This window comes from Zosterops lateralis (assembly GCF_965231275.1).
Source record: "Zosterops lateralis genome assembly, chromosome: 22".
NCBI lineage: Eukaryota > Metazoa > Chordata > Aves > Passeriformes > Zosteropidae > Zosterops > Zosterops lateralis.
The window spans coordinates 3362693-3506871 of record NC_139782.1 but is presented as its reverse complement, the minus strand read 5'-3'; the positions used below and the strand labels follow the sequence as shown (position 1 = coordinate 3506871).

The window sequence follows — 144179 nt, the reverse complement described above, 5'->3', positions numbered from 1 at the left end:
ACAGCCCTACATGTGCATTATGGATGAGATTTCCCCCCACATTTTTGGGAACAAGTTGAAACAGAGACACCTTTGATGCCTTTGACACCGGAGATCCAACATGTCACAGGTCAGGACAGCACAGGCAGAGGATCAAACCACCAGCTTATGCTGATGAGGTGGAAAAGCACCTTGTTCCTTCCTGGCCTCCTCGTAACAGGGCGTGAGGATGGGGATCACAAGGGCTTGACATGGAAAAGGGGACAGCAAGGGGCAGAAGAGAAGGGCCTCTTAAAGATGAATTCCTGCCCATGGCACCCCATCAGCTCAACCACCAAGGGCACAAGAGAAAAGACTTTTCAGCAGAGCAGTGACACTGAGACCAGGATCTGCACCTCGAATACGACTCAGATAGAGCTGAGCATTCATTGCCACGGATTTCACGCTGCCTTTCAACAGGCAGCCAGTACAAAATGAAGCCCCTGTACTCTGTAAAAGCAATGCCAGACACAAATAACTGTTTTCATGTAAAATCTTGGTGGCTTGTGCCAATATAAGCCAAGCAGTAGCCACAGATGTTAGTTGAGGACATCTTAGTGTTGTGTTCACTGTGCATTCTGCAGCCTAATTACACTGCCTTCATTATTAATAACATACAAACTGAGTAGTGATAGATTAAGACAGTTTTCATTATTTTACTGTAGGTCTTTTACAATGTAAGTCAAAAGCAAGAGGATGGAAAGAAAAAGAAAAATCCTGAGATGAGTAGAGATTGTTGCGAACACAAGAATGAGAGATAAAATATTTCTGAAAAACAGACATTCCTCTCACTACCACTATGCCAAAAAATAATGGAGACTGACATCATTTGGAAGGGAAGGGGAAACAATCAGAGAATATTAATTGGGGCACACATCATGCAGTGATTTTGAATTCCTCTGTGCAGAAAGACAGAGAGGAAAAAGTTGCTATATTCTTGCAGCCTCTGGCTGTCTGTGGGCAGAAAGGGAAGGTCGTGCTTGAAAGAGGAGCCAGAGTTGCCCTGGAGTCAGCTGGAGCCTCTGTTCAAAGGGGGCAGCACTTCAGCTTTTGGGGTATGTGCTGTGCGTTTGTAGTTTTTTTCTTTTCTTTTTTATTTTTTTAAAGCTGAAAAATGAAGACCTCTTGACTTCCCCCAGGCTACCTAATCCAGCTTCACAGCCCACTCCTGTTACAAAAGTACTGGTTATACCTGTTAACCTGGCTGCTAGAATATTATAAAACATATCAGGGTCCTAGAATAAATGTCTCTTTAAACCATTGCAGATTATATATATATATATATATATATATATATATATTGGAAAGGTAATTCAAAAAGTCAATCTCACTTTTTTGGCTTTCACACAGTACAGATACTCTCTCTGTAGCCCTTTTTGTGGAGATTTCTCATGCATAAATAAGCATTAACCACTAATTCGCAGTGTGAAAAGCATTATTCTAAGAAGCAAAAAGGAAGATGGCCAGTGGGCCTCAGTAAATCACACGCTACTTGTATGAGCTTATCCTTATTTTTTTGGGTATTAGGGAGCAGCAGCAGCAAGAAATCCTGCTGAGGGCTCCCCATGCCAGCCAGAGTCCCTCAGCTCCTCCAAACCATCCCTTCCCAAACCCAGCTTGCCAACCAAGAGCTGCAGTGGTGCTGATACAAGGAACTGCATGACTTCCTATTTTATCTTCCTGGATCACTTCATGGTCTTGCTTATAAAAGCACTTTTGGCAACTGGAACACGTTGGATGTGCCCTGAAGCCGAGAGGGATAATTTTTCAAGTGGTTTGCACAGATCTCTTTTATACAGGATATTTATATACATATCATATGGGAGGAGAACTGAGAGGAATTAGGCTCCTAAACCCCTCAGGCTGCTCTTCCCTGGGAAGTCGCTGTGCTGGAGTGGAGTGATCCAGCTCTTCTTCAACATCTCCCCCATGTGGCACCAGCAACGTTCACAGCACAGGATTCACTCCCAGCCAGGAGCAAGAGGCTGCTCCTAAGGGGAACGATTTGCTGTAAATCCACACCTCACTGGCCACCAGCTTTCTCATGGTGTTGATTCCCAGAGTCCTCTGTCCTGGCTCCATCCCACACGTCATTCGGTGCTTTCCCCTTCCATAGAAATAATGTTGACATCTTCAAAAGATCAGGAAATTTCTTCATGTGAGCTCTTTATTTACTTGGGATGCATATTCAGAGCCTCTCCATTTAGGAGGGTGAGTGCTGTGTGCTTGAAATCTAATAAAGGCATAAGTTGGGTGACTGAGCAGCAAATTATTGGCTTTTCCATAAAAGCCAGTCTGCACGTACTGGAGTGGAGGTTAAATACAGAGAGCAGGTCAAAAACTATCAACAAAATGCTTAATTAAATCTATATATCAAAAGAAAAAAATATCATGGTTTCCTTATAATGAGAATTTTCCTGTAGCATTTAACTCACAGAAAGGGTGGCTAATTCCATTTATGTTAATATTAAACCAGCATACTTTTGCTTTTAGCTTAATCACTAAGCAACCAAGTTACCAGAAGAACGCAGGTTATCCAGCAATTATCCCACAAACACGTCTGGGGCTGAATTCTGACATTGCACCATTAAAATCCATGGAGATTTTCCCAAGAGTCCCATGACAGGAATGCTAAGGATATAAAAACTGACATATGAATACGTGTTAATTGGTCCCAATCCCATTCGTGGTTTCAGTCCCATTCAAAGCCTTTTAATTCATGGAAGAGTTGGGCAGGAATGATGGCACCAATTATTGCTGTACCAAGGTGCATTACTTGATGTTTAGTATTAACAGCATCTTTTAAAGCAATTTTCATCCTGAGGATCTCAAAGCTTTTACACATTAATGAATGAAGAGCCTCACACCATCACTGTGAAGTAGGCGAATATTATTCCCAACTCACAGATAAATGAGGAAGATGGGAATTAAATAACATCCTTAAATTTGTGCAAAGGATAAAAGACACCTTTTCCCTGAAGGAAGTGGAGATCTGAAGTAGTGACAGGGTCTTGCAAACAGTGAATTCACCTCCTTGCTGGGAAAAATTGGAGTCCGGAGAAAATCTATGGTTTGCCAAAACTCCGTGTAAATGAAATTGAATGGAATGTATTTAGCATGGATGCTTTCCTAGGAAGGAGCTAAGCCTACAGCCTGGAAGGAGTTAAAGTATGAAGGATTACTACATCTGGACAAGATCTGTTGCCAGGGTTAACTCACAAGGCTGTTTGGAATATTTCTGCAGGAACAGCAGCCCAGCATTCACTTTCAAAAACCAGCTTTTCCATTTGAATTTGTTTTTCCAAAACAAGACAGCTTTTGCTTACAAAATTAGCTCCCTACCCAGCATCTGAGGCAGGAATCTGGAGAAACAGCTTAATTTTTATCAAGCAAGTGCTTAAAGCAACTGTTGATATATGGGGAGAGAACGCAAATGCTCGCCCTGTCTCGCAGAGCCATTAAATATTTATTGGTTTTTCTGAGACAAAAATATAAATGTAAAGCTTGGCTGGCTCCCACCTCCTGCTGGGCTCAGCCTGGTGACCCCTGAGCTCACAGGTTGGAGGGGAAGTTTGAAGCTCAGTCAGAAGGATTTTTTTGGGGATGGAGCTCTCAGGCTTCCCAGTGGCTTGTCCAGCACCAGGGTGCAGCTGTAGCTCACTTTGGGCTGAGGTGAGGATGCTTTAGCTCGTTTGTTAACTAGAAATGGAGCAGGAGACTCTCCAGGCAGGAGAAAACACATTGAGGGAAGAGAACACGTTTTCCTGAGTCTCCACATCTTTTGCTTTCTGAGCGAGGCTAACTGGGATTTTCTGTCTCATTTGCTGGCTGCACAATTGGGGTTTTCTCCAGTTATTAACTGAAAAATCTGCATTGCTGATAAACTGCTGTGATAGCAAATACATTCTGGTCTCCCCTAATTGCTTCTTCTACATTTATGAAGATACTCATCGTTTCTCTCTCATGAACTCCAATTAAAGCTTGCAGAGCTTTTGCACACTCCCCACTCATGAATACACATCGTGTTCTGAGCGAGACAGAATTGTCATCTCTTCTGTGGTGTTCAACAGGACTCTGCAAGTGGAACACTCTGTCCTGGGCCACCTGCTCAGAGGTGTGAGGGCCTTTTGTGAAGGAATCACAGAAACTGGAATTTTGGAATTACCTGGATATGACCTGAATTCAATTTGCAATTTCCAGGACCTGGAGAGATCTGCCTGCAGAGATCTGGCCATCTCTATGCATTTTCTCTTTTAATCAGCTCTGATTCCCCTTTGAATCAAAGAAAGGTGTCCATCAGGTTGTCTCAGGTGCTATACCCTTGTCTACACACACACACATATATAAAGTTATACATGTATGTCTTTATTTCCTTCTCTCTGAGTGCTGAGTTGGTGCTGTACAAGCCCCAGCTTGACCTCTCCACTGGCATGGCCATCCTCTCCTACTGACCTCCACACCATCATAAAAACATAAAAGTCAACACTAACCTATAAGCAACTAAACAAACAACAAACCTGCTGAGAGCTTTGCCTCTGCACCCTTTATAGGTGGTGTTATGCTCTCCTCTCTGTACATGTGATTTATTTTGTATTTTTCTAGTCTTTTACTCTTGCAGGGTTGCAAATATTGAAAGCATTTCTGAGCTTTCAACAGCAATATCAAACCTAATTCAGAATAACAAGCTCTTTTTTCCAGTTCCAAAGGAGAGCAAAATAAGAGAGAATGAGAATGAAATCAGAACAGACCTGATGTCGCCGTGCTGAGCCACCTTGCAGCCAGTGAATTACCACCAGCACCAGCCTTACAGCAAATGTAATTTGGGGATTTAGCACCATTATTTAGTGATATATACTCCTCTGCAGTGATGGTAGGCAACAGATCCATCCTTTGCATGGTTCCAGCTCAGGTTTAACCCCCTGAGAGGTGGGAAAAGCACAGACTGTCTCAGAGGGCAAAAGCTTCATAAATCCATCCTGAATCTCTCCCAAGAAAATAAGGAACTGATTTTTCTCCAAGGCTGTAAACTCTCATTTTTACAGTTATTTTGTAAACTTCCTTACCCTGAGTCTTGGCTCAGAAGATTCATGGGGTTTGAATCAGGCAGGACCACCAGGCAGGATGGGACCCACCACTTATGGGTCACTGAGGACGGGCAGAGCTGGGCTGGTGCAGAGAGCAGCACATCACAGCCCACCTGAGTTAGAGGTGCCTCTGACCCCTCATCATAGAGTGTAGGAGCATCCATGGATGGCAGGGAGAAGGAACTCTGCAGGCCTGAGATATTCTAGAAACACGTGGGTTTATTGCAAGGGTTGTGGGTAAAAAGGGCTTTGCCTTCAGCCACCAGCCTGGGCTGGAGGGAACCCCAAAGAGAGAGGGAGAGAGAGGGTGTGAGGTGAGGGAGGTAAAAAAGCTAAGAGGGGTAAGAGAGAGAGCTAAGAGCAAGAGAGTAAGAGTGAGGTAAGAGAGGTAGAAGAGCAAGAGAGAGAAGACCTTATTATAATACGTCCTATCTCCTTTTGTGTTGAATATTCTAATTTACAGTGACCAACCGGCACGAGACACAAAACCTACAGACTTTGTATGCAGCCCATGAGAACTGCTGTATCACCATGTCATCCTGTATTCTAAACTCTAAAGACTACTTTTCTTATCTACTTTTTCCCTGATACCTTGGCAGGGTGGAGAGGGGCTGCATTCTTGGGTCCTTTTGTTTTCTGTCCTTCAACCCATCTCCAGCTCATCCCCGTCTTCCTGCCTGCCATGATCACATCTCAAAGCTGCCCTTCATTTCTATTTCACTCACAGGTTTTACATCTCCAGTATTTCTTACCAGGCAATCATATCCACAAGCCCTTCCTGTCCCATCTTTCCCAACAATAGAGCACATCATTCTCCAAATAAACTGAATTAATAGACACAGCCCACAAATGAGTTTTCCCTCCGAACCCAGGCCATGGAAGAGGCAGCAGGTTGTCAGGTACCTGTTTAGGGACAAGCACCACAAGCCAGGCTGTGTAACACATTAATAATGTCATCAGACACAACCAGGTCCTTGATGGAGCTTCAGAGGTTCTGCCTTTTATCTTCTCCTCCTTCAACACAAGTCAGTGTTTTGTGCTCCGTTTTAGACCTAGAGGGATCATGAGAAGATGTGCTGCTGGCTTGAAGCAGTCAAGAAGATTCCTTCTTCTGGAAATGGGACAGCAAGATTAATGTAAAAAAATTACAGCATATAGAGCAGCAAGTTTGTCTTTTGGGCTTTCCTCTAGATACACCCTGACTTGAAATGAAGCTGTTTCCCAAGCCAAACCAGCTCATGGATTGTGCAGCCTGAGATAAGTGAACACCAAGATACATGAACACCAACTTACAGCTGCATTTTTATATTATTCCATAACTGAATTCGCATCATTTCCCTTTCTGCAGCCCTCGAAACACATTGGTGTGGAAAGACCCTTTCAGAACTCTAATAATTTCAGTTTATTGAAACACAGAGCAAATCCTCCTTCCCCTGTTCTCCCTGTTGATGCTGGTAGGACCCACTCGTGTGAAAACGAAGGTCACGGGGCGCTGCTCCTGAAGTTCTGCTGAAAGTCTGAAGAACAGATGGTGAGAAACGTTCGAGTAACAAACAAAGTATTCCAACAACATGGTTGGTTTTATACAGCAGCCCCCTGCAGAAAATAAGGACTATTTTTAAAGGTCAGTTGGGGAAATAGCACTGCTCTGCTACCAGTTCTGCAGCAATTATCAGGGCTGTCTCCACAGCAGGCTGCTTGGGAAGGCAACAGGGACCACTGCAGAAAAGATTATAATGTAAAAGGGCCTGAGAAATTATTGTTTTGTCTGGTTAGAAATGGAGGGTAATGCAAAAAAAACTCCAAAGCCCAACAGCTGGTGGGATGTTGATGGCTAAATATAAATCATGCCAAGTAGGTTTTCCTTTTTTCCATAAACTGAACGATTCTAACCTTAAATGATTTATTTACAGGGTATCAGTGTCAGGCTTAAAAGGCTTAAGGTGGTGACAACTCAAATACTTGGATATTTTCCGAAGAAAAACAAGGCAACATCCTCTGTCCAAACTGGCATTAACGTCATCTGCAAATCTGTCCTGGCAGACACCTGCTCAAGGTTTGTCCCAGGAGTCAGTGAGGACTGGAGCTGTTTGATTCAGGGTAAAGGAAAAAGACAACCAACCAACCAAAAAAAACACCAAAAAACCCCAAAAAAACCAAAATACAAAAACCCAAAACAATTCCCCCAAAAAACCCAAAAAACCCCAACCAACCAAACAACAACAAAAACACCAACCCAAAAAACCCCCCAAATAAACCCCCTCCCCAAACCTACAACACCATATTTTAAAGAAAAAAAATACTTCTAAATGTAAATGAAAGTGTTCTTTCCTTATGATTTTTGGGCAATGAGAACACTTTTGTTAACAACTTAGGTTAGAAGCACCACCAGGCTGATTTTCTGTCTTTACCTAAGGAATAAATGAGCTCCCCATCAGAGAAGCAGCTGAGTATCTCAATACCCTCACCCTCTCATGCCCAGGCAGCAACTGGAATCCAAGTGAATCCAAGCCAGATGCCCCACAAAGCTGATCTTGTTCTTAAGTCATCATTTGTGGTGTGATCTTATTCAAGAAGTCCAATGCAAACCCTGAGATGGTTTTGATGTCTCTTCATTCCCTCCAGAACAACACCTGAGGATAATCTCAACACTGCTGGGAAAGGCACTGAGGAGATGCTATTTCTCCCAAAGAACTTCAAATCCACTTGAAGTCAATGAAACACTTCATGGAAGGAACTCAGTGGACTGAACTTCCCAAAAGCTTGGCTCTTGAGGGCAGGCATCCTGCAAAATGTCATGTGCCCCTTCATATAAGAGACTATTTCCCCACATCTATGTGAAAAACGAGGTTCAGTTTTTCGGTAAATTTTAAGAAATAGGTTTAATAAAAAAATTAAGACAATTAGGAGATAAAAAAGCAAAGTACGGCCAGGTGACTCGTCATTCAGCCAAGTCCACACTCTGCTATATCAGAGACATTCTCTAAATACCCTTTCTATTGCATCAGTTCGTTGCATATTCATATTCTTCCATAAACTAGTTTCCATATTCCAGGAACTGTTTTGCATGGTCCTTTCTTTTTAGAGCCTGTGTGTTTCTTGTCTGTGTCTTCACTATCACCTCCAGCTTGGGCCTTGGTCTGTGCTTTCTTCAGATGGGAGATGCTGATAGTTGGTGTATCAATAGCAGAATGTTCTTTACATGTTCACTGGATGTTCTCCCGACCAAACAGACATTTTAAGCAGACTTATATCAACTACTACCACTATGCCGAATTTTCTTTACTAATAGCAGAAATAAAAAACTTATATCCTATATTCTTACCACAACATTATTAATCATATAGCACACATCTTGGTAAAAGCCAATTTTATAATATACATTTATAACATCTAGGGCTGGTGCACCTTTTCTGTTCTTTGGACAAATTCCTTTGGAAACATCTGGATTAGAGCTGATGCCCATGACCCAGCCCTCGTGCACCCTCAGCTCCACACCAGTCCAGTCTCTCACCATTGCAATTAGAAACTCAAGAAAAAAACAAATCAAAAAGTAATTTAGGCAAAGCTGGGGGGGGTGATTTAAAGTTTGAAGGTGCAATGGATTCACGTCACGCGTGTCTCAGAAGCAATAAATCCTGCTTAGGGAAATGTCTGAGGAAAAGAAAACCACCGCCAGGCTGTAAAATCCCACCTCTGAGGATTATAAAACAACAGGCACAGAGCAAACATCCTTTCTGAGCATAATAGGGCTGTCAGGGGTGATTGACAGCGGTGACAATCTATCACAGGCTGCCGTGTCCCCGCCACAGCGCGGGGCTCGTCTGGCAGAGGGGAATTGTTTATTCACTCCGACACCCGGCGGAGGATGGGACAAGTCACCGGGAATAAACTCACCTTCCCTCTCTGTGGAAAACGAGGTTCACTTTTTGGTAAATTTTAAGAAATATATTTAATAAAAAAAATTAAGACAGTTAAGAGATTAAAAAAAAGCAAAGTATGGCTGGCCGGGCGACTCGGCACTCAGCCAAGTCCACACCCTGCCATATCAGAGACATTCTTTAAATACCCTTTCTATTGCATCAGTTTATGAATATTCATATTTTTCCATAAACTAGTTTCCATATTCCAGGAACTGTTTTGCATGGTCCCTTCTTGGGTCTGCCTTTTTAGAGCCTGTGTGTTTTGTGGTTGTGTCTTCACTATCACCTCCATCTCAGGCCTTGGTCTGTACTTTCTTCAGGTGGGAGATGCTGATAGTTGGTGTATCAGTAGCAGAGTCTTCTTTCCATGTTCACTGGATGTTCTCCTGACTAAACAGACAGTTTAAGTATACCTATATTGACTACTACCACTATGCCTAATCTTCTTTGACTAATAGCAGAAATAAAAAGCTTATATCCTATATCCTCACCACAATATTATTAATCATATAGCACACATCTTAGGAAAAGCCAATTTTATAATATACATTTATAACACTCTCCCCGCCTGTTTTTATGCATTATCTTGATGCACCTTTTCATTCAGGAGGCACAATTCACATTTTTTGGTGACGTCCCGGGAGTGAAGGTGGTGCCCAATGTGGGGACTGTGCTGCAACCCCTGGACACAGACCAGGAATGGGTGATTTGGGCACAAATTTGCAGCCCTGACCCGCAGGGAGGACGATGCTCCTTCCCCAGAGCTGTCAGCCCAGCAGTCAGAGCACAAACGCTGTGCTGAGCAGGAGTTTTTTGTCAAAAAAGGAGGAAATCCTATCCAGGGTGTGGAAGGGATGGGAGAGCACCAGGGTCAAGAGATCCTGCAGATTGTAATGACTTTCATTAAATCACTGTCTTCCCTGGGCTGAATTTGAGCTGGCAGCCTATTGCTGAGAGACTCTACACAGCTTATTACCTCTCCCTGAGTGCAGTTTAACACTGCTGACGGGGCTGATGGATCAGCCAGCCCACACCACAGCTGCCAGCACCATTCCCCAACAGTGCCAGCTCTCATCTGCCACCAATGCCATCTCCCTAACCAGGGGGAGTGCAGAGTATGCCCCATTCTCCATGGAGAAAACCCATTTGCATGTGGGAGAGGAGAAGAATTTTTTTCCCCCACTCAACAGCTGTTTCTCCATGCTGTGCTTACCAAGAAGTGACCTCTAATTTTCCCTATAAAGCCACAGTCACTGCTGTCACAGTTGCTTGTACATGACTACCACAAAACTGAGGCATTAAAATTGGTGAAAAGTGGAATAACTTAAGAAAAGAGGCTCTTCCAAGCAGCCACGGGTGAAATAAATATGGCCTAATATACAAATGGACTGGGCTGATGCTCAGGGGCTCAGAGTCCACCTTCTAAGTATCAGAAAATCCAGCTGTGAAACCCCAGGCAGGCTCCCTGGTGCCTCTGTGCTGTGGTTCCTCCTCTCCACTCTGATGAGCATCCTTGTCCTTTGTGCCCCCAGTGACACCTTGCAGGGAGAGCAGGGACCTGCCCCTTCACAGGCAGGTGCACAGAGTCCCCAGCACAGCCTCCTCTAAAAGCCCTCACTGTGTTTTCTGAAGTGGAAAGCTCTGTGTGTTGATTCAGTGATTCATCTCAAGAAAAATTGACTCAAGATCAAAGTTGGATCCATGATGGACCCAAAACCTTTGTCTCAGCAACATGTCCTGGCCTGTGTCCAAGCAGAGTTCCAAAAATGTGTCCAATTTCTCTGCAAACCAGAAGGGCAGCAGGCCCTGAGGCATCACCCTCACACCATCCCTCCTTCTCAAAGCAGATTAATAGTGGCAGGGAAGTGAGAAATGCCCATTAACTGTCCCCTCTGACCAGTCACTCCTGCTGGGTTAGCAGTCCAGCTGATTTCTGCCCAAAATTTCAAGTTGGATGTTCTCTCCTCAAATTATCTAGCAGTCAGAATCAGGTCCATGGCAAGAGAGGGGAGTCAAAGTGCCAAGCACCGGATTTCAGCTTATCTTTGTGCAGAGCCTCACACAATCAATACTGTTTAGAGCTGCAGGGCTCCATCTTCCCATAAAACCACTAACTGGGAAGCAAAGGGAGAAGGGAGGAGAAGAGAAATAATTGCATTGGTGATATTTTTTCCTCCTGTGTGATTAGAGCCACAGGGCACTCTGCACTCAGGGTTATATATTCATGTGTTTATATTCACACACTGGTGGGGATATTCCTGTTGATATTCCTGCCAGCCTCATGTTTCTTTCATTCCTCAGAGGAGTTTTTTTTTTTTTTTTTTTTTTTTGTTTTTTTTTTTTTTTGTTTTGTTTTTTTTACTGGATGTTATCACCTGTTTACTTCCACCCTTCTACTCACCACTACTACTTCTCACCTTGTCATTCTTCCAACCTGAAAATCCCAGGCAAGAAAACATCCTGTGCTTTCTGGGAAGGGATCCAGGCACATCATGAGGATAACAGGAGCACTTGACATTTCCCCATTGTTCTTAGCATTTCCTAATCAGTCTCTCTATCACAGGCACCAATTAATATGCATTCAGGACAGCTGGTAAAGTAGGAAAGCAATTCTTGGGTGCTAAAAATAGAATTCTTACACAAGGGGATTATCAATAGGTACCTTTTTGCCCCATATTTATTTTTATCTGCCACATGCAGACGCCTGTAAGGATCTGCCTGCTCCCATTCCTGACTCCCCAGAGGAATTCCAAATATCTGGAACTTGGATGGGGCTTGGAGCAACCTGGTCTAGTGGAAAGTGTCCCTGCCCAAAGTAGGGGATGAGCTTTAAGGTCTCTTTCAACCCAAACTTTCCACCCAAAATTTCAAGCTGGATGTTTTCTCCTCAAATCATCCACCAGTCCAAATCAGCTCCATGCCAGGAGAGGGGAGTGAAAGGGCCAAGCACTGGATTTCAGTTTATCTCTGTGCAGAGCCTCACACTGGGAGGATTTCATGGATTTCCATGGATTCTGTGGAATTCTGGGATTCTGTGATTTTATTCCCACCCACAGGGGAATCTACAGAATTTATTCCCACTGTGGGAGAATAACCAAAAGCACAGTCCAACCCCTTGAGTTCTCCATGACACTTCAACAGCACAAACTCTGGTGGTTTGGGGTGAATGGGGGTGGCTTGGTTAAAGATGTGCCAAAATGAGATCAGCACCATCCTCACAGAAATGAAATCCTGAGCACAACAGGAGCTGCTCCCTGTGCACTCCACAGCCTCCAAAGCCTGGGCTGACTCCTTGTGCAAACACACAATATTAAAATACACCAACAGCAGGGATCTCCACCTGCAACAGGATCCCTGCCAGCCAAAGTCACCAGGACCAAAGGTTTGGAAAGTGAGAGAAGCAGATAAGATAAGATAACCACCAGACACCAGGTGGGAAGTAGAACTGGGGCATCCCCAGTCTTGGAGAGCTCAGAAGATCTCAGGACAGCCTCAGGTCTCTTCTCCTGATTTTAAGGCTTGCCAGAGCAGAAGAGAGAGGAGACCATCCAGTTTCTAAAGAGCCCTCTGACAGAATCTGTCATTTTCCATCCAGGCTTTGCAAATAAAGACCAAAAGGGAATATAAAAAATATAAATACAATTAATATTTCAAAGGGTGTTTTTTGTAGGCTGAAGGAAACACGGCAACACAGCAAAGCTACAGAGAAAGAGGTTTTTTTGTTGAAGCAGCAAAGGCACAAAGAAACATCTGCACATCATTTCATGACTTTTAACTGGCATTTTAGAGCTTGGCTAAACCAACAGCTCAGTTGTCTGGCACTTCTAAAACTGGCATTCAGCACAGATGCTTAGTGGACAGATGATTTTCCTTTGGTGGTGCTGACGCTGGATTCCCATCAATGGGGTTATTGCTGTAGTCCCATCAATGGGTACATTGCTGCATTTTCTCCTGAAATTAAGGGCCATTTTTAACCCTGAATCTGAAGCTCAGCCCCAGCACAAGCTGCACACTCTGTGCACTGAGATGTTCTTCCCACAGCTGCAGATTTGAGAAGCCAAAAATCAGTTTTAAAGAAGAGTCAGCAATTAATGTTCTCCACTGCTAAAACTGCACATAAAAATGCAGGTTTTTCCTCTAGATCCATGTAATGTGCCTTCCTCACATCCTAACACACACGTGTGTATTGATTTCCTACCTGTGCATCCATCAGGAGGTGCCTCATCAGCATCATGGAACTTTTCAGAGATTCCTTCTCACTGGGTAAAAAAGCATCTTCATCCTCATCCAGGGTTTTTGACTTTTTGATGATAAAATGGGAGATCTGGTCATTCAAGGAATGCAGCGACTCAACAGCTGTGGAGACAGAGAGGGAAAGCAAGAATAAGGAATGAAACCATGTTGGAGGAAGCCAACACATTTATTTATTTATTTATTTATTTATTTATTTATTTATTTTAGTTTGAGATGAGTGTCATTTGTTCTGGAAACTGTAGCTGGAAATAATTGGTCCCCATTACCTCCCCTGGATTCTCCTGAGAGGACCAGCAAAGGCATCACACAAACACAGATGAGGCCCTGAGCAACCTGGTCCAGTAAAAAGTGTCCCAGTCATTGCAGGCTGGGTGGGAAGGAGGTTGTACTTAAGGATGCTTCAAACTCCAGTCATTCCAGGATTCTATGATTATGTTTCTAATCTCAAGTTACTGTTCTTTATAGCTAAAGTGAAAACAAGAAAAAAAAATTAAGCCAGTCTCTTGACTCCCTGCCCAGAGACCTGCTCACTCTGGTGTGCAGGGAACCAGAACTCCAGACAACATGAAGGGTAGAGGCTGGAAAAATTGTCTTTTTATTAGCTAGAGTAGGAGTGAGTCAGACCAACAACTGAAATACTGCTCATTTTCTTTCTTCGTGATTATTGGTATTTGAATCACTGTTAATCTTTTAAACTCTCCTTTGTGGGTTCAAATCCCAGGTATTATATGTGAGATTTCTGCTCCCAGTCAGAAATCACCACCTCCACAGCTCACAGAAATCCCCCAGCAATTTCCCACACTTTATGAAGCTGCAATTTATATATGAGCCAATGGTCACATTTATTTCCACCCAATGAAAAGCTCCGGACTTGTACAGATTTGAAAAATGTGCGCCGCGATTTGCTTTTCAACCATGGCGAGTTTGGAGGTTTCGTTTTTACTGCTGGCTCATTAAATAAATGAGGTCCAAATAACTCTTCAGTATATTTTCTTTGTGCTGGTGGCTCAGGCAGTGGAGGCCTTTGATAAGCACAGAGTAACACATCACTGTCACACCCTGAACGTGCTGCAAATCCTGGCTGGCTCAGGCTGTTTATGAATAAAGCAATGTGTTATTTAGGACTCTCTGACAAAGTGATCTTAAGAACACGAGGCAATTGAAATATACTCGACCTAGTTCTGTCTAAAGAAGATCTTACCACGAAATTTGAAGTAGTAAAGATTAGCCAGAAACCACTCATTGAGGAGCAAATCTTCCCCAGACAAAAGGGCCATAACAAATCACAGTTGTGTCTCCAAAATGCAGGAGGGAAAGAGCAGAATCCTCCTTACTGAGAGGGTTTATTTTTTCATTAAAATAATAAAATAAAGTCTGTGCCTGGAAATGCCTTAGTGAGGGGATTGGGAGGATTCCCAGGGCTCAGGGTGTTCCTGCACCTCCTGCTAACAGAAAAGGGGTTGGAGGCTCACTGTGATGGAGGGTCCATTTTAAACCACACCATAAATCACAGAATCACATAATGAATGGTTTGGATTGGAGAGGATCTTAAAATCATCCCATTCCACCCCCTGCCATGGGCAGGGACACCTTCCACTCTCCCAGGGTGCCCCAAGCCCTGTCCAGCCTGTCCTTGGACACTCCCAGGGATGGGGCAGCCACAGCTGCTCTGGGCACCCTGTGCCAGGGACAATCTTGACTGTAACAACTGCACTGCTGGGTGGTGTTGGAGTCCAGGACATCCCCTTGGATGACCTGGGACCCGAGGAAAGGAATTTGAGCCCTGGACAGGGGGTATGGAGCCAGTCCAGGGGGTTTGGAGACTTCAGCACAGAGCCCAGGAGAACACGGGGTTTGATTTTAGTCCATGGAAAAGACTTCCGACACAGAGACAGGAATTGCAAACCACCGGGAAGTGAAAACAGTGGTTTAGCACAGTAGAAGATGCAAAATTCAGTAGTTTTGGGGTTCTTAGAATAGAGGTAAATGGGGGACAAAATGGTGGAATTTGGGTGGTGCCTCGTGTCCCTCTCCTTCTTCCTCATCCTCCATCTCCTGAGGTGGTGATGGCACAAGGTAGTGAGAGTGGATTGGGTCAAAGCAGAAATGACTCTTTTAGTGTGAGCACTGGGCATTGGTACAAAATAGTAAATAACCCACACATAGTTATCTGTATAAATGTGAGGTGACACCCCATTGGTGAGCAGTCACCTCATGTTCCAGCCACTGTCCAGACCTCGGCTGGGAGAGGAGAAAATTCTGAGATATCAAACAATAAACAACACAAGAAACCTGAAAACAGAACCTTGAGGACTCCACTTTTTTATACCAACATGACTCGAGGCTTTTAGAGGGCCAAGGACTTTGAACAGCCTAAATCTTGGCTGAGGAAACCCTCCCCGAGAGGGTGGGACCCGTGTGCACCCCACAGTCCTGTTTGTCACAGCCCAGCCTCATCTGTGTGACCCAAACCCCTCCTGCTGCTGGCCTGGCCCAGGAGCTCAGAGTGATGCTCTGAGGAGGACACGGGGCATGGAGAGCAGCGTGGCACAAAGGGCTGGTGGAAACCACGAGTAGCTGAGCTTGTCCAAGGCACCACTGACAAATCATTTTGTAATCACAAGGCCCCACACCAACCAACAGCTGTGAGCCCAGGCAGCTGCAGGTTTTGCAGCCAGGAGAGCAGCAGGCACACGGCTGCACGCACCCAGCAAGGATTTGCTTTTCTTATCACTCCTAGACTGAGCTAGCATCTCTATCAGACATGTCGGGCATGAAAGCCATCTCCCCAGCACTAATGCACCAGTATTGATTCATCCCATCCTTTCTGACCGATGAGGAATTGAAGACAAATCATTTTTTTTTCCTACTCTGAAATTTTGGCTGGAGCCCTAAGCCCACATCTGCTTTCAGTAATACAAAAGTACAGCAGAGTTCTCCTCGAGCTGATGGCTCCCTTCCAGATTTACATAGACTGTGACCAGAAACTGGTACATGGAGAATTTCTCCCAGGCTTTCTGATTTTAAAGTAATTCAAAACAAACTAAATTGTATTATCCTAAATTATTCCAACCTCTTAATCTGAAGCTCGAGCTCTCCATTCTCCAATATTTCTTTTTCTCTTTGGGAAGTTTAGTGCTGTTGGAGCAGTATGTGGCACATGAAGCTCAGGGGGGCAAATGCTTCTCTCATTTGTAATTCTTTAGGTTTAGAAAGATGCCAGAGGAATCAGAAAAAATATTTTCCACTAAGAATGTGGGGAAAGCAGATCAGTATTGACTTGAACCAATTTTTAGAGGGATCTGCCACAGTGCTATGTTTATACTCTGCTTAGCAAAACAAATCTTTTCCCATGAACACAATGGAAACTGTATTGGAAAATAAAATCCTCTGAGTCTTCCTCATGAAAGTAAAAGAGGCATTTCCAAACCTCCAGCCTACACACACAGTGAAAACAAAGCTGAAAAGACCAAACCATTTCTGATGCTGTTTTTCTGGAAGTCCTGTGTCAGTCTCCAACACAGCTTCCAAAGGGACCTTGTTATAAGCAGAAGAAATTTGATATTTCTCATTTAAATCAAGAGAAACTTCCTGCCTTTTGTCCAGTAAAAATCTAAAGGAGAAGGATAATGAGGCAAACCCTTCATCTCTTCCAATATTGTGGCTCAGACATTTCTGCTGAGCAACACTTCCACTAACCCAGACAGTTGCTTGTGAAAACATCAAATTCGTCTTAAAGGAAAAAAAATATGAACCTCAGATACAAACACAGGTATGTCCAGTGGAGATTAAAAGATACTTTCTGGTCCTCTAAAATGAAAAAAAAAAAAAAAAAAGAGATAAAAAAATGAAGGCAGCACCTTTCCCTTGCCGTGTTATCCCCCTTGGCTCGAGGTTGATAACATCAGTAACGCTGCAAGCGAGACAACCAGCTAAATAAAAGTTACACTTGTCAAAGTCCTGCCAGCATCCCAGCTTTTCCCATTCCAATTTCATCATTTCCTCACTGTGAGGATCCATTTCAAGAGGTGAAGGAACCATAACAATCCTGCATCAGCTCTTTGACGTCACCCCAAAAAGAGATCAAACAATCTCTTGGGGGGGGCAGGAGTTCTGCCTGCTGCTGTCAGAGGATGTTTTGTGCTGGTGTGCTCAGGTGAGGACAATTTTCCACCCCCAGAAGCAAGAATGGGTCTACAAAGATGGTTTTCTGCAGGGCAGAATCACCAGAGCCTGAAGGACGTGCAGGGGAAAAAGGAAATTGCTTTCTGTCGGAGACGAGGGAAAAATTATACTTGTGCCAAAAACTCATTCAAGGAAGAGGCTGAAGCAATAAAGTTGTTCCAGGAGACCCCATTTTATACACTCCAGCTACTGCCTAGATGAGCACAAAATAAAATAAAGCATAGATTATATATCCTGAGATCTACTGACAAAAACCAGCAGAGTCTAAAATTAATTCTCGGCAGCAGGAGTGAGTAAATGAAAGAGGACGGACACGATCATAACTTTATCAAGGGAGGCTGTGTCAGGATTCCTGCGGCCAGCACTGCCATATGGAAACAGAGAAGATGTTTAAGTCTGACTTCTCTGTGAGCGGTCAGCCCTGGCCACTGGGGAGCTGCTCTCGTGGAGAGACAAGTCAGAAAGCTGCACTGCGTGGATGGATCCTTTGAACAGCCCTCCCAAGGGAGCAGCGCTCACAGCTCCAGGCTGCCAGGGAAACCTCTAAGCTGGCTAACGAGGCCCTGGGAGCGTCTGCACAGGCTGGGATGTGTGTGGGCAAACTGCAATTCATTAGTGTTTAATGGTACCAAAGAGCTTCTTGAGTAACAGCCACGGGGGTTGTTTTTGCAGTGAGGAAAAAAGAAAATATTCAGATCACTTCGGGCCTCCCTGTCCAAGCTCTCCCTGTGTTTTCTGCAGGGCCACTCCAGAGCCACACTCAGGGCTCGGTAGCATGAGGGGCTCCAGAGTGTGCAAATGCCTTCCAGCATCTCCCATATTATGGAATCATGGGATAATTTGGGTTGGAAGAGGTCTTACAGATCATCCCATTCTACCCCTCCTGCCCTGGGCAGGGACACCTCCCACAGGCTGCTCCAAGCCCCATCCAGCCTGGCCTTGGACACTTCCAGGGATCCAGGGGCAGCCACAGCTTCTCTGGACAACCTGTGCCAGGGCCTCCCCACCCTCACAGGGAGGAATTAATTCCCAGTATCCCATCTATCCCTGCCCTCTGGGAGTGGGAAGTCATTTGCCATCATCTTGTCACTCCATCCCTTGTCCAAGGTCCCTCTCCAGCTCTCCTGGAGCCCCTTTAGGCACTGGAAAGGGTCTCTAAGGTCTCCCCAGAGAGAGAAGACCTCCTCTTCTCCAAGCTGGACAACCCCAATTGAAGTGTTGGATTTACATTTTTCCCAGTGGAAACCTCTTTTTGAAGAGTGGGTAAAACTCATTTGCTCGGGTGAATTTGAGCACCTGAATTCAGTGAATTGACTGAATTTCTTGAACCCTTTTTTTATTGTCAAATTATAACCTTCTGTGTGACTTCATGAATAATGATGGATGATCTCATTCCCTCGAAGGAGGGGAGAAGGGAAGGTTCCCCTCCCTGGGCAACCCACAGGTTTGGGGCATTGGAAGCATGGAGAGACTGACTGCACAAGGATCAGCAGTTTGTTCTGCTTTCTCTAAACCACAGCCAGTTCTCAAATACTGCCTCATCCTCACCTGCAAAAACTTCTACTGTCTGCACAGGGTTAGGGAGAAATTAAGAATATTCTTGTGAAAGCTCCAAATCTTGCCTTTGGAACCAAAAAACAGCCAGCCTTGGAAATTCAAGTCAGTTTGGGTTATGGCATCTAGACACTACAATGTATAAAATTAAGATATTTATACAGCTAAATTATAAATAAAGCTCAGTGTTATTTATATTATTGAGGTTGGCTGATGTGTTGTTTGCTGGGTCCAAAAAAAGAGGAGATGCAAGACATGCAACAGTTCATTTTTGCCAGATTAATGATTCTGATTAGGAAGCCTTTCCTGCTGTAACGTTTGCTAATTGCATTTGGACACATCAATTAATTTATTCACTTAGCAGTAGAAGAAATCTCCCTTTGTAAAAGCCGAGCTCATGGAATCACAGAGTCACAGAATCATGGAATCCTCAAGGCTGGAAAAGACCCCCAAGATCATCAAGTCCAACCCGTGCCCATTAACTCACATCACAAAGTGCCACCACTGCTCAGTTTGTGAACCCTTTTACAGATGGTGACTCCACCACTTTCCTGGGGAGCCTGTTCCAGTGATTTCCACCCCTACAGTAAAGAATTTTTTCCCCTAATATCCAGCCTGTTCCACTCTCTCGAGGCAGCCTTGCACTGTTTTAACACCTCTCAATTCCACCCAGATGAGGAGCTGATCTGCAAAGCTGCAACGCCCACGGGCATGAGGATCACAAGGCAGGAGCTCTGAGCAAACAGAGCCCATTTTCCTCCACCCAGCCTGTCCTGCATCTTCGCAGCTGGAAAATCCACCCTGAGCCATCTGCCCCATCCATGTGCTTGTGCCAGACGTTGTTGACAGACACAGCCTTACAGAAACACTGGGAAGATCTCAATCTGAACCACTCCATAAATATTTTCTCCTTTTATTGCTAAGAAGAGACCTACAGCTTTTTTTTTCCTTTGTGGCCTTTAACTTGTTTCAAAGGAGGCATTCAATGAGCCCCCTCATAGGAATAATTTACCACACCATTAAGTGAAGAAAAAAATATCTGGTGTCTGCATTAGGGGCTCAATCACCTTTCAAGAAACACTGCAAATAACCCATTACAGTAATTACTGAAGAGCTGGTCTCTCTGGGCTGTGAATGGTTCGTGTGTAACTGGCAAAGAGCTGTGTTCAGAGCTTCCCAGATGCAGAAGAAAGCCATCAGACCAATAAATGGCACTAGAGTTCCAGAGAAAAACATGCTCAGCAATAAAGCTGGTCATTTTTTTCACTTTATTGGTTTCTCTTTACAAACCCAACCTTTTTGGAAATGAAAATAGCATCAAGTGGAGCTCAGCAGGGTGGTAGCAGCTTTTTAAAAATCAAAGTTTTTAACTGACATCTCCTTTATGGTGCAGAAGTTTCTTTCAAAGTTGGACTTTAAATAATTTCAAGAAAAATGTCAAATTTGCATTGTTTTGATATGTTTTGAATCTAGCAACACAGAAATGAATTTTATAATTTCTCTTTACACTCCCTCTCCATTTAGAAGCTCATATTTGAGCAGAAAAAGGACAGGAGTCCCAGACCTGTCTGCAAGGACAGATGTCCATATTCTTCTTGGAGAAATCCTCTTTTGCTAAAAAAACTCCTGTTAATGTATCCAAAACTTATCTGAACTGAGTAGGGAAAGAGATGTTGTATTTTGCTGTGCTTTTCTGAATTTTTTAAATCATCCGTTTGGAAAGGACTTTTCTTCTTTGCCTCAATTTCTCCAGCTCTAAGTCACAGCTAATGACAGTAGTGACATGAAGTTCACTAAAATTTGGCCAAATCTTTAAAAATGAAAAGTCTCAATATTTCCTCTCACTAAAACACTGCCAAGGTAATGTAAAAAATAAACAATATTTTCCTCTTTGGGTAAAATCTCACTGCAGCTACGAGAACATCATCCAGATGAAGAAGAGATTCCATCCCTAAAAACTTGCTTATTCACCCCAGCTGTATTAGTTAAACTAATAAACATTATAACAGAAAAAAAAAATCACTCACTCTAGGGAAAAAAACCAAACAAATTTATATAAATTTCCCTGTTATGATTATGATGGGAAAATGGAGTTGGAGCAGAGGGTGGAGCAGCTGGGACGGGGTCCTGCTGCTTTGGGCAGTGCCTTGAGCTGAGGGAGCCCACGACTCCTGCAGCAAACCAGACTCCAAACTCCATGGCTGGGCTGTTGTTGCTTACAGAAATATTCGAGATGCTGAACCCCCCAGAGAGCTGCAAACTGCCAGGCCAGGAACAATGTCAAACTTGGAGAAATGTGGCAGGCGCAGCGCCAAACCAGCAGATCCAACTCCTGCAAGAGAAACTCCATTGAAACTTGCCAAGAACCAAAACAACCTTCCCAAAGGCAGACACGGCGCGGTGACACCCGGCCCCGCAGCTGCTGCTCGCTCCTCTCTGTTGGGTAATCATTTACTTGTCGCCTCTGTGGCTGATTGTGCAACCGTTGTGTTCCACAAACAATAGCTGCTTTATTTAGATAAGAAGGAAGAGAACAACACGAGTTCCGGGTGCCAGCAGCAGGATCAGACATCCGGCTGCTGTGAGCTGGCTCTGGGGGAGCTGTGCCCATCTGTGCTGAGACCACACCTTGAGTGCTGTGTCCAGTTCTGGCCCCTCAGTTTAGGAAGGACATTGAGTGCTGTGTCCAGTTTAGGGTGAACATTGAATGCTGTGTCCAGTTCTGGATGTCTCAGTTTAGGAAGGACATTGAGATGCTTGAATGTGTCCAGAGAAGGGCAATAAGGCTGGTGGAGGGATTGGAAAGCAAGCCATATGAAGAATGACTGAGGGAGCTGGGGGTGTTTAGCCTGGAGAAAAGGAGACTCAGAGGTGACCTTATCACTCTCTATGTCTTCCTGAAGGATGGTTGTATCAGCTGGGGATTGGTCTCTTTCTCCAGGCAGCAACTGACAGGACAAGAGGACACAGCCTTAAGCTGCCCAAGGGAAATACAGGTTGGATATTAGGAAGAAGTTTTTCACAGAAAGAGTGATTGAATACTGGAATAGTCTGCCCAGGGAGGTGGTGGAGTCACCATCCCTGGATGTGTTTAAAAGGAGACTGGATGTGGCACTTGATACCATGACCTAGTGAGGTGTCAAGGCTGGGTTTGACTCGATGATCTTGAAGGTCTCTTCCAACCTACACATTCTGTGATTCTGTGCTTGCATATAAGGTCTTGGATGGGGTATAGGACTGGCTCCCACTTCACACAAAATGAGCTCCAGGGTCTTGGGTGGCTCAGCTGAACCCTCAACACTTCAGTTCTCAGCTGTAAACACATCCTGCAGGCTGTGGAAATATCACACACCACAAAGGAGAGATGCCACCTCCACTAAGGGACTTGTTGGGCTTTCCCCTGATATTCAGCTGCAAACTGGGAGTTGTGCTGCTTTAACAAGCAGCTCCTGGTGCAAACAGGATGCTCCATCTCCTTCGTGTCAAAGGTGAAAGAAAACCCTTCCTGAAGGGAATTGGACAACCACTGGCTTTTCTGGGGTTTGAATGAACTGAGTGTTAGAACACAACTGAGCTTGGTTTGTTTCCCACCAAACATACGGAAGAGACTGAAGTTTTATGTGTTGCTGTGAGCGTTGAGAAACCAATTAATGTCTTGGTAATCTGCTCAGAGGGTCAACAGAAATCCTGGAAGAGGCTTAAAAAAACAAGATGTAAAAATCAAACACACAGGGTTTGTTCCCATCAGCTCCTGAGATCTTTGTCTCAGCCTTAGGATGGCACTTCTTTTAACCAGAAATGTTAGAAACAAAAGAAAAACCAAACAAAAAAATTGCAACAGATTTGTCTCATCAGAAAAATGTCAACGATTCTGAAACTTCAATAAAGTCATGAAAACTGGCAACCTGCAAATCTCTCCCTGCATGTGCCTGTATTTGTTCACAGATAAAAGAAGGGATGGAGAATACTGTTAAAGCAAGTATTTAAATTTCCTTGGGAGCTGCCTCCTTGAGCAGCTCTGCTGCTTAAAACCTTGGATGTGACACTAACAAAATGCTGGGCTTAGCAATTCTATCTTAGGAAAAACCCCTTTATTGGCAGAGCATTAGAAAAAGCTGAAATTCAAACAGTGGAAACACAGGTTGATAAACCTCGGCTGAGCACGGCGGATCAGAGGGTCAAGTTTTATCAAGCACTCACACAAACCCAGCTGTCTCAGGGAGCCTGCGAGGGGGATTTAGTTCCTGCTGCAGATAAAGGTGATGCTGAGGACCACACCAGATGCTCCATCTGCACTGGCCCTGCAGTGCAGCTTTTGGCTGGTAATTGTTTTATTCCCTCATTTCCTTCTCATTCATCCCCATTCATCCACAGAAACGGCATCAATTCCTTTTGAGGGCTGAGAAATCCATACCTTTTTTTATCCATCTAAACTGTTTGACTCATGGGATGATGTCACCTGTGGATGTACAATACCCTGGATATTTTGGATTAGTTGCAATTTGTGCAATTTTGTGGTTTCAGTGCCTGATTTTGACTTGTATCATTGTGGCAAATATCCCCAACCCTATTTATGTGGAATAAAAATGGCTATCTAGAAAATAAAGATAAAATGAGACTATATTCAGCATTTAATAACCCTGACATGATTATATCTTTGGAGTAAAATCTTCACATTCACACTTCTTCAGTGTGTCATTTATTTTTATGAGCCCAGGACTGAATAATGTCCTCCTAAAATAAAGCAGATTTTTTCAGACCAGTGTTTAAACTTGTTATTTCTGTAAACTGCATCTATAAAATGCAGCAAAAGAGTATTTTTTTTCCTAAATAATATTATCCTGTGATCAGTTTTTTTCTGTATCTACAGCTTCAGACTTAACGTTCCCTGTGAGTAAGAACAAGTAAATGCAAGCAGCAGGTTTAGAAGTTGTGCCAGGGAATAATAAGAAAAATTTCTTCACACAAAGGGTGCTCAGGCACTGGAATAGACTGTCCAGGAAAATGGTGGAATCATCATCCCTGGAAATATTCAAAGTGGATGTGGCACTTGGGGAGGTGCCCACACTGGAAATGTGTCAAACTCTTCTGTCCTGGTTTTTTTTTCAGTGAAAACCCCACAAGATTTTAAGGGCATGTCAATGGGAAGGTTTTCTTTAGAAAACATGCAAGTCCTGATGATGTTTAAGCACATCCCCCTCCAGTGTCAGGGATGGCATTTTAACAGGACGCCGTGGGCACTTCCCATTTATTTTCAGTCACGTTTTTCCATTCTACCCGAGCATGATCATTTGTCAAAATTATGACATTTTCAGCAAAAAAACCCAACAAGTAGGACATTCAATAGTAATTACAGAGTATTCAAATGTTTGCCTCAGTTGGAATAATTATTTCTTATCTATTAGGTTTTCTAGATGTTCCTGTGAAGGTGCTTTTAGCTCTGTGGTGTCCAATGGGATGTGCAGTGGGGAGGTAAAACCTCCTCACTTCTTTTGTGTAGGAAAGCTGAGTGGATTTTTCTTCCTGCTGACCAGTTTGTTTCTAAATTTCCTACCTGCAGAAAACAATGTCTTCTTTGTTTTGAGTTCCCTGGGTCTTCTACTTTAGCTCTGTATCTAAATTAGTCACTCAGCGTTTGCAAACTTTGCTTATGGCATTTATTTCAGGAATTTGAAAGCAGTGAAAATCCCAGATCTCCCTGTAGACAGGGATAACATATATTGCATTAACCTCCTTTCCTCACTTTCACCTGTAGCCTTTGCAGCAGGATTGTTTGAAAGCAATGAAATTGATAAAGGACAAGAGGAGTATCTGTCACCAGGATGGGACTGGGGAAGGAGCATTTTGCAGGAACCCTTGGAAGGGCTGGGATTTTCCAGCAGTTGTGTCCCTGTGCCCAGATGAGGAGCTCGGACTGCAGGCAGGCACAGGGAGAGATGAGATCCCTGCAGGAGGGAGGCAGGTGAAACCCCAACAGCAGCAGAGCAGGAGACATTTAAAAGCCTCCCTCTTCTCTGTGACATGGACCATCAGGTAAATAGAAAAGGTTTTGATTAAAACATTCAAAACCCCCTGAAGTGACTCAGGGACTCGTTTTGTTTTGAAACCTGCCCTCAGCTCTTGGGCTCCTGATGTAACTGAGGCATTTCAGGGTTTAACTTGCTTTTTTCCGGGTGGAATTTAAATACTCCTGAAGGGGCAGGTCCAGGCTGTCATCCAGCCCTAGGTGTCCAGGGTGATGGGTGGGACATGCCACAAAATGTGTCATGTTTAAGCACAGTGACCTGCTGCCACACTCACCCTGCCCTGACACATCCCCCAGCCTCACTGCTCCATCCTCAGCAGCTCCAGCTTCCTTTCCCCTGGTGGCAATGAGAGTGACACACTTTCTGAGAGCTTTTCATCTTCCTGAGGCTCCTCAACATGAGCATTTAAAGTTAATTCTCCTGTTACTAACCCAGCCCATCACTCTGCTCCCCAGCAGCTGCACAATGGAACAACCACTCTCTTTGGCACAGAATTTTGATGGATGAAGGGAAAGCATTTAATTTTGACACTTGATTGACAGAAAGTGTCCCTGCTAATTATGGCCAAAAGACAGAAGAGAGGAAAGTGAAAATGCATTTCCATCAACTAATTTTGGTGTCATATTGAGGGTGACTGGAGACCACACAGTACAAGAGATTTATTTACTTTATTTCTTATAAAGTCAGGGTGAGATCAGCACCAAGTCTGCTCAGTTTCAATACCAGTGCAAAATATTGTGTTATGTAAATAAAGAAGCAAACCCTGAATAGCTCCAGCTACACAGAAGCCACCTCTGCTCTCTCCAGTGGAACTTCAAGGTTTTTGGTGGATTTCATCCTTATCAGTGCCAACACATCAGAATGACCTGTCTTTCCTCTGAATTTCTTTTTCTCAATTTTCTCACAATGATTTCAGAGGGCCAACCTGACATGAGGCTGCATCATGTGAAATGCTGGGCTCCAGACACCTGAAGGGCTTCTCTGCCAGCCTGGGAAGGGAAACCTGAGCACAAGGAGGACCCCTGGTCTTTAGAAACCCCATCTTCATCTCCACTGTCCAGCATGTTCCTTCCACCCACCCATCAGAATAAAAGGAAGAGGAGCTACATTGCTTGCCTGGTGTCAGACCCAGAGCAAACACTGGGACAAACACCATCCCTGCAAACCAAACCTCATCAATCCCATACAGACCCAGTGCAGGGTTCCTTGGCTCTCCCATACAAATGTCAGAGAGGGTGGTGGCTCATGGAAACTCCCACAACAGAGACAGCTGGTTTCATCCCTATGGATTTCTGCACCCCATTAAAAAGAAAATGACCCCAAACCTGTTTCCTGCCTCCCCTCTGAGGCAGAGTTCCCTCACCTGAGCGTCGCTCTCTGCTCTTCTTTCCAGGTTTGCCATGGCAACGAGAAAACTGCATATTACCAGTGTAAAACAGATGGGTTATGCTTTTAAATTGTCTCTGTGTCTCTAGCCAGGTGATGAGATCTCCTGGATACGAGGCATTTAGGAGCAGGAATAGGCTGCAGCACAGCCAGTCCCAGACAGCAAACACCTAATGGACTGCAGGCACCTGCCAAGGGCAGGAGGGGGTTCATGACTTCAGAAAATGAGGGCTAAAGTGGGTAGAAAACAGGGGAAATTGGATTCCCAACTTCATCGTGCCGAGGGCTGAGCCAGGCAAGCTGAGAGCGGAGCACACCCTGCTCTGGACAAGCCAAGAGGCTGAAACATGAGCGTTTCCATCAGGGAGGAACTCGCCAAACTGCAAAAGGACATGACGAGCCAAGCCAGGGTTTCTTAGCAACAGCATCGAATACAGGGCCATTAACTCCGAATTCCTCCCCGCTAAATCCCGAGCTGGGAAACCTTCAGACGCTCAGTGATAGCTGGAGTTGAAACATGTTTTGTTCAGCCTGATAAAAGGGGAAATCAAAGGTAGCCAGTGAAAAGCAAAGATTAGAAATGACTGCATTTTGGGGAGTTTTCTCTGGCTATCCCAGAGGTGCTGGACCTGCAGCTGGCTCATAATTAGACTATGGAGAGCTGCTGTGGCAGGTCCACATCTGCCTCAGCTGGAGCAGCTCGTGCTCTGCTGGAGCATTGCCTGGGCCAAGAAGGCAACTAAAAAGCAGCTCATAAAACAGACACAAAACACACAACACAGACAAAGGCTCAGAGGGCGAGCGGTGATTCATGTATCGCAGCAGTTTGATTTTTCTCTGGCAAAGTGCTTCCTATTTGTGGGGCTCCATTGGCTCATTTTGTTGCCACTGCTCCTGATTTAGTGGTGCCACAGCAGCTCAAAGAACAGCGAGAGCAGAGTCAGTGACCAGCAGGCTCCTCCTGCTCCCTTCTGAACACCATTTGCAATATCTCTATTCTGATTGCAGCAGAAAGCAACGGGGACTTTATTTTCCCCCTAAGTAGCTCTTTATTTTCTCATAGCCCAACAGCTTGAACAGCTCTGATTTGGCTTTGGAAAGCTGCAGCTTAAAATGCAGCTGAGCTCAGGCTGAAAATACCAGCGTGAGAATCAAAGTGTGTACTTTTACCACATTTCAAAGACGATTTTAAGACACTCTCAGGGAGGTGGGAGACAGGCTCTGTTTGAGCCATCCCAGAGCTGGAATGTGTGGAGCTGGTGACACTGTGCTCACACAGAAAGCACAAACACACACACACGGTATCTCTCTGGAGTATTTTAAACATCACATTTTCACAGTCTAGTCAGACTACACCTATTCTTCACTTTTCTCATTAAAAGAGGCCCTTTTGCTGCTGATCATTGAGTTATCACCAGAGGTTATGAAGTAAACACAAGAAAAAAGCAAGATAAATACATTTATAGGGTCTCTCAGAGCACTGGAAAATTCCCTCCCTTTAAAAGTTCAGCTCATTTTGGGTTGTCTGTGTTAATTTTTAGGACTCAGCTCTTGCTCTTCCTCCGAGACAGAAGGGAAACCTGTCCCAGGCGGAGTTTTCATTCAGCCTGTGACACACAAATATTACTTTTATCCTGGAGACAAAGATGCCTTATAAAATTTTGCTGTGATTTTGATTCATTTCTCTGTATTAATACCTTCCAAAGTAAGCAGCTTAAAATTACGCTTCAAAATACTCCCACTGGTATTTTGACAAGAATAAAGGAATAGATTTAAATCTACAAAACAACACTCAGCAGAGGAGTAGCTATGGTCAAGGAGTAATTTGCTGGCACAATCTCCAGCACCATCTGCCTAAATCATATTTAGGTGCCAATTATGGTGCTCAGGTCCACTGGATCCACCGGGTTTGTTCCTCAGCTGTGGAGCAAATCCTTCCAATCCCTTTGTAATTTGCATGAGAAGTCAGGATGATAAACTCCTTAATAACGCCAGCAGATAGCACGCACGGAATAGAGGAGATACAGGTTTCTTTAATGAAAAGAACATGAGGTTTATCATGTTTTTGCTATTAAACTCTGACGAGATTAGGCTAATGAAAAGCAAAAAAAAAAACAGCCTCCCTCCCCGCAGGATTGCTCCTCAGCCTCAGAAATGTTTGCAGTGAGAACATCAGACATCTTCTCATGCGTTTTCTTCCTTGCCTCCACCACCACAAATTAACACTGAGGTGTGAGACCTCAATCTTTGGGCTCCTTTCACAGCCTCCTCTGGTTACTCTTCGTAATGAGTTTTATTTGTATGTTAAAAATAAATAATTTTCATTTAAATATAAATAAGTATAAAGGAGAACTGCACACACAAGGTTTTTTTCTTTGCCACATCTTAAACCCCCCCAACAGCTCCAGTCCTGGGAAGAGCTTTCATTAGTGCAGATTTCCATACCAAGATGAAAGAAATGTGTGAGGTTAAAGTTTTCCCTGGAAAAGAAGAAGATCTCCAGCTGTTAATGCCATTATGTTCCTATTCATTAGCATCTCTGGAAGCTGACAAATATGTTCTTAATGACATTTTTTCCCCCTTAATGCTTTTTAGAGTGTTTTTCCCTTACTGCAGTGCTAATAAGGTGTAAAAGTCCTGTCCTGAAACATTCACGGTACCACAGCTCACGCTCTGCTGCGATTTTAATGGGAAAATTTTCTAACAAATGCAAATTAAACGAAGTGTTTAGTGGTACTCAGAGTCAACACGTTCTCGCATTAAAACTTTCCTCAACCTATTTAGTCAAGATTTAACTTTCAATGTGGTTTAAATAAAAACATAGAGGCGAGTTTCAATAAGAACTTTGCTTGTATCCAGGTAGTTTTCATTGCTACAACTCAGCTGGTAAAGGCTATATATATATAGGTGTATATATGTGTTTATAAATATATATATAAAATAAAACCAACTGTACTGGCTGCAGCACTATTGGCCATGCGGAACAGCATTCAAATTGAAGCAACTCTATTTAATATTTCTTCTGCATTTGGTTGCAAAAGAATCAATTACATAAATGTGCTGCAAAGGTACCCACCAAACACCGCAGTTTCCTCTGTCGTTCTCCAGCAAATCAATGATCTCAGAATAGAAATAAATCTTTTTGTACATTTTGGACAGTTTTATAATTTAGAGGCAGATCCAGCAGGAAAGCCTGGTATCAATGCAGCTGTTTGGGGAAGATGGATGTTAGCACAATGTCAAATCTAATCAGGAATGACACGCTGCTGTTATTTGATTCTGCTTATCAAAATTATTTATCTCCAATTGTTGCTTTTTTGCAAAATGCTGTACGGTGGAACATTTGTCAGTGCTATCAGTGAGGAAGAAGTGTGATTATACACAATTTCTCCACCTCCAGCCCATTCAAGCAAGTGCTTATTTTAATTCTTTGTAAGTACAGCATTTGAAAGCACATTTTTAAGTGTTTTGCTGAAGTGGGTTCTGGATAGTGATAAATGAATCATTACGAGGACAAATTACCCAAACTGGGTCATAATCGACCACACTGTGCAAACTCCAGGAGTGGAGTGGGGAAGTGGTGAGTGACTCACCCAGGGATAACAGGGAAGAGACTGATTAGTGCAAATGAATACCAAGGGCAAGTGTGAAGCTATTCAGAATATAATTTGAAGAGTTCATAGGTCTCCCTGACCTCAGTTGGGTCTTGAAACGTTTGAGGAAATCTAAGAAAAACAAAGATTACTGATCCCAGTATTGCAAGGTCTGTGTGTGCTTGGCATGAAATGGGCTGGAAATAGGGGCACAGCAGCCTGGCTGGGAAATGTGCCAGGAAACACCAGGCAGGGCTTTGTCTTTGGGAGAAAAGTGTAGGCAGGTAGGAACAGGGGCATTTGCATCAATAATAATAATGATTACAATAAAAAAACTGCTCCTGGATAGCACATGAGCTCCAGGGGAGGATTCCCTGTCCTGTGCATCTTTAAGGTGCCCAGCAGGAGGGAAACAAAAGGTAAGAACAGGAAACAGCAATGCAGGTGCTCCTTATGCCAGTTATTCCCACAGTCTAAATTATCTTAAGGAAAAGAGGAAGATATTCAAATGAGGGTTTTCATGAAAAAATGATCCACCTTTTATATAACCTGCAGGATAGACCACACTGCAGGTCCCCTTACTGCCTGTGGGTTTGGCCATCCATGGATCTGTGATGCCAAATGGGACAACCCTCTGCTCTGCTCCTGCACTGAAATCTCCCTGACTCCTGCCAAACTTCCATTTGGACTGGTTTACAGCAAACGAAAACTACAGGAGCGTCCACTCTCTCCCTCCCTGCTCAGATCCCAGGCCAAGGTAATCCTGCTTCACTTGGAAGGGGAAAGGAAGAGGAGAAGCATCATCCCAGCTGCACAACTCTGGGTTTGACATCTGCCTGTGATGCCTTGGGAAGGCTGACCTGAAACAGAGACTGGACAGAGCTGGAGAATAAAGTAGGGATTTATTGAAAGGCCTTTAGGACATACCTTGGGCAGGACAGGGCCTGAGCAGGGCTACACCCAAGGTGGACTTAGAATGGTCACAAAACGGATAACCAGTCACAAGGTCTTACATTTTCATAAGTTTTTGTCCATTTGCATATTGGGGTTTAATTGTCCAATTCCAGCTCCAGGTTGTGAGGTCCCATCCTTCTTGTTCCTCCCTCCAGCCACCCTTGTTTGTGCTTTTGGGCCTGAAAGTTGTCCTTGGTCTTCAGCAGGAGAAGGATTTGTTTTGTGTCCCTGCTCTGTGCAAAGCTGAGTGACACTGACTGTGAGCTCAGAGCTGCACCCCTGGGCAGCACAGAATCTGAAAAACAGGAAAGCTCAAAATTAAGGCATCACCTGATGGGTGAGAGCCTTTTCTGGCTTCACACAAAGCCCAGATGTGCCAACCCCCACATCTGACTCCCACTGATGGACAGGAAGGTTTGGAAAAGCTTTGCACAGCCCCAGGCGTAGGAGGGAGGAGGATGTTGTCACAATAACCTGAAGAAATAAAACAGAGCAGCAGCTCCAGAGACAAAGCCTTTCATCCCAGCCCTTCCCTAATCACACGGAGAGATGACACAAAGTTTCAGACAGAGGAATTAATTACTCTGTTATCCAGCTCCATTTAATGTGGCTGTTGTTTTCTATTGATAAGAAGCAAACAATAAGATTTTGCCTTTCTTGAGGAAGCCTCCAGCCTGTTTTCCTCTGGCTCCTCCTACATGTTGCTTTCACTCTATCAGAAGTATCTGATTTTTTTTTTTTTATTTGATGTGGTAAAATAATAAACATGAGATGAAAAAGGAGAAGGACACCCTTTTGGCTGCAAATCTGAGAATGCAGCTTCATTGTTCTTCCAGCTTTATCTTCTGAAGTTGCCTCAAATGAAAAAAAGAAAGGCAGGAGAAGTGATGAATTCACAAAAAAAAAAAAAAAAAAAAAAAAAAAAAAAAAAAAAAAAAAAAAAAAAAAAAAGCACTACAATGGGCTTAATCCACATTCATGTTATTTTTGTTACTTTTATACTGAGTATCACCAATTTCAGATATTTTCCCTAAGTTGCTTAAATAAATTCTCATATGGTTTAATTAATTATGGGACTTCCACGTGGCACTGAGATGGGAAAACAGAACAGGTGAAATATTCTCTTCTGGTTAAAGTGGTGCAAACCCAGAGATTATTTCTCAATTGGTGGGTTATGATTTTCCAGGACACACAGCAGGGTGCAAGGTGTGGGATGTTATATTATAATTTCAGGCAACACAACCCATACTAACTCCTACACCTTTTGAGGTCAAACAAGCTCTCATAGCCTAAAATTACATAATCATTAATGCATTTTTGTGCATAAGAAATGAAATATAATTGGAGGGATTTTCATTTTAAACAAAGGGCTGCCAACCTGGAAGGGAAATAAAAAAAGAAATTCAGCTCTGAATTAACATTTGCGTTGGCCAAGGACTGACCTCTTCATCTGCCAAGGCTGCTGTGTGTAACAATGAGCAAGGAACAGGCACACAGGAATTATTCATGGAAGGATCCATAAGGGGAGAGAGGAACTTTCTTGTAACTTCATTTTTTGATCATTAAATTTCAACAGAAACAAATATATGAGCACAGGTGGAGTTGAGCACCAGTTCTGTGGGGGAAGACATAATTTTGGAAGGCAGGACATGATTTTGTGTCTGGAAAGAAGTGGAGAGGACCCTTTGAGACCAGAGATGAACAAAGCTCCAGCAGCAGCAGGGCAGATTGTGCTGCTGTTTTCCAAAGAGGAGGGCAAGGCTCCTCCTGGAAATTCAGCTGGGGGGGATTTATTGGACTGGCTCTGGCCAAATTTGGGACTCAGGACAGCACAGGTGTAGAGACCAGCCTACAAACCCAATTTATTATCAAGTATTTCACCCTGTGTGTAACATTTAGAGGTCAGTGACACACCCAGAGGGAATATTAAATTAGTGCACACACACTGCCCACTCTGCTGCTCTCCTGGTCCACAAACCCAATCACTGGTGCCTGGGGATCAGTTCCTCAATCTTCAGCATCACTCTGGAGTCAACAGGGCTGGATCAACCCATGTTTTAGTCCATCAGCTGTCCCCAGTACAAAGGAGAGGAGCTCAGAGGTGTGGATTTCTCCTTCAAATTGTCTGAGCCACACTCGGTGCCTGCGGAGATGTTTGTGGCTGAGCCTGTGGTGGATTGAAGCCACTCTGGAGGTCAGAGCCTGCCCAGTCCCCTCTCTGCAGTGCTGCCCTTTGGAGTCAGAGATCAGGAACAGCCTCCTCCATCTCCCTGCCACTCACACTGAATGCAAGGAAGAAGTGCTGGCACTCACAGCAATGTTGATGCCTTAAGTTTGAGCTTTGGTGTATTTCAGACTCTGTGCTGCCCAGGGGTGCAGTTCTGAGCCTTATTTTAAGTGCTGGTGAGCTCTCCTCACAGAGCAGAGAGACAAAACAAATCCTTCTCCTGCTGCACACCAAGGACAACGTTCAGGCCCAAAAGCACAAACAAGGGTGGCTGAAGGGAGGAACAAGAAGGATGGGACCTCACAGCCTGAAGCTGTAATTGCACAATTAAACCCCAATTTTCGAATGGACCAAAACCTATAAAAATGTAAGATCTCGTGACCAGTTGTCCATTTTGTGACCATTCTTAGTCCACCTTGGGTGTAGCCCTGGTCAGGCTCTGTCCTGCCCAAGGTGTATCCCAGAGGCCTTTCAATAAATCCCTACTTTATTCTCCAGCTCTGTCCAGTCTCTGTTTCAGGTCAGCCTTCCCAAGGCATCAATGTCACCTCTTTCTTTCTTTCTGCATTTTTGAGCTCTGGGGGGTCAACCTCCCACTTTCAATTTCTCACCTTGTAAGCACTTGACTCCTTGGAAATAAAAGAAACCAAGCCCTCACATTCAGGTATGGAGATAATGCTGGAGCTCAGAGGGGAAGAACAGGAATTGACAGAGGTGAGCATCTTGTCAAAGAAGGAAACAGCTTCATAAAAGTTCATAAAAGGGATGCAGGGCAGGTTCCCCCCACCAGAATTGCCCAGCAGCTCCTGGGGGAGGATCCCCCACATTCAGGATGGGATCAGCTCGGGATCACCCCCAAAAGAAGAGCATTGAATCAGCTCAAAATTCAGAGGAATCAGCATGGACTGCTCCAGACAGCCCCTTCCCCTGCACTCTGTCATGGTGGGGTAGGCAGTGTACAGTAAAAATCAAAGTAAAGAAGAATAAAATAAAGTTTAGGGAAATTTTGTGCCTCTACTCTGCACATTCTTGTTATTTTTGTGAAATTTGTGGATTTGGCTCTGTGTGTATCTCTAACACCCACTTCCCCTCAGAAGGGTGTTTTTCTTGACCCTGTTTCTTGATGGTTGGGATATTTTTCATGCCCAAGCGCATTGTTTTGCTAATGTGCTCCTTGCCAAATTGAGTGAGTTTGCTCTGAGCTTCAACCCTTCCAGTCATGCTCTCTGTTAATTTTTCTCACAAGCCTTTCTGCTAACAGCATTCTTTGGCCTCCTAATAAATCACATTTATTAAATAGCAGTAAGAAAGGAACCCACTTTAGGTTCCTAAACACCTCCTCTAACAGTGAGAGCAAGCAGACGCCCAGAATCTTGTTTCTTTTACTTTTACAAACAACATACCAAAGGCCTGACACCTTTTTATAGCATCAGTGTGACCTCCCTCACTTCTCCCAAGGAGTGACTTCATCCCTAAGCAATGCTGGGGGCTGTGGATGCACAGAGCACGAGGCTTCAGCAGTGCATTAAAATGTAATATTCCACAGGCTCTGATTTATGGGCTGTCACTTGGGGCACAGCATTGTGCATCTTAATTGGCTGCTCCTTTCCAGCTACTTGGTTTGTTTGGGAGATGAGAAATTTTGCACCCACCATAAATTTTCATGGAGAGAACGGGTCTTTGAAAGGCAAAGGAGTTAAAAATGTAAAAATGAAGCAGCCAGAGCTGCATCTCTAACAGTCTCTCTGTGAAACGCATGAGGATGTATCATAGGAAATAATTATGCATTTTTCTTTGCCTGATTTACAAGTTCCACGGCTTTCCCTGATGGAGTCAACCCTTTGAGTTCATAGAAAAATCAAACCCACACCTCTGCAGCAGCCCCAAGGAGCTCAGTGACAGCAGATCTCCAGAAGCTTCATGGTCACAGAGATTATTGGCTAATTACAAAAATCCATGACAGATCCACCGACAAATTTTTGAAAAAGCTTCAACTTTTGATTTGCCTGATGCCTGACATGGAACATGTCACCTTCACAGGATCCTCAAACCCCTTAAATCAGACAGAAATACTGTGTGTGCTGGCACTGTCCTCCTTGAGGAGACTTAAATCTTCTTCAGCCACATGGATTTTCAGTTTAAAATTATAGATCTGAAATGACAAACTCTGTCTGGATCAAAGGAATGCTTGTCCAACACGAGCAGAAAGGAGTTAATTGTAGAGATGATGGGCCCGTGAGTCAATTATAGGGCTGTTAATTAGAGATTCATACTCAAAACCCATTTCCGACCATTCTGTGGATAAATTATGTAGGTTGTGTTTTCCATGACCTTTCAACTCTCCTCTTTTTCAAGACACTTCAGAATTTTTCTGTATCCACACAATGACAGCCATCACTCACCTGGAGTGGCACCGGCCTCACACGGCTGAGCCACACTGGGCTGAGCCCATCAATTTTTGGGGTAAAACAGCAGGAAAATGGGGTTTGCTCTGGTGGGCTGGACAATCACCCCACTCCCAACACTCATCTCACCACCACACACCTTCCATTTGTTTTTTCCAGCCTTGCAGCACCTGGCTGAGCTGGAGGAGGTGTCTCTGCCTGTCTGTTCTCTGGCACATCGATTCCTCCACAGCATTATCCCTCTGCCTTGTCCAATGACTTCACGCAACACAAACATTTCTTTTGTATCGATTCAGTCTCTCTCTTGGACTATTTGATTTTTTTGTTTGGTTGCTTAATCCTTACAATATTGATATTTTTCAGGCTGGAGGCCAAATAAAACCTTTGGAGACACATGAAGTACATATTAAGAGTCTCACTGCCCAATAAATTAAAGGTACAAATTATACAACTGAATCTGATGAGCAAGTCATTACAGATTACATATTTTGGCACCGTGGTGCTTTACAAAAGAGACTTATTTCCATTTATTCTTGTGTGGAATTTAAAATTCCAATCAGCAGAACCACAGAGGGGGATTATGTTACCTTGGACTTGAATTCAATTGTATTTTTAATTCTATTAAAACTCCAAGCTTGCACAATAAAATAATTGCGTGTATTTGATTAGGATCTTAATGACATGTTTGCCTATTACTACAGCTGTTTTAAAACTTAAATAAGCTTTCTATCCCTTGGAAAATTCTGGGAAAAAAAAAAAAAAAAAAAAAAAAAAAAAAAAAAAAAAAAAAAAGATGGTATTTATAGTATTGAGCAGAAGTTTAAATGTAAAAGACACTAAAGGGAATAGAACAATCCTGACACAAAGACACGATTTTCTCAGCATTTTTGTCAGAGTCCTACTGAAAAAACCAGAAATAATCTGACACACACCAAAACTACACTTGACCTCTGAGACTTGTGGTGGTCAGCTTAATTAGTCCATTAAAAATTAAACCTTAATATCAGTTTGAGCAAACTCACACTTTTCTGTGTCTGGAAACAGTTTGGAGAGGTGGCAGATCTGGAGGAGCCCTGCAATGCCACACTTCCTGACAATAAATAGCTTTTGGCCTGGCAGGCTGATCCCAAAGTAGTCTGTTAGGCTGCTCTTATTTAGAGGTTATTATTAACCTCAGAGGGTGTCTTGGGGCTGCTTAACTGGAGTCGTTGACCCAGCAGAGTTCTGCTCTTCAGCACAGAGTGATGCCAGGGCACACGGCTGCTTCCCATGCAAAATTCATTGGGAACAAGGGAGAAATTAACTCCTTTCTTTCATTACTTTGTGTCTCCTTGAATGCTGCAAAAAGTGCAAAATAAAAGAAATGTGTTTGGAGGTCTGTGCATGTGAATCTGCATCCTGAGATATCAGGGAGGAAATAACTAATATTAGAATGTATTAATTATTTATTGAAAGAATATTAAGGTACTGCTTCGAGTCCTGGGATGCTGCAAACCTGGCACGTGGCATCCCAGGTAAAATCAGGTTTTATACTGTCTCAAGACTAAAACATGTGGCTGTAGAGGGTCTATTCTCTCTTCTGTCTTTAAAACCCAAAGTCTTAGGAAAATCTGGGAGTTTACAACAGCTGAGGAAGCAAGTCCAGCACAGTTTAGTCTCCTCTCCCCTGGGCCCTCAGCACGGGAACAACCAGCCCTGATGCAGGCAAAGCTCAGCTCACTGACACTGTGCCTTGGGTACCTAAAGGATCTCCTGTTCATATTCAGAGAGTATTTAGTGTACACATCATCAATTTAATAAGAAATATTGAGTAGTGCTTGCCAAAACTCAAGGTGGGGAGTGGTCATATAAATGTCTATGGGAAGGGCAGATGAATGTGCAAAGCCCAGTCTCTAATTCCAGCAGATTTCAAGAAAATGGAGCCTAAAAGTTAAGTCTTACTTGTAGAAATGTTATATTCACAACAACTCTATCACTTCTGAGGGTCCTGCTCTTCTCTGACTTTCTCAGGTGAGCTCCCAATTCTTTTTCTCCCTTCTATTTTAGTGACAGGGAAAGAAAATCTAAATAAATGAACTTTTAAAAGCTTAGCAAAAGTTCAGGGTCGCTCCTTGGCCGGTGTAGATACATCAGTCATTGAGGTTTAATAACTGAGAATCTGTGGTAGACAGTGTTTAAAGTCAGAGAAACCCAACAGACATAAATCCTCATCAAGTCAAACTGTCCTGTTTTTTTTTCTGCCACACAGAGTTTTGCTCAAAGCATCGAGGGGTTTGTTCACAACACAACCTCAGCAAAGAAAATTGCTTCCTACATCCCACTGTCCCTGCCATATCCACAGACTGGTAATTTTTAATTATCCCTTCTAGCAAATAACTCATCAGAAATGTAAGGAAAGGTGTTGGAGAGCAGGTAATTCACAGAGCAAAGTCTTCAATACCACAACTCAAAAATGAATTTAAAAACAGCAAAACCCAACCATAATCAGTTCTCAGCCAACACCACAGTGACTCAGAATAATGCAATAAATAAACTGCCCCAAAACCAGCCACCCATCTTCCCTGTCCTCAGAAAGGCAAAGGAAGACACAAGGACAAACAGGCAAAACATCCTGGAGCACTCCCATCAATTCTAAGGGGATTAAGTAAAGCTTTCTCCTCCAGAGACTTGAACAGAAACTTCCCCAGGTTGGAGGGATTCTGTATGAAAAGCAATTTCATTTCTTCCTTTGTAAGTAACGAAAGCAGCACGGGGCAGTTTCCAAAAACAACTGTAAGGTTTTGCAAGGATATTTCTGGGATATATGACCAGCACTCTCCTTTATAATTTATTTCTGCTCCTTTAGCTCCCAGACTGCAAAAACAACTGCAACAAGTATTCAAGGCCAGCTTGGATGGGGCTTGGAGCAACCTGTTGGGGCTGGGACAAGAGGGAATTTCTGTTCCCTTCCAGCCCAAACCAGTCTATGATTCTGAGACTTTTACTTCATGTCCATATGGGACTCCTCACACAGAGCACAGACAGAAAGGATTCCCTCCACCTGAACTAACAGCAATAGATTAATCTCTAATATCTTAATTTTTTTTTCCAGTGCTTTTTTAATGAAGCCATCACTGCAAATCTGGTCACCATGATTACTGAAAATACACTCCCATGATGAGAAGACTGTTCCATTAACCCCCCAACTCTCACAGAGGTAATGAAAGCAGCAGGATGGGCCTAATCTCTCACCACCCAGATGTCTGATGGCTTTAACTGGCTTTAATTACAGTTTAATTACAGTTACAGTGAGCAATACTTGAGACGGCCTATGGCTGGCAGATGTATTTATTCAGCTATTAACTATTAGAATTTAAATCTGTTCCATTTCACAGATTGCTGTGAAGAATTAACCATACCATTAATGGCACCCAGTAGCAGGTGGATAACAAGGATGGCTACACTTGCAGCCACAACACTCAGGAGCCAAAGATAAAGAAAACAGGAAAACTTCCTAGAGATGACCAAGGTGAAACCCTGTCAATTGTTTTCCTGGTTCTTGACTGTACTTTTGCAGTTGCTTTTGCAAAAACAGCCCAGTTTTGCTAAAATAGAGATGTTTCCTCTTTCAGAGTATTTTTATTTTAAAGAAGCAAAAGCTCAGGGTGGAGGAACAGAAATGCAAACTGGAATTTGGATGTGTGAGAGAAGCAGCAATTTGGTTACCAGCACACAGGGAGTTCTGAGTGATGGGAATTCAGCAAGAGGAAAACATCTGCCTCTGGTTTGGGTGGGAGCCTGTCTCTGCAGACAGCTCTCCTGTGTCTCTGCCTGTGGGACAATTCCTCTTTTTCCTGTGTTCAGACAGAAACTCGACCATGCCACCCATTTAACTTTGGATGTGCTTGTTCCAGCATTGCTCCTGGGGCAGGTTTTCCAAGGCACTGCAAGTCTGCTTAGCTCTGCTCCTGGAGACAAGCTCAGCCAGCACGGCCACCTCCAAAATCCCACCTGGGGCAGGAATCCCACCAAGGACTGTCACCCACTGAGTTCCTCTGGCCATCACCCAGGGGCTGCTCAAGGAGCCAAGTACCATTTGAACAATTGCTGTGCTGTCCTATTGAAATTAAAGTTCCTGCCAGAGTTTTCTGTAACAAATAGCAGAGGGGACTGCTGTGGCATTGGTGAGCAGAGCCAGCTCCTGAAGGACATCTGAGGGTTGAAGGACAACATCCTGCAGGAAGGGTGAACATTCTCACACCTTGGACAGCTTGGGGCTGGTTCTCTCACACCTTTATTCTTGGTAACAACCAGCAGAGTCCTCCAGAGAGAACTTGGAGCAGAAATGAGATTTAGCCCAATGTTCAGGAGGAGCCTGGGAAGATGAGCTTTGCCAGAGCACTCACCTTTGGTGAACACCCAGCTCTGACCTCCTGCCTTCTACAGGGCTCATGAGGAACATGCAAGGCACTGAATCCATTTTTTTTTTCCTCTTTCAGATTTTGAACTTGTGGTGCCCTGGAGCTGAGAGCCCATGCCCAGCACAGTGCAGCTCTGGACCACCCACACTACGGCTCTGCCACAGAGCTCATGAAAAAATTATATCTGGGATATAAAAGACAGGCACCATTTATAACTCTCACATGCCAACTAACACCTGATGTCAGGAAAAAAAAAAAACATTTGCAAGCATCTGGATGCTTAAACAAGTACCAGAGAAAGTTCATTAATATAGAAATTGAAGTTAATTAACTAACTGATGGTCTCCTCTTTTCCATTCACTTTAAAGGAATCCTCATCCTTCCCTTGGTCTACTGACTGGCTTTATTCAGCTCCAGTTGCTATATCAAAGTGATATATTCTGCTTACAAATTCAAGGCAAAGCCCATTTATCTATTACAGAAGGAGAATGGATTTACATTTAAATGGCTGTTCTTCATGTATCTAATAACTCAGTTGAGTAATCAAAGAAGTACAATCTAAGCAGGAGCCTCTCTGTGTTTCGCATTAATAAAGCCTCTAAGATTCCTCCACACATTCCTCCCAATTTATTTATTTCAACAAAATGGGAGAGCTGTCGTTCCCCAGCCGCAATCAGCCAGGGAGAAGGTTAGTTGGGAATTAACAGGCTGCTTTGCTTAGGCTTACATTTCAGTTAAAAAATTCAGGCTCAACAGGAGAGCAAGGAATTACCGCTGGACTTTCATTCCTTTAAAAAAGTAAATAAATAATGCTTCAAAGGTGTGAAGAGAACTTTGGCAACAAAACTGTGGCCACTGAGACCAGCAGGTGTTGTGGGTTCAATGAATTCAGTGAGAAATTGCAAGGGTTGAGCTGGCCAGATCCAAGCAAAACAATTTGCAAAGTGAAACACATTTGGAATAGGAAAAGGCTGATAGGAAATAAAATTCAAAATTATGGTAATCAACTTTTTAATTCCTTTTCCTTGGGCTACACTCAAATTATCTAAACATATGCAGAAAAATCTGTGCATGCATTAAAAAGCAAGTAGTTGCTCCAAAACCATCTTCCCCAACAAGTGGCTTGCAAAGCACAAAGAATTTGCTGTTAAATTTTGGGTTATAGTGATTTCAATGGCAACTTGACCCCAAAAAACCTATCAAAATCCAAGTCAAAGATAAGCAATAAGAAAGAAAATGCATCTGAATGGAGACACAGAAAAATCCACATTCCCTGCCTTGTTGATGATCCACTGAGTTTTCACTGCAGCAAAAAGTTCCAGGAGCTGGAGAGGTATAAGGAAACATTTAAATGAGAGGAGTTTGGAGCTCAGCACGTCCCTGCTGCTGTTTGACTGCAGGGACTGTGCAGCTCCCACCATGTACACAGCAGATGGCCTAAATAAGGCTAATAAAGATACATTAATGTTTCTGTTGCCTTCCTTGTAAATAAGATTTCCCTGTGGGCTTTCTAATTCATTAGCCAGTTTCTCTGGAGCTTCTGACCACGGATCACAGATCTGTGTAGGAAATGTTTAAGGCTGCTGCACACATTCACCATCTTGTCCTTTCCCACAGCAAGGATTCTGCTCCAAGAACTCTGAATTCTAGGAGAAAATCTGCTCAGGTCTGCTGCAAACCTGAGCAATGGTTTTGTTTGCTGCTGAGCTCCCAGGAAGTTTAGATTTAGAAACAACTCTTGGATAATTTATTTATAGATTTTCAGGTAACCAACTGGAATTTAAGCATTTCCCCAAAGCTCCACTGCTGGCTGAATGCACAAGCAAAGCTCAGAGCAATCAGAATAATCCTGTATCACTTGTCTGCCTTGGGGCCAAGGGTGCCCTTCATGCCCCCTGCACCACTCATGGGTTCTTCTGCACCTTCCATTGCCCAAATGCAAAGCAGAGACACTGGGAGGATCCCAACCTCCTCCTTCCCTCAGCAGGACTGAGGAGAGGAGAGCACTGCTGGAGGAAACGCCTCCAACAAATGCAAACACGACGTGCTAAATAAAACCAGCTCCATTATCGGCTCTGCTTTCCACCTGCAATTACAGCACATTTCAGCTGAATATTTTTTTCCTGGCAACCGAAACAGTTTCATTACAGCTTAAATATGTGACAAGGAAGCTGACTGCAGACTTGTGAAAAGCAATTATTTTGGACACTGATTACTTCCCATGCAGCGAGTGCTGTAAGTGCAGAGAGCTGGGGAAGACCAACAGAGATGGGTGAGGGACTGCAGGGTCTGGAGCAGTTAATTAATGGTGGGGGGTGAGAAGGGAGGGGGGAACTCTGCAAACACCCAGCTTAACGTTCAAATTAATTAACATGAAATAACTTAATATGTTTAGTTTAAGCGCAATTAATTTGCAGAGCCAGCCCAGAGACAGAGAGCTGGTGCATCTGGTTCAACAACCAGAGCAACATCAAGTTCCCATAGCAACATATTTGTTAGAAACAAGACAAACACAGTTAGGATGGTGTGGTTTTGGTTTTAGTCCATCTGAGTGATGAGGACTGCACCAACAGGGCTCAAAATACTGAGATAAAAACTTAAGAACAGCTATGAAGACTCTTTTTCTTTCTCTAAGCAGAGAGGGCATTTCAGTGAGATCTGAATTAAATCTGGAAATGCTGGTGCTGATGTGGGGAACCGCAAAAACAACTGCATTGCATCAGTACTGGGACCAGTATCACAGCCCTGTGTGGGCTCTGCAGGGCTCAGCCACAGCAGATCCTGCCATCCCTGCAGACAGAGGGAACTGCACTTATGGCTGCTCCAAGGCAGCTCTGGGGTTGTGTGTTGAGGTTTGATGGTCCTTAATTGCTCCATTCATTAGAAAGAGCCAAAAAGGCACCCCAAAGCTGTCAGTCAGTGCTGTAATTTTATTTTTTTCATTAGTGAGTCATATCTAATGATGTTTCAAAAAGATGGAGGAATCCTGGCATACCTGAGCTCACATATTATTATTTTCCAAAGAAGGCAAATCTGCCTGTAGATGTCCCAAAGTCCTTGGCAGACACTGTGCTCTCCATGTGCCAGTGTTTAGGCTGAGCACAGAGCCCCACAAGGCTTGGACACTTTGTCCCATTTGAGCAGGAGGTGAAAGAACAATGGCAAATGCTCACAGAGATTCAGGAGGTCCATGGGCTACCGGAGCCACTGCCCCCATGGCAGCTTCTTCCTCTTCCTGCCATGAGCTTTAAAACCAGTTCAACTCAGAACTGGAACAAAAAAAACCCCTTAAGTGGCAAACTTGCCTTGTACTTCCAGGTGGTTCCAGACAAACGGAGATAAATTGATGCTCTGACCTTTCTCAGGGGTGTGAGACAGTGATTTCCTTCCCCTTTAAATGCCATTAAGTGGATGTGACATTCAGTCAAGATGTTATTGACAGGTGAATATTCCCCACGCAATCACCAATCGTGGCCACTCAGCTGCTCTGCTGATCAGGGATAATGACAAATGGAGCTGCTGAGCCACTCCACGTGCATTCAACCCCTGAATAAAACCACTATTTCACCTTTTACATTCCAGCTGTATCATAAATCTGCTCCTTTCCTTCTCCTCCTTTAAAAACCGCCGATACTTGCTTAAAATCTGATTTTAGAGGAAATTTCCCTCCTTGTGCTTCACTCACTCATTAATTATTTACCAACACCTTCAAAAAAACTAGCAGCATTGATTGCAAATTTGTAATTAAGGCTGACTTGTATTTTTCACTTGGAGCTGATGTTCATAGCCTTTGTGTGCTCCCATCTCATAACACCAATCCTCTGAATATTTTAACATTTTACTAGAATATTTAAAAATTAGTTCAATTTGTGGGTGCTGCCTTGAGCAGTGGCTGTTTCTTGATTTCAGGAATGGATCAGCACAGACTCCAATTTCACTGTTTTACTGAGCAAAGCACAGTTGATTTTAAGTTGGCATTGTTTCCTCTAATGGCTGTGATTATCTGCTGTGCAGAGGCTTCTCTACCCCATCGTTGGTTCTCTAGAGATGATACCACAGCAAGATAAAAGGCCAGAGGGTAATTATACAGCTTTTCATTTCCACTGATCTCAAAGCATCGAGTAAATCATGAAAATGCCTCCTACACACAACCAGTCAGCTTCAGCACTGAAGGTTCACCTGGCAAAGAGAGAAAGGATTGAGGGTTTAGAAATAAATTTACCTGGTAAATAGAGAAAAACATTGAGATTTTTTTTTTGAGGACTAAAATTAGAAAACCCCTTTTATCATCTGAAATATTTTGCTGTTTGCAGGCAACTTGTTAACTTGGCTGTAGACTTGATAAATGACGGAGGGCCCTTCAGGAGAGCAGATACTTGTACTAGAGCAGCAGGAGTGGAGAAAAACCTGGAAACAAAACCAGCATAGAGATGTGTGTTTGCACATGGGATCATTTAGTGTAGATGTTGATAGTTGGTATATCAGTAGCAAAGTCTTCTTTACATGTTCACTAAATGTTATCTTGACCAAACAAATAGTTTAAGCATAATATATCAACTACTACCACTGCCTAATTTTCTTTACTAATAGCAAAAATAAAAAACTTATATCCTATATTCTCACCACAACATTATTAATCATACAGCACACATCTTGCAAAAGCCAATTTTATAATATACATTTATAACATTTAGGTTGGAAAAGACCTCCAAGATGATCCATCCAACAGGAACCAGCACTGCCAGGGCCACCCCTGAGGTCTGTCCCTTCCCAGGGCTGTGACTCCAGCACATCCAAGGCCTGGCCACCCTCTCAGTGAGGAAATTGTCCCCAGTGACCAACTTGAACCTCCTCTGGCACAGCCTGAGGTTTCCTGTCCCCTGTCCCCTGTGGCAGGAGCCTGAATCCCACCTGCAGGGAGTGGTTTCCCTGGGGAAGAGGAAAACTCTGGACTAATGTCCTGGAAAACCCATTTCTAAGTACAGTAAGCAAGAGGCCCACTCATATGCTCTGTTGGTTCAAGTATGCAAATTGTTGCTAGAGAGTTCCTCATTTTTGTGTAACCATAGGTTGATCTTTGGTTGCAGGAATTTTAATATTCCTAATTGTTTTATCCACCCCTTAGGCCTGTCCCTTCCTGGGGCTGTGACTCCAGCACATCCAAGGCCTGGCCACCCTCTCAGTGAGGAAATTGTCCCCAGTGTCCAACTTGAACCTCCTCTGGCACAGCCTGAGGTTTCCTGTCCCCTGTTCCCCAGGGGAAGAGCCTGAATCCCACCAGGCTCCTGTCAGAGACTTGGAGAGGGCAGGAAGGTCCCTCCTGAATCTCTTTTTCTCCAGACATATTTCCTCCGCCTGCAGGTAAAACCTCTTAAGTTTGCAAGCTAAAAAAATCTTTATTTCTGACTTTATTCAGACCTTCAAATCAGGAAGAAAGGAGCAGACACTCAGAGCTCCTCAGGCCAAGATGGCGTTTGGGGTTTTTCCCTGTTTTATCCTTCACAGTGGCTACACAGAGCCCAACCCCTCTCATCCACAGCCAGTGTTGTGCCAACAGGAAAAAAAAAACCAGCTTTTTTCTGATCTGGCGGATCAGAGCTGGGTCAAAGCTGACTCTGGAATAAGGAGGGGCCTTTTGCCCAGGTTGGTTTGTGGTTTACTCTCCCCTCAAGCAGCAAACACAGCAGTGCAATCCCCAGGGCAGCTGTGGGGGGGAGAGGGGGTTGTGAGCACAGGCACAGAGCAGAGATCTGTGCCCACCTGATATATTCCCTCTCCTGCCCTCCTCCTAGGGGCTTTTAACTGAGCACTCCAGGGGGTCAGGAAGAAGAAACCATTTCCCTAGAAAATTACAACACCCACCCTTCCAGCACATCCCCACAACACATCCCTGCCCATCACCCCATAATGGCCAGGACATTTCTGCCTCAGTCACACAGATGTTACTCAGACTTTACACACCTGCTCCTCTCTGCAATTCACAGTGACTAAACAGGCCCTAAAATGAAGAGCTCTTAGAGAAAGGAAGGAAAAAAGCTGAGGAGAATATTCTGTCTTCCCAAAGAAACAAAACTCCATCAGATTTGCAACAAGGAATTGTAAGACTCTAAATTTTTATAGAATGGTTCTATTACTGGGATACCTGCAGGGGATAATCAATAGAAGACTGTTGACATTACCGTATGAAGAAATTTTTCCTAGGTATAAAGAGAATTTCTTCTGATGAGCTTTTGAGCAGAGTACTGGGCATCTGTGTCTTTGACAAGAAAGGACAAACCGAGTTATCTAAAATTCTGCATGGCTGATTTTTATCACCTGGTGTCTCATTTGTTCCCTTCTAAATCCAAGGCAGGAGGACATTGGTGAAGGCTCTCCAGGAGGACCAGAAGCTTGGATTGAAGAGCACTTGGTTTTGATTGGAAAATAAAGCACAGATTTATTCCTTTAAAAACAATGTCTGTTACAAGGCTATGACTTCCATCAAATCAAATATATTTCTATTAGTGATACACAGAACTAGGAAAAAAAACTAAATTAGAAGTCAACATTTTGGTTAAAATAAATAAATAAATAAAATTCCAAACCAGAAAATTTCCAGTTCATCAGCTGGATAAAAAAAATATTAAAAAATACATATTTGCATTTCTTGCTTGCTCGCAACATTTCAATTTCTTTTTTCCTTGTGTTCCGATTAGAAATACTGAAAATGCCGGGTTGGATTTTTCTCTTTTCATTCATGTGTCTCGCTCAAATTTGATCAACAAATTTAAATTTGGTATTAATGAGCATCCCTTTATTCTCTGCTTAGGCAACAGCAGGGAAGAAGAGAGTGAAAAAATTAATAATTGCAACCATTAAATATTGATATTTAAAGAAAAAACCCTGAGATGTTCAGTTGTTATTGATTTTTCTTGCAGTTATATGAAATAATCAAGTGAATTAAGCCCCTCAAAAAAAAAAAAAAAAATCTGGAAGGGAAAATGTGTGTCTGGGGTGAGGTACCCAACATCATAAAGCCCTTGTTTGGCATCACCTCTCCCTGAGCTGGGAAGATCCAGGTGCTACAACTGAAGTAGGAAATTTCCAGAAACATTAGAATTAAGAATTCTCAGCACCTGTGACTGTCACACCCAGGAAATAGATACAACTCACTGTTTTCAGAAAACAAAAAGATCATCTCCAATTTCCTTGGCTCTATTCTTTAAACCACGAGGCTTAGCAGAACCTAAACCTAAACCAGTTTACTTAGAACTCTCCGTGCTGCAAATCATGTACAAAATGATCACACAAATGCTGACTCTGGTATCATCATCCCCACCTTCTTCCTCATATACCCTGCGCTGACAGACAGATTTACATCCCTACCAGAAAATCCCATTTGAATTTCCAATCAGATGCAGTGCCAAAGTTCCTGCAGTTTTACTGGGGAGCAGTCAAACGGTTCTAATGGTAAAAATGTGCTTTAGACATTTTTAGGGAGGAAGGTGGAGTGAAAATAATGAAATTAAATACTTTGCTGCAGCTCTGAGCTGGATGCTTGAATGAGCTCTAAAATGTCAAAGGCTTTGTCTTGTCTGGAAGTAGGAAAAAGTCTTTTAAATAAACTCTTGAACTACTCAGCTCACACATCCTCCAGCCAAAACAGAGGAAAATGAGTTTATACTGAAATAGTCTCCAAAAGTTCCAAGGCTCAGGGCTGTCTGGACAGGAAGTTTTATGATCACATATTCCAGTGCCAGCCTTGGATGTGAGGAGTGACCATGGCAAGGGATGAGCAGCATCTGCTGGGCTGGAGGAATTGGGTAAAGCAGGACTGTGCTGTGCTTGGAGTGCCTCTCCACCCACGGGTGAGGAGTTTTATCCCCAGCCTCTGAATATTTATGGCTCCAAGTGCAGCTGCACTGGAGCCAGCTTGTCTGCACACTCTCGCCCTAAAACCCCTCAGGATTTCACCTCATGGGTTTTATTCGTGCTTCAAAGAGGAGATGCCACTCCAAATGCAGGTTGGTTTGTATTAAACACCTGAGCAGTGTGAAACTGGTGAGGTGTAGCACTGCTGACCCTGCACTGAACCTCAGGATCTGGAGCCCCTGATAATTCAATGAGCTCCAGGAGGTTTTGGGGAGCTGTGGATGTTGGTTTCTCACATCTTGAGCAGCTATGAGTGAATTATTGCAATAGCACAGGGAAGGATGGAGATGCATGCCCCAAATTACAACACCCAGATGGTGATTCCACATGGAAATAAAGAGTAATTGTTCCCAGCACAGGTTACACCTCCAAACATCCTGTATCAGAGCATTGCTGCAAGAGCAAGAGTGGAAATCTCTCTGAGGAGAATAGCAAAACCTGATTTTACGTGTCATTCAACAAATACCATCTCTGCTGCCTTCCCTGGCACCCCCCTGCTGGTGTTCCCATAACAACAGAGGAGATGCTCCACTGACCCTCTGCTCACGGACAGCCCGAGCAGCAAAGGGGATCCTGGGCTGCTAAAACCCTTCCAGAATGCTCAAGGATCTGATTCTTACCCAAAAACTCAATCTCAGTCTTGAAATACACCTGCAGTAACACTCACCTTCATCCAATATCCATTAAAAGGGTTTTTATGTAAATGAAAACAAAAGGTGATAAAAGCCTAACAAAAAAATTGGGTCCAAAGCTGAAGAAATAAAAAATTCCAGGTTGAAAAATATCCAAACCTAAAAACACCTCATTTTTTTTTTTAGCCCTTAATTTCCCCTGAATCATGGTGTGTTTTACCTATGGAATTCAATGGAGAACTTTTACAACTCTCTACATAATTTTCTATATGGAATAATAACAGTAACCCAGTGAAGCTTCAAGCATTGGACAGAGAAACATAAATCATGGCACACAGGATGAGCTGTAGCACTGAGACATCAGTGGTAAAACAATGCAGGATATTTGTAAAATAAATACAAACAGAACAAAGCCTATTTATTAAGTTAATTGGAAATTCAACAGGGAATTTCCTTGGAGAAACTTGGTCTTCCATAAAGAATTGAGATTTCTTCCAAGGGCTGGTCTATGTTACTTGACATAAGGTCTGTCCAAATTGGTCCTATGCCCACAGGCTGTGGAGTTAATTATGGATAAGTTTACTTAGTTATTCATCCATTTATTAAACATGACAGCCCCAGAAAACAAGACAAACACCCTTCTTCAAATACATGACTCTCTACCATAACACAGCAGCCCTGGCAGCTCTCTCCTCATCACAGACCTATTTCTGCTTATTAAAGGAAATTACAGCACCACAGGTGACACTTGAAAAACATTTCCCAGCACACACAGAACAGACCCTGGGGGCAGCACCTCACAGTGGACATCCCTCTTTCCATGCAGGAAAACAAATGGAAGGAGACATTCATCAGCCTAAAAACCCCCTCCAGCTCTCAGGGGCTCCAGGGACTGAGGTTTTCTAATAAATGCCAATCCTTCCAGGTTTTTGCTGCTGCCTGTCACCAGGGCAGGGTCACACCGTGTTTTGTGGTCCCTCCCCATGGGAATGTGGCACCTTCTTTCAGCTCCCTGCACTCTGATGAGCTCTCCTTGGCACCAGAGCCAGGGCAGGGCTGTCACATCTGGGGGGACAGGGCTGGACAGGTCTGAGTAAACCATTAAACCATGAAAAAAATCATCCCTGAGATGATGCTTTGGCCTAATGAAGGTTTAGACTTGTAAAGGGGTGTGGGGGGAAATGGTGACATAAGCAGAAAATGGCACATGGAGCTTATTTCCTAATGAAAAACGTCATGACTAAATTTCAGGCTGTTTGTGGAGAGGTGCCTGTGCCGGCAACAAAAAAACCCAGCAGGTCAGAGAAGCACCAACTGATCCCAGCTCTGCTCTCAGGATGATCCCACTGGAGCTGGAGAAGGATGTCTGGAGGGACAGCTCAAGGGGGAATTGCATCAAACTGCCAGAGGGAAGGGTTGGATGGGATATTGGGAGAAATTCTTCCCTGTGAGGGTGGGCAGGCCCTGGCACAGGGTGCCCAGAGCAGCTGTGACTGTTCCTGGATCTCTGGAAGTGTCCAAGGCCAGACTGGACAGGGCTTGGAGCACCCTGGGATAGTGAGTTGTTCATCAGAACTTTATTTAGCTAAAACCTCTCCTCTGGCAAGAACTTCCATGTGCAGCTTGTCCTAAGCTTCATTCATAGAATTATTTTGGGGCCAGTTATTTCTGACCTGGTTGATTCTATCTTTCCTTGGGGTGCTACAAACAACATCAGGCAGGAATTTCCTTTTCCTTGCACTTCCCCCCCCAGGCACAAAGACTTTTGTCATTGCCTTGGTCACAACTCTCCTGGCACAAACCCCAAACATGCACCAGCCAAAATCCTGCAGTGAGCACAGTGTGGCTGCTCCAGGCTGATCTGAGATCATCTACTCTAACATGAAGCTGAATTAAATCAAATGGATGCAGCCAAGAAGAATTTTCAAGGTTGCCTGGGACATCAAATGAAACTTTTACACAGGGCACAGCTGCAGAGAAACTGACTGATGAATTTGGACTGATTGCCAGAAGCAGGAAAGGCCCTTGATGTGACTCTTGTAAGAGCTACTCACCCAAAATACTTTTCATTTCCTTAAAATGCCTTTTTTTTTTTTTTTTTTTTTTTGTTAAACAGGCAAATTGCAGAGAGAAGAGAGAGAAGAATCCTTTTTCTAGGATTTCAGCAATCCCATTTTTGAGAGAAGAATCCTTTTCCCCTTTGGATTTCACTATTCATTTTGGGAGGCTTCAATTCACAAAACTAAGAAAATTTCTCACAGCAGAAAACACCATAAAGACAAAACCTCTGATTTTCAAGTTTTTATTTCTTTTCTTCTCCCCCCTGCAGGTGAGATCATCAGTACATCACCCTCACAGCTGAACATTTCTTGGGCTCAAATCCTCAGGACAAATTCCATTTACATCTAATCTGGCCTATTTGATAAACCAAATGCTGCTGCTCGTAATCATCAAATCACATTAAATCAGCCCAATTACCCTGAAATGAGCCTGAATGTGTGCAGATTAGCTAACCTGAACCATTATCATCTCATGGAATCTGATTGCAGCCCAGGATCTGCCCCACACAGCTTTGGGATGGCAGGAGCTGTGGGAGGAAAACTGGGCTGAGAGGGGCAGGGGTGATGGAGAGGGATGGATGGATGGATGGATGGATGGATGGATGGATGGATGGATGGATGGATGGATGGATGGATGGATGGATGGATGGATGGATGGGTGGGTGGATGGGTGGGTGGATGGGTGGGTGGATGGGTGGGTGGATGGGTGGGTGGGTGGGTGGAGGGATGGATGGGTGGGTGGAGGGATGCATGGAGGGATGGAGGGATGGAGGGATGGATGGATGGATGGATGGATGGATGGATGGATGGATGGATGGATGGATGGATGGATGGATCACCTGTAGCCCAGAACAGCCTCACTCCATCACACAAGTGTCAAAAATGAGATTCACTTTTTTGGTAAAACTTTAAAAGTTTTCTAAAATGCAATAGGCGACAATAGAGCAAAGGGTTAATGGCCGGGTCCTTGGCCCTCAGCCAAGAGCACCCGACTATCTTCCCACATATTCCTTAAATACCCTTTTTATTACATCAGCCTGTTGCATATTCATAGGCCATTATGCATATTCATACTTCCCTATAAACCAGTTTATATATTTTAGGAACTGTTTGGCCTGGCCACTCCTTGGGTCTGCCTTTTTAGAGCATTTGTTGTTTTTGGTTGTGGTTTCAGTCCATTCCCTTTATCACTTCTAGTTTGGTCTATACTTTCTTCAGACAGCAGATGCTGATAGTTGACATATCAGTAGCAGGGTCTTTATCATATGTTTATTTGATGTTATCCCAACCAAACAGTTCACTCATAACTATATCAGCTACCACTACTACCATGTCTGAGTTTTGTTAATAGCTGAAATAAAAGCAAAATGATTTTGACATTATACGTAGAGCATTCATCTTAATATTTTAATATATTAAGGTAATAATATAATATATATACAAAATATATATATTATATTTTATATATATAATATATATAATATATATATTATATATTAAAATAATAATATATATAATATTTAGAACTTATATAAAAGCCGATTTTATGATATGTATTTATAACACAAGTGAGGGAGAGTCACCAGCATCTCGTACTGGGAGCACGTTGTCACCAGTAAGAGCCACTGACTGGGGATGGGGGCAGAGGGAGCCCTGTCCTGCCCTGTCCTGGGGGTTTGATGCATCACAGATATTTTAGCACCATAAAACTCATCCTAATCCAGCCGGGCTGGCAGGGAGGGAGCTCAGCTTTGCAGCGTACTCTGCCTCCCTCTCCTGGCCTGTTCCCAGGGATTCCATAAATCAACCCCTTCTGGCGAGAGCAGCACAAAGATGTTTGTGCATTTGAGGTGCCCAAATCTGCAGATGGAGAGTGGAGCCCTAAACCCTCCCCTGTGCAGAGGCTGCCAAAGCCACCCTTGGCATGGCCCGACAAAAGGAAAGAGGAACAGCCCAGCCAAAACACCCCTAATCCTCCTCCAGAGCACAATTTCCACTCAGCCTTTCTCAAAAGAAATTATCCCAGTCCTGCTCTCTCATTAATCATTTCAGATTTATTACAAAATACCCTCCCCAAGGGGAAAAAAAGAGGGGGAGAAACCACGACAGGATCTAAGCCACGATTCCCTAATTCAATCAATAGGAATGAAAGCAGCAAACCTCAAGTGGAGCATTACCCAGCTCCAGGAGAGTTCAGCATAACCAAATCCCTTCTCTCTGCAGGGAAAACACAACTTTCCTGGAGTGCAGGCAAACAGTGCTGGGCATTCCCAGGTAACTGGGGCCAGCTGGGGTGGAAAAGCTGAGAGAGAAGGGGAAAAAAAGACAAAATAACATCTAAACCCCCTGCTCTACTCCCAAGGCAAAGCAGCAGCTCCAGCTTGTTTTGGATTTTTAGTGGAGGAGTCTAAAATGTGTGATTAATGCTTGGCAACAGTCAGAGCTGGAATACAGTGAAATGCAAAGATCAATAGGATAATTAGCATTAGATGTAATTGGATCCACACAGTTGGATTCTGGAGAAGCTGATTTGTATTTTAGACTTTCTTGTGTGCCTTTTGCCATCAAAGCTGGAGATTATGTTTGCTATGTTGTTTGGTTTTTTTTTTTCCCCACATGGGGAACATTAAAATATTAAATGGCAGGAAGACCCTCACAAAACACTGGCGCAAATTCCATCCATCTCTGACTCTAGTGAATATCAAATTTTAACTAAAATGTTGAACCTCATGGGAAAAAAGAAAAATTCTCACTTCTGAAATGCCTTCTGTGGGATTCCTACGTGTGTATAATAAATCTTCACAGGAGTTAATCACATTTAAATAACTGTGAGTGTTAAATTACCCTTCTAGTTCATTTACAGTTTGCCTTGAAGATAAAAGCTTTGTTTTTATCTGCAAAAGCAGCATTTTGCTGTTTACAGGAAACAAATCCCACCTTATCAATTTGAGTAACTGGCATTTACCATTTGATGTGTTTGCTGCACTTAACACATTGTTTACCAAAACCTTGAATTTTGAGAAAGGGGGAAACAAGAAAATCTCATCTTCCCATTAAGAAATGGAATTAAGATATAGAGGACATTCAGGAACACAATAAATCTTCTCCCTACTTTTATTTTTTAAAGCAGGAAATTCAGCTGGGGCTGCCCATCCCCAGCCTGACAAATCCATAGGAATTTATGATGATGGATTATTATTTGTCAAATCAGTGTGTTATTGGCATCTTAAACACGCAGCAAACTGATAGAGAAACTGATGAGAAACAAACTGCAATGGGCCACTGGAAACATGCTCCCCAAGCTGAAGAAAAAGTCATTTAAAACAGGAAAGAAAAATGAAAAAAAAAAATTAAAAGGGAGGGAAAAAAAAGGACGTGTAATGGAAAAATAGTTTTATATTTCTTGGAGAATAGTGCTCTTTCTCAGAATACATTTTGAGAAACATTTTGGTTTGTTTTTTTTTTTATTGCCAAAATCTTTTTACTTAAAGCCAGGTGTTTAATGGGCAGTCAGGACCCAGCAGGAGCATTTTCCCAGGGCACAGCAGGAGACACCCGGCAGCAGCCACCGGGGGTCAGCACCACAGCACAAAGAATTTTTGTTATGAGCACCAGCTTTTCTAGAAAACCACAGTTATTCAGCCTGTGGGAACTGGCCACAGCCATGCACGGATTGGTGCAGAGCTGACCAAGAGAGGGGCTGGGTTATTGAGTGAGAATTTAAGCAGAAGTGGACAGAGCTGGTTTTTGAGAGTCTTTTGCCATCAAAATCTGCCCATGGGTGAAAAACAGAGTGTTATAAATATATATTATAAAGTTGGCTTTTTGCAAGATGTGTGCTATATGATTAATAATGTTGTGGTAAGGGTATAGAATATAGGTTTTTTATTTATGCTTTTAGAAAATTAGGCATAGTGGTAGCAGTTGATGTAGTATGTTTTGTGAGGAAGAAGCTCCAAGCCTTCACAGTCATAAAAATGCCATCTTTATCTGACCTTTTTGACTCATAACTGGGCTCTTCCCAGACTTTTCAGCAGCTGAGAAACGTGGATAAATGGAGTGAATTTATGTGCTGAGAAGTGTGTGGTGCCATCACCAGGCCACTCCTAATATTTCCAACACATTTAAGGGAACTGAGGTATCTTTGCACCACCCTGCCCCACCAGGCTCCCAGTCCAGGCAGGAAAAATCAAACCCTCATTCAAAGCCTGCAAAAATTACTGAGCTCTCCCAGCTGAGCTCACAGTGCTGTTGGATATGGGATTATACAATCCCCAATGCTTGGTGTCAAAGGGACCCTAAAGCTCATCCCATCCCACCCCTCCATGGGCAGGGACACCTTCCCCTTCCCCAGGTTGTTCCAAGCCCCATCCAGCCTGGCCTTGGACACCTCCAGGGATGGGCAGCTACAGCTCCTCTGGGCCTCAGCAGCCTCCCAGGGAAGAATTCCTGCACTTTATCCATTCCAAGCCTCCCTCTGGCAGTTTGCAGCCACCCCCCTTGTCCTGGCACAAAGCCCCTCTCCAGCCTCCCCCTGGGAGCCCTGGCACCACCACTCAGCAAACCCTCAGAGCTGTTCCTGGCACACCTGGGGATGAGCTGTTGAGTTCTGAAGCCCCTGGTAGCAGGTTTTAGCCTTGTTTTGACACCTGCAAACCCAAGCCCATTGTAAGAGAACCTGAGCAGTTCAAACAAGGGACAGGGACTGGTTTTATCCAGGCTCAGAGATGCTGCAGGGAAAATGATGCCTTTTTTTTCTCAAACTTATAGCATCAGATGCCTTTTGTTTTGCCAAACCTTAACTGCTACACTCTGAATTCTCTGGAATTTAACTTATTTACTTTTTTAACCCTCTAGTGAGGGCAGCAATTTCAGCTCCTTCATTAGTGCCAGTGGGGTACCAAGGACACAGAATATAATAAATCATAGATTGCCTTGCTGGAGTAATTGGGCGAGCAGGAACAGAAGGAACAGTGGGAATAGGAATAAATTAAATTCCCTGGGACTTGCTGTGCCCACAGGAGGCAGGACAGCCCAGCTGGCAGAGCAGGTCCCAGGTGGGTGATGGATGTCTTTAACCCAGCTGGGCTCCAAGGCCCCAGCTCTGCCTGCTGTGCTGGGAGCCCTCACCAAGGGGCTGCTTGCATGGAGCCTTACAGGATAACACTGACAAATGCAATATTCCTAATCTGCAACCCATCTGCCACTGGGACACTGCAGGCTCTTTCTGTCCTGCAGAATAAAACCCATCCATTTCTCCCTCCCAGGCTGTTTTCTCTTTGGTGGAGTTTCCATTTCAAAACTGATGGAATCAAACATATTTCCTATTCCAGCATAGTTGTCCCATGTTTAAATTTCATATAATGTATTTCATTCCAAGCCAAGATAACATATGGATATTTTGAGGGTATCATTTTCCAGCTCTTTAGGAATGTTTAATTTTGGAAGGGCTTGCATGGTTTTTATTCCATCATTACAGACATTACATTAGCCAGGAGGATGAAGTACAGACAGGCACCTCAACCTTGTTCAGCTCATTTACCAGTTAAACTCATGATGGCCTAGATGTGTTCTAGTACAACACTTCCATTATTTCCTATCAGAATTTAGGAAAAATATCAATTTACATGATTCTCAAAAATCCCCACCTACCATAAAATAGGATAATGCCAGAGCAGACAAATGTTTTGCTTCATGTCTTTCATCCCCTTTACCCTTCTAACAATGCATGGCCATTAAAATTGCCTCCAAAGCAAGAATAATAACTAATTCCTGCTTGTAGCTGCAAGTGTAATCACCATGCATGTTTTCAGCTCATTATTTTGGTGTCATAAAAACCATGAGGGTTGCAATTGCAAGGAATTATTACATCCATAGACTTTGCTGTGAGCATTAACTGACAAAAAATTGGTCCATCAGGAGGGCAGATGAACACTGCCCATAATTGAATCAGGAGTGAATCAGCTCACAAGTGCTTTGTATACAGATGCTGCAATGATGGAATCTGACTATTGAGATGACAGGGAACAACTTGTATTTAATTTATGCAAAAATATTGTTCAGTATTTTCTCTGTTTTCTGTTGTTGGTTTGGGTATTTATTTTATTTTTTTTTCCAGATACTTTGTAGCACACGGCAGTCAGAACATTTGGGAAAAGCTTTTCCTTGTTGTTTTAAAAATAACCTCCTCCTGCTGTGCATTGTATTAATAGCTGTAGGTGCATATCCATAATTCAACACTTAATAGTACACCCATGGTCCCCTCTCAGTGGCTGCTGGGCTGGTTTTAAACACATTAATCACACCCACAAGGGACAAGGGGCTCTCCCAGGGTGAGGTGCCAGAGGAGCTGCCTGGCCATGGAGAGGGGGGATGCAGATCCACAGCAGGGGACACCTCAGCTCCCAAATGCTGCTGCAGGTTTAGTCAGAACCCACAACTCCAGGGTGCTGCTCTGGGGAGCAAAGCACCAGATCCTTCAAGGAAATAGGGATTCAGCTCCAGTCCAATTCCAGCTCTTTAATACCCACATTCCTCACATCCTCATTTTTGGAAAATATTGGGTTTTTTTTCTCCCCTCTTCCAGGCAGGTACAGTCCATCACCCTCAGAACACCAGTTACTGCCTGGCCATCAGAAACACCTCTCTCTGCTGTAAGAGATCCCTGTCCTGTGCTCTCAGCCAGGCTCTGCAATTCCCAGCAGCTTTTCCAGCCTGAAATAAACCAAAGCAGAAAAATCCTCTCAGAGTTAACAAAACTCCCAACCTGTTAAACCCAACTTTCCTCACTGTGGCCTCCGTGGTTCTCTCAAGCACTTCATATCAATATTTATAGAGTATTAGCAAGTCCTTGTCTGTGGTGCCTCTGTCCTTCAGGGCCCAGTGAAGCTCCCCAGGCACACAACAGCACAATATTTATGTGATTAACAGAGAATATTGTAGAGCAGAAAAAGCTACAGACAGAAAGTGGACTCCATCCCCTCTTTTCCTCCTGGGAGCACAGTCCTACCTAATGAAGTGAAAAGAGGGAGATAAATGTCACTTCTTTTTATCCCTAAAAACAGCTCGTTCCACTGGGTGGAAAAGAAAAATATCAGTGATCTTCCCACTTCATTTCTGTGGCCCCTGAATCTGTTCAGCTCAGGCAGGAGCACATCACCTGTCAAGGAGAATTTTTACTCATTGCTTTTCTGGGGAGAGGTAAATGATGTTTCCCTCCTAGTGCTGGAGCTGGCCTTGGAGAGAACCAGATTATCCTGTTCTCCTCTAAAACACAAAACTCCAGGGGCTTCCCAAGCAGTTTGTTTCTGATACATTCCTTGTCATGTCAGAAAGGATGGGTTTGGTTTTGACAAAAATGACACCTTTTTCTGCACCAGCACACACAAGGTGATGCAGCCTGGCAGTAACGTGCACAGAAAGTTGGCAGGGATTTTATTCTCCACATCCTCAGGCACCACAGTGCTGGGCACAGATTTATGTGGTTCCTTTCAAGCTGCTGAAGTCTGACAACACCAGCACATCAACACAGACCACAGCTCCACTCGGGGATCAGACACCTCAAGAGCAGCCAGATTTAGTAAAAGGAAAATCCCCCACCACAAAACCTGACAAAACAAAGTAACTGTCAATTCTGTAATGCTGCAGTCAGTGATTTTCTCTTCCAGGTGTCTGCAGCACTGACCAGGACATGACAGCCTGGGGTGCCTGCACTGTAGGGACAGGACAAGGAGTAACGGGTTCAGACTGAAAAGGGGACATTGAGGTTAAATCCATGGAGGAAATTCTTCCCTGTGAGGGTGGGGAGGCCCTGGCACAGGGTGCCCAGAGGAGCTGTGGCTGCCCCATCCCTGGGAGTCTCCAAGGCCAGGTTGGACACTGGGGCTTGGAGCCACCTGGGATGGTGGAAGGTGTCCCTGCCCAAGGCAGGGGGTGGGATGAGATGAGTTTTAAGGTCCTTTCCAATCTAAACCATTCCATGATTCAATGACTGACCATCACAAGTCACTGAAGCCTCACCTCAGCACCTCAGTGTTCCCCACCAAGGAGGGCCAGACTCTTCAGGATCACCAAATCCATCTCACTTCACCCACCTGACACCTGCTCCAGTTTCTTATTTTCCCTAAACTAGTTAATCTAACCCGAGGCACAGTAATTAAACCAGGCTGCTGCATCTACATTTGAAAACATCTCCGGCATCCACACAGCCCCTCTCCTCCTGGGAGAGCAAATGAAACAGCTTGTTACCATGAAAGATTTATTACTGACTAATGCACGTAGGAAACCTGATGCCTCCAGTGCCAGAGAACACATTCCCAGCCCTGATTCCATGTGGCCTCAAACCAACTGATCCAAGCAAGTTTTTTGCTGGCTGTTGTCTGTTGTTGTCCACGGGAGACAAGAGGAGCTGTCACTAAAGGTTTGCTCAGATGCTCTGGGAGATGGAGCCTGAGCTCACAAAGTGTTGTAAGCCAGGAAAGCCAGCAGCAGAAATGACCACAGTTTTGAGATTAATCCATCCCTGGAAGTGCCCAAAGCCAGGTGGGATCAGGCTTGGAGCAACCTGGGGTGGAGGAAGGTGCCCCTGCCCATGGCAGGGGTGGAGAACAAGATGGACTTTAAAGTCTCCTCCAGCCCAAACCAGTCTGGGATTCTGTGTCACCTCACTGAGGGCCTGACAGGGGCTGCTGAACTCAGCTTTTGGGAAGAAGGTGAAGCTGCATCACCTGTGCTCTGCCTCAGCTCCAGGTAAAGGGTTTGAAACCAGACCCTCTTTGGTTGCTGTTTAATTAAATCACAGAAAAACGCACAAGGGACTAAAGGGCACAAAACAAGAGAGCACAGATGGTAAATGCTCATCTCAGCCTCAGTTTAGAAGGTCAGAGATTTCCTTCTACATCTTATCAGGGGCTGATATTTTCCCATTAATCGCTTTTTTTCTGATCTATCACCCGTCAGATTTGAACTCTGCTCCAAGGAGCCCAGCTCCGAGCAAGCCATCACCTGAGTCAGGGGTACAGAGCAGGTCTTTGTAAAATACTCTTTTATTTGTTTAAAAACCATAGTCAAGCACCAGATGAAGGGATTCTATGTTGCACATTCCATGGTTTGTTTACAAAACAAAATCTTTGCAGAAGATGCCAGACCAGATGAGACTGCAGGGATTTCATGCTGCATGACAAGTATTTTGCTTAGGTAGCGCCACATCAATCTCACCTCACATTCCCCTTGAGAAGAACAGGATCAAGAGCTGTGAACTACAGATCCAGAGAGGGAAAAGACAAAAGCTTTGAGCCATATGTCATTAATTTCCATAGAAGAACTCCTAAGAATTTTATATCATGTCCTTAATTTTCTGTGGGGTGATGTAGCCAAACCAAACTCACATCCATTTGGGGAGCAGCCACCAGAGTGGAATACAAAATGCAGGTAATGGATAATACATATGTAATGGAAATATAATATGGAAGAGATTCACTGCAAAATCCTAAGGCCTGGATGGTTTTCAAATTACTTTCTTGTTCATTCTGGTCACATCTTGACTCGAGTTCCTTGTTTCATAACCAATGGAAAATTAACTGGCAAGATATAAAGACAAAATATTGGGAGCCTAACAAATCAGCAGCATCTGAGAGCCAAGGAATTGATGAAAAATGAAAATTAATCTAATGGAGCAGCGAGTCAGAGAATAATGCATGGCTGTAAGTCCAGAAAACTGCATTATGCCAAACAAATTGCTTGGAATTTGCCCATGTATAAAATAAATGGTTCCTCCACTAAGCCAAATTCTTCCAGAGAAGGCTCAGCTCTCCTGGAGATCAGGTCTCACCCCATATATTTAATATTTCATGGGAGATCAGATGGGAAATATCCTTCAAATTCTTAGTAACCCTCATTTTAAATGTTGGTAGTGACAATCATAAATCCTTCAGACTTTTTTTGTTGGGTTTTTTTTTTTCCTTTCTAAAATGAACAACTAGAATCTTTCATTCGAATATTAGCAAAATTTATAGCACAAACCTGTGCCAGATTTGAATTTGTGCTTCAAGCAAGAAAGATCCTCCAGCACTGCCTGGGAAGCAGGAATTTCTTCTGGGATCAGAAGATTTAGGACGGGACTATAAAACCAGCCTCTTTCCAAGTTACTCCTTTTAAAAACCACCAGCCTTGGAGTTTGGCTGGAAAAGGCAAAACATCTCCCACCCTTGCAAGGCTTGCCAAGGAAATAAATCTTATTCCTTCAGTGATCCCAGGCAGGAATTACAGCCCTCCCTTGGGAATTACACTCCCTCTAAAGGTGACCATGTCCCCAGGTGACACTGACAGACCTTTCAGGCATCAGCCACATTTAATGTCTGCAACAGCGAGGATTTGCTGCCTTGGGAAACAGGAGTTTTGTCACAGAATTCTCAAAGCAGGGAGCTCAGCCAGCTGCAGCCTTCCCATGGCCACTGTTCCCTGCACTCAGGGCAAATAAACACCCAGGTGTTCACCAGGAACACATCCCAGCAAAGTTATAGAGCTGCTGTACATTGGTGAGGAAAGGGGGAACAGAAGAAAATGGGAAGGTAGAAAAATAACTTTATAAGAGCATCCCATGTGTTCTGCTGGCAAATGCTGCTGCACAGGTTAAATTCAGAGCTGTGCAAAGGGCCAGGCAGCTCTGGGGCTGGGCTCCTGTGTGCCAGCACAGGACTCACACACTGATACTGTGATTGTGGAAACCTCCATAAAGGAGACATGGATTATCAGCCAATTGTGCAGAAACAGCTGCACAAAACCCCCAATTTTCAAGTCTTGTATCAATGGGGACAAGGCGCAGCTGGGCAGGGGAAAGATGACTTCCAAACATTCAGTATTTGGTTTTCAGAGCAAGGTACTGAAGAGCAGCACTGAGAGAAGGGGATGTTTTTGCAGGGGAGCATCACACACTCTCTGGTTTCTCCATCCAGAGCAGATAATGCTGCACACAACCTGAAGCACATTTTGCAAGCAAAGCCCAGCTCTCCTCACATGTGCTCTGGAGGAGAAGTGTCCTTACACCACAGGCAGAATCTATAAAAACCACAAGATCATTGCAGGTGGTAGATCAAAGAGTGCTGCCAAGGCTGTGATCTATCTCGAGCCTGGCAATTCTCCAGGCACAAAACCTGACATTTCATTAAGGCCAGCACCTTTATCATTCAAGCACATCCCAGAGTTATTAAAGAGCCCAAATGTCACCAATGACAGAGGTGTGGTACTGGGTACCCACAAATCTTCCTTGTGGGATTTGGGCTGTTTGGGTCAGAATTTGGCTCCTCTCAGCTCCTCAGAGATTGTTGTTGAGGGGAATCACAGGGGCAAGGTCTGGTTTATGGTTTGTAAAGGCATTTGCAGAGCCCTGCTTGACATTGAGACCTTTTGTGGCCTTATCCCAAATGTCAGCTCAGTGACACAGGACACAAGCAAGGAACCACAGCTTGGTGTCCCAAACCTGTATCCACTCCCACCACCTCAGGGCATCCTTCCTGCCACACTGCAAGGCCTGTGAACACAGAAACTTCAGCTGAAGTTCTGCTTCCAGGAGTGCAGAGTGTGTTCTGCCATTGCCATAAGGACAGAGAACTCACAGGAACACACAGGACCTACTGAAATCCCTTTGGGTGTCACTGACCTCCAGGGCCACCACCCTTACACTGCATCTCACCTTGGACCTGAGCAAACACCTAGAAAATCCTACCAGGATGATCCACCAGAGCAAAGAAAATCTTCTGGTTGACTGGTTAATGTGAGATTTGAAAACCCAGAAGTCTCAGGTTTCCCCTGGGTCATTTCCCTCTAGGAAAGGAAAACAAACCAAACTAAAACTGCCACCTGTGTTTTCCCACCTTGTTAGTCTTGTTAATTTGGGGAACAAAGTGCTCACCCAGAACCAGAGTTTTCTCCTACATCTCTTCTTTGGGTCAGAGCTGAGACAATGGACCCACAGCCTTTGGGCTGATCCCAGGACATGTCACAGGAAAGTTTAATACAAAACCCTCTTGAAGATCTGCCTGACATTTTCCTGGAGGCAACAGCACAATCTCAAGCTTGATTAACTGAGTAGCAGGTTCAGCTAATTAGTCTCCTAATGAGTCATCCTCCCAGCTTTACCTGTGAAAGTTCAAGAGGCAGAGCAGAAATCCCACAGAGACCTGCAGGAAACCCTAATATATAATATTTTTAGTGTCACTACTTAAGTAGAAACACACAGTCCAAACATCCTTAGTTACAGAACTGGTCACTAGAAGAGAGAGAAAAGAGAAGAAAAAGGGATTTTCAGGATAAATTTGCCACAATACCTTCATCAGCACAAACAGCAATAAGACAGTGCCAGTAGATCTGAGAAAAACAAGACCTAAAAATTCAGAGCGAGTGTTGTTATGGCATCACTGCAGAAACCCAGGTTTCTCCACTGCTCTAAGTAAACAAACACATCCTCCCTCAGAGCTACCTGTCAGCAGGGATAGGAAAACAGGAGGAAATCTTGTGAACCCCCTTATCCAACCTCATAAACTTGGGGAGGATGTGAGTGCCCAGCTCTGGGGCACTGCATGGGCTGGTGCTTCAAAGCATCTCTGAAGAGCAAGATGCAAACATGGAAAATCTGGGATTAGTCATGCTACACAGCACCCATTTACCAGCCAAAAGGCACAGATAAGAAATAACCAGGCCCATCTGTGGAGAGTTAGGAATGTATGAAAACACCTGGGAAAGGGAATGGAGCTTCCAGGTGCTACAATAACACAACCAGCCAGGGAAAGGCACGGAAAAAACCCCCACTTTGTCCTTCACAGAGCCGAATACCGGAGCAGAGAACCTCAGACTGCAGCAATCGCCCTCCAAAGCAGCAAATCAGCCTCCGCTATGAATGGGATTGTTTTGAAATGCAAAAATCGCCACACGCGTTTGGTTCGCACCCAAACAAACAGTAACTTCCACCATCGGGGAAAGAGCAGCCGGTTCCAGTTAACCCAAAACAATTGCTGTAAATAATTGGGCATAAAGCTTTTCAGGGGTAGCCAAGGCAGGTGTGCAAAGGCAAAAGGGGTCACCCCAATTCTCCCTTGGGAAAACACAGATTTTAGGGAAGAAGTTGGGGGACAGAAGAGGAAAGGGACAGGCAGGACGGGGGCTGCAGGATGCCGAGGGGGTGCCTGGGCACGTCCCTCCCTTACCTGCCTCCATCAGCTGGCACTGCTGCCCGAAGACCTGCGAGAAGGTGACGGGCCCTGCGGCGGGGCCGGGGGGCGGCGGGGGGGGGTCCATGGCCCTGCAGTCCTGAGTGTTGGTCATGGGGCACAGCCCGGGCCGGGCAGAGCCCCGGGGGCAGCAGGAGACCCCCGGGGAGGGATGGGGCTGCCTCTGCCCGAGATGCCAGCCCGCTCCTTTCCCTCTTTTCAGCGCACGCGTTTTCAGTGGAGCATCACCAGTGTGTTCATTGAGAAAACCAAAGGTCGGCGCCTCTCCCGGGAGGTTCTCGCGTGTCCTGGGCAGGTCTGGCGGCTTCAGGCACAAATGAGCAGCGGGCACTGAGGACTGGCCCCTTCTGCGGTGTCTGCCATGGTCACGGCAGAGTCCTGAAGGGTCTTTTCTCCTCCCGAGGTGTCAGACCAGCGGTTACGGTGTCCCTGAGCCCGGACACATCTCCCCGGGCAGTTTCCCACGTCCTTCGGGGGCTGGGGATGCGGGAGCTCCGGGAAAACCCTTCTCCTGCTCTGCCCAAAGGGCTCCGAGCTCAGGGGGTCACCGGGGGCTCCCGGAGGATGGAACCGGCCTCGGGGGGCTCCGGCATCACCCCCGGGCTTGTCCCTGCCCTAGAGCCCGATCCCCCCTGCCCACGGGCACGGCCAGGGGGAGGAGACTGGCGGCACGTTAAATAACATCCTGTGCCCTGCTGCAGTGCCCGGCCCCCTCCCTCCCTCCCTCCCTCTGCCCGGATGCAGCGGCGGCTCCCGGAGCGCTCCTGGAGGCGCTAACCCGGGCAGGGAGCAGGGAACCGCTGCCTTAACCCCTTCCTGCCTGCCTTAACCCCTTTCTGCCCGCCTTAACCCCTTCCTGCCCGCCTTAACCCCCCCTGCCCCCCGGGATGCTCCAAGGAACGGGGGACAAACGCGAGCACCGGTTCCCAAACCTGCCCATGGCTCTGCACCCCGCAGGGACGCCTGCCTGGAATGGAATTCCCTCAGTGTGAGCACCAGCCGGGGCTGTTTCCAAGGAAAAGAGGCCAAGAGTTAACTCCCAGCAAAGTGTGACAGCGCTGATTCATCTTTATTTGAAAGGCTGCCTCTTGCCAAGGCAAAGGATGCTGACTGCGGGAGCTCGGCGGTGATTTGTCCTCTGTGAGTCATCAGAGCTTTTTTGGGGGGCAGTCTGCTGGGAAAGAGTTACCGCCTGTGAGAAAACACACCGAGAGCCGGGGAATTAGAGATGGCACACTGCAGCAGCACAGAGCCCAGGGCACAGAATGAGGGGCACCTGAGCAAACCCGGGGACACAGACAGGACCGTGATCTCAGCCCTTCCTGCAGAGACAGGCCGAGGAACAGCTGGAATATTCCGAGCAGGGGGATTGAAGTCACATCCCCTGGGATCTCTGAAGTCACATCCCCTGGGATCTCTGAAGTCACATCCCCTGGGATCCCTGCAGGGTGAGCCCCGAGCCCGGAGCTGCCCACAAACCCCAGCCGGGCCGAGTATTGGATTTACTCCCTCAGATATGGCATCAACCTAAGGAAGGAATATTTTACAGTGAGGATGGAGAAGCCCTGCTTGCCCAGGGAAGCTGTGGCTGCCCCATCCCTGTAAACACTGAGGTCAGGCTGGATGGGGCTCTGGGCAATCTGATGGAGTTGGAGATGTCCCTGCCCATGGCAGGAGCTTGGACTCGATGCCCTTTAAATCATCCTTAAACTGGTCTAGGGTTCTATGATTTATACGATTTTAGGCTCAGGTTATCTTTGGCAGAGTCCAAACAAACCAGGGACTACTTTGCATGTTTGTTTCACTAAATTGTTTGTTTCACAATTTCTGCCCTGACACGAACAAGAGATTCAACTTGACCTTCGTGTCTATACATGGAGGAAAGCAAAAATTGGGCCATTTGATCCATATCTCTTCAGCACTCAGGTATTTATTCCTGTGGCTGTTTTCCTCCTCCCTGACTGTGCCTGTTGCTCTCTCTGACCATGTCCCAGGAAATCCTCCTGGAGCTCTTTGGTAACTTGTCTGCAGAATCCACTGCAGAGCTGCATCCACCTCTGAAATATTAAAGCATAATTTAGGGAAAAAAAATTATGCAAGAGGCTACCTGCAAATCCTTTTTGTCTATTTCCTCAGCAAAACTTTTCCAACTCCCAAGACATCAGGGGTTTTAGTGTCGCAGATGAATCCACAGATGTATTTTTCCTCCTCCTCAATTCCATTGTGGATTAGGAGAGTCCATTGGAGATTCTTAATCACCAAAACAACCCAGTGATGTTAGAAAACCTGTCCTTGCAGGTGCCAAGGGCTTTGTCACTGGAGGAAGGGGCTCTCTGGGGATAAGAGGGAGTGAAGAGGGAACTGTTCAAGGTTGTTTGCTGTTCCATTTGCAGAGGGTTTCTGGAGGAGCTCCTGCAGGTCTGAGCTCCCCGTGGGGCTCCATGTCCAGCAGACAGAGGCCACACTCCATTTCACACCGCTGCTCACAGGTTCTGCCACTGCAGCCAGCCAGGCCACATCCCCAACAGCCAGAAAACAGGAAAACAAACCCTCTGGGCTGCTCTGGGAGCTGTGTCCCTGCTCAGGATCCACCACTGTGACCCTGGGAGTAGATCAAAGCAGAGGAGCCCACAGTGCCTGCCCTTCACTCTGGGCACACTCCAAGGGATGCTCAGTTTAGCTCAGCACATTTTGCTCCTAAGGAATGACCCTCCCTGGGGGGCAGAGATGACATTTTCCACCTCAGTGCAGCTCAGCTGGATTCTCCTCACAGCTGACACCTGAGTTGCTGTGCTGAGTCCCACAGAGGATCCAAGGCCTCATTTCCTGCTCTGGGCTCCTGTGCTCACCACAACACCCTGGAGTCTCTTCAGCCTGTAGAAGGTTCCTTAAGGTCCCCCCAGTCCTGCTGTGAACTCCATCAGCTGCGGCAACTGGCCCTGCACAGAAAACAACTACAAACAGAACACATAACCTGCCTCAACCCTTCTCTTTCTAGGTGAAAAGGAAATATGTGAGTGTTGGGAATAGTGTGACTAATGTGCCCCTTGTTGGGATGCTAGAGCTCAATTTAGAGTATCTGTGTTTGCACACAGTGAATGAAATTTGTGCATTCACTGCCCTGGAAGTGCAGGAGGAAGGTGAAAGGAGAAGGGAAATCAACCCCTGCCCCTCACTGAGTGGGAGCCTTTTCTGAAAAGGGCTCCAGTGCTGGAGCCAGATTTGCTCATGAGCAGATTTACCCAGATGCAGCTTAAAAACACCACAGCTGAATCACCATCAAACCAAGTGCCAGGAAAAGTCCATCTAATGCACCTCTATTGGCCACTGGCCTGGAATGACTGCTGGGAGATCTCCCCAGGTAATTCCAGGAGGCTGTAGCAGTTCATTTTCTCCCCAGGGATGATGAGATGCCCCAAAATGCAAAGGGGAGGCTCTGTGCACCCCCAGCCCATGCTGGCAGCAGCACAGGAACAGGTCACACTGGGGCAGAGGAGCCTTGGGATGTGCAGCTCAGTGGAGATCTGTTCCTCTTCCATATCCAATTATCCCCCTGAACAGACAACAATGTGCCACAGGAAAATGCATGAAAAGGGAAGAAGAAACTCGGCTGAACTCGTTACACCACGAGAACAGACGTTTCATTGCTGTGGCTCTTCACAGCTCTAGAAATACCCTGGGCAGAAATGGGGTTGTTCACAACGATGCTCTTTGTAGCAAAGGATTTGGGAATGGGGGAGGGCTCAGGAAAGAGCATTCAGAAATTATCCCTAATGAGATGTCATCAGCCATGGATGGCAGTGAGTGAGAACTCATTTCTTGTGTCAGAAATCAGCATTTCACTGGTGCAAGGCAGAGACTGTGAGGAAAAATAGCAGCTGAGGATTTTTGCATTTTCTTCCGGCACAACAGTGTCACAAGGAGGGCTGGGGGAGTCCCTGGCTGGATCCATGGGGATGGTGGATGTGATTATATTCCTCTTCAGACCACACCACTGACATCAGCTCCTGAAGGTTCCTGCAATTCTAATGCCTGTGTCATGCAAGGCAAATGGAGTTTTGTAGAACTCACTTTGAAGCAAAGCACTTAAGGTTTGGCATCAGAGGCAGCAATTAAACATATTTCTGCCTTCCCTCAGATTGCATCTCCTGTAGCTCTTGGCTGAGAGACAATTTTGTTTGGTCGAGTTTTAGTCTTTCAAAAAAAAAAAAAAAAGTTTGAAAGGCACAGAAGAAAATTATGTCAGTGGTGCAGAAAGAAAAAAAAAAAAAAAACCCAAAAGGATTTAGAGAATATTTTGGGCAATTTATCAAAAGTAAGGCTTGCTATGGCTTAATTAATACATAAATATCCTTGTAGAAAAGAAATACAGACTCTGAAAGGACTCTAATCTGTGGGTGCTGGGCACAAAGGGAAGCTGAACTCAGATGCGGATTCTACTAGGACAGAGCACTACAGGATTTCCCTTGAAGGTCAAATGAAGAATTCCTGAATCAATACAGCCCAGATAAGGCTGAATCACTGCACATGATAGAGGCACCCAAGAAAGAAGCTCAGGGAGTCTGTCAGTTCTGTGAGTTAAACACTCTAGTTACAGGAAAATTCAATATATAAGTGAGTAAATACATTGTGCAGATGGCAAGATGTGAGTTTAGTAATGAGCAATATGTTTTATAGGACAGATTTTCTGATGCAATGCCTGTCCCCACACAGTCTATTCCCCAGAGCTTCAGCTGCAGGAGTGTAGAGGCCCAGAGAGGATGACTTTGGGCAAGGAGATGAGGTGGAGTTAACACCCCCCCACCCAGCTCTTGGCACAGCCACTGACACTGGGGCACAAGGACAAAAAGATTAACAGGAAACCAACCCTGCAAGGTGCTGCTGAAGTCAAGGTGACCCAAAACTCAGCAGAGCAGTACAAAAAGGGGGAGTGGTCCTATTTGCATCAGCATCTCATATTTAAGATTATCTGTCCAGAGCTGCTCTTTAACAACTGCCCCTTTTTCTTCCAAGGCACCTGCAAAGCCTGGAATGAACCAAATGTAGCCCAGCCTGAAATTGTCCCCAACCCCCAGCACCTGTCAGTGCCCCTCCTCTTCCTCACTGGGGAATAAGTGATGGAGATGTCCCTGTTCATGGCAGGAGGTTGGACTCAATGGTCTTTAAATCATCCCTAAATTGGTCTGGGGTTCTATGATTTATACGATTTTAGGCTCAGATTATCTTTGTCAGAGTCCAAACAAACCTGAGACTCCTTTGCATGTTTGTTTCACTAAAGGCACAGGAACAATTTCTGTCCTCACACGAACAAGAGATTCAATTTGACCTTTGTGTCTATCACATGGGGGAAAGCAAAAATTGGGCCATTTGATCCAAATCTCTTCAGCATACAGGTATTTATTCCTGTGGCTGTTTTCCTCCTCCCTGACTGTGCCTGTTGCTCTCTCTGACCATGTTCCAGGAAATCCTCCCAGAGCTCTTTGGTAACTTGTCTGCAGAATCCACTGCAGAGCTGCATCCAGCTCTGAAATATTAAAGCATAATTTAAGGAAAAAAATATTATGCAGGAGGCTACCTACAAGAGATTCAACTTGACCTTTGTGTCTATACATGGAGGAAAGCAAAAATCAGGCCATTTGCATTGTCCACGAGCAGCAGGGAGAACATGCTCCCCTCTCCCTTCCAGGTTAACTCATCCCTGCACCACAGGACATGTCCCTCCCACCAGGAGGCTCAGCACTGTTTCTGTCAGTGCCCACAGGGCTGGAGCATCCCTGGTGTGTCACAGCCCTGCAGCAGCTCCTGAGCAGTGCCCTTGGCTGGCTGTGAGCCCAGGGAAAGGCTCAAAGGCTGCTCTGCTCACAGCCCAGGAAAATGTCACTCAGCAGTGCTGGGTGCAGCTCCACTCCTGCCTCTCTCCTGCAGGATCTCAGCCACGCTCAGGCAGGATGGACTCGTGTCCTCTGTGTCCACTCCTGAGCAGTTTTCTATGTCTCACAGCCTTGGGATTTGCATTTACAGCCAGGACTGGCTACAAGGACTGGGGCAGCCCCTGGCTTTGCTGACTGGGGCTGTGGGAGGGGATCCAGCCCAGGCAGTGTCTGTTGTCTGCATCCTCCTGCCAGCACCACACACAGAGAGCTGAAACAGCCTCCAGGCAGCAGCTTCGGGATGGGAAAGTGAATCCTCCTTGTCTGTTTTTGGATGAAGCCTTCTCCCAAAAAAGCCACAGTTCTTATAAAAAGGAGTCATTAGTGCTGCTTCATGTGACAGCACAGACAGAAGACTGGAGGCACGCAGCTATTTAAAGAACATTTCTCAAGGTTCTCACACAGGGACAGAATGACAGTTCAGCACAATCAGATCCCTTCACACTTACCTGAAACTGGGTGGCATTTTCTGAAAGCCAAACAGGCTGTGGCAGTGCCAGAGGAGCCTGGCTGCCTGTCAGGCTGCTGCAGCACTGACAGTGACAACAGGGGCTTTTTTTTTTTTTTAGCAGACCAGATTTATAATGCATAAGGAACCTTCAGGTTTTCTGGGGTGAAAGAACCATTTTTAGCCTATGCGCAATTAATATTAATATATATGATTCAGCTGTTCCCAAACCCATTTATGACCTGCTGTCATTTTTAAGGAATGTGCCTGGATTAATGCACCCACAATGATGGCTGCCCATCACCCTCAGTGATTCCCTCACAGGGTTTTAAACTGAAGGAGAGCACATTTAGAGTACATTTAAAAAAAGTTTTACAGTGAAGGTGGTGAGGCCCTGGCACAGGTTGCCCAAAGCTGTGGCTGCCCCATCCCTGGAAGTGTTTGATGCCAGGCTGGACTGGGCTTGGAGCACCCTGGGACAGGAGAGGGTGTCCCTGCCCATGGCAGGGGGAGAATGGGATGAGCTTTAAGGTCCCTCCAGCCCAAACCATTTTGGGATTCTATGGAAAGAGCCAAGTCCCACATCCCTGAAAAAGCCATAAAATGTCTCAGTGTGCTGTGATGGCACATGGTGTATGAAACAGGGACCACTCCCAGGAGGGAAAACAACCCTCCCACTGCCCGCCCTGCCCAAACACTCCCCTCCCAGCTGAGGAGAGCAGCCTTGAAGTTCCACAATGCTGAGACACCTCAGCAGCAGGTTTGGGTTGGGATGGAAAGGCCACACTGCAAAGGGCTCCTGTGCTGCTCCTCCAGGTGTGCAGAGCCCGGGTGGAGCTGTCAGGGAATGAATCCCTGTCTGTGTGCACAGAACCTGCCACACCAAGGTGACACATCTCCTTCCTCCTCTCCTGCCACCACCAGGAAAACCCCAATTCCATTGTTTCCAGAGCTAGAGCACAGTCAATCTCCATTTTTAAGATTTCCTTGGCTGAAATAATAATAAATGTTTCCATAATGCAGTTTTCCACATTAATTTATTGTTGTTCTTTTACTTTACATGGCAGACAGACAACAGAGCTTTCAATCTTCCAGAGCAATTCAGAACCCAAGCACAAACCAGGTCCCACCACATCTCCACAGAGTTTATTTTTAATAAACTTCTCAATATCAGCATTGCCATGAGAGCCCTGCAGAGCTGCCAGTGTCGTCCTTGCAAATTCTACATGCAAAACCTGAGCTTTTTCCCCACCCTCTCCTCGAATTTTCACAAGAACTTGTGATATTGGTCAAGGGCAAAATTTCACGTTTCATCAGCAGGCACAGGGGAGGTTAAAAATTTGCTGCAAAACTGTGAAATTCTGCCTTGGGAGAAAAAAAATGGCATACTTTTCCTGAATTCACTGTGAATGAAATCTCCTCACTGGTCCAGAGAAATGACACCATTTTGAACTGATGCTTTTTTTTTTTTTTTCTGCAAGAAAAATCACACCCCCCTCACCCCCCACCCCAACCCTCCCAGAAAAAACTGCATTTCTTATCTGAAATGATGAATTCTGGAAAAATTATGAATTCTTGTGCAACCATGGGTTATTTCTTGTTGGTGGCATGGATATTTTTTCTGCTACAGCTTGGACTGTAATGGGCCCTTCAAACAGACCAGGACAATAGAAAGCTGTGCCCTGTGGTCTCTTGGCTGAGCCACATGTTATAAAACTTTAAAAACAGAGCATTTACAAGCAGGGACATAAAGACGTGCTTTTAAAATTGTAAATACATATTTACAGGTTTGTGTGATAAACCAGAATTTCTCTGGGAAAAACATTCCTGTATCACAACAATGTACACACTTCTTTCTTTGAGTCTGTCAGTTTTTATAGTTGATAACACTCTAAAAAAAGGGCAGCAAAAATAAATTGCACAGAAGTGACCTCAGTAACCTCACTGGGATGCCTTAAAGGCACTGAATGGGCACCATCCATGCCAGAACTCTGTATTTAATTTAACTGACTGGAAGTTGAGTGGGGCTGGGGAGAAGGGATTGTTTAAAGAAGTATTTGGGCTACATGGCGAGAAAACTCTTCCTCAGCAACAATCCTCAAGTGAGCAGTGATAATTTATACACTGACTGATTTTTGACAAGGTGTCCTACAAAACTCTGCTGGGAAAATCAATCATAATCAATCAATCACCAATGATACTGGTGCTTTAACTCAGATCATATTGGGTTTATTAGTACTGTACACTCATTTTTCAAGTGATTTAGGTACTCTCCAGGCACACAGGAAGAGCATTCCTGTTTGAAAGAACAGGGTTTAGCATACTAAAATTACATGATGAGAGGAAGGACAAAATGTGGAGAGAAAATAAAAAGGTGACACTCAAAAGCAAAGTGAGACAAACTGTTCAGAGAGCTGTGTGTGCACACCAGCTGCTTGGACATAGACATAAGGCCAGGAAACTTCATTTTTTGTGCTATTTGACCAAAATTTACCAAGCTGCCTAGCAGATCTGGATGCTCACCTCCAACTAGTTTGAATGACTTAATGAGATTCTCAGTCTTCCAAGGCTGCTGTGACAAATCCCAGCCCTCATTTGCAATTAGTACATTTCTTTGAGGAGGAGATTATTGCTGGCAAAGAAACTCCAAAGGGAACAAACCCTGGAGACTCTCCACCCCAGGAATGAGACAGAGCAGCCAGCAATGGCACGAGCACCTCGGTGGTGTCACAGTCTTGGACTAAAAGCATCACTTCCAGCATGGAAAGGGATGCAGCTTTTTATGGCTCATCCAGTTCTCAGCCTCTCAGCCTTCCCCCAAACCACAATTGCACTTAGAAAGCCTCCAAGAGGGGTTTATCCAAAAAATCTGTAGTGAGATAATACAAGGTCTTGAAAATCTTTTCTTTCCAACTCAAACAACATGCACCTAAAACATTTTTATGGTGCACAATGTTTCTTCTTTAAAGCTTTTCTATTCATTTTGAACAATTTGATTTTCATCAAAGCTATACAGAATTCAGTTTTGCGCAATTCTATACATATATATTTTTATCTGTCATATATATGTATATATATCTATATATGAAGATATATATATATAAAATTGATCCTTTTTTTGACTTTTTCAGGGTGGTGGGAAGGAGTATCAACCGGGCACTTGTTTTTTCTTAACAAATGTGTGCATACACAGATCTGTGCTTATCTGTGTGGAGTGCAAAGTCAAGGACAGGAATAAATTGACTGAAACAAGAAGGAAATACAACAATCAACCCCTTTGGCCTCCTTAAAAAATTCCAAACCTAGATGATAAGTTAGCAGGGATCCTGGAAAATCATGTGTTGGCAGAAGGAACCCTTCACCTCATGGGCAAACTGGGCAGAAGTTCTGCCCAGAACTGACAGATGATTTATCTGGGTGTGATTGACCCCAGCTGGGGGCAGGAAAGAAGTAAGAGACCTTTCTGCACTGCATTTTACCAGCTGATCTGTGTGTTTCTGGAACTGGTCTTTACTGGATGTCCTCATGGATGGCCTCTGGATAGGACCCCCAAAAAAACAAATACATGTCTAGAGACACAAACACAGGTGCTCTGTTTAAGGACAAATGTTGTATTTAAGGACAAGTCTGGTCTGATGCTGCACAGCAACACCTGTGTTTGATGCTGTCCTTAAATAAATAAATCTTGACTCTAAACCAGACTGGCAACACAAGTTATGGCAGCTTTTGAGAAATGGATGCTTCATGGAACTGGGCCATCAGTGCATTTCCCAGAGATCATATAATAGATGATCTTCCCAAAAAACGTGTGTCCTGATGCACTTCAACAGCAACAGCATCTGCCCCTTAAAGCTAATGGTACAAAGCCAAGAGACTGGGGTACCCATAGACTGCACGTGTGGAAACCCCAGGAGAACCTACCACTCCCTTCAGTGTGTGGGATCCCCAGTTCTTTACCCGTCAGGATGTAAAGCAGGAACTAAAATGATGTAACAGTCTTTTCAGAATTTAATTGCATAGTATGTTAAACTCTCTGTGCTCTCCCAGAAAGAGGAGACTCTCCAGACCCATCCAGCCTCTGAGCAGAGGTGCTTTGCCTGCAGATGCCTGAACACTTCTCCATGCTGCTCTGGTGGGCTCCACGCCCTGGAGATCATCCTGTCCCCAACATTCACAGCTCATCACTCTCTGCTCTGTGCTCCCTCCCTTGGAAGGAAGGGTGAGATGACAGAAGCACATCATCACTTCCAGCAGAAGAAACCGCTGTCCCTGTTGTCTGCTGAGGAACCCGTCTCACCTCATCTGAGCAAAAGCAGGAGAGGATAATGCTTGAGGATCACTTCACCTCACTTTTTCCAGTCAGAAGTTTCTGGTACCTGAAAATACACAGAGAGTTGCATTTAATCAGAAATAGTTTAAGGAGTCACAGTTCCATGTTCCATGGAGCTGGAAGCAGGACAAGTCATTCAGTGACCATTTTACAGGGAGGAAACACCCATGATTTAATTTTGTTTGGATTTCCCACAACTAAATGGTCTGTGCCACAGCTAGGGATATTAATATCCATTAGCAACCCTCCATTATTCAGAAGATAGCAAAATTCAGAATTTTGTAACTATTCCCTCAAATGTTGTTTTTTGAATGGTTTTAATAAAAAATAAACTTCAGGCTGCAGTATCTTGATTTTATGGGTACTCATTCTCACCTTTAGCTTTACATGTTAAGTACCCTGTTCCTTAGCTGTTTCATCAGTATAAAGGAGATTATTATCTGCAACTTAATGGTGGGGAAATGAAGAAGCAGAAAACAGTGTCTTGTTTAAACTGACAGAAAATCAAACTCAGCCTCACCAGGACACGGGGCTGGGTCATTAATTTGCCCAAGCCCATTGTGCCTCATTACACAGTTTATCTCACACTACCCCAACTAAGGGTTTTGCACGTTATCACAGCACTGCAATTTGCATTGTAACACTGGTCTTTGAGCTTGTGGTGAGCCACCAAAACAGCCAGAAAAAAAAAAAAAAAGCGCACATTCCCAGATATATATGGGGGTTTTTGACAGTTAATATTTGTCCACTGTTCACTCTTTCAGCCTAAAAGATCCCAAAGCACTTCGCCCACTATTTCAATCAGATACAAACACCACACCTTACAAAACTTATCACCATCTTCAAGCTCCCAAGGATCCAGAAGAGCAACACCTCAGGTCTTAAAAGGTCATGAACAAAACTCCCCTTAAACCTTCCATTAGGGGTAAAGGGCTGACTGGTCACACATCCTTTAGATCCACAGTACCTAAGGACCCATGACTAGAGAAGACCTTATCCTTTTGGAATTAGTGCATCACATATTTCAAGAGGAGAATATTGCTGGCAAAAAAAGCTCCAAAGGGAACAAATCCTAGAGACCCTCCACCCAAGAGATGAGACTGAGCAGGCAGCAATGGCATGAGCATCTCAGTGGTCTCACAGTGTTGGACTGAAAGCATCAAGTCCAGCATGGAAGGGGCTGCAGCCTCTTTATGGCTCATCCAGTTCTCAGCCTCTCATCCTTCCCCCAAAGCACAGCTGCACCAGTTTCCAGAGCAATGACACTGTGGGTTTTCTGAGGTATCCAAAGGTATCTCCAGATCTCCAAAGTCTGCACTCCTGGCCCCAGAACCACGGAAGGTTTGGGAGCACAGGGGAAGGAGCCCCGAGCACCCTCCCCTGGCTGTGTGGCTGTACCTGGTCTGGGCAGACACGCCCGGGCTCTATTCCTTGAAGAAGTGGGATGTGGTGGAGCAGGATTTCTTGCACTGCCTGGGGCTGGGGTTATGCGAGGAGGAGGAGGGACATCTAGAGGCCATGCGGAGCCTGTAACTGCAGAGAGGCAGAAGAGCATCAGGGACCGGGCACAGACAAATCAGAGATGGGCTTTAGTAAGCCAGGAGAAAAGAAAACGCCATTCCACCCACGCCGCAAGTACCAAGAGACACTTCTGAAGGCAAGAGGGTATTTTTGCCTTGTTCTGAACTTACCCTGTGAGTTTATTTAAGCAGGAAACAGAGAATGTCAACTGGAAGCAGCATCCAGGCTCCCACCCCGTGCCCCAGACCGTCCGGCCGGGACATACAAACCCACAGTTACATCAGAAGCTACCAGAGTCATGTTCTGTTCTCTCAGGACACTCCATATCAGGTTTTAAAACACATATTTATGGAAAAGGCATTTTACTTTACCAGAACATCTGGTCATTTCTCCCCAGGTCGAAGCTGGCAGAACACTCCTGTCACTATTGCACTGCCAGACTCGACAAGGACACAAAACAGATCACAGCAGTGCCTTTATTGCACGTCCAATTTGAAACTGAGAGTCCCAAAGTTAAAGTGAAAACCATAGATTTTTACTGTAAAATATTAATTTTATGCCTCAGTTGATTGTGGTTTCAAGAGGAAAGCCTGAAAACTTGACTCAAACAAGGGAAGTCCAGCTCCTCCTTCCCTATTCTAGACATAAAATCTCAGTTCAAATGTATACCCAAGCTAAACTTCCAGACACCAAAAGATTCCAAAAAATCCCCTATTTGTTTTTAAATTCAGCACCTTTTGCTATCATGCACAAACTTGTCTGCTTGCCCTCACATCTGTGCATCCCCATAGGTAATTACATACCTTCTTTCTCAAGGCAAATTCTTCAAAATTCTGACCAAACCCAACCACTTATGTTCTTCCAAGGGAATATGTTTTGGAATATCAGTTTCTTACACAGCAACACATCTAAATAAAGTTAAAAGCCAGGTCTCTCTCTGGGTTATATTTATGGAGTTCAATATACACCCTTTAAAGGAGATTTCAGTCTGTCTTAACACACAATGTAACTGCAAGTTAAACATAAAGAAGTGCAAAACTTTCCATTACAACAGAAAACCAAAACCACAGAAATTTTGAAAAGTAAGCAATTCAATTATTTTCAAATTAAAATTGGTGGTTAAAATTGCCTGCCAAAAGTTTTGCTATTGTTCCATGTAAATCATCCATTCCAGCCTTTGTGAACTCAGTCCTGAAACCTTCAGCCAATGTGGAAGACCCAGAAAGTGGTAACAGGGAGGTCAACAAATGCCAGATTTCTGTTGTTCCATATAAGGACTGTTACCAAGGGAAACAGCAGAATATCCAAAATAAGTTTAGTTTGTTTGGCTTCAGATTTTTACTATAACTAGAAGAGGGAAATTTTGGTTTCTTTCTGTTTAGAACGCCTCCATATAAATAATGCTTTCTGTCAAAATATTAATTATGACTTCTTAAAGTTCTTCTATAATCAATGACATCTGTGTGCTCTTGCATGCAGTGAGGAAGGGTCTAGATCCTATGGGAAACCTAAAGAAAAAAAAAAGTTGAAAGGCTCAAATCCAAAGAGACAAAATATCAGGGAAAATCTGACCTAGATTTTCAAATGAACACCCTGATCAGACATTAGGAAGAAATTCTTACCTGTGAGGGTGGCACAGGGTGTCCAGAGAAGCTGTGGCCACCCCACCCCTGGAAGTGCCTAAGGCCAGGTTGGAGGGGGCTTGGAGCACCCTGGGATGGTGGAAGGTGTCCCTGCCCATGGCAGGGAGTGGGATGAGATGGGTTTAAGGTTCCTTCCAACCCAAACTTCTCCAGAATTCGATGATCTTTCACCCCTAATCTCCTCAAGCTTTAAAGCTAATGGACCGTGGCTTGCTATTTGGAAGCTGAGGATTAAAGGAATGAGATAAAAAAGGATTTATTTCTTTTTTCTAAATAGAAAATGAAATTGAGTTCCTTATGGAGTTCTTACTCCTGCCTTTCCACAGTGCTCCCAATGCTTCAAAACCACAACTGTGCCTGCTCTGCCAAAGCTGGCAGGAATCAGGCCCTCCTCTGTCCCAACAGTCACCTGGAGGGGAGGGATAACTCTCATTTAAGAGGGGGATGGTTTTTTTTAATGTTGGGATGATTTTGACAAATTCCAGGGTGTGCAAGGGGAGCTGGTCCCCGAGGGGGAGGGGAGCTGAAATCCCCCCACTGCATTAGGAGCAGTGATTGGAATTGTTATTTTTAGCACTGTCACTCTGCACCTGCTTTCACCATCTCAGCTCTGGGTAACTGGAGACAGGCAGAGAAAAGCAGTTCTGAGCCAGCCTGGGCCATGTTGCTGAGGGATGATCCCATGGGAAGGGCCAAGGGCTGTTCCCAGCCCCTCACTCCCCTGTGCACAGCCCAGACCAACAGCACAGCCCAGCTACCCCAGCTCTGCCAGAGCAGTGCTAGGGAACAGTCCAAGCCAGAAAAAAAAATTAATTAAAAAAGGAATAACATCAGAAAACATACTCTGCTTGTAAGGAAAATAGGCCCAGAACCCAAATGCAGGTTCTTGGCCCAGAACCCAAATGCAGTAGAAGGAAGGACTTATGTGTACAAAATTTTCTCTAAGGACTTTTATACCAAACTAAACAGTTTGGTAGATGCACCAGGTATTCTATAAATTAAAGCTAACCCAGAAGTTAACTGAGGCTGTTTTTTACATGGAGAAGGGCCTAAAGCTCTCTTTCACAACTGAGAGCATACCCAAACTAGAAGAGATAAATCACCCAATTTGGTGACACTCCCTACAATAAAAAACATAGTAAATCCCAGCTCTCAAAGTTTTCCATCCTCAAATCTGAAAGTGTTTTGCAATGTGATTCAGTACCATAATCCCAGTTTTTCAGATCCAGAACGGAGTCAGGTGGAAAGGGATCTGCAAAGGCCACTTAGAAAATCTCCAGCAATAAAGCAGAGGACTGAATAAAGGCAAAGGTTCCCCCACCACCTGCATTACTATTACAGGTTAAACTGTCTCCTGAATAATTAAATATTTGTCCAAACCAAATTCCTACTTCCATAGACCTTCCCAGGCTCCTGAGCCTTGCCACGAGCAGCGCACACAAACTCAAAGGCCAGGAAAAATGCCAAATCCTGGCACGCTCCCTTCCCTCAGACATTCCCAAAATACATTTGGTATTTTTTATTCAAATTAGCTTGTCTTCTACCACACTTCTGCAGTTAACATTCTCCTGGGTTGCTGGTTTAATTCTCTAGAAATGTCCCAGAAAAAAAAGCCATGGTATTTGTGGGCATGAAGGCTGGAGTGGTCTGAGGTGAAATTACGTGAACCAGAGAAATTAAGTGGACAAAGTCATGGCAGTTTATGGTAAAAATTCAGGTGATTTAGGTTCATATTTTTACCTCAATTAAAGCAAGTTTTTTTCCTGCAAGGATTATACTCTATAATCTAAAATAACTCCAAGGATATGCTCCAAAATTTCAGACACACACATTCCACATTATGCTTAACAATAAGCGTGCCAGGAACATAATCTATCAAGTGTTTCCTATTTTCAAGTAAAAGAATAGCTAAGCTGATACAAATCATTGACTGCCTAGGGAGAAAAAACAGAAATGTGGATATTTAAGCCCAAATTCTTGGTTTTACAGAATTAGGCTGAGTAATTTCACAGGCCAGAAGGGAAGCAAGAGGGTTCAGGGGGTGGATAAAAGCCATTTCTGGGCTTTCTGCTCTCAGTGAGATGAAACCACAGTGCTGCTACCCTGCCTCAAATGTACTCTCTGGCAGCAGTTTATTGCTTAATGGGAAAATAAATACACAAAACAAGGACTTGGAAAAACATAAAAAAACATCAACCACTAAGGGAAAGACCTTCGTTTGCCTGTTTAAGTGAAACAAAGTATTTATCACGACAGAAAAGTTTATGGATAGAATTTTGTTGAAAGGGATGTCTCTCTCTTCTATGGCAAAGTACTGAGTCACTGTATAGAAAATGGGGAAAGAGCAGAAAGCAAAAAGGACCTTAATGTGCTGTACTGTGGATATTTGGAGACTTAGGTGTGTTTATTCACGAAAGCAGGGAAAGAGCTGGAGCACGTCAGGATTTTATCTTTCCTTCACATGGCCAGAACATGAATATTATGGTCAGGCCTTTCATGAATCTAAACTGGAAAAACCTGTTAATGAGATCCTCTGCATTCTTGACTTCCAAGAAGACAGCTAACAGCACTCTCCAGCCACAGTGCTTCAAAGAACTTCATATTTAAAGCAGCATTGCTGCCCCACAAGAACTCAAAAACTGCTTTGTTTCACACGTGCTCTACAGTTCAAGTTTCTTCATTGTTGGCTCAGCTCCACTCCCTGTGGATCACAAGGAACTGTGGTGATGAACACCAAAGCAACAGTGAGAACTGCAGGAAAAATCTCACACAGTGCCTACAGCTCACCTGGGGGACTCTAAAATTGATGTATCAACACCATTCTACTTAAATAGAATTATTTTTTCAAAACCAACCAGTGACTTAAAGTAGCCATTTGAAAAGGAATTCAGCACTGAGATAACTTCTGAGCTCCTTCAGAAAATCAGTTGCCCTGAAGGTACTTCGAGTTGAGCTCAGAGATTAGTCTTAATCACTTAAGAAATCTTGGTGTAAACCTATAGATTTACATGTATCTTCCTGCCCTTTTAAAGCAGCACAGAGAATTTTGCAAGCTTAAAGGTGAACAATTTTGGATTAAAAATAGAAGTACTCAAACTCATCTTCTATACTGTCAGTTAATGCAATTTGATAAAACATTTGTATTTACTGAATCATCTCCCTAACAGAATGAGAAAACTTTCATCACATATAGGGAACACTGTAGTTGATTTTATTTAGGTTGATACAGAATGGTGACACCAAAAGGGTTCAGAAGGATTGCTGGAGGCCAGCAGAACGAGGATGAGCCCTCAGTCCTGCACATCTCATTACATAAAAAAACCACAGAACAAAGTGTCCTTTTGATTTGAAAAGGTAGATGAGTGACATACTGAATTTGCCATAATGAATGGAGAATACAACTTTAACTTCCAGTGACAGTGGAGTTTGACTGTGAAACTCTTCAAAGCAGCTCAGTGATGTAAGAGTTCAGTATTTCTCATCTTCCCACCTCCTTCCACACTGCAATGTTTAGCAGAGATCCTGACACCTAAAGGAAACACTACATAAATTCCCCCTTTGAGTCACAGTTGGGGGCTCTGCACACAAGGTCTGTACGTGGGAATGAGCCTTCAGAGCAGGAAGTGCACCCTCTGCATTCCCAACAAAATCACTGCCCTGAAAAAGTCCTTCCATTTACCTTACCACAGGCATTTAACTTTGCTGAGCAGCACAGCCTGATCACAACAAAGTGATCACAGGCTCACTGAGGTTGGCAAAGACCTCCAAGGCCATCGAGTCCAACCTGTGAGCAATCCCCACCTTGTCACCCAACCCACTGAAGGGCACGTCCAGGCATCTCCTGGATACCTCTAGGATGGGGACTCCACCACAGCCCTGGGCAGCCTCTGGCACAGTCTGAGGCCACCTCCTCTTGTCCTGTCCCTTGTCCCCTGGGAGCAGAGCCCACCCCCCACCTGGCTACACCCTCCTGCCAGGGAGTTGTAGAGAGACTGTCTCTCCTGAGGGTCCTTTTCTCTAGGCTGAGCCCCCTCCAGCTCCCTCAGCTGGAAACAAGGCAGGCTTTGCTGTAACAGGCTCAGATAAAATTACTCTTACTTTCTGACTGACACAGGACATGGAGTGGTGCAAATCTCAGTTTTGCTGCTCACCTGCTGTGTGCCAGAGCACCTTGAATGACTGAACGCTGAGCCTTGTACTTCAGAGAAATGGAACATCACCTGCTGAATAACCAGGGCATTTCTCACAACCCTCTGGCAGTTTCTGGGAGTATTGTCATCTAAAACATGACTCAGAGACACCCGTTTGGCTCATGAAACATAAAAGTCTTAAAAAATTAAACAGAGAGATATATACACAAAGTGCATGTTGTTGATTATAGCATTATGTTTCACTAACTATTCCAGCTTTGAATAAATTAGGAAAATGAAGCAGCTACCTATCTCTTCAGAAAAACCCTCCCTCCAGCCTGATGCTTGCTCAAGCTTCCCTTTGAGTTTCAGTTTTACTGCCTTGTATCTGAAAAAAACAGAAAGCAGTACTTCAACGCTCTTTTCCCAAGGAATGCTCTAAAAGTATGATCTATCAAAACCATTTTTGAAGACTTACTAAGAGAAGTAAAGGTGCAGCAAAGTGAGAATGGAGAGTGATGGATTATGTGTAGGAAGCAGCACTCAGGTGACTCAATGGCTTCCCCTTCACTAAAGAAGAGGGTCAGAAGCAGTCAGTGCCTGGAGACTGGTGCAGAGGCAGCACTGGACTCCTGGCCCTGTGTTCTGTCAGTCATCTCGGGTTAGACACTGGATGCTCCACACCCATCCCCACTCTAACAATGTACTTGCTTTTTAAACATCTAACCCTTGCCTGACTGTAAATGATGGGCACAAAGAGCCACCAATTCCTGCTGCTTAGTATTTATTTCATTCAAAAAATATCGTAAGACATTACCTAAATTTTAAAAAAAGAGATCCCAAACAAAGCTTAGGAAATAACAGCAACTCATTTGTACACATGGAAAAAAGATGCCTCTATAAAAACATTCAATTTCCACTCTCTCATTTGATGTGCACAATGGACCATTAACTGTACTCTTACATCATGCCTTACTTAAGAGTGTTTTATTAGCATCTTGCCCTGAAATAAATATATTTTCCTCACCATCCTGCTCTTGCAAAGTACTGGAAGGTGCATCCTTTTTTCCATTAAAAAGCTGCTATGTTTTACAGTTTAATTAAATAGATGTGGAAGTTCACCCCTCTCTCATCAGACTTACCACAAAAGCTCAGCTCCAAACCAGCATAGACTTGTTGTTCAAAATCTATTGTTTAGCTCCTTTTCATCAGGAGCAGAACTACAACACCATGTGACTCACAAACATCACATTCAGTAAATAAAAGCCAGAATTACTATGTAAGGTCTTCTAAATTCTCTTTTTAAGGTCATTCACAAGCTATTTGTCTGTCTCTAGCAATTCAGCTCCTTGGCTAAACCCAACTCGAGTAAAAAGCCAGAGCTGAGCCCGTAATTTTGGAAATGAAGTCACAAACCACAGTAAATGAAGTGAATGCTATTCCTATTTGCATTCAATATTGAACATTTAGACATCAAACTCTGCGACATCTCCCCACAGAAAATCATCAGGAACCAAACTGGAATTTTAACTAACAGTCTTGCAATACAAAATGCTGACAAACCAGAGAACCAGAAACACTCCAGAGCCTCAACCCCCTTGGGCAGCTTCCACCAGGGCTGAGCTTGCAGAGCAGGAGGGGCCTGGCTGCATCCCCTGGACTGGCACTAACACCTAGGACTGAACACAGCTCAGACAGCTGCTGCCACAAGCTGGTTCCCATGCCTTGCAGCAAACTGGAAAATGGAAAACAAAAAAAGGTAAACACAACCTGTCAGATCTCCTGTCTCCACAACTCCAGCATCGTTGTTTTTATTAAACTGACACTCATTTGATCTCGCCCAGCGTGTCACTTGGTCTCTGTAAACAGGACAAGGTTAATTGTTTTCATTGCCTGTCTGGATGCATTTCAAGACGTGTCAGCACTTTGTGGGCAACATTACAGCTTTATTGTTGCTTCAGATCATACAGAGGCGGCTATAAAAGCCAGAGAAATTCAATTATGCAGATGAGATGCAACAGCAATAGTAACTATGAAACCGGCACATTTCTATTAGTGATGAGTCACCTATTTAGGACTGAAACTCTTTGATGATCCTCTCTCATTTGGAGATCTCCATCGCCCAGCACTTCCCTGATCAACTGGTGAACACAGGTGAACATCTCAGTGTGGCACATCCTCGGGACCCAACAGGATTTAACATCAGGGCACAGAAACTGCACATAAAATGGCAAGAGGATTCCTGCCATGGTATTAGAGAATGAGTTTACTCACCATCAGTTCACTGCTAGACATGGCTAATAAATCCTTACAAGGTGACTGGAATATCCAGACTGCAGCAAGAGCAAACAAAACCTGGTATTTCCTTTATCAGTAAAAGATTTGAAACAATGAATCAAGTTTATGTCCCATCCTCAGCAACCTCATAATTGTGATTTTCACTTTTTTCCATGTTTCTTTTATCTTATAAACATCCAAATACAACACTGAGTATGTAAAACAAAGTTTTCTTCCCTTGGATAAATATAGTAAAACCTAATGAAGACTGAAAACCTTCACTGTGGCTTCCTCCCACCTCTTGGTGTAACTGCTGTTTTAAGTAGACTAAGGATTCACCCCTTCCATTGTGGTGCAAATCCCAAACTGCAGTGAGTGCACAAACAGTCCATGAACCATGGAGTCCATGCTGGAACCTCTGCATCATTCCACCAGATCTTCCCCCATCAGTTCAAAATGTTATGGAGAGAACATGTTCAAGGAGTGACATCCCACATGAAAAAATGAACTGGGAGTTCTTACCAAAGAGTCTTACTCTCACTAGAAGCATTAATTTGAATAGACAACCACATAAAATAGTAACTTATTACTGGATTAGGAAGGAGCATGTGAAGGAACTGACTGCTGTAATGCTGTTTAGCCTTATCAATGTCTTAGCATTATTCCACCCCATTGCCACACTGATATGGACACAGATGCTTCCAGCTCCACTGAAAGAGGCAGAACACACATCTTGGGGGTGGAATACAACATTCCAAAATTCTCAAGAGCCAAAAAATCCTTTGCATGTATTTTTTTTATTGAACTATTTAACAAGTTTAAAGTATATAAAAATAGAAAACTAAAATACCAGAAAAACAGCAAACTGTAGTATCAGAAGTCGAAATACTGTATGTCATTTTCATTTAAATAGTTTAAATTTATTAGCTGTGTCCAAAATTAAAACCTAAAATCCCCAAGCTAAGTCAGAAGTGGCCAGTTGGTATAAATTCATGTCACTGAACCAGGGGGACACAATCACATTTAACTCCTCCTAGATGTACATTGTTTCATTTTCCCTGGCACATCTGCTTTCCACACAAAAGGCAAGCTTCCCCCGAGTTTTAAAATGTTTACTTTATTGGATTTAGAAAATGTGTCACGACAGTTCCATCTAGCTGGTCATTAAGTCCTTGCACCACCACGGACTCGTAACTAGGCCTGGAACTCCCAGCACGGGATGGACGGCACGTGGAGGAGGAAGGAAATTCTCTCTTCAATTCCTTACCTGCATTTCCAGCCCTCCAGTGAGGCTACAGCGTTCAAAAGCAAGGACAACCCCATTTTTATGTCAAATTGCAATTTTTAATATTTTCATTAGAATAGTCTTTATATCACTCTCCAATAGAAGAAACAATATAACTAACAGCAAACTTTAATACAGGAACATGCTCCAAAGATCAACAACCCAAAATGAAAACAAAATGAAATTAATGTAAAATGTAAATCACATATAGTACAATTGAAGTGTCCAAAACAATTTAAATAATTTTAAATATTTTATTTTTTTAAACTTGCTACAAATGCTTTATACAATATTTCAACATAAAGTCCCCATAACAGAAATGTAACAAAATGGGAATGATAGTGAAAGTGAAAGTTAAAGTGGCACAAATTCACCAAACAAGTATTAAACTACAAATTTTAAAGAGGTAGATTACTTTTTAAGAACAAAAAATAAAAGGGGTGTCTGCATAAAGAAACTAGTCACTTTCCATCCATTCTGTCATTAATTGTGAAAGCTCTATGAACACGTGACAAACAGTATTTCCATAAAAAGCTGTTATGAACAATAGACCAATTCATTGTCTTAAATTAGAGGTGTACAACCTTTTAGAATAATTATATATTTCATTTTCAAAATATGCAGGTCTGCAGCCCTGCTCTAGCCTTCCTATCCATAAAAAGATACACTGCATCCATTATATAGATCTGGTGTTTAGAAATTCATCACTGCTATATAAAGTTTTACTTGCATGTGTAAATAAGAACTTGGAAAATTCATAAAACATCCAAATCAGGCTTTTTTCCATTGTGTACTGGACATCTAAAAGACTCAGAAAGTGAGGAGAAGGTGGGAAGGGAATTCTGCTGTGCTAGGTTGGCCTCTACTGACTCATTTAGGCAAAAGGCTTTAAGAGACCTAATACATGACAAAAATACTTGGGAGTGCAGCAATTGTTGGCCCTGAATCTAAACTGATTTCTGGACAGGCTGAAGGAACCCGCTTTGCCAAGCACAGAAACTGAACTGTCCAACACCATCCAGGAGGGTACGGACAATACCAAGAGAAAAAGATCTGGTTCTGTTAATCAGACTATTCCTGTTGATGGTTTCCTGTGGGGTTCCATTTGTTTTTAACAGTTCCCTTCGCTCTCACCTGAATCATCCTGCGTGTGACAAGCATTTCTAAGTAAGAAAATCTGGGCCTGACACTGAGCATGAGTTAGAAGCCTGCAGGCAATTTTATGGTTGTGACTCAGCTTCTGCGGGTTTCACAAGCTTGGATTTCACATCCCTTGGCGTAGTGCTTATCCTAAGATGAGCATGCAACAGCTCTACCATGGCATTAAGGGATTTTTTTTGTTTTGTTTTGTTTTTACAGGAGATTCCTAGAAAATAGAAATTAAAAAACAAAACAAAAACTGAAGATAAATGACAAAACGATTTGTGAACAAGTATGTTTACACAGAAAAACTGAAAGGTGAAAAACAAACTGGCAGACAAATATACATAAAGCAAGTCTTGAAAAAATATTAAGATTTCCTGGAAAAAAAAAATCAAAACCCAACAGTGCCTACATAGAGTAGAATCAGTTCAATTGTGCTGATATTAGTGTATGAAGACAAGAATTCTTCATACTATATAACTTATATAAAAAGAAGTTGACTACACAACCTAGATTTATGAAAGTTACTTCAGAGACAAAAATAATTCCCTAATGTAACTATTTGTTAAACCGAGAAAGACTCCAAGCAGCCAAAGTAAATCAATGGTATTTGAGCCAGCCAAGGAAACCTTACTCCAGGTCAATTGTTATTTCCTCAAACACTATTAAACAATTCCCATATGCACCCATTTCCAAGTACTTGGTTATTTTGCCTAAGGTCAAATGAATCATTTAGATGGAAAGATGTGGTGTTTTGGCTTCTTATTCTACTGATCTGTTCTGGCATCATTTAAATACAGTTTCACACATAGCTGAGAGAGCAGCTGATGAGAATTAGCATGAAGATGTTTATGTCCCCAAGGGAATAGGTCTGGTAGACATTTCTTATTCCTAAAAGGCATTTTTACACCATTAGTCTCCAAATTCCAATAACATTTTTTTTCCTTCAACATATCCTAATTTGGGTATGGGCTATTTAAAGTCAAATTCCCCTCTAGCACTTGGGAATAATTCTGCTATATTGAACCTTTACTTTATGAAGTATTTCCTCACTATTTGCACCTTGGAGATCTTCACTGTAAGACACACAAGCTGTGAAAGTTTGAATTTTGACAATGAACAGATCCTGCTCTGCTTGTTCTGACAGAGGCTGCCAGTTCTTCCCCCTCCTCCTCTAGCAATGACTTCGACTAAAAAACCCTACCCTTGGCCCCAAACCTGGTGTTAATCACAGCCAGGCGCTGTAATTATCAACCCCAAAACAACTCTTAATTACCAGTGAGCTTTGTGAAAGTTCCTCAGCAAATCAGAGCCTGTTTCCAAGAAAAACAGGGCAGGAGCAAGGTAACAAAGGTTATGAACACTGTGCAAAATATACTATTGATTTGAGAGACTACATGAAGACGTAAATCGGGACTCAGGCACGTAGATTAAGATTTTTATTTATTTATTGAAGGATTACCCTTTCTTGTGATTAAAATGCTTTTTCTCAAAAAGAAATAGAACTTTAATTATAAAATTTTATAGCGAAACATAATAGCATGATACTTCTAACAAATTTACATGTTCATGTAACTTTTCTTACATGTCTATTTCCCTTATATTAAGTATTTAATGATCTCAGTCTGTATGCACATACATTTTTGAAGTATTTGGTCATGGTTTGTTTCTTTTATATATATATATATATATCTATATATATGCAGAGAATGCTTTTTATTACAAACCAAAGCAAGTTATTTTAGTAAGTAAAGAATGCAGTCATGTTTAACTTAGTGAACCGCCATAAATAAATCTAGAATGATTCTGGGGTACCTCAAATGTCAGATACCAAATACAAGGTCAGTGTCTCCAATAACATTGAGTTTAATGACATTAAGTTTATTCGCACTCAGGTATTGACATTATTTTTCCAGAGTTTTCAATTCAGTTTATAATTAAAGACATTCTCTATACAAACCGTGTATTATTTCATGACATGACAAAATGCATCAAGTATGTACATCATACCTCAGCATCAGTAAGCTGCTCATCCATGTTTTAGGAAATGCAAGGATTTTTTTTTTTTTATTTAAGCATGAGAAACTCAAAAAAAAAAAAAAGGAAGAAAAACAAAAAGACCAAGAAAATTGGCAAAACAGCAAGCAACATGTTCCTGGGTTGTTTCAACTTCAAATCAAATGCTTACCTGAAATCTTTAAGTTCTTGCTTTGTACTGCTTTCATCTCTTTTGTTTTCTGCTGCCTCTGCATTTGCTGCCTGCTGTAGGCTCCGTGTGATTGGTCCTCCAATCCTCTCTCTAGATTTTGCACTGAACCTGTCTGCCTTTTTCTTACTCGCCACAGCAGATTTACTTGGCAAAACAGCTTTATTATTCCTTTGTATTCTGACGTGCAATTTCCGGGACGCTTTGCTGGAGATTCCAGAGGAATTGTTTTTAGAAACCACCTTAGTTTTTTTCCCATCAACATGGGACATTTTAGACACTCTTACAGGACTAGAGTTCCTCAATGATGAAGATGAATTTGGCTTTTTAGATCTCATGGAAGGTACAAATTTAACGTTTTGTTTGGACTTGAAGGAGGCAGAGGGGAGCTGGAGCTGTGCAGGTCCTGAGGTTCGTGCTCTCGTTTTGCCCAGGTGAGGCTGAGTGCTCTGCATTTTGATTTCTGCATCTGCTGTCCGTCTGCGCTGGTTGCTGCCTTTGTCACTGTTTGCAGGTGAAGAAGCTGCACTTTTTTTGGAAGAATTCTTTTTGGAGGAGGGAGAGATGGGTTTTTTGGGGCAGCTGTAGGAAGCGTGTTTGTTCAAACTCCCAATGTAAGTGAACTCCCTGTTACAGTAGGGGCAGATGTGAGAGTCCGTCTCAGATGGGTTATTTTTCAGTTCTGCCTTCTGCTGGGCAGATTTCTTTTTTTGCAGGATAGCTTTCTGGACAAGCTGGTTTTTCTTTTTCAATGCATTAATTTTTAGTTTATTGGAGGACATTTTGCTAATCTCAACATTGAAATTGAGTCTTTTAGGCTGACCCATTCGTCTGAAGGCGTTCTTCCCGGGCCCAGCAATAACCACCATGCCATTCTTAGGCTGCACTGTCTGTTTGAGGGGTACTGGGTTTTTTTTAGGTGTGTATCTCTTTTTATCACTAGCAGATGCACAGGCCAGTATGTGTTTGTGTAACTCAGGCATGTTATCAACACTTTTTCCACATTTTGTGCACCGAATGGCAGTAGTAAAAGTCTGTGGGATATTGTGGGTTGTGAAGTTTGTGGCAGTAACTCCAATCCCCATAGGATTACGATGGTGATACTGGAACGGAGGTGGTTTAAAGCTTGGGTAGTGTTGATTGAGGCCCATACGAACATCAGGATCTTTAGATTTCACTCCAGAAGCCATTATTTTTATAGTTGTATAAAGCTCTTCGGAAGAATCATTTAGATCTTCATCTTCCTCCTCTTTCGAGGGTTCCAAAGAATCTTCTGGCAGGCTCTGCATGTGCTCCACGTTCGCCTTACTGGGGTCAGTAAAATTCTGGGGTCTCAAAGTCCCACTTTCAAACTCATGATGTGTGCACTCTTTGTCTGGATGGAGATCCCGCTGATGCTGTTGCAAATTGCACAAAAAAGCAAATTCCTTTTTACACACTGAACAAACAAAGATATTCCCTACTCCGTGAAGCAGAAAGCGATGTTCTGACAAGTCTGTTTTATCCCTAAAAAGCTGTACACAGAATTCACATTTGAAGGGCCATTCTTCAGCATGAATGGATAAATGCTTCGTTAGGTCTTTAATGGAAAGAAAAGGTGATTCACAGACATTGCACACAAAGCTCTTGTTGAACGTTTCCTGCACTACTCCTGATTCATTTGAAGTACGAGGATCTTCTCTTGCTTTCTGCTGCTCGCTTTCAGCTTCTTCCTGTTTTATTATTGGGAGAGAACTTTCAAGGTTATCAGCAGAGGAAACAACAGAAGAAACTACAGAAAGAGGAGGTGGAGATGGAGATGACGAGGAGGAAGAGGACGAGAAAGAGGAGGAAGAGGAGGAGGAAGAGGAGGAAGACAGTGTAGGAGGGCCAGGTGAAGCAGCAGAAATAAGAGGTTCCACAGAAGGGACTGGGGATGGAGAAGGAGAAACTGTAGGTGAGAGAACTGGTAGTGGGGACTGGGTGGTAGTGTTGGAGAGTGGTGAGGGACAGGAGGAGGTGTTAGTGGCACTGGCAGAGACATCTGGGATGGGTAAGGGCATGGTTGGGAGCAGGGGGGGAGGCGAGGTGGCCACAGTTAGCACGGGTGGGCAGGGTGGCGGGGAGGGAGGGTTGGTGGGCGTTAGCAGGGGGGGCAGCTGGCACACAGCAGGGGCAGCAGGCGCCTGTGGCACGGGGGAGGTGGCAGAGCTGAGGGGCTGAGTGTCGGTGGAAGACGACACCGAGAGAGCGGGATCCCCATCGGGCTCTGCCTGGGGCTCGGGGGCCTTGCTGGGGCTGGGGGCACTGTCCGTGCCTGGGGCGCTGTCTGGGCCTGCGTCAGTCCCATTGTACTCGTTCAGCAGAACCTTCTGCAACATGCAGGTGGTGGGTTTCTTCTTCTTGACACCGCTGCACGTCGGCTGGGCGCAGTTCTCTTTGTATTCCCGAATTTCGGCATCGCTGCAAGGCTTCTTATGCACACTGAGATCTAAAACGGACTCCCAGGGAACCTGAGTCTTGCTTTTGACATCAGACCTTTGTTTCATACCACTGGATAAATCCAGTGGCTGCTGGTTGCACACACTGCCAAAAGTCGGAGCTGCTGTCCAGTCTTTTGATATTTTATATTCTTCAAAGCAAAGAGGGCTCAAAGTCTCTTTGTCCTCCCTTCCAGTCAAGCTCCAAGCAGGTGAGTTGCTGTGGCTTTCTAACTTTGGCATTTTTGAACCCCGAATATTATCATTCCACACAGTTTTTCCCTCACCTGATTTGACAAAGTCTCGAAGCACTGGACTGTGCTGTGGAGAACTGGGAGGAGAGCTGGTCCTTCTCTTAAATCTGCTGGATACTGGAGGCAGAATAGGCGACGATGTAACAGAAGGTCCTATTTTAGGGATTTCACTGGATGGAGTCATCTTCTTATCGTCCTGTGTCTGAAGAAGCTGCTTTAATTTTGAAGACAAATAAACCCCTTTTTCTTTATGAAAAGGTAAGCTTTCTGTTGAAATGCTAAGAGGAAGATTTAAAGAACTAGTAGGAGTTATAGGTTCTGGGTCTATTTCAGTTTTTATTTTTGGTACAAGAGGAGGGCTGGCAGTTCTTCTCTTTTTGGATTCACTGCTCCCACTGCTAGAGGGTTCCTTAGGAGGTTCATTCACATGTGTTTGTGTAACTTTTAAATTTGAGGAAATTTCCACTGTGACCGGACTGATTATACAATTCAATCCATACAAGTCTGCAGAGTTGGACTCCATCTGAATCACGTCACAATTGCTAGTGCTGCTGTTGGACTGAATTTTACCATCAATATAGTAATTTAAATTCTCAGAGATATTGCTGGATATATCCATAAGATAGACATCATCTCCTTCACCTTCCTCTTCTATTTCTGTGCTTGCTATGTACACATTCTGGACTGCTGGGGCCGGCTCTGAAGGGAGAGGTGGCTCTTCAGTAAAAAACCCTTTTCTTCTGACACCTTTGGGAATAAGATGACGCTCGTGAACCCTACGCTGATGCCTCCGCATGTTGGTGTGAGTACCAAAAACCTTTTTGCAGTATTTGCACGGATGCAATTCTTTGGGTTCTTTATTTTCCTCAGCAAACCCGGAGTTTGACATTTCTTGGGAAACTTTCTCAGAATCCAAGACAACAGAGTCTTGCACAAGACCGGAAACGTTCAGGTCATCTTTAAGACCATCATCCACAACCACTTGGTTATCAGCAACATTGTCCAAGTGTTGTGAGGACGTCAGTGTCAGGAATGGTTTCCTCTTGGGCCCGGCCTCGTGGCGTCGCTCGTGCCTCCGCCTGTTGATCTGAGTGCCGAAGGCTTTCCCGCAGTAGCGGCACTTGAACGCGTGGCTCAGGGTGGAGATGTGGATGTGCATGTGGCGCTCAAGCCCTTGCTTTGTTGTGAATTTCCTCTCACAGTGCTGGCAGGGAAACATGAATGTTTCCTGAACATCACCGTTGGATTCCCCCTGTGCTTTTGGAATTTTCACCACGAGTTTTTTCTTTGGAGAGCTTTCTGGAGATTCCTCTGACGCACTCTTTTGTTCTTCCAAGGAGTCCAACTTTTCTTCACATATCAAAGGCATTTCAGCATTTTCTTTAGGCATATTGGTGTCTTCTAGCTCCTCTTCATCTTCCTCTTCTTCATCCTCCTCTTCGTCGTCATCTAAATCATCTGATGCACAGTTTATTGCTTCTCCTTGCTTGTCTTCAGTTACAACTTGTGGTTCATTGGTCGGACTGGGGATCATCAGCTTTGGAAGGACATCCTGATTTACCATTTCCTGAATCACAGCTGTTTGTTCCAGAGACAGCACAGCAGAAACAGAAGGTGTTTCATCTTCCTCTTTATGACCTGGAACACAAGAGGTAATAAAGAAACGCATGAGATGTTTTTACCAAACACTTCAGGATATGCTACACCTTTCTTCTCCTTTTTCTTCTAGCACAACATAGCCAACATTCTTGACCCAATGCAGTACCACCATTTCTCATTTATTTACTCATGTGGATGAATGTTTTTACTTCTGCATGAAAGTTTTACCTATCTGTTGTCAGGTATATCCACTGCTGAAGAAAATGAGGCCAGGTTGGATGGGGCTCTGAGCAATCCTGGGTAGTGAAAGGTGTCCCAGCCCATGGCAGGGGGTTGGAAGAAGAAAAGCTTTAAGGTCCCTTCCAACCCAAAACGTTCTGTGATTCTAGGAAAACACCTTTGCTCTCAATCCCCACAATCTTGCCTACATGGATACATTATAGAGCAAAAAATCCTCCTCCATTCCTTAGCTGGGCCATAAGACAGCTGAACATGCTGCACATGTTGTGCAAGCAGAAGGGACAACAGAGTGAAGAGTTATGGGTCAAAGGAATTAATACTGCATCTTTTCCTCCTCGGTACTGACTTTGTTAATTAGCAATAAATAGTGACCATGTAACTAAGCTCCAAAGACACTAGGGTAAGGGTTTTGCTCTGCTAGTATTTTCTAAGGAGTTTGGGTTTATGTCTAAATTTTGCAGCACATTCATTTTTCCTGTGGTCAGAGTTGCACATGACAGGCTTTTAAAAGCCAAGTTCCTAACTAGTAAAACAACTGGGGTAAACAATATAAACATATTCACTTTGCTACAGTAAGATAACTTGCTAATGTAGTAAACATGACAATCCTTTGATTCAAAAAGATAAACAGAAGGAAATAATAAGACACTTGAGAACTCACCCTCCTTAGAATCCCTCATATCTGCAGAAGTAGAATCCAAATCAGTCTTTTTCTGTTTTGTATCTGCTGCCTTCTTTCCCTTGTTTTTACCTTCCTGAGTCTTCTTCTTTCCTGGGGAGAAAAAAGCATTTATTATTCCTGCTCAACAATTTTTATTTGTCATATATGAGCGGCAGCTTTCAACCCTTTTGGGTTTTTTTGTTTGGAGTATAACAAGCTCCTATAGAGACCCTGCTTTCCTGAGGAATACAAATGACTGGTTAGGAGAACAGACAGCATTCAGGTAAAAAACTCCAGACACTGGAATACTTTCCTCACTTCCAAAGCAAGAACAAACTACCTGTTCAGGGTTAAGCAGCTCACATCATGCAGTTACCCAACTCCTCAATATGGCCACTAAATTCCTGTAATATATGGAAGACAGAAAATCTCCAGAAGTGTATGGAAAACAGAAAATCTCTTCATATACTATTAATCCTTAATGTTAATTGGAAGACCTTACAAAGTAAAAAGCCACAGAGGTTTATTCTAGTTGTATAAACATTCTCAATGATGAGGAGAGTTACGATAAAAGCAATGAAGTAACAGCATAAGAAGATTGAAAGCAGCATGAGCTTGACCAACATGCCACAGGCAGTACAACCAAATGAGACACAACTGGGTAACAACAAATGATGAAGGTACTTTGTTGGGTCCTGACACAAACACCACTTTCAAATTCACTTTCTGTTAGCAAAATGAAGCAGCATGTATTAGTTGCAGAAGATGATGAACACAAAAGGGCATTATATACAAAGAGCTGATCAGTACTGTAAGATGTAAACACACTGAAAACTTTCATTTTCCACTGCACTATGAAGTACTGCTAATTTTTGCCGTTAATCTTATAGATTCAGGCCTGCAACATACAGAAATCACAATAAGGAGTGTGTAATAATAAATGAAAGTTTATGGTTTTCCAATTCACTTCAATGCAGACTGTAGTCTCCACATAGAATACAGAAAACACCACTGAAACTCCACACAGTTCTAAACACAACTCTTGGGAAGAACTGTCCAGAAGCAGCAATCCAAATTCCCCCTTTGCCCCCTCTAAGGCACAAAATGCTACTTCATAACACACTGCCCATTCCCTCTGATCAGAAATGTCCATTGCAGACCTAAATCCACTTCCTAGTCAGAAGCACATTCTTCCACGTCACAATCCTGTCAACAAATTCCTCCTTTTTTCCCCCCTTGAAAATATTTTTCACATCTTGAGCCAAGAAACTGAAATGTCTCTTAAAAATGCTCCTCTGTTCAAACTGAGAAGTTCCAAGTACACACACCTCCCCAAGAGACCGCTCAGACAGCCACAGCTTTAAAAGGAAACACTTGTTTTGATTTGAACATTCTATCCAAATAATTATCTATATTTCCTCTCAAGGAGCTCAGATTTCACAGGCAGTCCCCAAATTCCAATGTGTTTCAGTTTTATGTATATAATAAACCTTTTTTAATTTCTTATCTAATTTAACAGATTTTAGTCTTATAACCTGACAACAGTCACTCAGACTGAATTTTTGTCACCTTTAGAAAAAAAACACACATCCCTCCCAATGTGAACTAGCAATTTTCTCTGAATATGCTCAATTATTATTATGATTCCCATCTCTAACCTGCCATTAATGCCCGATACTGGATTGTTTGAACAATGCAACATTCAATTTTGCTTTTATACCAAATGCTTGCAATTGTCAGAAGATTTAACACATATTTGGGTGTTCACATAGGCATAAGGAAGCTCAAGCACATCTTTCTTTACCTCACAGGCTACTGAATGTCCAATTTAAACACCATTTTTTTTTCTTATCAGCACCTCTAATGTTCATAATTGCAACCAACACTACCGAGATCTGAATAAGAAGGATATCAAAGAAGCTTCTAGAAGTATCTCCCAAGTCACTTGAAATTGCTCTGAGAGTGTACAGTCACACAATCCAACAGTTCCACTTCCAGGGAAAAGGTGGAAATGTAAGATTTCAACACATTCCTAGGAATCAAATACGCATCACAATACACCTTATGAGTGACAGAACAAATCATACCTAATTCCTAGAACCATAAGAACTCTCTACCTTTTTGAAGACCACCATCAGTATCTTGACCTAAAACCAACAAAATCCTTGATTCATCTCTCTCAACAGGTGAGACTGGGAACAAGAATGAAAAGGTTGGTGCACAGGCCCCTCTCACCTGCCAAACCTGGCCCAGGCTCAGAGACACCTTTTCCCCCCACAGTGCAGTGTCCAATGTACTGCACATGAAGTCACAGGGCAATTCTCCATCTAACTCTACAGCAGCCCTGAATTGCAGCATAACAACAGGTTATTGTCAAAGTCTTCAAATCAAGACCCAATTAATTATTTTTTCTAGCAATATCAGCAATATCCTGTGCTCTTTCAAAAGTGAGGTAAAGAATAAAAAGGCACCAACACAAATCACAAGCATGCAGATATGCTTCAAAGTGTCATCCAGTTAGAGAATATAAAATTTATAGTACCTCAAATCCATTTATAATCTGAGAAATCACTACAATAGCCAGATTTTCACACAAAATCAAGGTACTAATGTCACATACCTTTTGCTACTGATGGAAAGCAGATCATTTGCAAGTTCTCTTGCCAGTCCTAAAAACAGATGCAACTTGCTCATGATGTAACCTGCTCCATGATACAGCTGGAGACGTTTCAAGCTCTTGGCCTCTAAGCACCGACGCGTTTGAAGAGAGGATTCACCCAGCACCTGACTTTGCCCTTTCTCTGAACAGTGAACAAACTTCTCGTGCACAGACAGCATTTCAGATGTGTCAGATCAATTTCTGACACGTATCAATGAGAGACACCAAACCACTGCAGATGAGCTCCTTTACCAGCTTTAGTTTGTTCATCTTCTAGGTGGCAGCTTTCTTTGAGAAGGTTCAAATAATTCACTGTACTCAAACATGACAATGACTGTCCCAGATGCACAATTTCATGGTCCTGACCATTCAACAGCACGTGCCCAGGAAAAGATTTTAAGAACAGAGTTATAGGTGATACTTCACTGATATGCTCTCCCAGCTTTCACATATTTGGAGTTCAGGAACTTTCGAAGACATTTAACAGCTGTTTGATAGACTTTCTCCCATGAGTTCTTAAAGTGCTTTTAAAATCCATATAAACCTGAAAGATTTGCATATTTTTCTTCCTGCAGATTCCCAAAAAACCCACAATCATCTACTGATATAAAGAGTATCAATGAGCAGTCCAAGGCCTGTCCCTTAGTTTTCCTGTTGTTTCAGAGGTCAGGAATGAACAGAAGCCTGCAGGAGGGGGAAATGCCTCTGAACACAGAAGCTGGTGGAAGCCTGAGTATAAGTACACACGTGCACTTACCATCAGGTTCCTGAAGGGTCCTACATGGCTGCTACGGCCAGCTGGATCCTCCACTTGGTCTAAACAAGAAAGATACAGGAATGAAACACAGGGAAAGTGAAATGGAAACAATGACAAAAGAATAAATGAAGGGCAGAACTTAATATATGTGTATGTGCTTTAGAAGAATTGTAAAAGAAAGATGCGAAGGAAAATGAATGAAATAAACAGATGGAAAGTAGGAACTTGACTGTAGTGATGAAGATCAGAGAGGAATTCACCAATTTGCAGTTTTGTCTTGCAACTTTCAATAGGGTTCCTTTTTCTCTCCTCTCCACTTCTGCTTTAAGATAGCTCAGCCTTGACACCTTTACAGTCCCTTTATATCATTGAACAGGCACAGAACTCATGCCAGTGTCCAGAGCATCAGTACTCCCACTAATTTTGGAGCTGTTCAGACAACAACAGAGTAATAGTGTAAGAGAGAAGGAATCTTTATTTGACCATGCTTCATTTTATTGATAAAACCAAGACACCTCTAAAGAACCTACAGTTAGCTGTGCCCAGACTTTTGTTGTTAACCAAACTACTAATGGGACTATTAAACCACTGAGTTATTTCTGGTGGGAAGGAATAAGCACACTCAGAAGCTGGGAGGGAAGATGCTTAACACAGTCTTTCCATCACTTGGAGCTGAACTCTATAATTAAATATTGCTCAACTGTACAAGATGCCATTGTCTTTAATAACCTTTAACTGCAGCACCAAACATGTTCACAGTTAAGATCATCAAGTGAGAAGGACACCCACACCTGAGCTCAGACACTGCTTCAGTCTCTTACAGAAATACAGAATGAGGGTATTTGCCTCCCCATAAATCTTGAGTTAATAAGGGAGAAGAATAATTGGCATGAGCTGAAATTACTCTTACTACTTTGAGATCTGTAGCCAACAACTAACTGCAGCCCAGTAACTCACTCCATGAGTGCTCTGCTGAAAAGTACCACAGAAACCTGCCCAAATCTCAAGTGTCCTGGAAAACAGTGGAGAAGCTCCCTCAGAGACCCCCTAAAAAGTAGGGCACAGACAAGGGCAGCACTTGGCAAGGCTGTGGCTGAAGGGGAGAGACAAACTGGGGCATTACACTGATAATGCCACACAGTTTCACGCTGCAAATCACATTGTAATAACATAAACTCACTAGACAGCCCTTTGGGACTGGCTGAGATGAAAGTCTGCATCAATCCCATAGTGTAGCAATATCTATACCATATATCCCATAGTACAGCAATAGCTGCTCCTATTCTATAAAACAACTTCTAATTATTTTCTCCTATTAAAAAAAAATAAAAATCAGTGCTTTGGCATTATAAGTAATGGAATCAAGATTAAGTGAATATTCAAGCTACGAGATTCTTTTGGAAAATTCTGCAGAAAACAACTGCATAATCATTTCCATATCCTTTTGACTAATGAATTTTAACATACTGATATAAGTTGAATTTTAATTTGAGAAACAGCTTGCTGTGCACCAGAATTCATCTGTTCCTCTATCCAGAATGCTGGTTGATGTCATGTTTTTCAAAATAAATTCCTTGAGCCTCAGTAAAAATCTGAGTAGTTGCTTGTTCTGCAGACAGGCCAGAACACATGAATGCCTTTTTCACACACAGAATGCTATATCCAAAAGAACTGCATAAATTGCTTCAAAAAATTAAATCCAAGTTGTGTTGGCTGGAGGAGCATGACAAAATGCAGAAACATTGCAGTGATTCCTTAGAATCTTGTCCAACTGTGAATGGCACAGCACACGAGTGTTAAAGACCTTACATATTTAATAAGTTGAATTGATTAATTAGTAAGGTAACTAGGAACCAAAAATTCTCTTTAATTCAAAATACTCATCATTGAGATGTGAATACTAAGGCTGTTCTTTTAATATGTTCCTCTGTTTGCATTTAAGAGTCTTTGTTTTGCTTTTTGTTTTTCCTTTTTAGTTTTTACATTATTCACTAAATCTTTCATTATTGTCTACCAGCACCTGCTCACACAGCAAAGCCAAATTAAAAAAACCACACCTGGCTAAATAAAGGGCAACATAACTGTGTGTTAAGGGCTGCTCTGAGTCACTGAGACAGCCAAGAACTCCCAGCATTTAGGGAAAGCTGGTAAGCACAACATGCCTGATATATATATATATATTTTTTTTTTTAATGTATATGAGGATTATTCATATAATCAGGGAGATTACAGAAATTTGCCAAAAACATGACCTCAAACCCACAAAGTTATGCAAATATTTTGTTCCAATATCTAAGCCAAGAGGCACATTTCAGAGCAGACAGGACAGGGTCACTGCTGCCCATCCAGCACCAGCACAGCCCTGCAGCTCCAGCACCTGGCTCAGTGTCTCACTCTCAGCATCCACCAGCTCACAGACTGTGCCAATTAAACCTTTTTTAAATTGCTGTCCAAAGTTTTAAGTGATCTAGGATAGCTGAAGTTCAAAATGTTACACTGCAAATTACTGTGAAAAAAGGAAGAAAGGGTAAAAATAGTAAAAAAAAACTAGTATTGGGCTAAAAATAAAAGGATTGCAGCCTTGAAAGAAAAAAGGCCTCAACAATTCTGCCTTATTTAAACAAACATCAATGTTGTAACATCGACTTCCAATATTTCTTCCACAATACTACTGTTAATACAACAATATATCAAAGTTCCTTTTAAGTACTTGCATTTAAGTATTGCTTTGAAAGGTTTCCAGCAAGTTGAGCTGAGGAACTCCAAGCACCTCTGAACAGACACACTCATCACCTGGGGAGGGAACAGCTTTGGAGCCCTAAAGCTCCCAACTTAAAATGAAACTGCTGCCTACCAAGAGTTCTGGAGAAAAACACCCTTGTACTGGCAACAAAACCCAAACACAGGATTCTCGAGAGCCCACAGCTCAGAAATTCCAATGCTGCCACAGAACACCTTTGGTGATAACTTCCCCCCCCGCCAAGCCAGAAAAAGCTTTTAATTTTTATTTCTTTGTCAGTGTAAGATAGATACTCTGTACTAGGAGCACTTCCCACTTTGGCTACAGATCATCCCAAGCACTGGTGGGCACGTACACATGAAAATCTCCATTTTCACATTTTCTGTACTGTCTCTTTCTAAAACTGAAAATTTTAGACACAAAATCAGCACATTTTTAATCGTATTCCAGCAAGTCTAAAGGTGAAATTCAAGCCACAGATCAATTTTTGAAACAAGCACCTCATTAAAAGGGATGTCAATTAAATGTGAATGGCTCCACACACAGTATCATTAAGAGGCCCATTTCAACAGTGCTGTCAGGTAGGCATGAAAACCTGCAGAAAAAGGCAAAATGTAAATGCTTTTATTACCCTGCTTTATTCAATCTGTCATCATTGTAAGTATTTGGTGGAGTGTTCTTCTTGCAACCCCATTATAGTTATCAGATACAACTAGTTTGTGTAGACATCACTTCAGGTATTGTTAAGCAAATGAAACACTAAAATTGACATGAACTGTTCCACAGTGTACAAAAACAATCACAACAGAATTTTAACCTCCAACTCCTGAGAACCACAGGAATATTTCAGAGCTGCAGAAGATCATGGTTCTGTACTGTCAATCTGCCCAGACCTAACGTATCAAATAATATTAAAGCTGGAGAGGCAGAACACATACAGCTGTATAGTACAGACAAAATGCAAGAGTCTTGTGAATTATCTACAGATTATGGGGAAATGCAGTGAGCAAAGGTTTCTCTGTAATTTTTCCCAGCAGAACTTGCATCTCCTCTTCCATAAAAAGACACTTTCAAGCTTACCCAGTAGGAGCAGGAGGAAGAGAAAGCCAAACTTCACAGCAATTCTATTAATACCAAACTGCCTGTTGTATAAGCCCACTGCTACCCATTAACCATCACTTCACTCACAAAGAGCACATTTTAATCGCTGCATTTTCCAACCACAATAGAAAAGGGGCAATGAAGTCTCACCTTGGGAAGGTGTTTCAGGACACCTGAAGACAGAGGTACAGACACCAAACTGTGCATGAAACTATTTGTACCAAGCACTGAATACACCCTTCGCAGGAAAGGAACAGAGCCATGCACTGACAGAGACTGTTAACGTGACATTTGCATAACAGATGAACTTGTTGCCATGGAAAGCGTAGGAAAATTCTGAGCTGGGCTATTTAAAACACCAATTTCTGCAAATGTTTGGCAAAGTCTTCACTTTAATGATAGCACTGAAGATCATGCTACTGTGTCTCAGCACAAACTTCTGGAATTACGGTAGTCAGTACAAGAAATGTGAGGATGGCACCACAGGTGTGCCATACAAGAGAAAGAAATGACCCAATAGTTGACAAGAAGCAGAAGGGAATATACTGCCATTATATGGAGTTTGTGAGACTAGAAAATTTGACACTGCTCACAAATTTCAGATAAATAGATTTTAAAAAACTGGTGAAAAAGTCTGAGTGGGAAGCCTGTGTTAAATGTGTGGTATTACACCAATCCCTACAAGCTGAGCTAGGAGCTATCACCAGACTTCTTCATACGAGTTACATTTTGTAAATTAAATTATGTACCACAACTCTGTACCAGACAAGAGACAAAACCAGTTTATATTACCTGTCTGTCAGTGTATGTCAGCCACTCTTGCAGCAACTCATTCCAATCCCCAACACGTTCTGCCTTCTGACTAAGCTGAGTGCACATCCCAGGAAGTCTTTACTTTATAGACTACAGGACTTACTTATAATGACTTAAGTAGTACAGAATGTCACCCAACAATTATAAGACAAGGCAAACAAGGGTTTAATTCCATGCAATTTTAACCCACACAAGAGCTGTGATGGAACAATTAAGTATAAATAATTAAATGTAGAGCTTTTATCCTAGCAAGATTTGAAAATGTTATTTCTGCCCTTATGCCAATATTTCTAAAACAGCAGAAAGGGGACACAAATAAGTGACCAGACTTGCTCTAAACTCTCTCAATCACCAACTCCTGGTGTATTCCTTCCTCCCCTCATTCACTACAAATTCCCAGCAAGTTGCTCCATGGCTGCCACAGCTCCCACAGCCAGCCCAGGACAGAAAACATGATGAACATTCTTCCCTGTACTTCTAGTCCAAGAGTTTTTGTTTTGCTAAGTATTAAGACAAAAGCAGCAGCAAAAGAAACGTCAGCTGGCGCACACACTTTCCAGAAATAACTGTTCTCTATATTTAGCCAGTTTTTATAGAAAATTCAGTTAAAAATAGAGCACCCAAGTTGTGTATTTAGTACAGAAAATGTCTAAATTTAAATCTCTGCTTTTACCAATCAGAGCTTTTATCTAAACCCAGAAAATGTTGCTTCAAGTCACCCGATCTTGCTCCAAAATGTCTGGGAAATGAAGTTACTCTCAGATAATTGAAATACCATCTATTTTGACAGCAGCATTTAAAAGGTAATGCAAATGAAAGCCCTCACACAACTATTTGTACCAGCAAGTTTAAAATTATCACTACTAGATCAGTCTGCCTTTATTTGTAATAAATAACCCAAATATTTGTCATGGCCCTATTTGGACCACTGAACATTTGAGAGGATTATATCAAAAATACCTGGGGTTTTAGCTAAGTTATCTTCAACAGTAACTACTTAGGCCTTTAGCTGCCATTTTACTCTGCTGTTTGACAAACCAGGTATGTTCCAATTCAGCTGCAGTCACACAAATAAATGACATTTAAAAAAAAGAAAAGAAAAAAAGGACTTTTGAGTCCACTGCAGACCCAAAGGCCCTTCTCACACAGCTGATCAAAGTGGTGTCTTGCTATCCAGTGCAATTTTACCTCTCTATGCCAGACATGAGAAGCTGTCACTGCATAGAAAACCAAACCTGAACCACTGATCCAAACGTTTGCCCAGACAGAGCTTGGAGAACACAGCTGTACAAAGGCTACAATTCCCAGGAAACAGGGCTGCCTTTGTGTCCAACAGGAGCCCAAGGATTACTGTAACAGGAGTCCCCACTGCTGAGGAAACAAGAGCAAAGCCTCTGGCAGACGCAGGATCTGGACAGTGCTGCCACCACAATAAAGCTCCCATGGATAAAATTAAACCCCTCAGAACTGCACGAGGTCACACTCAACATTTCCATTTACAGTCACTCAAATTTGTCCTGTTATTCATTTTATTCAAATTTGTAATTTCTGTTTACCACATCTGCAGCATGTCACTTCTCAGAGATTTTTCTCCAACAAGTATTGCCAGTAAAATCCCCCCTTTGTGTATTTCACCTGCTCTTTGATATCCATTCCCAAATTTCTTTCCTTTAACCTTAATATTACAACCAACTACTGGTAATCATGCAGTGTTTTTCCACCAGTCTCCATTAAAAATATTACAGCATCTTCTCAACTGGGTCTCCAACCTAACAAAGAACATTAATTGTTAATAACCAGCTCCTGTCAAAACATATATGCAGCATGAAAACTCTGCTTCTCTGTATCTGTTAAATTTGCAAAGACTCATCTCCCTCCAGCTTCAGAGAGACAAAGTCATATGGCAGAATATCAGAGTAGGTCCTTTACAGAAGCAGATAAATGAGGATAAATATTACCATGTAAACTCATCATTTTAATGCACAATACAGTCACCAAATAATTTTTATCTGCTGGGAAATTGTGGAAGATTTGCTTCACTTCCTTGGTGAAACAAAGTGCTTCATTCATTTCAGCCACAGCCCACTGATACTTTCTTAGACAAATTCTTGTCAGCCTTCTCTGATAACATGAGATACACTGAATTATATTTCCAAAGGAACTGTAATCCTCCAGTTGCCCAATCAGTCCATTTCTCAAAAGGACTGTGCTACAGCACAATGGCAACAGTTGGTGCTCATGTTAACAAGACCGACAACAGAAGTTCTAAATTTATAATATGCCCCAAACCAGACAAGAGCAAATTGTTACGTGCTCAATTTGTGACACCAGGAAAGGTCACAGGCTCATGAAGTCATTACAAGGAACAGCAACTTCTTCCATTTTTCAAACAATGAAAACAAATCTCAGAGCACAAATGTACTTCTGCTCAGTTAACTGCTACGTGCAAGCTGAAAGTCTAATTCAATCTAAATGGGTTCAAACTAGAAGTTTTTTGCACACACCTATTTATAGTATAAAACATCAACTAAAACAGACTCCGGAAATAAAATGTCACCATAATGTAATGTGGACAATGCAATTTGCAGGTAAGGAACCAGAAAATAAAACCAGCTCTGGTATCTGAATGAGGAGAATGGAGGGTGACACCAGTTCAGGATTTGGGAGCTATGAGATAAGTTTCAGCACAAAGTCCACTGTGCTTTTGCAATCCCTGACAAGGGTCTGTAAGATCAGAAACTCTGGACTTGCTGCTCTTTTCCTGCAACTTGAAAGGGAACACTTCGCAGGAAAGTCCATTTTTTCCTCACTGCCACTTGGTAAGAGCTATTCCTTGGGAATAACCCAAGACAGCTCTAAGACTTGGCTGAGGATCCAACTATGGCAAAGGTGGGTGTTTGAATGTTCTGATCCCACTCTCCAGCTGGACAGGTCAGCTCTCACTGCACTGAGCTGCCTCACACCACAGCTCACTGTCCCTACAGTCTGCAGTTTCACTGCCAGCAACATGTGGAAGCTTGCATTGGACTCAGCCCTGAATAATGGTGATGCCTGAGAAAATTTGCCTAAATTTCTATGAATCAAGTCACATTTACAAACACCAGGCCCTTCCCATTCAGGAGTCGAATTGTTTCTGATGGACTGCCAAACAAAACGAGATCTGTATCTGAGGAGACTCCAGTGAGGCATCTGGCTCTCAACAAGAGTTACAATAATGTATAGCTGACTACTCATTTCCATGGCATTCTGCAGCAATAATAATCAAGATGATGGATTTTCAGCTACTATAATAGTCTCACTAGAATAACTTTATGTCAATCAGCACATTAATAACAGTGCCTCTCTCAAGTTCTGCAGCATTCATCATAGTCAATCAAAACCTCTCACAGAACCCTGATAACAAAGTGTAACAACAGAATTAACTCTTAGAAGTTGGTAAGCTCATAAGTGCTCAGAAAGCTCCATCCTAAATAACTCTCAGGCACTGTTGATCCAAATAAATATTGTGATTTACCAGGGGAAAAGTGTATAAAAGAAGTAAATACTTCTAGAAAATTGTCAGACATTGCCTAATTTCTTAGCTACAAATGCTGAAACACCACTGAGTCTTGTTTCAATAACTGATAATAAACCCAAGCAGAAAGTCAGTCAGCTGTAACATTTCCTTGAGGAACTCAACACAGCAAGTGTAGGCTGGTGAGAATTCTTCAGAACAAAGTCATTCCTGTCAATCTGTGTAAGGCTCTTGGAAGGAATGACAAAATAAACTGGAAGGTTTGACAGATTGAAAAAAATAAATACACTCTGGTCTCACAAATGGTTTTCCTTTTAGCTCATTTGAAAAATATACAAAACAGTAAATAAATAAAATATAACATTTCTTTGCTATTTTGCAGGTTTGTAATGCAGTGAGAATCTTCAGAGAGTTGACAAACACAAGTTACTTTCTGAACAAGATCTCAATTAAAGAAAAGAGCTCTCAGCCACACACTCAAATGGAGTCTGCATGTCTTCCATGAATAAACCAGCTATCAAAACTTTGTGTACACTCCTGAAGTGAAGTTAAATCTGCTTGTTCACCCCTGCATAACAAATTACATGGGGCATCTGCAGATAAGCCCTCAGTGTAAGACATTCCCTGTACATAATGCAAGTAAAATAAATGGTCAATGCAAAATTATATTTTAAAAAGTTTTGTACAGTTAATGATAAAACATTATTCATATTAATTCTGATTGAATGGTTTTGAAAAGATGAGGCATAAAAAAAATCTAGAGAAAGGCAGTAGAAATGCTCAAGAGGTACAAAAGGTTCTTATTACAAGAACTTAGAACCTTCCCTAAATAAAAAAGATGGTTCAAGCAGGAGGCAAATAAAATAAGAATACACTGGAAGTCAATAACTGACTTTACCTTGCATCCACCATAAACCCCAGAGTCTCCAACTGGGAAACAAACACTGAAGTGGGAAATTGCACAGGAGGATCAGGAAACCACAGAAAGAGCAACAATGGCTGGTAAAGCCTTGACTTAATGTGAGGGAACACAAAGCAATTCAAGAAAGGATTATTCATGTGAGCAAAAGTCATCCAGATTTAGTGAGATGTAAAGCAGTCAGCAGCTCATTGATTTTGTTCTCTTATAGTCTATAAGCAACAGGACAACTCTAAATCACAAAATACTCGAAGGAATAGAAAACAAAAGTACTTGTTTCTCTCTGGAAAACTGTCTATTTTGCTCTGCAGGAATTCATCCCTCTCCTATTTTGGAACAAATCCTCCAAATCTATCTGAAAACTCTTCCCTAAAAGAGTAATCATCAAATTTTCTCCACATGTTCTACACAGAAAGGTTTAAAAATTCTATAAGTCAGAAGAAAATGGTCTAAGAAAGTCTTAGGAAATCCCAATACAATAAAATATTTCTACAAGAAAACCTGTATTTCAATAGCAACCTAGAAGCTTTTAACTTATTTTCAGGAAAATCAAAACGGTATTTACTAAGAAAAGAGGAGAATAATTTCCAAATGCAATGGATTATTTAAAAAAAAATTAGCAGTGAAATATTAAGCTGCTTTTCTTCCAGGTCAACTCCTTTCTTCAAAGCCAATCCTGATCAATTGAAAAAACATAAAATTGATTAATAATAGAAAGCTGCCTGGTGCCTTATTTCACTTCCCACTGTGGATTATGTAACTGAAGACAGCATTAGCAAATTTGCTGGGAAATGCCACAACTGTGGTCTAGATATATTTTACTTTTTTAACTTGAGAAAAGCAGCCTAAGGAAGTGTGACTAAAAATGCAAAAGTATGAAAAAAAAATACAGAATGCTTTAGAATCTGAGTTACCAAATAACCCAAAAACTTTTATTCTGTTAGGTAACTATATACATCTGCTTTAACTAAGTCAGTAGCTAGAAATACAACTTGTAACAACCATGAAGGCCAGATTGTTATTTTAAGTCAAACACAAAAACCTCACAGAGATAAAGTAACAGAGTGTGCAAGGTGCTTGTAGTACTTCCAAAAGTTTATACTTAGAAACACAGAGTTTAAGGGGCCAACACAAGCAATTCAGTGCTGAATTTTGAAATTTTCTTAAATATAGGTAATTGATTTTTTTATTCCTGAAATGAAGGCTTATTTTCTCCCATTCTTAAATCCACAGGCAGGAGCAAGGCTGGAATGAGGGACACCAATCTCCCTCGGCTGTTCTGAAAGCACAAAGCAGCTGTCCCAGGAGCTGGGGCACTGCTGGAGAGGTGAAGATGGGAATTTAAAGTAACACAGATCTCCCTTTCAAAGGCCCCCATATATGGGGGTTAAAAGGAAATTTGCACTGCTTAGAAGACCTCAGATGTATGAGTTACTCTCCAGACAGATGCTTTCAGGAGAGATATGATCCCCTGGCATCCCAAATGCTGCTTCTGAACTGGAGTTGTATAAACTTGTAAACCAATGTGATTTGGGGAAATCAAAGTAAATTCCATTATAAGACTTTGTTCCAGATAATCTTGATGACTTCTTTCTTCTTTCTTTTGAAGTCTTGAGCTCCTTGCTGAGTTTTTCATTAAATGTATGGGAAATAGAGCTTAGATAACAATATCATTTCATGATATCCTTGCTACGAGAATATACAACTTGCACATCCCTCTATAAGCTACATTCCAACTCACACACAATCATTTTTCTCATAAGCTCTTTTCTGCTTAGAAACAAACTTTTAAACTTAGTCCAAGTGCAAACCTAATAAATTTGTGTAACTTAAACCCCAGACAATCAGGGCATCATTTGACCATGATTTCCATTTGGGATGACATCCAGATGGCAACCCAAGGCCCACCTTTTATAAACATTATGCATATTTACAGCACTCTCAAGTACAGCTAATAATTAGGAACTACATGAGAATGCCTAAGACATTATTAACAAAAAAACCCAAAAAACCCCCAAACAAACAAACAAAAAACAAACAAACAAACAAACAAAAAAAACCTGCAAGGATTTCTACTATCACAGAATTTAACCTGCTTATTTCATCCCTATGTTTTCCTGTTCCCCAGCAGCAATTTGACACTGTTTCAGCAACAGTGACACATTCAGACAAGAGAAAAAACAGTGTAACTTTTGGGATGACGGAGTTTATTTGGATGTGGGAAGCAGAAGCCTGAAGTTGCACTTTGCATTCAGCCTGATATAAACCAAGGCACAATAATTATTTGTAACAGCCAATAACTGATTCTTAATTCACCCACTTTCACCTCACACTGCCCCTGGGCCAGTGTTAGTTATTGCAAGTATCCCTGCAGTTCATGTTCTGCCTGAAACCAGGTAAGAACTATGGGAAGCAGCAACGTTAGTAATAAAATCATTTAAGTTAACAAAGCTTTAAAAGATTTATTAGCAATAGTTTGAGACCTTAAAACCATACTGAACAATCACCAGGGGCTGTCCACAGCACAGGTGACCCTGACGCAGGTGCATTGCCTGCACTACAATAGAGAAATATTTTAGAATTTGACACAACTGTGACTGAGAGATCCTTTGGCTTCTCAATCCACTCCAGCTGCATTATGCAGCACATGCTTTTGGAAGAATGAAATTAAAGACTTTTCCCCCCCATTGAGAGCCTGACAGCACCAGTGCAGCTCCCAGGGAGGAGCCCCAGGCCTGCCTGAATTGAGGGGAACACACTGAGGGCCAGAGCAGCTCCAGAGATAGAAACAAGCATGGGAAAAACATTCTCCTCTCCCCAAAAAAGACTGTTTTAGAGGTATTACTCCCAAGCATGTAGCATGGCAAGCTTTTATCCTGAGTAACATCTCGAAGTCTTCAAAACCAGACTTTTGATCTGCCACATAATCAGTAACAGAAGTGAGATTTTAGCCTTGTTTGGTCACACTCTGGAGCCTCTGCAGCACCCTAAAGCAGATTCAGCCTGATAAAAACACTGGATATTTTTATGTATGATCATCTATTGAATGACCATCCTTTCTTTAAAAACAACAACTTTAGCTACTGAAAAGTTACTTTTTTCCAGAAAGACTGAGTCTGCAGCCAGAGGCTCCATGTGTTCTTTCTGAAGGAAACACTCTGTCGATGTTACCGCTGGCTGCTACAAATTATTCCTGATCACTGCTACAAATTATTCCTGATCACTGCTACAAATTATTCCTGATCACTGCTACAAATTATTCCTGTCAGAAGCAAAGGAAGAAAAGCCCAGATGAGACAAAAAAAAAAAAAAAAAAAAAAAAAAAAAAAAAAAAAAAAAAAAAAAAAATCCACACTACTTCTCTCAAGGACACATGAACCCAACTTGCAAAGTGAATCCAAGCTGTTCTCTTTTTAATTTCCTTAGAAGGAGAATTAATAAAAGATCTTGTGCTAATGCATTTGATTGAGCAAATCTCCCCTATAAGCCTGGCAGGCAGCACATTAACTACAACCTGGGAGAAACAATGGTAAATGTTTAACAGAAAAAATGAAATCTCAGAAAATGGAAAAGAAACAAAAAAAACACTAATCTCAGCTATTGTTGGCCATGCACTGGGAGCTGCTGGCTGTGAACTGTGTAGTTAAGGCAGGGATAACAGCTTGGCTCTGACAAAAATCTGCGATGGTACCCAAGTTTACCAGGTTTTCCTTTGGGGGTGTTGCATTCCCACCCCTCTCCATACCTTGTTATCCTACTAAATTTCTTTCTAAATCTCAAATGCACCTTAAGAAGATCACACAGTGTTCCAATGTGTGAAAATAAATTAGCAACAACTTCCTTTTCCCTGCAGGACTCCTGAGCATGGTAGAAGGAAGATGTGGAGGATTTATTCCAGCTAAGAACAGCCATGGCCAAGCCAGGTAGGAGCCATCAAACATGAAAATCTGGGGACTATAAAGCAGTTTGAATGCAGAACAGAAAAGCAGAAATATCAGGAGGGAGCTGGGGACCTGGAAGAAGTGCCAGGTGCCACCCTGGATACACTGTAAAGGAGATTATGGACCTTGTGTCAGGGATCAGTGGCAAACAGGGCAGCTCAAGGTCAGGGCGAGCAGTTCAGTGTGGACTTTGTCTGCCCAGGCCTGGTCAGCCCCTGGCTCACACAAACCTCACAACTTCAGCCTGCTCTGCCTCTTCTGGCAACTCAGGCTGACTTAGAGCACCAGAGGATTTCATCATTCACTCAGAGAGGATTCCTCCTGCAACAGGAGCACGTTCCAGCAGTGAAAGCCTTGACGGACTGACTGGGCAGAACATTGTCAATACCTGGGAAATGCCACCTCTTCTGGTCTGCCAAGAGTTCACTACACAGATGGCAGGAATAGGGTTATTTGTCAAAGAATAAATACCTTAACTGTTCAAGCATAAGACCTAAGACACATTAAAAATTCAAAATTATATTTGTTTTACTGAATATAGAATAATTATGAGTTTTATCTAATAATTACATGGTCTGTATCACTAAATCACAATACACCTCTCAAATAATGTCTTGTCTAGTCATTCCTAAGTTATTAAACTGTCACTTTACTTTTCTGGAAAACGTGTTCCTAAAGGACACACTCATTCACAGTTGTTAGAATTTAGCAATTCTTACTTGGTTATATTTTATTCTCAATGTATAAGACAACAGTGTGCAACATAGGCCAAAATAAAATTTTAAAAATTTATTGATCTGTTTAGGTCACTAATGAATTCAAATTCATCACAACCCTCTGGAGGAGCTCCTCTTTAGCAAGTTTCTTAAATTGCTTTTTAATTCAAATATTACCTTATACCAACTCCCAATTTTTCACATGCATAAAGTTAATTCATAAAAATCTTTCTCCTCCCATTCTTTTGTATCATATAATTAGAACTATTTATTTTTAAATTAACTACTTTTCAATCATGTCTATCATAATTTCCTTGATTTCCCCAAACCACTCAAGTCTAGGGTTAAGAAGCTTCTCCATTCAAGGATCCAGCTGAATCTAGAAAAGCAGGAATATGAGTAGAAACCATTCTGGAATCCTCACTGCAGCTACTGCTACCAAATCTCCAGGAGAAAAGTGCATATTTCTTGTACAAAGATTGCTGGGAATTGCAGATATCAGCAGATGTTACTACAAACACTAAAAAACTGAGAGGAAATGCAGAGTAAAAAAAAAAAAAAATTCCAGTGAAACCTGTGAAAAGCAGAACTATAAAATTTCAAAATATCCAATGAATCACCTTACCATTTTACAGCTGAAACTTTAACAATTCAAATCAGCTAAATACTAAGAATTTGGTCTTTCTGCTTCATGAGACAAGAGTATTACTGCATAAATATATTATTCTTGGTTATTCTCAAATGTTTCATCAATATTGTGCTTGGAGTTGGTTTTTGCTGGGTTGCTTTTTATTTAATAATTGTGAGCCTTGGTAAGGAGCTTGTGCTTATAAAAAAGGGGAAAAGATTCCTAACTAAGAAATCTGTAGAATCCATAACAGTTAAAACATGAAACCTACAAAAGAGCACAAAATCAAAACCCAGAAAGCAAATTTGCTTACTGGTATTTTTACCTATAACTTCATGAATGCAAATCAAACTTCTATGCCATGAAAAATTACCTTGGAAATTATTCTGTCTGGCTTTTCTGATTTATCATATAATCAAATTCCTGCAGGTTGTTTTTCTAGCCTTTCAGGTAAATCATAGGCACACAAATTCCATGTGCTAAGATAATGCAGATTTAGGAAAAAAAACATAATATAGCCTGTAATTTACCAACTGCTGCTTATATAAGTGCCAAATATGCTTTTCATCATAAAATAAAACTTAGTGTTTGAATTTCAGTGTGTATTTGCTTAACCTATGAAATACTATTAAAAATAACTAATTGTGTTGCACTACAGTCCCCCATCCTCAACCTCAAATAAAAAACTTACACAATAAATGTTTTCAATATTTGACCTTATTTCTCCAATGTGAGTTCCAGTCAACTGTACTACCTGTAAGATCAGGCCCCACATTTTACATTTAAAAATTATATTGATGCTTCTTAAAATATTATCTTTCTTCGGTTCATTTTTAACCTCCAGAGAATACCAAAATGCACATATTCCCATGCAAGAGGAGCTGATACATCTGTGCTAAAACTCTAAATGTTTCCCTTTCTCTATCTACTCCCTGTAAGTCAAGGCTTTATTGTGATTTTGGCCTAAAACGTTAGTCAAAATGTCAGTTATGTAAGGCCACGCGTGGAGGCACACGCACTCTAAAAAACCCTCCTGCTGAATTAGTCATGGAAAAAATAATGGATGTCTGGTCTGCCATACATATTCACCGAGGGAATAATGTGTTTATACCACCCGACACTGTCCCACCCGCCCTCCCCGGCCCCAGGCAGCCGGGACCAGCCGTTCCCACCGCCTGCGAAATTCCATAACCAACACATCGGCCTAGGAACGACAAGACATTAAAAACCGCAGGGAAATAACAGGACCGGAATTTTTCATCTGCCTCGACGGACGTACCCCCAAACCCCGCGCTCCTTCCCTTCCCAAAGGCTCCCCGGGCTCGGCTCCCCCTTCTCCGGGCGGGATCGCGGCGGCCTCGAGCTCCGCTCCCGCTTCCCGAGGAGAGATCGCGGCGACCGCGGGCTCAGCAGCCTCCGCTTCCCAGGGAGGGCTCGGGGCGGCTCCGAGCGGAGCTTCCTTTTCCAGAGAGGGCTCGGGGCGGCCCCAGTTCGGCTCCTTCTCCCAGGGAGGGCTCGGGGCTGCCACAGTTCGGCTCCTTCTCCCAGGGAGGGCTCGGGGCTGCCACAGTTCCGCTCCCTTTCCCAGGGAGGAATCAGGGCGGCCTCAGCTCGGCTCCTTCTCCCAAGGAGGGCTCTGGGCGGCCCCAGTTCGGCTCCCTTTCCCAAGGAGGGATCGCGGCAGCCGCGGTCTCGGTCCCCGCCCCACGCGGGATGGCTGCGGCTGCCGCGGCCCGGCGTGTCGTGCCGTGCCGTGCCGTGCCGGCGGAGCGGGACATTCCCCGTTCCCGCCGCCTCTCCCAACTTTTCCACCCACAACTTCCACGTTCCGCCCGCGGCGCCGCCGGCCCGGCCGGGCCCTGCCCTCCCTCCTCTCCCGGGCCGCGGAAGGTCACGACGGCCGCAGGGCGGGCTGCCCCCGGCGCGGGCGGCGGCGGGGCCGGTCCGGTCCGTACCTCTGCGGGCCTTCGGGGAGTGCCGGCGGCTGCGGGCGCTCGCTCGCTCCTCCTCGATCGCGGCCGCTATCGCCGGGTCGTCCTCGCCATTGTACCACACCAACAGCTCCTCGCCCGCCGCGATTGGCTGCCGGGACACAACACAGGGCGCGCGGCCAATCAGCGCGCGCGTTGTTGGCGGGGCGGGGAGCGGCCGCGGCGGCGCCCACGGCGCTGCCCCCGCCGAGCCTCGAGGGCGCCGCCCCGCGCGCCCCCTGCCGGCCGGAGGGCGCAGCGCAGAGCGCGCCCCGCCCCGCCCCCGGACCGCGCTGGGCACGGGAGGACAGCGGCTGAACACCCAAAAAACAACCCAGAAACAACCCCAAAACACCCCCAAAATAGCCCAAACCAACCCAAAACCCTCCTCATTCATTCTAACACACACACACAGAGAACAGCAGCGAAATACCTCGAAAACACCCAAATCCTCCTCATTCATTCTAACACAAACACACAGAGAACAGCAGCGAAACACCCCGAAAACACCCAGAAACCTCCTCACTCATTCTAACACACGCACACACACAGAAAACAGCAGCAGAACACCCACAAAACAACCCAAAACCACCCCCAAACAACCCAAAACCACCCCCAAACAACCCAAAACACTCATTTTAACACACACACAGAACAGCAGTGAAACACTCCAAAAACAACCCAAAAACACACCAAAACAACCCGAAAACAGCCCCCAAACCTCCTCACTCATTCTAACACAGAGAACAGCACTGAAACACCCCGAAAACACCCCCAAAATCACCCCAAAAACACCCCCAAAATCACCCCAAAAACCTCTTCACTTATTCTAACACACACACACATACAGAGAGAACAGCACTGAAACACCCAAAAAACAACCCAAAAACCTCCTCACTCATTCTAACACATACACAGTGAAACACTCCCAAAACAACCCAAAAGCACCCCAAAACCAACCCCAAATCCTCCTCACTCATTCTAACACATACACACAGAGAACAGCAGCAAAACACCCTAAAACACCCTAAAACAACCCCAAACCCTCCTCACTTATTCTAACACACACACACACACACAGAGAACAGCAGAGAAACACTCCGAAAACAACCCAAAACCACCCCAAAACAACCCGAAAACAAGTCCCAAACCCTCCCCACACATTCTAACAGACACAGACAGAGAACAGCACCAAAACACCCCAAAAACCTCCTCATGGATTGTAAAACACACACACAGAATAGCAGTGAAACATCCCAAAACAACCCCAAAAACTCCTCACGGATTGCAACACACAAACACACACCCACCCCCACCCCCAAACCACAAACAAAGAAACAAACAAACAAAAAAAAGTAAAATAAAAAAAGAACCCCAAAAATTCACAAGAAAACATAGAAAAACCCCAGAAAAATATCAAGAAAATATCAAAGACCAGAAAAAGATCAAAATAAAAGATAACTCCTAAAAATAGCAAAAATAAAGAACAGAAAAAAAAAAAATCACAAACCACCCCCCCAAAAAAAAAAAAAAAAAAAAACAAAAACAAACAAAAAAAAAAACCAAAAAAAAAAAAACCCCCAAACCCCAAAAAAGTGAACCAAAAACAAAATCAGAAAAAAACAATACTAAATCACAAAAAAACTCCACCCAAAATCCAATGAAAAAAAAAATCAGAAAAATCATGGAATGTTAAGGGGTTAGAACGGACCTTAAAGTCCATCGAGTTCCACCCCCTGCCATGGCAGGGACACCTTCCACTGTCCCAGGGTGCTCCAAGCCCCAGTGTCCAACCTGCCCTTGGACATTTCCAGGGATCCAGGGGCAGCCACAGCTTCTCTGGGCACCCTGTGCCAGAGCCTCCCCACCCTCACAGGGAGGAATATTTTATCATCAAACCTAATTTTCCCCTTTTTCTATATCTATCTATTGCTCCCTGGCCCATCACTACAGTTCCTGATAATACAGAGATAATATTAATACAGTTATATTTAATATTAATACAGCTATAGACTTAATTATTAATACAGTCCTTATATTAATAATTCATACACAGCTATTACTATTAATAATAATAATAATAATAATGTTATTATTATTAATAATAATATTATTTTGGGCATGACCCTTCCAGCTGTAACATCCCAAATTGTGGTTTGCCTCAAATAGTGACACTGATTTAAATCCCAGTGTTCACTTCTATGGATGTTCACTGTTAATTCTTTTCAGTGAGCAGCCAGGTTGGGACAAACATTACCTACCTTATACAAACTATTAAATAACATTAATTAATTTTAATATAATAGTAAGTTACTGCTCAGGCAGCCACTACAGATGGGATCTGGAACAAAATCCAAAGATCCAGGAAAAGATTTTCACAGTGGCTTAATAGGAATACAGATAATAACAAGACATTTAATAAATCCACTTCATCACAAAAATCTAAGATTTGCTTGCCATTCCAAATTGATTATTTCTATTCTTTTAAATCATTAAAAAAAAAACAAAACCACAGACTAATTTAGTCAAATGGGCATCACTGCAAATGCTACTCAAACTCCCAGCACTGCCAAGAAAAGAAACTCTATTGATCAGTTCATTTCAGATTTTAACTTACTTTTTAAATCTTCCTCATTGTTTCTCCATTTCCTGAAGCATTTTACCCAAAACCAAGAAAAATTTAAATGCCTTAACTTTAATTCCCCTCTTTCAGGTTTAATGAACATGGGGCTGGTGGAGACCAGTTCCTGTTTTCAGTCATTGCATCCCAGCAAAGGGCGTCCTCAGACTATTATTTCCAGTCTGAAGCCAAAGGGGAATTTTGTATCAAGAAGACAAATAGGATTTCTCTCTTCTGCAGCCCATTTTTTTAGTGGGTCTCACAGCACAGGATAAAGGTGATAATTATCATCATACCCCAGACACTGGAACAACAAGAGGTGCAAGATCCCAACAACTAAGGGAAGAGTAAGTTATAACACAAGCAAAGCCCATGGCTCGGCTTCCTTGAGCTGCAGAGGCCTGATAGGATAAATAGTGGCAAAGTTATTTGCATGGCTTGGAGCTGGTGAGCAGCAAGGAATGCAGCAGAGTTGTCTGATGCAAAAAACCCTCTTATCATATAAAAAAATGTACAAAGCCAGAGCAAAGATGTGGATGAGGTTCCAGGCAATGCAGACACAGGGTGGTAATGAGCACGTAACCTGGTGGCTGCATGGCTGGAGCTAACGTTCAGCTTGATGAATTTGGTTTTATTGTCACTGCTCCAGAATCTAAATTAAGCCCTCTAACCTTGCACTTCTAAAATGAGATGCAGCAGCAGCTTCAAAACCAGACAATTAAAGCTGCTCCCTGAGTAGCAATATGAGAGAGAAGGACTACACTGAGCAAGTGCCACTTGTAGCACCACTCAGCCTCAACAACTAGTAACAACTCCTAAATCCAACCTCCTCCAAACTATTCCCTGCAGATCCTTGCTGGAGCAGTGTCAGCCTGGGACAGCCTGGCTAAAAAAGGTATGAATTTTGGGAAGGCTCATCAGGTTAATAATTCCAACGCACCTTTTTGTGCTTTTTGTTTTAACTGCAACATTTAACTGTCCTTAATCTGAGTATTTTCTGTTCAAAAGGCTTACAGTAAGTTCCAAATTTGTTATTTTCAGGAGTAATATCCTAACAAGTTATTAACTTAACCTAAGTAACCTAAAAGGTTCTAGCACAGATTGCCTAAAAATCAATTAACTGCACACGTTCAAGCACTCTAATGTGTCTTGTACAGCCTGAGAGAGGCATTTGCCTGCCTGACCTCATCAGAGTAGCTGTTTTTCACCAGACACTTCATTTTACTGTGAGATTGTGCTTCTGCACCTGGGTGTGCCCTCATCTCAGCAAACATAACCAAGTGAACAGTCTGACATTTACTGGTGTGAATCTTTCACACTCTATAACCCAATGTTATGTTGCTCTCCCCTGTGTGACAGGGAGGATCTTGAGGTATTATAAACCTGTTGGACAAAACAGTCCTCCACAAGCAAATTCATTTCATTTTAATCAGGGACAGTTTCATACTCAAGCTTCTTCAGAAGACTTTTTGAAATTGAGTTTTCACTGTGTTTTACTTTTTCTATAATTCAAGTTTTGTCCTGTGTGCAGAAAAACACTACACAGTGAGCTCCTCTCATGAGCAGAGGCAGGAAGAGCTGAAACTACACCATGAATTTAAGCTGTTTCTCTGCAATATCACAGCTCTCACACAGGCATGCTGGGGAAAGCAGATGCAAAGCAGCTCATAAATACCCTCAGTCCTTCAGTGAAGATGAAGAGAAGATGGAAGAGAAAAACATTTGCTTGTGCTCACTCACAAGTTCTGTTCTATGCTATAACTATTCATTGAGATCAGAGAACAGGGAAGTTAAAGCTCTACACTTCTGAGGCGGTTCTGCATCAAGCAAATTTGGACTTTGTTATCTCAGCAATGAGGCTTGGAAATCAGCCTGTTTAACTTACAAATTAAAAACCTACAAAAAGCTGAAGGAAACCTTGGGAAAAATAAGACCCCATGACTATACTTTGAATGCTTCAAGATAAAGTGGAACAAAATTACACACAAGACACCTGAATTCTCCTTTGGGGGTAAATAAAACCTGTGCTTTTGTCAGCAAGTGGAATTCCCCTAAATTAATGAATTATGATAAAGATCAGGAAAGAACCATGTGTTCCTATCTGGTCTGGTAAATTTCCAGCAGGTTGGAAATGGCAGTGTAGAGATCCTCACATTGTATGCAAAAGATAAGGACATTTAAGATGTTCTTTATTACATGCCGTCTTTTGTCTCACTTAGCAGTAAGGTGTGACTGGAATAAAATTCATCAAGTTGCAAGAGACAACAGTCAAAGAAACAAAAGGATATTCCAGTGCTGAGACAAGGTGTTTGCTATTCTGTCAGCAGTGCTCAGCCCCTTTTAGCAGTACAGTTATTTTCCAAAGTGCAGTATCATCCATCCAATAACACATTTTAAACATGTGAATGCTTGTCTCTGTCAGGACTGAAAGTTTTGTAGAAAAGATTCAATGAGAAACTTAAAATATCAGAGTGAAAAAAAAAAGCAGATCTATATTAATGAGTTAGTGGGACTGTGGGCAAATGCAAAGAAAATCCAAGATAAATTGCCTAGAGAAATCAAGGCCACCTACGGAGTCATACTGGGATCCTGCCTCTGCAAATAAACACTGCAGAGAAGCCAGTAGTCTGGCTGGAAACAGTGAACCTCTACTTGAAATGCCATTATGAAGTTCAGAAAATGTTTAGAATGTTTCTTCAATCTAGCTTGAGTGCCCTAAAATGTAACATTTACCTACTGCCTTACTGCCCCATAAACTTCAAAACTTCATGAGATCAACTCGCTCTTTTATTAAGCAAACACCAGTTACTTACAGATATTGTTGGCCTCACAAGGAGATGGAAGGAACAGCAAAGTGCAAAAACAAAACTGCATATACCCCAGACACCCAAAAGTATTTAAAATAAAAACTAAGTCAAGCTACACACACTCACTACTAGGAGGTCTTGATCAGGGATTCAAGAAATACTTTAGAGCCACAATATTCTTAACCTAACATGCCCCACCATTATAGTTAAACCACTTTTTTCTTGATTTGGGAGATAAAATGCTCCAGGAATTACCCTTTTCTCTGCTTCCCCCTCACTCCCTGAACAAAATTTATATGGTATAAAACCATGAGAAATAGTTTCATGGAGCTACCCATGAAAGTGTCTTGACAGCACAGTCCATAAAAATAACTGATTACTGCAAAAACATCCTCAGCAGAAAGATTCTTGCTATCAACAAAAATAGAAAAACATTTATTTCATATACTCTGTAGGTTTTCATTGTAGTTTGTATCAAATTTAGTGCTACAGCAAAACATTACCCAGTAAGATTGACTTAGTGTTTAAACATTCTGTAGTTTAACAGTTTTGACATTAGTAAAGCTAATGTCAACTGTATTGGCAGGTAAGAATTTATACCAGTGATGCGTAGCATTTGCAGTGTTTTAAATGTTCCATAAAATGTTTCAAAATCTGTTTAATATAAAGAGTAAGAAAAAAGTTTTTTAATAAAGCAGAATAAAAAGTGTTAATACTAAAAGATAACAAAGTAGCAGCTGTTCAGACAGTGATACCTTTAAACTCTTGTAGTAAATGGTCCTGTTGATCTCCAGAGGAAAGAGGTTCTGCTCCTTCCCCGAGCGGGCCCAGTTTATGTAGCGCAGCCAGTTCCCCTTCTCTGGGTCAGTGGCATCCACACACATCCAGCCCAGGTTGGGGTAATACACCTGGGGGGGAGACACAGGGACACTGCTCACATCACAGCACTAAAACACTGCATGTCACAGCCCTGGTTGGGGTAATACACCTGGGAGAGAGACAGCAGACACAGGGACACTGCTCACAGCACTAAAACACTGAATTTCCCAGCTCTGGTTGGGGTAATACACCTGGGAGGGAGACAGAGACACAGGGACATCGCTCATAGCACTAAAATACTGCATTATCCAGCCCAGGATGGGGTAATACACCTGGGAGAGAAACAGCAGACACAGGACACCACTCACAGCACTAAAACACTGAATTTCACAGCTACACAAAGCTCCCCAAGTACCACCCAAGGCCAGAGACAACACAAAGGGCACAGCAGAGCCAAGGCTGGACTCGGGCAAAGTGTTGCTGCCCTTCTGCAGTCTTTTAGAGAAACTGGTATAATTGGAAAAAAGCCCCACTGGTGGCCTGCAACCCCATCTCTGAAAGCTCTGGGCTCGAAAGCTAAAATCATTAAAACATTTTACACTTTCTTTTCAGTTTGGCAAGCCTGAAATGGTACTCTAGATTTTGCATTTTGTAAATTGATTTTCAGATATGAGGGTCACAGAGCTTTATTTTTACCATCTGATGAATAGGAAAAAGTAACTATAGAAACTAGAAGCGTTTGCTCTATTCAGAAAGATACGGGAATGCACACTCGGTATTTATTTATTTTTTCTTAGGGTATAAAAGAACATTTTAACCTTTCAGAAATCTCACAATCACCTTAAAAAACTGACCATGTCAATAAAATTCTGCATGTCCCAAGATGCTGTGTAAATTCTTTGGTTTCTGTTCTTGGGGGAAAGGCTGACAAATACTCTCCTCCAAATGCACTGGTTTACATTTCCAGACAGTTTGCAGTAAAGCAAGAAGGAGACTGACATTTTCACTATTTTCTGGTGACAGGTGACTCTGCTTCTCTTTCAAGATATTAAACATCTCCCACTCTTCTTATAATCCAAGTTAGATGCCTGTAAGAAGAGCTATCAGAGGGTATTTTTCCTTTTCTGCTTTTCTAAAAGTCCAAAAACCTACAACGTTGTAGCTTTTTATTTCCTGATACTTTACAAGTAATTCCAAGGCTTTTCAAACTGTTCTCCAATTTCCATCTTACAAACACTTCTACAGCAGCTTAGAAAAACCCCTACTTAATAAATTCAATTATTCTGTGCTGATAATACTGTTGATTTAATGAAATAGAATTTTATCAATAAAAGCGAAGTTTTAATAAATCCACAACCATCTCAGTTTCTTTCCAAGTAAACAGAAAGCATTTCCCTTAATTAAACTATTCCAGCATGGATTTCTTAAACTGAGTTTTGAAAGAATGTTCACCAGCACACCCAGCCCTCACAAAATGAAAACATAAAGAGGGTCCCAGGTGAGAACTGCCAAAGCAATTCTTTGGGTTAAAATGGAAGGGAAGAGCCAAAGAATGCTGTGGGAGAGCTGAACACATATGACATACATGGCTAAATGTAATTACTTATTATTGTTATATACATATATATAACACTACTATGTTTTTATATCATTTTATTATGGGTTTTCCACAAACCAAAATACTTTATTGCTTCTCTAATTTACAGAATATTACAGTCTAATTTACAGAATATTGTTTAAAGGCTTTGTGCACTGTGAGAAAGAAAATACCTCCAACTCCTCTCCATAACATTGTGACTATAAGTTGGAATGGTTCTTGTACCCACAATAAATCCCACCCAGCACAGCTGGACCAGTCATTCTGAACCAGCATTTCCCTCCCTTTTCAGACACTTGTTCTCATTTTCCCAACTGTGGCTTTTCACCAGTAGAAAAGGAAAATATGTTCTCTCCTCAGACACCAGAGGCACATACAGACACACACAGCTCATCTTTTTCACAACGAGCCTCTGGTATGACAGTTCAAAAATCATTAAAATTGACTGGAGATGCCAGTTTTAGAAGCCTTATTTTTTATTCAGATTAATTTGACTGAAGAAGCAAATGGAACACTTGTGGAAAAGGTTGTTCCCCAAGCTGAGTGTCCATATACTGAACTGCTCCTACACACCACCATCCTTCCACAAACCATATTTTCTAACAGTTGAGATTCTGGACTGGATTCAGGTATCAGCGTATGGAACCAACTGTTGCAGTCTCATTTCAGTTGCTTTTTTTCCTAACTGTAAAATCACTATTAAAGCAACACATAATTACTCTGGAATCTAATAAAGGTGCCCATTATCACCTGCATTGCAAACCAAGAAACTCTGAAACAGCTGGCTCACAACTATCATTTCTCAACACCAACTGAAAAAATATCCACCATGAACATTCAGCATCCAGCAATGAGAAACACACTTGTGAAGTCAATAATTTACTTGACTGATTCAATCTCACCAAATGTTCCTGTAACAGATCAAAACTGGAGATACCTTATGCAGTGGAGTTTGTGATAGCATGAGCTCAATGCAACAAACATTATACTTGAAAACTGTATTGCTTTTCTAAAGGGTAATTTACATTTATGGGAATGTCCTAGATCAATTCCTCTGATAGAGGTTAACTCTAAGCTCTGTGCATGTTTTTAGTGTTTTAGGGAGTTCCATTTTTGCAAGCAAAAGGATGGATGACCATTATTAGTGCCTTTAGCCTAAAAAACCATTCTTTGCCACAGTTCCTCCACCCCTCCCCTCCCTGACTATTCACTTCACTAAAACCATGTCCTGTGTTCGTCTTCAGGAAGGTTGAAGTCTTTGGAAGTGGTTTTGAACTGCCTTAAAGACACTGTAGATAGGATTCAGCTCCAGATCGTGACATTTACATTTTGAAATCTACATAATATCCAAGGTCTCCTGACTACCAGTGGAGCTTCCAGAGCTGTTCAGCTGCCCAGACAGCATTTGCTTCAAGGCAAGCCCAGCACAAAAACTTACAAAAACTCCAAAAGCTGGTTTTCAAAGACCTAAATGAGGAGGAGTGATGTGGCTTCCTTAAAAGATTCAATATCCCCCTAATTTTCCTAATTTCTTAAGCAGTTGACAGCACTCAGGGTTCAATCCAACAAAGCAAAGATCAGCAACAAACTCTTAAGGGCAGCTGTGATCCACACACAGCACATAAGAAATATAGGAATTTCAAAGAATGCCAATGGTTTATAAAGTTTTGTAATCCAAGTGTACAGAGATAACTCTTAGTAATAGCAGTAATAGATGGCAATTACCTTACATCAAATTTATTTCTAAAATATCTGGAAAAAGGAAAGGCTAAACACAAAATATTGACCTGCTGCCAGGCACATTTTTCCATTTACAAGCTGTTTCTTACCTCCCACATGTACACATTGCTCTTAACTTGAGATCTCTTTTTCTTGTCGCCAACAAATGGTCCAAACTTCTTGCCTTTCAAAATTGACTTTGTTGCCCAGACACCTGAGGAAACACATACCAGGAGTTAAATCTAATCTAAATTATTCCAAGCAAATCTTCTACTCAAAATTCTTAAGATTGTTACATGTGTCTGTCCTGGACTGGGAAGCTGTCCTTTCTTCCCAAGAGGAATTATTTCAGACAAATACACCAGACATCATCTCTACCAGCACAGGAGAGCATCAGGCTTTCACAGCAACTCCAATTGACACGAGCTGCTGTGAAAATCTTCCTTCTCTTTTCAGAGCTGTAGCACTCACCGAGCCGAGTCTTGTCCACAGCAGAGGGGAAGAGCCTCACGTCCTCAGGAAGGCCCCGAAGGACGTGCTCAGGAACATCATCCAAGGTCTCCACAGCAACAGGGGAGTCACTTGTGTTCTGCAAGTCAAAAAGCCAACCACCATTAACAGGCAAAAACAACCAACAACAGGTGATCAACCCACACCAACTTCAAAACCTGACTTGTAATTAAAGTAAAATTTCCAAACTCACTGCACTGAGGATAATTTTACATATATTAGCAATAGTTTATTTCCTTTTTTCAAAGAATGACTTCCAGGCATACTCAACTTAATCAGTTCCCCAAAACTAACCTAAAATAGTTTCTTATCTTGCCTTATATGACAAAGTGCCCCTTGTGACAAAGACTAAAAAGTAACCTCAGGAGAAAACCAAACTCAAAGTTCCAAGAAGTGTACACAGTTCAAAAATCCGGAAAGTCACTTGCTCTGGTAATTAACCACTCCAAATGCAGACAGGAGAACTTGCACTTGGGATAGACCATCCACTGTGCCACAGGCAGCAGGATTCTCTGCCTGGAACGGGGTAACACAATCCCTATTGGCAAAGCTATTAGTGGTCAATGGAGGGGGTGGGGTCATGCTGCTTTTGGTGCTGAATAACTCCGAAACCAGGCAGACTCACCAATCCCACAGTTAAACACGCTGAGGGTGAGGAGAAGATGGGGCAGAGCTGACAGAACACCCGATAAAGGAACAGACAAGTGACACTAGTGATAACGTGGCTAAAGCTGCAGAGCTGGCACAGCTGCCTGGGGTCCCCTGACAGCCCAGCACCTCACCCCAGAAAAGCTGAGAACACTTTGGAATTCTGACACAGCCCCTCCTACTGTGTGTGTGGAGATTCCTCCCTGGACTGGGGACACCCCTCAAGGGCATCTTTAAAGGCCACCCAGTGCCACAGGCAGGGACACCTTCCACCACCCCAGGGTGCTCCAAGCCCTGTCCAACCTGGCCTTGGGCATCTCCAGGGATGGGGCAGCCAGAGCTCCTCTGGGCACCCTGTGCCTCCCCACCCTCACAGCCAAGTCCTTCCCCAGAGCCAATCTAAACCTCCTCTCCCTCTCCCCCTTGTCCTGTCACTACAGTTCTTGGTGAGTAAAGCATGGGCATGTCAAGTTTACTGCTCTGCAGCAAAGAGATTAAGCTAAAAGCAGCTTTTAAAAAGAATGAAAGGGTTTTAATAGTAGTTGTTACTCACATTCCCTACATGGAGTAACAGCTCAGAAGTTTAGCCAGCAGCTTATAATTAATACAAGAAGTTTTAAGGTATTTTATATTAAAGTTTGATAGGCAATATAAAGCTAATAAATTATTTACTGTCCAGTGAGTGATTAGTTCCATTTTATGGAACCTTCAAGGTTCAATATTATGCTTATAATATTATCCATACTATTACTACTCAGACTTGTCAAAAAACAACCTGCTCCTTATTATCCACTTATAATTTAAAAAACAATATTTCTGATAGAAATGACCAGAATTTCAAAGTTACAAGAATGCAAAATTTCCTATAAAACCTGTCCACATTCTGTAAGGACTGTGTTTAGTGAAAACTAAGCCTTTATTGAACCACATGCCCTAAAATAACTCCCTGCCTTCTGATATGGACCTCTAATCATTCTGGTCAGGAACAAACACTGGTGATAATGGCAGGAACAATTTTAATATCAAGGATGTTATACTTGACCTCTGAACCCATTTTTAGGAAGAGGTTAAACTGAGAATTTTTTCCAAATGAACTTTAATTTTTTGGAAATGATTCTGGCTTTTCTCTATAACCATAAAGCAGAGATACAATAGTAATTTTCACATACTGAATAATAAACTACTGAGTAATACTCAGGGTTCTTTTCAGTGAGTACTTTTGAAATATGCTGAAAGGTTACTAGATATATATTTTAAAATGCATCTCAATATGCTATCAAACTCCTTTTTTTTTCTCTCTAAAGCAAAACAAATAAAGTTTCTCAGCCCTTGCTCCCCAGCACCCAGTCTTTCTCAGGGTGCTGCTGTGGCAATCATTCACTACATTTGAAAACCCAATTTGCTGAGTGGAGTTAAAAGAATAAGTGTTCCACCAGTTTTAATTGCAACAACGAGGAAAATTATAAAACTGGAATCAGAGCAAGGTTATTCTAGTGCTGCCTTCATAAGCCTTAACAGCTGCACAGAGAGCTCCCAGAGAGCTATTTGTAGGGGAGAAAGACCCCCAAATTGGAAACCATGGAAGGCAGAGAATGCCAGAAATCCCTTCCCATCCAAGAGTGTAGACACCAGGGATAAATACTTGTTCACTAGTTAGAATAGCTGAAGTCTATCCAAACCAGAGCAAAGCTTTATTTTCCTCTTCCAACAACCCAAAAGGAAAAATACTGATGAAAGGAGCCTGATTTTCAGACATCTGTTTGCCTTGAACTGATATGCAAGAAGCCATGTCTCAGCTGAAAAAGAAACATGCTCTTCTCAGCATATCAAAGGAACCTAAACATCTTCCCAGCACATTACCCCAGGATTCCAGCAGGGGAGAAACAAGCCTGTTTTCCCAGTGGTTTCTAACAAGTTATATACAGAAATAGAAGAGGGTTGCTGACACCTCTGAGAATGGTGCACTTCCAGTTTCAAGCTAAAAGTGGGATGGTTTTTTGGCTGGGTCTCATTTGGGGGTTTGGTTTCTTTAGAGAGTGTTGGTTTTGGATTGGGGTTTTGATGAGCAGTTAAAAATCTCAAATCTCAACCCTGCAAATAATTTTTAACCTATCAAAACAGACTCAACTGATTCAGACAGAAGCGTGCAGCACTGTGATTTATCTTTGATTTTCCTGGTATATTCCTTAATAGTCACACCTTTTAACTGTGAATATCCCCAAACTGTTCTACCCTCTAAGAAGTCTATTTGTATGGAGCAATATACAATCAGAGTTTTATTCTGCACCTACCTATATAACTCAGAGATTAGCAGGACATTCAGGGAACACAACACTCAGACTCATTCAACACTTGCCATATTAATGGATTTCCACAAGTACTAGAAAATTGGGTATGGCCTTTACACAACAAAACATTTCACAGCTCAAATGAATGGTAACAAGCAATCAAATTCAGAACAATTGTAAAGTAAACAATTTAGTTCAGTCAAATCAGTGCAATCTCTTTTTATTTGCAATTTAGATGTAGCTACTTGAAGCTTTTTCCAGATCACAACTTGTCCCCAAGCAATGTCTGTTTACCAAAAAGAAATACTGTATTTCAATCACTTTTCTACCAAGACTTAGCAATCACATTTAAATTTACTTTTCTGTTCACAAAATTCGTCTCTTGATAAGGGTAGTGCACTTGTGCATGTCCTACAGCCAACTCTGGCATTTATCTCAAGCCTTAACACAGTATTTTTCACTCCTTCCAAGGCTGTAATTTTGAATACAAAACCACCTGAAGCTTATTTCTCTTTTAAGACTCTTACTCTGAAGTTCATCAGAAATTTACATTCTAGCATTTAAATCAGGCCGTATGAAGTGACTTTAGAACAAGGCCAAAGGATCGTTTGAGGGCTGAAGTGGTGCCTTAACTGAAACAATCTTTTCCTGTTTGCATCAAATCCAGAATCCAGACACTCCGACAGTACCTTTTAACACATGAAACAACTTTTCACACCACTTTCAATATAATTGTACTCGTGATCCAATCACAGATTAGTCTACAATGTTACAAACACTATTTAAGCAGAGTAGAAAAGGCACCTGCAACAAGATATTTACAGGTGATAAAAGATAAGAGTGAAAAGGAAAGAAACCATCGTGAACAGTGCAATGAATGACAGCCAGCCAGTTAGAGTCATGTTAGGGAGGAAAGAGGATTAGGATAAATGAGAAGATAATGGAAAGGATGCCACTGAAGAGGGAGGGAGGGAAGGAGAAGATTGCAGAGAAGTTAATGAGGCAGTTGGGGAAGGGTAGTTGTGAAAGCAGACAGGTCTCTCCTTGTCCAGGCACCCGGCTTAGCTACCCCTCTTTGCACACGATTTGTGTGCTGGAAAATTAAAGATGTATTGGAAGTATTTGAAATAATCATTGAAAAATTCAGAAGGAATGGGAGGAGGAAGTTTCAGTACAAGTGTCCTCTGTTCCTGTACTCCTCAGCACTTTTTCAGTAACTGCCCATGCTGTTTTCCCAGTAGAACCCAAATTCTTCCTATTGTCTTACTGCAGTCTGAGATAATGCTACCAATCAAACCCCATGTCTGCTTGGGGTTTTTAAAATAAATTATTCAGCTATTCTGATGAATTAATTTACACATTAGAGGAGGATCTCCTTTAAAAAGAGGACACATACTGCCTCTCCTGAGACAGCAATCTTCCAAAAAACTCAAAAACATGAACTCCAACAACAAATGGGGTTTTTCTAATCCTTCTTCTCCTTAGAACAAGAAGGCTATATCAAAGAATTTAAAAAAAGGTTTTCCTTCACTGCTTCAAGATTTCAGTGGGATAAACCACAAAGCTAAGAGTCTTTTCACATAAACCAAACCAACACCAGCCCAGTTAGTATCATGGTCACCAAAGTCACACCAAAAGCAGAGACAAGCAGAATGAAAGAAATATGAGAACAAACCACCTGAAAGATGTTTGGCATCAGGCAAAAACATTTCTTAATACAGACCTGGCACTACAACTTGTCAACAGTGAATGAAATGACAAGGGCACTGCAAGAAAAAAACACCACAGGGTTGATGCTAAATACACACTTAATATGAATGGTCAGTGAACAATTAAAAGCCATAAGGGCTCCATGTGCTTTGGGAACCAAAGGTGAAAGCCACAAACATCAAGGAGGTCCCTAAACTGCTGTAAGAATTCCCTGAGGAAGGGTCACCTCACCATTTAATTGTAAGATGACACACTTCACAGCATGGCATAAATGAGACCAGAATCCCCATAAGAAAGATGAGGACTTTTGATACAGCACAGAAATCTGATTTAATTCTAGAAACAAACTGGGGTGTAGGAACACAACAAGAGACAGGACACGAGGGGACATGGACACACATATGGGAAGGAAGCAGTCAATAGTAACAATTACAGATTAGGATCTACAGTTTTCAGAATTTTAGCAGAATCCAAAGCTTATTGGAATGACTAATAAGGCAAGATTGTTCCTCAAGCAGGCAGAGCAATATTCTGCTGGCTTCATGCCACTGAGTGCATCAAAACAAATCTTACAGCTGAAAAAATTTCAATTCTCAAATCCGGAGCAGCAGTTAACCCTGCTCCCCAAAATAGACCATTAATGCAAGTGTGCTAATGCAAATGTAATTTCTATTTTATATATATAATTAATATTTTTCTACAGACATAATACAAGTATATTTTTTCACAATACATATTTCAATGCTCTGATAGAGATTATATTTTGCTTTTCACCCTTTTAATACATACAAAATATATTGAAGACTTTTTACTTTAAAGCAGAGAAAAAAGGCAACAGGAAATATCCCACCAACCCACTCCATGCTGTAATTACTTACGTATATACCTCTATGACTTCACAGAAAACACACTTCAGCAAATGCTAACTGTACTCAGGCCTGCTGCTGATCAAATAAGGATAATAAAAACACAAAGGCTTTGACGTGTACAAAGCATTTTATACAACTGTGTACTGTGTGTGTTTCTGCCTCAAAAACCTTCTGTTCATGACTGACTTTTTGAGCAAAGCAAAAATGACTTTCCTATGGTCACATCCCCATGCCAAAGGGGCTTGGTAAGATCAGCCAGAGAGAGAGGACGACTTGGGAGAAAAATTTAAAGCTACATGTACTTTTTCTATATCTCTGAGTAACACGACTGTGTGTGACAGACAAACTGATGGACAATTCCTACTTGCATAAACAAATGCAGGAAAAAAAATGCTGCACAGTTGGTGCTGGTTAGAACAACTACCTCCTGTCAGGACACTCGTGACTCCACACAGCAAAGTGCAGCTCCACAAAGGAAATGTGCTCTCCCAGTTTCCTACTTGGTTCCAGGAGAAACACTTCAGATCCAAGAAAAGTGTGACATTTCCCAATCAATCAGTTTGTGGCAGATTGTTTACTGCACATTTGAAAAATGAATGTGATTATAAAAGGATTTGAAAAAAATGGAAGCCTTCAATTTTCAAACCACTTTTATATGGAACTGAATTATTACGCAGAGCTTCAGGAGGAAATAGAATTTTCTGGAGAGGTGTTCTTAGAAGAGGTGCCAGGAGTGATAACTCACACACTGCTAAAGGGAATGCATAAAAACCTCAAATCCATGAAATAACAGACATCTCACAAGCATACACACTGTAGAACAGATGATTATGAAATTTAATGAGACCCAGGATTTTAAAGAACATTTTTTAGTGGATGATTTACTTTTTTTATTAACAATTAACTGTTGTAAGTATTTTGATAAAGTCTTACATTTTTACTCACCTGATTCATTTTGAATTCCTGTTGTGCTCTGGAAAGATGCACACAACAAAGAAACTCCTTTGATTACATGAACCCTAAAAAGAAAAACAGACAATTGTAATATGTATCTATGTACAAATTTACATTGAACTGAAAATACACACAGAGCTGTAGCTTCTCTTCCTAAATCATCTGCAGAAAAGGAGCATTTTGCTTTAGAAAAAATCTGCTCCAAGCCACAGTTGTTATTACAGCTCAAATGTGTCTGAATAATCTCAAGATGGATATCTAGCATTAATCTTTTTCCTGGTTTAAATGATATAACAGATGTGCTCAGGTAAGACTGTTCCACTTGTTTTTTGAAGTAAGTTAGTTTGCTCAAGACTGAGTACCTTTAAGAACTTTAGAAGTCAGATCTCTTTAGAATTTTATATCAAAGCATTATGGAATGCTTTACGTGGTTGTCAAATTTAAAAAATGCATGTATTGAGTCTCTATATTCTATATTAGAAACAGGAAAATATTCCTTAAATTGAACTGCATTGAGGTATTTTATTACACTAAGGCATTTTACATTCCTTTTTAATAAAAGCCTGAGATTTCAAAAGGTATCTGCAAAAATTCCTAGTTCAAGTAGGCATCAAATTTGGAAACTCACGACTTGATGGAAAACTAATCAGAATGATGCCATATCCAAGGGTTGAGATCAACTCACTTCTTGTCTTTGTTAATGTATACAAAACAGCTTTTTTGAAAAGTAAGACCAAAACACTTTTAATCCCATTGTCATACAGAATTTTCAATAAATTAACATCCCCCGTTTTTAAAAGTGAACTGGTCCCTCTTCACTTAAAGCACTTTATCCAAGTACTGCTATTTCTTCCCTGTCTTTAGTTTTCCTACTGTAACAATGATCAACTGAATTTTTACTAAGTATTCTGAATAAGTACTAACACTTAATTTAGAATAAGTTCAAGCAAAACCTACTCCAAATAAATTTCACATAATCCCGCACATCTTTGTACTGAAAGAATTCTTAATGCTGTGCAAAAGTGACAACACAGCCAAGCATCATTCAAATGTTACACTGCTTAAGAATCTGTAAGAAAAGGAAAAATGTCTTTGGAAATTATATTTATGTTTATTGTATACAGCTCTTCCAGGATTAATTCCTTTTGTCCTGGTGTTTCAATACTATGTGAGCATTTAAATAAAGAGCTGAAACATCTGTATTTCAGTTCCAGTTTTGCAAATGATTCTGTGGGATTTGAAGTTTGCCAGCAAAGCCCAGTTACGGGATAAGGAGCTCCATCTGAACAGCTTGTACACATCCAAAGAAAAGCTCTTGGAATCCATTATTACTAATTTCCTAACTGATTTCAGTATTGGAGTCAGTATAAATGTCTGTACTTAAGCTGAACATCAGGGAAAAACCCAGCAATGTTCATTGTTCCCTAGAACAAAACCCATGCAACATCATTTTATAAAGGAAATAATTTGCTTAGCAAGAGAGGCGTCAAATAATTTCCTAGTATGAAACCACACTTACTTTCAGTATCAAATGTCTCATTTTTCTATACTGTTAGAATATTTTTATACAATTACTCTCATAAAGCCAAGAAAAGCCAGAAGCTGTTATGGACAGAGGAGGCTGAGGAGCACCAGGCTGTGGCTGGCAGAGTTTATGTTGTTACTGTCTCCACCTGCCTGTTTCTGCCTTTTCTCCTCCCTCTCACTGAAGATCATCATCCCTCCATTCTCAGTTGTTCACAGGATCATTTTTGATCACAAATCTGGAAAGGAGTCCAGGAAACCCAGTGCAGGAGCTGCCTGTGTTACAGTGGTGACTGACAGTCCTCTGGCACCTCATCTCCCACACTGACACGGCCCAAAACTCCACATACACACACAATGAGGATTTAAAGCTCTTACAGAAGCAAACATTCAACACCATCACTATCCACCACTAAATGTGTACAACTTGAGAGAAGTAAATAGCAATAAAGTGATGGGCTGTAGAATTAAAGTAAAGTCAAATCGAAAATTTCCTCTAAGCTGAATTTTCTTAGCCCAGTTATTAAATAAATTACTCAAAAAATCTGAAAAGCAGACAAAATCTTCTTACTTTGTCTCATTTGAGCAGTAAAAATACACTTTTCTTCTTTTTCATATGCTTATTCAAAAATACTTTGCTTAGAATAAATAGTTAACAAAGAATTTTCAAAACAAAAATAATGGTATTTTTGCAAAATTTGTAAGTATTTTATTCAACTTTTATACAACTGGTTGTATCCAAATCTCTCCATGGTATTTCTTAGGAGATGACAACACATCTTAATAAACTGATGTAGTTAAACATCCACACAACACAGATTCCTAACAGACTGTACTACTCTATATTCTTTCAACTACCAATTATCAGATAAACCACTTGAGCATAAAACAAAATTAGGTGAGAAATTAAATTTGTAGTAAACCAAAAGCTTTAACAAGTATTTTTAAAGCCACCAATTTAAAATACCCACTTCATATTAAAATTTCATATCTGCAGTTCTGCATTTTTTTTCCCTTCTTCCACATTACTCATTTTGTTAACAGTGAACTCAACTACGTGGAAAGCAAGATCAACTGCTCTGGAAAATAAATAAAATTAATCCTGTACAGAGTCTTGTGTGCAGCCACCAGTTTCCCTTCTACCTAAAATGAAACATTGTAAGAAGAGAAGTAACAGAAGTAACAGTAAACTCAGGGTTTAACTTTTGGTACACAAAGTTCAACGAACTCCAGAAAATATGAAACGAGTTCTACAACGTGAGTTTCCAGTACCAACAAGGTCTTTGCTCTCATCACTGCAAGCAGGAACAAGCTCTGACTCCACACACCAGTGAATTCCCAGTTCAGGTCCTACGTAGGATTTCCAGAGAAGTCCCAAAGAAAACTCCCATGCTGCTGTCAGTGTCCCCAGGGGAATCCGGCATCTATTAAAGGCACAATGATGGCCCCGTTAAATCACTTTTAAAGTGATTTAGCAACAGTCAACAACTGCATTAGTGCTTTGAAATAGTCACTCAGCAGCTCCACCAAATACAGGTAACAATTATTTTCATCCAACCTTTCCTCCAAACTCAACAGCAACAAAACCTATTAAAGCCCTGAATATTGTTAATAACATTTACCACAGTGAACTTCAGCCATTCACTGACAGCCCTAAGAAAAGAAAAATGAAGGTTCTATCCCAAAAGTGAACCACACACACCAGAAACCTGAATTTTCAAAATTAATCCTCAGAAAACATTGCCAGGTCATATTGATTTTAAACTACCACTTACTGCTCTATCTCATGAGTACAAAAATACTACACACTTACTGCAGGCATTAAAGCATCTGGTGAACAAAGAAGAGAAAGAAGCTCTACCACACCATCTTATCTTAGAGTTTCAGAAAAATTTCTTTTTCTGAAAGGCTCAGTTTTAGGCAACAAATTAGATTTATTCACATAAGAATATACAAGGCATTTGTATTTAAGGAAACACTGTGGTCTCTAAAACAAAATGCTTAAAGCAGGAAGTATTTTGACATTATTTCTGAATCTGTGGTTCAGAATTTTAAATATTCCCTTAGAAAACCCAAAACTCATTAGGAATAAAGTCTGCAAACAAAAGCAAGTCATTTTATTCAAAACCAGCATTGCAGATCATCCCTTTCCAACCCAATCAGACAGAAACAGACTAGTAAGCATTCCTAGGTTTTCCTAAGTAGACTATCTTCTGCTTTTATAAGCCATATCTATAATTTCTGTATCTAGGGGCTTTTTTAAAATCCCAGAATCAAAAAGCCTTTTGAAAGAGAACACTGCCTCCAATTCAGAGGAAGGAAAAGCCAGGCATGAGAGTATCAATCCTATTTTGGAAGCTGAAAATGGGACATGCATTACGTCACTGCTCCAGTAAAAACACGTTCATTAGAGAACCAGGAACAACTCGCAAGTCTCCACGGCCTGTGGCCTGTTCTCCTAATGACCGTGGCTCAGGCTGGGATCCTGCACAGCCCCTGCCTTTGTTTTACTTTCTAACTGCAGCACATGGCCATTCTTTAAACACCAGAACATCTACATGTTGTCAATTCAATACTGAAATACTCTCATCCACGAATTTTCCGTGCATTAGGTAAAATCAAGCTTGCCAATTTAAAAAAATAAAGTTCACATTAACTCTAAAAGATTAAAACGTGATAGGGCATCCTGATTCTACCAACAGCCACTTAAATACAAAAACATTTTCAGTTACTCAAAGCTGCCTGAATAAGAGCAGAGAAAAAACAGGCAATGATTTTCTCAGCACTAATATCTATTACCTATTGTCCAGTAAGAAAAAGGGCTTTGCTTACTGCCACGTAACCAAATAAACTGTTACACCTCAGGAAGGTTTATAAGGTAACCAAGATAATGAGCCAAGAAATCACCAGCACAACACAAACCCCAAGTTTAGTAATTAAACAGCAACTAGTCAAGAGAAGTCAACAGAAAATAACAAGTCTCTAACAAGGGCAAATATGCAGAAATGCCATTCCAATATTCAGATACGAGTCCACTTTAATTTGACTCACAAATGCAGTAAAACCCAACAAAAATTTTCTCAGATAAGTACACTGCTGATTTACTATTACGTGAAAAAGCTGATTTCAATAATTTCTTTTTACAACACAGGACTCATCCTCCCACTTTTGACTACAGCATGTTTTATACACAGGCAGAGAAGAAATATTTTTCAGCTTATTCTCAGTGGAGAAAAACACATTGGTAAAAGAAATTCTGTCATTTCGGGGGTTAAGGATCACATCTGCCTTTTCCATGCAAACAAGTTCAACAGCAAAGATATTACAGTATTTTAAACAGGTTTGCCAAGGCAGGAGTATATTAGTGTTCATCTCTAAACATCTCTGAATTTCTGTTTCCAACAGAGAGAAACCCAGTAAGTAGCATCTCCCTTTTATACACTTTATATTACTTGTTTATCCCTAAGGATCAAGACTTTTATGTGCAACAGTGAGATGGAGACATCACTGCACTGCAGAATGGATTTACAGAGCCATTTCAGTTCTTTCAGAAAAAGACTTTCTGCTTTACTTCTCTTCCATTCTCAAGCAAAATTTCAATAGTAAAAAATGGATGTGTTATACTAATGCATGGAAGTGCTGGAACACTCTTCCCCACCTTCCAGGCTGTGCTGGTAAAAAACTGCTCTTTGGATTCCCATAAAACAGGCACCAACTCAGGAATCCCCAAACACCATCCTCATCATGGCATTTCTAGCAAAGATATTGTATCCAAAGGATGATCTGCCCTTTGATTAACATAACTAGGGGTTCACTCTAAGTGCCACTTATTTTTATGTCTGTGCTATGGACTGGAGGCACTGCTGTCCCAGCAAATCCTGGGAGCCACATCCTTGAAAACCAGCAGGTACCTCCACAGGTCCTCACTGCTGTCTCTGCAAGTCCAAAAGCTCTTTTGTTTCTTAAAAGTCACTCCCTCATCTACCTGTGATGCAGATCTCCAGCTGAAAAGTGCCAATGCTCTCACTGATCCACCACTATGCTTTTCTGCAGTTGGAAGAGCTGGAAATCTCTACACCAAGGAAAGCAGCCCTGAATTCTTTAACATGCCCATCATTTTTATTGCAATGTTGTGTCAGAAGGCAACAATACAGAATCATGGAATGGCTTGGGCTCAAAGAGACCTTAAAGCCCATCCAGTCCCACCCCCTGCCATGGGCAGGGACACTTTCCACTGTCCCAGGTTGCTCCAAGCCTTGTCCAACCCAGTCTTAGGCACTTCCAGGGATCCAGGGGCAGCCACAGAGTCTCTGGGTACCCTGTGCCAGGGCCTCTCCACCCTCATGGGAAATAATTTCTTCCATATACCCAACCCAAACTTTCCTTCTTTCCGTTTGAAACCATTACCTCTTGTCCCATCACTACAGTTCCTGGTGAGGAGCATAATTACAAGCCATGCTGCTGTACATCCCTAATTACCCTAATCTATTTACTATATTTGAATAAACTGGAAAAGAATTTGCATCCAAATAACACACCCGAAGTCCAGAACAGCAAACTGGGGCAGCATGAGGAGCACAAGCAGCCCTGCTGTTCTCTAGAGCTGTCCACTGCTGCTCACTCAAATGTGAAATAAGAAAAATAATTCTCTTGCCACTGAATGATCATTGAGCAGCCATATCACCTTCTCTTCCTTCCTCAACAGCTGAAAACAACTTAAAGTTTTTTTTTACTGCTTCAGGATGGAAATTCTGCAGCTCTATATGAATTTGAAACCACTGGAAACTTCACTGAACACTTCAGCTACCTGTCCACGAGATGGTTATCAGCAATGCTCTGCAGGCTGCTCGGGCTTTAAATAAAAAATGCACTTAAAATACATCTCTTGAGCTTTTCTAAAGGTCTCACATAAATATTTTCCATCTCACCCCAAACATTCCCCCCCGCGAGGTACCACTGTACCATCATGAATTATTCTCCGACTTAGGAGAATAACTCCCAGATGGGAATTTCCAGCGAAGGAACCAACTCTGGAGTTGATTTCTCCAATCCCTGCTCGCTCAGCCCGGCAGGACGTGCCCCGCAGGAGCCTCGGGGCCTGCCGAGTGCCACAACTTCTGCGGACAGTTTGAGAGAGCGGAGTTCTCCCAGCACCGGGCTGGCAGCGGCGGGAGCCAGCCGACGCTTCCCCGGCAGCATTTTTAAGATTTAAAAAAATAACTGAAAGAGCCGCCCAGGGGATGGAGCATCTTCCTCCAACCGGCCTCTCTGCCATCCCCCGCCCTCGCGTCCCCTCCTCGCGTCCCCTCCCCGCGGGCTCCCCGGTCCCGGCGGGCACAGGTCCCGCACCTGCCGCCGCTGCCCTCACGCCCCCGGCCGCCGCCTCCCCGCCGAGCCCGGGGCGGCTCCGCACCCCCAGCAGCCCCCGCGGGCCCCGCTCCCCGCGCCGCCGGCCCTGCCCCGGCCCGCCCGGCCCGTCCCGGCCGCGCCCCGCGGTCCCGCCGCTCACCCGGCCCCGCTGGCGGCGGAGCGGCCTCAGCGCCGGCACCGACCGGGCGCCATCTTGTCTCCGGCCTCGGAAGTGACGTTGGGGGGAGGCCGCGGGCAGGGCCCGCCGCGGGACCCCCGGGCCCCTTCCTGCTCCTCTTCGCCTTCATCAGCTTCATCATCCTCATCCCCAACAGCCCCTTCCTGCCCCTCATTGGCCTCATCGGCCTGATCCCCACAGCCCCTTCCTGCCCCTCATCGGCTCCATCGTCCTCATCCTCAACAGCCCCTTCCTGCCCCTCATCGGCTCCATCGCCTTCATCATCCTCATCCCTAACAGCCCCTTCCTGCCCCTCATCGGCTTCGTTATCTTCATCCCCAACAGTCCCTTCCTGCCCCTCATCGCCCTCATCCCCCTCATCCGCACAGCCCCTTCCTGCCCCTCATCCGCTCCATCGTCCTCATTGGCTTCATCATCCTCATCCCCACAGCCCCTTCCTGCCCCTCATCGCCCTCATCGCCTTCATTGTCCTCATCCCCAACAGCCCTTTCCTGCCCCTCATCGCCCTCATCAGCTTCATTGTTCTCATCCCCAACAGCCCCTTCGTGCCCCTCATCACCCTCATTGTCCTCATCTCCATCAGCCCCCTCCTGCCCCTCATGGCCTTCGTGTCCCTCATTGTCCTCATCGTCCTCATCCCCAACAGCCCCCTCCTGCCCCTCATCGCCTTCATCACCCTCATTGTCCTCATCATCCTCATCCCCAAGAGCCCCTTCCTGCTCCTCATCACCATCATGCCCGTCATTGGCCTCATCGGCTTCATTGTCCTCACCCTCCTCATCACCCTCATCCCCCAACAGCCCTTCCTGCCCCTCATCATCCTCATTGCCTTCATCATCCTTATCCCCCCTCATCACCCTGTCCCCAACAACCCCTTCCTGCCCATCATTGCCTTTGTCCCCCTCATCGCCCTCATCCCTAATGCCTCTTTCTTGCCCCTCATCATCTTCACCACCCTCATTGCTCTCATCCCCAACAGCTCCTTCCTGCCCTTCTTCAGCTTCATCCCCACCAGCCCCTTTTGCCTTCAGCCTCTCCGTTGCCTTCATGCCCAACATCCACAAGAGCCCCATCATCACCTTCATTCCATTTGTTCCCTTCACCACCTTCATTCCATCCATTCCCTTCACCCCCTTCCTCCCCCTCTTCACCCTTATCCCCATATCCCTTTCACCCCCTTCATTGCCTTCATCCCCAACACCACCTTCCTCCCATTCATACCTTTCATTCCCTTCATCCCTTTTCACACCCTTCACCCTCTTTTCCCCCTTTATCCCCTCCATGCCCTGAGTCCCCCTCAGATCACACAAGCCCCAGTCACCTCCATCCACCACCCTCTGCCAGACAATCAACAGGTTCTCCAAGCCCTCTTTCCTATTTATTTTTAAAAGTCTTTTCCATCTTTTTGTAGCAAAGCAGCTCCACAGGGTTCTCATCTGTGACTGAAAACAAACAAACAAAAAAGCTAGCAAGGTGGCTGAGGGGAAATGATTTGGGGCAGTGAGGTGATATAGGGACTGATCCTCACAGCTCTGAGGGGCCCAGGCTGTTCCTGGGTTGGGACCCATTTGTGCTGCACATAAATTGCACTGTTCCATCTAAACCAAGTTTTTCTCACTGCAATTTCTGATCAAGTACCTCAGAGGAAAAAAAAAAACAAAAACAACCTCCATAATCACCTGCTGGGAGATGTCTTTATTTGTACTGCAGGACACAACAGTGTCTCTGCCCATAATTTCTCTCTCCTCTGAATGTTCTATTCATAATGCAGTCAAAGATGTATTCCTCCCAGGCTAGGACTGTATTTTACCTGGAATTGGTAAGAATTTGCCATTTTCTCACAGGAAAATCCCTGACTTAAATCCATAGGACATTAATACAGCTACAGACAAGAGTAAGGTCAGAAATGTTTTACATTTATTTGATATGTACATCAATGAGTAACATTAAAACTGTCAGTAGGGCTGGACACAAAAAGTACTCAAATAATATCAGAGCAGAGGAATCCCATTCCATTCCATGAAGCTGGAAGATTTCCTCAGCAAGTAGCCAAGCAAATCACCTGTCTGCCCACTCTTATCAAAGCAAAGCTTTTTTAAAACAATCCACCATATTACCAAATACCACAGCTACAAACATAACCTTTCATACATCTGGAAGACACACACACTGCCAGGGAGTTTGAACATCTCTGCAGTGATGGTTGGCTTTGGCAAACAACAGCAGGACTGAAAAATAACAGGACACAGTGATTTTTCCACCTGGAGCACTCAGGATGCCTTTATATTACAAAATGTTGTGTAGCTGCACCATAACCAGTTTTGAAGCCTCTAATTTCAGTAGTAAGAAAATCTCAAATATGTGTAAACTACTTTTATTAGACTAAATTAATTCTAATTTAGCTGTATTAACATTTAAATTTATAAGTAAGCTAGACGAGTTACACCTGTGTAAGTTTGGGGGTTATTTTAAGAAAAATCAAGGTTCCCATTTAACATGTTAGAGCCCTATATCAGTAACAGAAAAATTTAAAACATAGAAAATATTACATACCAAACAAGCTAGAATATGAACTTTTTTACCTTCAAGTTTAAGATTTCCCAAAATTATCACAAGTAACAGAAGTGGTAACTTTTGTCCAGCTGTGTGTACAAGTCATTCTTATTTCCCTGCATTTATACTGAGAATATCTACCATCTGGTGGTGTTCCAGGGGACCTGCACTTTTCCCATTTTCAGTTGTCAGAGTAGCCTACAAATCTTTATTTGATTAAAGTTCTGAACATTTAATTTTTTACATTCTGAAAGTATCAATATTTCTGCTGTTGTGCTCTCTGAAATGATGAATAAGCTTTTCTGGTTACTTGGAGGTGTGTAAGCACACAGGACAGACAAATACTAGCAAAAACCTCTTTGTAAATCTTGGGTGTCTGAATATATTCAGGGTGACTGAAAAGGTGACTTGTGGGTTAGAGAGAATTATCTTCATGTGTATGAAAATCTTAATGAGCCACAGCAGGAAAAAACATTTCTAGAAAAGATTTTTTTAATCAGAAGTTCTAAAGTAGCCTTGAAAGTAGGTGGACTCCAGTGATACCAGTATGGCCAGTTCTTCTCTTGTTAAATGGGACAAAGTGTCTTTTATCATAACTTTGTGTGCTGTGCTGGTTTGTCCTTATAAACATAGAAGACAACGAGCTGAATGTTGTGGCTCTGGGAAAGACTGAACTGCTCAGGTTATTGGTTATTAACAGCTCTGAATTTAAGCAATATTAGCATCTTTTCTTAGAAGTGTAGTTTTGGAAAATAAAGAATCAACTGAACTGCTAAGATATTTTAGGAAGTTATTCTCAAAATGTCCTGGGGAATGGGAGTCTTAAGACTCAAGCATTAAATATTCCTGCTCCTTTCCCTTCCTGCTGGTTTAGGTGAGCTCTTCTGACCTCAAGGTCTTTCACAGTCCTCATTTCTGCTTTCTATAGCCAGCCCCAGCAGCAGGTTTTGTTACAATAATCGAATTTTTCACAGCTTAAAGCAATGCCCAAGCTTTCACATGACTCAAGTGTCTCATGGTTTGGTTGTCACTCTTGTCTGTGTTGTCACTCATGGGTTACATTGTACAAAAGTTCCTCACCTGCTGATCCACAAGTGCTGCTTTTCCTACAGCTATGGAGGGGTCCCCTTGCAGAACCACTTTATGGAATTGATCATAGGTCATACTTAGTTAGCCTTAGATATTTGGGCTCCATATCCTGCTCCAGGGGGATTTCTCACAACTCCCATTGGACTGACTTTAGCAAAAGGGTAACCAGGATATCTGATGGGACAGGAGAGAGGTGTTAGATTTGTTATTTGGATTCATTCCCTCTTGATCACAGGTTGTGATCCCAGGACTTCTACCCTGTTTTACACAGAGATGACTCCTGTCCAAGACTGATCATTGCCCTCTGCAGGATGTGACAGCTGCTGAGATCTTCAGTCCAGCAGATAAATTCTGTAGGACTTGATAGAATGGGTTGGATCGGACCTTTAGGATTATCCAGTTCTACCCCCACTGCCATGGGCAGGGACACCTTCCACCATCCCAGGTTGCTCCAGGCCCTGTCCAACCTGGCCCTGGACACTTCCAGGGATGGGGCAGTTGTTCTAAGATGGATTTAGTAGCCATTTCCTGCATACTACTCACACTAACTGGTTAAAATTCTTCAGTATAAATTACACCAAGAGTGTCACAGAGCTAAAGTTCACTGAAATATACATTTATCAATGACATTGGACAATCCTCATTGCAAACTAGAGCAGATATTTTAGTCTCTATAAACTGATTTTAACACTACAGGAATGGGTCCAGAAAACTGATGACCGTTAGTTTCTTAGCTGAATTAATCACTTAAACTTACTTAATCAAGAAATATTTATATTGAGAGAATACATTGCAATACCCCATGGAAGGAAGAACATGTAAGAATCATTTTCAATTCTTAGTTGTGCTGCACACTACTTCTGTGGTGACAACCTGGCTCAGAGGATGAAAATAGTACAGGGAATGGAGAAATCGTCTCTTTGTCTGCACTCCTGCTGCTTCCAACTTCCAGCAGCTGGATCAACTGAGGTGCTGTATAGATGCTGGTAGGCAAACCATGAGTAACCAATATGTAGCTTTTGTTTTGTTGGAAGCATTTTAAAAATAAAACTAGGCTTGATGAGTAGGAGGCAATGCATAAGAGTCTGAAGCTTTTCTGTTATGAACACACTCATCTTTCCTGTAAAAATGCCATCAGTAATTCCCACCACTAGCTGGGGCTCAGGTACAGCTTACTGAATGTGCAGTTATCATGCATCTACATCAGCCTGCAGGGAGGAGTCTTTAATTTTAATATTCAGCTTGTGCATTTCTTTACCCATATTTCTTTCTTGTTTTGTGTCAGGTGTATGAAATCTGAAGTCACTCTTGTGGGTCTTACTCACTTTTCTGCATGCAATGCAAACATGGTTTACCTTCTCAATAATTCTATTGCCACTTTCCCCTCAATCAAGCGTGCTTATTATGTTAATATTTTAAGTATTAATCAAGATAAAATGAACTAGAAAAATTCATCAGGAAAATTGTTTTCAAGGAGAAGCTTCATAGTTATGATAAAACGTTTCTTAGCTTCAGCCCTTCCAGGTTTAAATGAACAGGTGGCAGGCTTTGCTTCCCTGTGAGAGGGGATTAATAGTAATGTATGATCTCATTAATATTTTGTCTATTACAAAGACTCAGTTCTTAGTTGCAGGAGTAGTTTCCTCAGGCTAAGTCCAGGTCTGGATCACAAAGGGAACTCTGAACAGCAACTTACATAAATAAATTCTTCCACTACTTTATAAAGGGCAGCCTTTGCTCGACTGTAAAAGTGAGTTGGGCTTTTTGTGTAAACTTGCATTTAAGGGTTGGCTTTTAGGTCAAAATCTCTTGTACCACCTATATGTAAAGCTCTGTCTAAATGGTGAGCAGTGGATTTTTCTCAGTTCTCTTTGTCTAAACAGTTTCTTAGGGATGTAGGCAGGAAAACAGCTCTGGCTGTCCTTTATTTCTCAGTACATTGCCTCAGTGCCTGACATACAGGAGAGGACATTCCTTCAAGAAGGAAGCTGGAATGTACTACACTGTGCTCAGTTATTGCTGCTTATTCAACTCCTGTGGGGTTTATTCCTGTGGTGGATAGGAAATGAGGAAGAGCTGACATTCCCATCTCTTTTCCCTTGAGCACACCTGCTGAACCTGCTAATTCCTTCCCTGTTTCCTGCATAGGATGAATCAAATGTCATGAGGCAAAATAACCACAGGACTCAAAGGAATGTGTTATTTGAGGATAACATGGTTCATAAAGGCAGGAAATGGAGTTGCTTCCCAGCTCAAATGAGACATACAGTACTAATTTCCTAAGACAAACATCAGTACATTTCAAATTGCCTTGTTAGAAAATGTTTGGTCATTCTGGAGGGAAGAAGGGAGTATTTAAATAAGGATTAGGTTGATCCACTTCTTGTCAATGACCTAACTCAGTTGCTGGTCAGTATTGCCTTCAAGTTATTACCAGTAATTGTAAGAAAAATTAAAGGGCTTGTGTAGCACAATGAAATCCATGTCCTTAGAACATTGATAGCTTCCAGTTCTGCACGGGAGAAAGAAGCCCCAGGGTTCTCTGAAGAATAGGACAGATTTCCCTTCAATAGAACCATCTTCCCCTTCAAAACTCAGCTTTTTTACATGACTGTTAGTGGTCTTATTGCTGTGTTCCATCAGTATCACTCTTATTGCCTTTCCTATTGGAAGATAAGGCTGTAACATTTTTAAGATTTTTTTTTTTCCCTGATGCAAGTTTATCTGACTGCTGATGTGGGTTAATATCTGAAGTAGCCCCACAGGCTGGTAAGTCCATAGTTCAAGCTGGAAATGTGAACAAAAATTAAATTTTAATGAAGACAAAATGTTGCAGTTCTCTACTTTCCCTTCTCCTTCTATTTTCCTCTTTTTTGTGCATGTCACTCTTTAGTTTTGGTTCTCAATAATCACTCATCCTTGCCAACTGCCTTCTGGAGACAGCTTTGGAAATGCATGGAATGTGCAGCTCTCCTTTGCCTACTAAGACATTTAGCATTTACCAGAGTCTGAAAATCTGACTTTTCAAGCCTGGAAGAGCTGAACAAGCTCCGTGATTGAATGGGGATCTTTGTGTTGCAGCCCAACTGTTTGTTGCAGAGCAGGGGGAGCTGTGGGTTTGGTCTGATGCCTAAATCCACAAGGCCTGGACAAAGACACATGGCCAGTATGATGCTGGGTTTATTTATCTGTAAATACCTCCACG

The 144179-nt window shown here is 42.7% G+C and overlaps 1 protein-coding gene across 3 annotated transcripts; it reads right to left on the bottom strand.

The window, feature by feature from the left end:
* Positions 1-73332: 73332 nt before the first annotated feature.
* On the bottom strand, positions 73333-137361 carry PRDM2 (PR/SET domain 2). 3 transcript variants are annotated; one of them, XM_083876922.1, is made up of 10 exons: positions 137294-137361; positions 130252-130325; positions 123753-123870; positions 123392-123495; positions 119902-120054; positions 113705-113831; positions 93962-94072; positions 88731-93099; positions 75942-76076; positions 73333-74589 (listed from the first exon to the last, which is right to left on the bottom strand). In XM_083876922.1, the coding sequence occupies exons 2-9, from the start codon at positions 130258-130260 to the stop codon at positions 75968-75970; spliced, it is 5100 nt and encodes a 1699-aa protein (XP_083733048.1). In that variant the 5' UTR covers positions 130261-130325; positions 137294-137361; the 3' UTR covers positions 73333-74589; positions 75942-75967. The 3 variants fall into 3 exon arrangements, with proteins under 3 accessions (XP_083733048.1, XP_083733050.1, XP_083733049.1); XM_083876923.1 differs by lacking the exons at positions 73333-74589; positions 75942-76076 and adding an exon at positions 85007-86765; XM_083876924.1 differs by lacking the exons at positions 113705-113831; positions 119902-120054; positions 123392-123495; ... (1 more) ...; positions 130252-130325; positions 137294-137361 and adding an exon at positions 113029-113135.
* Between the last annotated feature and the right edge of the window lie 6818 nt (positions 137362-144179).

Bases quoted from the DNA above. Each gene is read 5' to 3' on its own strand.
- PRDM2 (XM_083876922.1), bottom strand. The intron at 123,496-123,752 runs GTGAGTGCTACA...GTGTTTCCTCAG, and splicing joins TGTGGACAAGACTCGGCTCG to GTGTCTGGGCAACAAAGTCA. The intron at 120,055-123,391 runs GTAAGAAACAGC...TCTCCCCCCCAG, and splicing joins GCAATGTGTACATGTGGGAG to GTGTATTACCCCAACCTGGG.